The sequence below is a fragment of the Camarhynchus parvulus genome, chromosome 17 (assembly GCF_901933205.1).
Source record: "Camarhynchus parvulus chromosome 17, STF_HiC, whole genome shotgun sequence".
Classification (NCBI taxonomy): domain Eukaryota; kingdom Metazoa; phylum Chordata; class Aves; order Passeriformes; family Thraupidae; genus Camarhynchus; species Camarhynchus parvulus.
Genome location: NC_044587.1, coordinates 746,423 through 882,673, shown reverse-complemented (window position 1 = coordinate 882,673; position 136,251 = coordinate 746,423). Strand labels below are relative to the sequence as shown.

General features: G+C 50.4%; 10 protein-coding genes across 17 annotated transcripts in view; 5 read left to right on the top strand and 5 right to left on the bottom strand.

Moving 5' to 3' along the window:
• The first annotated feature begins 2,781 nt into the window (after positions 1-2,781).
• OLFML2A (olfactomedin like 2A) lies at positions 2,782-10,030 on the top strand. Its single transcript, XM_030961372.1, has 8 exons — positions 2,782-2,912; positions 6,525-6,788; positions 6,917-7,024; positions 7,137-7,322; positions 7,525-7,783; positions 7,891-8,115; positions 8,269-8,454; positions 8,686-10,030. Exons 1-8 carry the CDS (start codon positions 2,847-2,849, stop codon positions 9,285-9,287), a joined length of 1,896 nt encoding a protein of 631 aa, XP_030817232.1. The 5' UTR covers positions 2,782-2,846; the 3' UTR covers positions 9,288-10,030.
• Positions 10,031-16,289: 6,259 nt separating this feature from the next.
• Positions 16,290-18,211, bottom strand: RPL35 (ribosomal protein L35). The gene is made up of 4 exons (XM_030961270.1): positions 17,992-18,211; positions 17,544-17,680; positions 17,101-17,182; positions 16,290-16,495 (listed from the first exon to the last, which is right to left on the bottom strand). The coding sequence occupies exons 1-4, from the start codon at positions 17,992-17,994 to the stop codon at positions 16,346-16,348; spliced, it is 372 nt and encodes a 123-aa protein (XP_030817130.1). The 5' UTR covers positions 17,995-18,211; the 3' UTR covers positions 16,290-16,345.
• On the top strand, positions 17,993-51,334 carry SCAI (suppressor of cancer cell invasion). The gene is made up of 19 exons (XM_030961740.1): positions 17,993-18,121; positions 18,237-18,505; positions 18,567-18,761; positions 29,629-29,760; positions 35,668-35,763; positions 36,371-36,457; positions 36,973-37,071; positions 37,730-37,826; positions 38,587-38,685; positions 39,310-39,462; positions 40,292-40,393; positions 40,949-41,050; positions 41,680-41,758; positions 43,816-43,915; positions 44,376-44,457; positions 48,634-48,706; positions 49,247-49,420; positions 49,501-49,601; positions 50,663-51,334. Exons 1-19 carry the CDS (start codon positions 17,993-17,995, stop codon positions 50,810-50,812), a joined length of 2,319 nt encoding a protein of 772 aa, XP_030817600.1. The 3' UTR covers positions 50,813-51,334.
• A 5,259-nt stretch (positions 51,335-56,593) lies between these two features.
• Positions 56,594-72,723, top strand: GOLGA1 (golgin A1). 2 transcript variants are annotated; one of them, XM_030961783.1, is made up of 23 exons: positions 56,594-56,654; positions 57,014-57,327; positions 58,747-58,837; positions 59,650-59,724; positions 60,211-60,308; positions 60,819-60,851; positions 61,369-61,497; positions 61,767-61,936; positions 62,313-62,424; positions 62,548-62,643; positions 62,862-62,987; positions 63,813-63,908; positions 64,348-64,443; positions 64,702-64,854; positions 65,084-65,179; positions 65,898-65,987; positions 66,794-66,896; positions 67,166-67,323; positions 67,489-67,650; positions 68,139-68,198; positions 68,722-68,886; positions 69,070-69,156; positions 69,975-72,723. In XM_030961783.1, the coding sequence occupies exons 2-23, from the start codon at positions 57,193-57,195 to the stop codon at positions 70,053-70,055; spliced, it is 2,412 nt and encodes an 803-aa protein (XP_030817643.1). In that variant the 5' UTR covers positions 56,594-56,654; positions 57,014-57,192; the 3' UTR covers positions 70,056-72,723. The 2 variants fall into 2 exon arrangements, with proteins under 2 accessions (XP_030817643.1, XP_030817642.1); XM_030961782.1 differs by having other exon boundaries at positions 68,722-68,892.
• Positions 72,724-72,933: 210 nt separating this feature from the next.
• Positions 72,934-75,906, bottom strand: ARPC5L (actin related protein 2/3 complex subunit 5 like). The gene is made up of 4 exons (XM_030961788.1): positions 75,729-75,906; positions 75,527-75,599; positions 75,102-75,278; positions 72,934-73,488 (listed from the first exon to the last, which is right to left on the bottom strand). The coding sequence occupies exons 1-4, from the start codon at positions 75,866-75,868 to the stop codon at positions 73,426-73,428; spliced, it is 453 nt and encodes a 150-aa protein (XP_030817648.1). The 5' UTR covers positions 75,869-75,906; the 3' UTR covers positions 72,934-73,425.
• Positions 75,907-76,090: 184 nt separating this feature from the next.
• PPP6C (protein phosphatase 6 catalytic subunit) lies at positions 76,091-79,212 on the bottom strand. Its single transcript, XM_030961787.1, has 7 exons — positions 79,109-79,212; positions 78,882-78,977; positions 78,727-78,792; positions 78,228-78,369; positions 77,749-77,828; positions 77,443-77,652; positions 76,091-76,785 (listed from the first exon to the last, which is right to left on the bottom strand). Exons 1-7 carry the CDS (start codon positions 79,181-79,183, stop codon positions 76,537-76,539), a joined length of 918 nt encoding a protein of 305 aa, XP_030817647.1. The 5' UTR covers positions 79,184-79,212; the 3' UTR covers positions 76,091-76,536.
• An 83-nt stretch (positions 79,213-79,295) lies between these two features.
• RABEPK (Rab9 effector protein with kelch motifs) lies at positions 79,296-81,644 on the top strand. 2 transcript variants are annotated; one of them, XM_030961785.1, is made up of 7 exons: positions 79,296-79,374; positions 79,513-79,649; positions 79,731-79,883; positions 79,975-80,136; positions 80,388-80,537; positions 80,718-80,867; positions 81,040-81,644. In XM_030961785.1, exons 1-7 carry the CDS (start codon positions 79,316-79,318, stop codon positions 81,324-81,326), a joined length of 1,098 nt encoding a protein of 365 aa, XP_030817645.1. In that variant the 5' UTR covers positions 79,296-79,315; the 3' UTR covers positions 81,327-81,644. The 2 variants fall into 2 exon arrangements, with proteins under 2 accessions (XP_030817645.1, XP_030817646.1); XM_030961786.1 differs by lacking the exon at positions 79,975-80,136.
• A 404-nt stretch (positions 81,645-82,048) lies between these two features.
• HSPA5 (heat shock protein family A (Hsp70) member 5) lies at positions 82,049-85,961 on the bottom strand. The gene is made up of 9 exons (XM_030961784.1): positions 85,910-85,961; positions 85,571-85,709; positions 85,154-85,385; positions 84,788-84,925; positions 84,425-84,537; positions 83,956-84,346; positions 83,466-83,703; positions 83,108-83,275; positions 82,049-82,923 (listed from the first exon to the last, which is right to left on the bottom strand). Exons 2-9 carry the CDS (start codon positions 85,684-85,686, stop codon positions 82,364-82,366), a joined length of 1,956 nt encoding a protein of 651 aa, XP_030817644.1. The 5' UTR covers positions 85,687-85,709; positions 85,910-85,961; the 3' UTR covers positions 82,049-82,363.
• A 690-nt stretch (positions 85,962-86,651) lies between these two features.
• On the top strand, positions 86,652-114,311 carry GAPVD1 (GTPase activating protein and VPS9 domains 1). Its single transcript, XM_030961347.1, is given in 29 exon segments — positions 86,652-86,761; positions 86,880-86,928; positions 92,196-92,392; positions 92,722-93,565; positions 94,738-94,824; positions 95,941-96,075; positions 96,192-96,381; positions 97,281-97,361; positions 98,161-98,321; positions 99,115-99,244; positions 99,996-100,121; positions 100,947-101,120; positions 101,431-101,571; positions 102,175-102,309; positions 102,871-102,990; positions 103,439-103,516; positions 103,650-103,961; positions 103,964-104,022; positions 104,530-104,617; positions 104,994-105,074; positions 105,735-105,857; positions 106,335-106,464; positions 106,849-106,958; positions 107,570-107,729; positions 108,029-108,216; positions 108,892-109,105; positions 109,656-109,728; positions 110,118-110,315; positions 111,008-114,311. Coding segments are annotated over 27 exon segments (4,464 nt in total). The 5' UTR covers positions 86,652-86,761; positions 86,880-86,928; positions 92,196-92,207; the 3' UTR covers positions 111,149-114,311.
• Positions 114,312-125,852: 11,541 nt separating this feature from the next.
• The window catches only part of MAPKAP1 (MAPK associated protein 1), an 80,578-nt gene continuing 70,179 nt past the window's right edge, over positions 125,853-136,251 (bottom strand). For 5 of the 6 annotated variants that reach the window (XR_004061221.1, XR_004061222.1, XM_030961440.1 and 2 more), the window contains 2 exons: positions 129,111-129,208; positions 125,854-127,345 (listed from right to left, as the gene is read on the bottom strand). Coding sequence is in view for 4 of the 6 variants with exons in the window: in XM_030961440.1 (XP_030817300.1) it covers positions 127,220-127,345; positions 129,111-129,208 (224 nt within the window). In the remaining 2 variants the exon portion in view is untranslated. Of the gene's footprint in view, positions 127,346-129,110; positions 129,209-136,251 lie in introns of all 6 variants that reach the window. The other variant, XM_030961444.1, reaches the window with a different exon arrangement.

The following is a 136,251-nucleotide window of genomic DNA, read 5'->3' as shown; positions in this document are numbered from 1 at the left end:
ATGAAGTTTATCCAGATCAGTAATCTGCCCATCTGAAACTCCGATAGTTTTACGGGAACACAAAATTCAAGTTTTCTGTTTAGTTTCCTGATAAATCCGTCTTCCAAGACCACAGTACACAACAAAGTGTCCAAAGCTACCTTAATTCTAGCTAATCAGTTGTGCCTCTATTTTACTTAAGACATTAAATAATTAAAACTACGTAAAAGCCATCATGTCTCACTCACAGAGGAAAAAGATGCCAACTGAAGCTATAGCAAGACTGATCTTAAATGGGACCCTGTTGAGAAATAATTGCTACTACTGCAGGAAAAATGAATGCCTTAATGAAATTGCTTTAAAAAAAAACAGGGTTTTATGCGTTGCTATTGATTTGCTCAATGACAAAATACGTTTCTTACATGGAAGAGGAAGTACTCAAATTGGCAAGGGAAAACCATCATCTTATACTCTAAGAACGTCAAGTGTCCCCTCAAATAACGAGGCTGCAATTGCCTGTAACTGCTGAAATAAAACTACACCCTGCATTTCAAAGTTATCCTGAGGCTTCTCTCACTGAAGGCGCCAATAAACTTGCAGCAGTTTACTCTGGGTTAACACAGAAGCCACGTGCACAGCTTAAGTTCATTAATGATTTTAACATTAACATTTTAACACCAAGAATACGATCTGACTTTTATACCTCTGTCCTCCTACAATTTCCACTGGTTTTGTTAAGATGCTGTTCCTCAAGGTATCAAAAGTATTATGAATCTTATGAATCAAAAGTATTATGAATCTTTCTTAAGAAAACGAAATATTCAGAGTCTTCGTTTGCCATTATCATTTGCAGGTATTTTATAAAACCATGAATTAACAGCCCAATCTTTCCTGCTCCTCCCCCAGAGGCTTTAGAAAGACTGAAGGTCAAGCAGTGTCTCAACACCGCAGCAGTATTTCACATTTTTGAAGGCAAAGTAGTAAAAGGTTGTTACATCACCCATTCAAAAGAGTAACCACAGCCACAGGTACATCTGTCACAAGAAACAGCTACGCAAAAAACTCTTAAAGCTAATCTGATCAAAAGAGATTTCCCTCAAAATCCCACAGCTGTGGGAAAAATGGCAAATGCGGACAAAGCATTAATATTGTTGTGCTCTTAGGGACACTAAAGCAACAGACACTTCACAAATTAAATCAGAAAGTTCAAAAAGTATTAAGGCTATATTAAAGCATTAAGAGTGTTATTAGAGTCTTATTAAAGTATCTAAGAGTATTAAGTGTCTTTCATCCCATTGGACATCTAATTAAGTGAGGAGGAATAAAGCGCTTCCAGGGACAACTCGACGTTACACATCAGGGCGCTTACGGCAATGCCCATTCCTGCCGTTCCCACACTGCCTATCTTTTGGTACCGCCCGTATCTCGAAAACCGAGGATGCTGCCTGATAAAAAGCCTCTTTTGTCTGAGCAAACCCTTTGTAGAGAACCCGAGTACCTTAAGATGGTAAAATGCAATTGTAAACCATAAAAATTGGCAGGGACATTCAAGTGCAGATGCGGCATCTGCATACGGGAAGTGTAAAAGGGTCCCAAATGGTGCCCATAAACCCCGGGCAGGGAGCGGCTCCAGGGGCTGAGCCGAGACACCCGCGGGGCACCGGGAGCAGCCGCGGGGCACGGCCGGGACACGCCGCCGGTACCGGGACCGCGGGGCAGCCCCCGCGCGCCGGACCGAGCCGGCAGCGGCCCCGCGCCGCCGCACGCTCCCCGCGGGCCCTGGAGCACCGCGGCAAAGGCGATTCCTGCCGGGCGAGTGAGATCCGCCGGGCACGCCGCCCCGGCCCAGGGCACCGCTGCGGGCGGCGACCCCGCGTGCCCCCGAGCGGGTCCCGGCCCCGGCCCGGGGCAGCGGGGCAGGGCGGGCACGGCCCTTTGTTGTGCCCCGCGGCCACGGAAAGTTGCGGGCCCGCATCGGGCGGGCGGAGCCCCGGTACCGCCGGCCCCGCGCCCCCGGCCCGCCCGGACCCCTCGCTCTGCACTCACCGCTGCGGGGCGGCCCTTTGCTGGCGGCGCGGGGCTCCGGCAGCTCCGCGGGCGGCTCCAGCTCCATGGCGGCGCCGGGGCCGCGCCGGGCCGGGCCGGGGCTCGGCGGTCTCAGCGGCCCCGGCGGCCGCGCTGCCCCATGGCCGCTCGGGCGCTGCTGACAGCCAGGGCCGCGCCGCGCTCGGCCGGGCCGGCCGCGCCCCGCCCCCCGGGGCACCACGGGAGCCGTAGTCCGAGCGCCGCCCGCGGGGAGCCGGGCCCGGCCCCGACGGCCGCGCCCCCGGCCCGCCCCGAGCCCCCGCCCCGCCCCGCGGGCTGCCCCGGGCCGGTGCACCGGGAGCGGCGGGGCGCCAGGGGGCACCCGGCGGCCGAGCCCCGAGCGCCGCCCGCGGCACCGGGAGAGGGGAACCGGGCACCGGGCACGGGGCACCGCGAGAGGGGCGAAACCGGGCACGGGGCATAGCCCGGGGAAACCGCACAGCCCCGGCGAGGGTCCGGGTGGGCTGCCCGGGGACACCGCCTCCTCCTCCTCGGGGGGACCGGCCAGCCCGGGGAGGGACGGGCAGCCCGCACGGGGGCACCGGGCAGCCCCGGTGCGGCGGGAGCCCGGGGCGGGCACGGCCAGCTCCACCCGGGGAACGCGCCGCCCCCGCGCCGCGGCGCCGCTGCTGGGGCCGGTGCCGCCGCCGGGACGGGGCGGGGCGGGACGGGACGGACGGGCGGACGGGACGGGCGGCTCCTCCCCGCCGCCGGGACGGGACGGGCCGGGTCGGGCCGGGCGGAGCGGGCGCTCGGTGCGGGCGGTCACCGCCGCTCTCGCCATGCGGGCGCTGCTGCTCCCCGCGCTCCTGCTCCCGGCGCTGGCCGCGGTGCGCGGCGCCGCCACGGTAAGGACGGGCCGGACCGGCACCGGCACCGGCTGGGGTCGGGACCGGGATCGCGATCGCGGCCGGGAGCCATCACGGCGGTGGTCGGGAACGAACAGGGGCAGCCCCGTCGCTGCGGGACCGGGCCGGTGTCCCCGGCGGTCGCTGCTTGCTCTCTGTGCCCGGGCGGAGCGGCGGGGGCGCGGCCCGACACGGGCAGCGGGCGGGGGTCCCGGGAAGGGCCGGTTCGGGTGCCGCTGCTCCCAGCGGGCGGGGGCTCGGCGCAGGGAATGACCCGGGCTGCGGGCGCGTTCAGCGGTTGGAAGGTGCCCAAGCCCCGGCGCTGCGGTGATGGGCGCTGCAATGAGCGACTCCGTGCCAGAGAGAGCAGCCCAGACAAGCCTTCCCCGCGGGGATGAGGAGCGGGAGCGGGACCGGGAGCGGGGGGAGCTGGCCTCCCCCGTGCCTCAGGAGCCCTCGGTTCCAGCTGGAAGACGTCTCCCACGGGGTCAGTGGCCGTAGCGGGGCCGGAGCAGGGACACCGGGACCCAGCCCAGAGCAATGGTGGTGGGAGCAGCTACTGCTAGGATCACCAAATGTTCAAAAGACAGGATTTTCCAAGACATTTGGTGGGAAGCGACGCTAACGCAGCTGTTGTCGGGCAGCACTTAGCTTGGAACAGATATCCAAAGCCTGGAATGCCCTGTTGCTTGGGTTCCCGGCGGGGTGCCAGGGGTGATGCTGGCAGGACTCAGCGATCCACGCGGTGCCGTCTCCCTCCCCGCAGGTGCTGCCTGCTGTGCTCAGAGGTGTTTTCCCGATGAGATCCCATCGGTGGGCATGCGTGTGCCACAGAAACGCTTGGCACGGCTGTGTCCCCATGACTGACACGGGACGCCCAAGCAGCGCCAGCGCCCGGGGCCTGGCCCCCGTCAGCCACGGCCCAGCCCTGCCAGCACCGTTCTGCCTCAGCTGCAGGACGTGTTTGACACCTTGTGCCAAGCCTGGGAGGAGGAGGAAGAGGAGGGTGACATGGTTTCCCTCCCGTGACGGGGACATGCCTCCCGGCAGCTGTGCCAGAGGCGTGTGGAGCGGCAGCTTATCAACACAGCGTGTTTTCCTCTGAGACGAGTCCTATGGCAGCAGCCAAGGGACAGCTTAAAAGCTGGCCAAGGGTCATTGTCAAAGGTCCCGCTTTCTCCAAATAATGTCACAAACTCTGTGCTCACATGGATGCTCTTGCAAGAGGTCCCGGAAACCAGGAAAATTACCCAGCTCATAAAACTTGCAGTGAGGAAACCCTCAGCAAAGTGCAGGGACACGGTCCCACACCAGCCATGGGTGTGCAGCCCCAGGGAGCTGGGACCCGCTCGGGAGGAGAGGCAGCAGCCGCCTGCCAGCAGCCTGGGCTGGGGTCTGCAGCGAGCGGGGGATCCAGGGAAAGAATCAGCAGAGCCCCTGCAGGGCTGCATCAGCCCCCTTCGCGGGGAGCTCACAGATTCCCACCCGGAGAAAGCAGAGCAGCACGGGCTGCCTTCTGCACTCCCGTCCCCAGGCAGCTGTGCGCCGTCGGGGAGAGGGTCTGTGCGTGCCCTGGTGTGGGCTGTCCCTGCGGAGCCTGGCACAGCCGGGCAGGGGCTGGCAGAGGGCACCAGCCCAGGTACCGCGGACCCTCACAGAGTCTCCCTGCGTGGGAGCCTGGTTTTGAATATTTCCTTGCTTATGGGCTTTTCTGTATAAATAGAGCATGCAGTTCCTGTTTAGGGAAGCTGGCAGACGGCGCAGTGAGGTTTAGTGTTACGGCCCCACTGAAGGGGGGCGGCGGCCCGGGCTCGGTGCAGAGACACCCGCAGAGCGTTTGCCCCCGCGGGACGGACGCGGCCGGAGCCGGGCGGGTCTCTGGGGAGAAGCTGGCCCTTCGTGCCCTGGAGAGGTTCTGTGCGCCGGACACCTCCCCGCTGTGCCGTGTCACAGGGAGGGGATGCACAGCCAGGTCACCTGCTCCCTCAGAACGAGCTTCCTGCAGCCCTGCCCTGCGGAAGGCGCTGGGAGCCGGTGGGTCCCAGCTGTGCCGGGGTCGGGCTGGGCTGCAGCAGCGGCACCTTCACCAGCGGCTGCTGCGCTGGGCGCTGCCGGGAACGGGGCACCCCAGCTCGGAACTGAGGCGGGCCTGCAGTGGGGAGCATCTCTCAGGGATCCCGCAGGGGTGTGTGCTCACCGGGCGGCACAGGGATGGACACTGCCCCCCAGGACAGCCCAGCTCCGGGCGCTGCTGGGTGTGTGCCTGGGAACCGTCCTGCCTGTTTGCACAAGCGCCAGCGGCCATGGGGGAGGTCAGGGGCCCCGGGGACGTGCGAGCCTGGCGAGGTGGTGTTTGGGGAGGGGGTCACTGCCCCGCTCCCTGCTGAGAGCTTGATTAGATTCTGCTCAATTTACAGCCCTTGGGCGTCCTGGTGTTTCCCTTCAGCCAGCAGGACCTGGTTTCCCTTTGAACGAAGGAGGGATTTTCGAAATGCAAAATGTGTGCAGCCCTTCAGAAAGGGGAGGAAGCCCCTGGCCCGTGTGGGCTGTGGGGAGCCGGGGTCCGTGCCCAGCTCAGGGAGCCCCGGTGCCCCCAGCCCTGCGGTGCAGGAAGGAGGATCCATCCCTGTGCGGCCCTGGGTGCTGCCTTGGGGCAGGACATGGAGCCCGCGGGGCTCTGCCCTTTCCCACGCCGCTCTGTGCTCCGCTGCGGTCCGGGGAGGACCGGGAGCCAGAGCTCAGCTTGTTTCCCAGCTCTGCCACCGTTCTGTTTCCCAGGATGAGTCAGAGTCCCTGTGGGCAGAGCCCTCTCCCTGCGGGGTCACTGCACCGCCTCTCCCTGCTCTCCCACCCTCGGGGTGCTTGGAGCAGGCACATCCCCACCCATGGGACACCCAGAGCGGCCTGGCCATGCTCCTGCCCGCCCAGGGGTCCCCCGCAGGTGCACGGCCGGTGGCAGGGGATGTGAGGGACCCAGCTTCCCTTTTCCTGAGCATAGTGGGAGAAATGAGCTAAACCAGCCGAAAAGCACCCTGGGCTCTGCAGCGTGAATCAGGGCCATGTGTGGAAACAAGGGAGTCCTTGAGCCTGTGCCTCGGGCCATCGCAGCCGACTGAGGGGCCGAGCTCACCCCGAGGTGGCTGCATGTCACCACAAACAAGGGACCCTGTGTGGGCTTGGAGCTGCCGTGGGGACACAGAGACACTGCTGGGTGTTCGTGCCACCATCCCTGCTCACTGAGGCACTGCTGGGTGCTCTTGCCACCATCCCTGCTCACTGAGGCACTGCTGGGTGCTCTTGCCACCATCCCTGCTCACTCAGGTCCTGCTGGAGGCTGGGAAGCAGCCACGGAAATGAGACTGAAACACCTGGGCCACAAAACACCGCAGGGATGAGCAGGTCCCTGGGCTTTGTCACTGTCAGCCTGGCTGCAGAGTGGTGGGACGGGGTGCTCTGGACTAGGCAGTGCCTCTCTCCTTTGGCGCAGCCAGCAGCCCCAGGGGCACTGGCAGATCTCTGGGCAAGCACAGTGCGGGGTTGGCTGTGAGGGTCTGCTGGGCTTGGCTCTGCGGGACACCCGGGCGGGCACCGGGCTCATCGCGTGTCCCGCAGGCTCTGGGGGATGTGGACCAGGTCCGGATGACGTCCGAGGGCTCCGACTGCCGCTGCAAGTGCATCCTGCGGCCGCTGAGCAGGGACGCCTGCAGCCGCGTCAGGAGCGGCAGCGCGCGCGTGGAGGATTTCTACACCGTGGAGACGGTGAGCTCGGGGGCTGACTGCCGCTGCTCCTGCACCGCGCCCCCCTCCTCGCTCAACCCCTGCGAGAACGAGTGGAAGATGGAGAAGCTGAAGAAGCAGGCCCCTGAGCTCTTCAAGGTATCTGTGCTGTGGTGGGACTGGGGGCCAGGCCCCCTCCCCACGCTGTGCCACGGTTCCCCTGCCCTGTGCCCCTGCCCCGTGCCCCAGCCCTTACCCCAGGCCCCATCCCTGTGTCCCCCCTGCAGCTGCAGGCCATGGTGGACCTGCTGGAGGGAACGCTGTACAGCATGGACCTGATGAAGGTGCACTCCTACATCAGCAAGGTGGCGGCACAGATGAACACGCTGGAGGAGGTGAGCGAGCTCCAGCAGCCCCATCCCCGCAGTGCTCCCCCCTGCACAGCTCAGGACCCTCTGTGAGCCCCTGAGTGGGCTCCAGCCTCTCCTCTCCTCTCCTCTCCTGCAGACCATCAAGACCAACCTGAGCAGGGAGAATGACTTCATGAAGGAGAGTGTCCAGCACCTCACGGACCAGATGAAACGCTATGAGAACTACTCTGACATCATGATCAGCATCAAGAAGGAGATCTCCAACCTGGGCTACCAGCTGCTGCAGAAGGACGCAGCTGCCATCCCCGAGAGCAAGGCACAGGTACCCCAAGGCACAGGTACCCCCGGGCCCAGCCCCATGCAAGGCACAGCGGGTGCTGCCAGGCAGGGCCAGGCTCCCCCAGGCTTGGGGAGGATCCTTGGGGTAACCCTGGGCTGGTGCCTGTGCCCCCTGCCTGGCACGGCGGTGGCAGGGAAGAGGAGGGCATGGGAGGGCAGGGGTCTGACCGGGCTGTGCCCCCCAGGACACGACAGGCGGCCGGGAGAAGGAGGCGGGACGCTACCCCAGCCCCCGCAAGGCACTGGGGGACAGGGCAGCCCCCCGAGCGCCCAAGGAGAAGCCGCTGAAGCCCGAAAAGCCCAAAAAGGAGAACACCAAGGCCAAGGCGGGGTCACAGCCCACGGCAAAGCCCAAGCCCCTGGCACAGCAGCAGACTGTGGTCCGGGGCATCACCTACTACAAGGTCGGGCAGGGAGCGGCAGAGGGTCCGGCCGGGAGCCGCGGTGAGTCGGGAGCAGGGCAGGGATGGGGGCTGGGAGGGCACCCCTCACCGAGGGGGGCCAGGGCCTGCCCCTGCAAGCGCACTGAGCCCCTGCTCGTCCCCCCACAGAGGGCCCTGTGAGAGGGGCAGCCGTGTCAGAGCAGCAGGAGGACAGGGGCCCCCCGCCCCCCCCAGCCGAGGGCACCCCAGCCCAGGCTGTTGCACAGACGGAGAGCGCCATGCCCCCCAGCAGCACGGCCGTGCCCAGCACCGCCCCGGTGCCCCGCAGCACCGCCCGCAGCCCCCCCGGGCAGGGCACCGACAGCCCCGGGGACCCCGAGACACCGAACAGAGGTGGGTGAGCGGGGGCGGCTGGCCAGGAGCACCCAGCCCCGCGTTCCCGGTGCCCCTGCTAAGCTAAGCCAGCAAGAATCTGCCACGGGGAAGGAGCAGGGGTCAGCTGCCTGGGCAGGGATAAGCCTTCCTCTTCCTCCCCCTCGCACCCAGTGAAGGAGGCGGAGTGCGAAGGCACCATCGAGGCCGTGGAGCCCCCCAGGGAGCACCACAGCTACGGGCGCAACGAGGGGGCCTGGATGAAGGACCCGGCAGCCAAGGATGACCGCATCTACGTCACCAACTACTACTATGGCAACAGCCTGGTGGAGTTCAGGAGCCTCGACAGCTTCAAGCAGGGTGAGGGGCGAGCGGCCGAGTGGGCACAGGGGCCCTGGCTGCTCCTAGGCGGGTGCCCAGTGCTGTGTGACACCAGCTGTGCTGGGCCCTGGGGCGGTGGGCAGCTGAGGGGAGCAGCCAGAGGGCAGCAAGGGTGACACAAGGCCCCTGCTGCTGCCAGCATGCCCTGGCCATCGTGCATGGGACCCCTGTGCTGTGGAGGGTCCCAACACCTCTGCCACCCACCCACAGGCCGCTGGAGCAACCTCTACAAGCTGCCCTACAACTGGATTGGCACGGGGCACGTGGTGTACAGAGGGGCCTTCTACTACAACCGTGCCTTCACCAAGAACATCATCAAGTACGACCTGAAGGAGCGCTACGTGGCAGGCTGGGCGCAGCTCCACGACGTGGTGTACGAGGACACCACGCCCTGGAAGTGGAGGGGCCACTCGGACATCGACTTTGCCGTGGATGAGAGCGGGCTCTGGGTCATCTACCCCTCGGTGGACTATGACTACTCCCAGCAGGAGGTGATCGTCCTCAGCCGGCTGGACCCCGTGGACCTCTCGGTGCGCAAGGAAACCACCTGGAAGACGGGGCTGAAGCGCAACACCTACGGGAACTGCTTCATCATCTGTGGCATCCTCTATGCTGTGGACACCTACAGCCAGAAGGAAGGGCAGATCTCCTATGCCTTCGACACGCACACAGACACGGAGGCAGAGCTCCGGCTGCCCTTCCTCAACCACTACTCCTTCACCACGCAGGTCGACTACAACCCCAAGGAGAAGGTGCTCTATGCCTGGGACAACGGCCATCAGATGACCTACGGGCTCAGCTTCGTGGTCTGAGTGCCCGGGCGGGTCCCTCTGCACTCCTGCACCCACCCTGCCTGGGGCACCCTGACGCAGCCTGGCCCTGGCACCCCGACTCCAGCCAGGGCTGTGGCAAGAGCTCGGCTTCCACCCCAAAACCTTCCCCATCTGCTCTGGCCATCGCCTGCACCGCGCCCACCGTGCTGCAGGGCAGGGGGAGCCCGTCAGAGCAGCCCCCGGCAGACACCCACCCCTGTGACAACGTGGCCCCTGGGGCCGTGGCAGCTCGGCCAGCATCGCCTTCCCGGAGACACAGAGAGGAGCCCAGCCCCGCATCGCTCTGCTGCTGCTGGCACCGCCCGCCGGCCCTGCAGCAGCGCCCCGAGCGCCTCCTGCGCTGTCCCCAGCCCGGGCACCGCGTGTGCCATCCATCGCTGCCAGCCGTGCCAGAGCCGGGACAGCCCCGTGCCCCGCCCGCGCCCGGCCCCGCGGGCCGGGCGGGCCCCCTCACTGCCCGGCGCCGGGAACAGGTGCCAGTCTCTATTTTAGGAAGGGTGGTTAAGATGCCTTTGCTTTTGCTGATCATGAGTTTGTTATTTAAATGCATCCATTGGAGCCGTGCAAGTTCCCCCTTTGGCAGTAGGCGTGGAAGAGCCTGCCTGGGTGTCCTGCCCGCACAGCAACCTGCACACCTGCCCCCTCACCTGCTCTCACACCTGCCCTCACTGCTGCCCTCACCCCTGCTCTCACACCTGCCCTCACTGCTGCCCTCACCCCTGCTCTCCTCACCTGTTCTCACTGCTGCCCCTCACCCCTGCCCTCTCACCTGCTCCCTCACCTGCTCTCACACCTGCCCTCACTGCTGCCCTCACCCCTGCCCTCCTCACCTGCTCTCCTCACCTGCTCTCACACCTGCCCTCACTGCTGCCCTCACCCCTGCCCTCTCACCTGCTCTCCTCACCTGCTCTCACACCTGCCCTCACTGCTGCCCTCACCCCTGCCCTCTCACCTGCTCTTACACCTGCCCTCTCACCTGCCCGCCCCCAGCCCTGGACAGGGCAGCCCTCGGGCCTCTCACTCCGTGTGAGGCAGAGCGAGGGGCTGCGAGCGCTTGGCTTGGTTTTGGTCATTTTAGACATGAGCAGTACTAAAACATAACAGATGTGAGAGCGGGCTGCGTGTGTTGTCATTTGTCCTGGAGCTGGGCAGGGAGGAGTGGGCAGGGTGGGTGCTCACCGTCCCCATCCCTCACTGTCCCTGTCCCTCGCCATCCTTGTCCACTGACCCGACTTGCACGGCCCAGAGTGCCAGGGGTTGCTGTCCCAGCTGTTGCGCACCTTGCGGGCACATCTGCCCAGGGCGGGCACCCCACGCTCCCCCAGTAGCCCCGGCACGGTGCCACGGCAGCGCAGGGGCAGGAGGGTCCCGGGACAGACTCAGTACAGCAGCCGGGTCCTGGGGAAGCTTTGGCATTGCCCAGCCTGAGCTGCAGCCCGAGAGCCTTCGGGAGCGCGGAGCAGCTGAGCGTGGGCACGGCGAGCAGCTGCCCCGACGCTGCTCGGAGCTTGGCAAGCGCGGATGGCGCTGCCGGGGGGCCCTGGGTGAGAGCAGCCCCCGCTGCGCCGCCCTCCCGTTCCCGTCCGTGTGCGCGGGGCAGCGGCCCCTCGGCCCCTCGGCCCCGCCGGGCCCCGCACGCACCGGCCGCTGGCCACGGGCGCCTCGTGCTGGCACCGACCGCGTCCCTGGATGCGGAAATGTTTCCCACTGCGGGGTGGGCTGGCTGCCCCTCTGCTGGCCCCACGCTGCTCCCAGGTCCTCCTCTGGCTCACGGCACCCCCTGCCCCTCCATTTCTCCTGCCCCTGCCCTTTCTCCTGCCCCTGCCCCTGCCCCTGCCTTGCCCTGCCCTGCCCCGAGCCCCCGCACTGGCCATGCACTGCCCCCTCTCTTGGCCGCGGGTTCTCGCCACCAGAAAGGAGCCGGCCGACTTTTCCCCCCGACTGGTCCCTGCCAGGCTTTTATCTAGCGATCCCCAGCAAATCCCTGTACAAACAATACGGATTTCTGACATTTTTTTGTGGTAAAGTAAACTCCCAGCACATCTCTAATTCCAGGGCTTTGTTGTTCTTCCGCAGGGGCTGCCGTGGCTCCGCGCTGTGCTGGGCTGGGCTGCGGACACGCCTCCGCTCCCCTCGCTCAGAAAACACGGGGAGGGAGGAATGAAACCCACACGGTCAGAGCACTGCCTTGTGTTGGGTGCTTCGGGCTGTGGCCGGGAGTTTCAGTCCCAGCCCTTTGTGAGCTGATCCTTGTTCTGGCACGGGCCCCGATGGCTGGTCCTGGTCTCTGGTCCCGTGTTCTGCCCCTGGTCCCAGTTCAGTCGCAGGACAAGCCAGGCTGGGGAGGACAGGGGTCCCCAAGTGGGGACATGTGGGTGGGGGCAGGATGGGCTCTCGCTGCGACAGGAGCTGCTGATTTCCAGACATTCCTCCTGTGCGTGGCCGGCACCACCTCGGCTCATAACGTGATTAAAAGATTAAAATCTCTCAGTTCAGCAGCAAGCAGCAAATGAAGCTTGAGGCAGAGATGCTGGGGGGCTGTGGTGCTCGAAGCCCCCGTGACTGCGACGTGGCGCCTGGGGAAGGGCAGCTGAGGCCATCTGGGCAGGTGGCTCTGGTGCCCAAAATCTCCTCCTGGGCTCGGTGCAGCCGGGCAGTGAGCCCTGATCCCCCCGCCCCTTCTCAGTTACTGGCCGGGCTGGTTTGTTTGTGGTGGTTTTGCCTCCTTCCTGGCGTCCTGCTCTCCCCACGGTGCCAGCCCAGTGCTGAGCTGTCTCGGGGCTGAGCTGAGCTGGGGTGGCCAGTCTTTGGGTGGGCAGGATGTGCAGTGGGCAGGTGGCATCCTGGCCAGAGCCTGCCCATGGTTGCAGTCTGTTGGCACCCACTGAGGGGTTTGCACCAAAACTTCAGTCCTTGTTCCACCCCAGGAGCTGCCTCCGCCTGGATCCCCTGCAGCTCAGCTGTCTGGGCACTGCCAGGCTCCAGGACCAGGGGCTTGGCAGAGGGCTCTGCCTGGGAGATGGTGCCCAGCCATGGCAGTAGCCCCCAGGTCATCCCCGGGGAGCAGAAGGCTCAGTGCCCACGCCATAGCCCTCGTGCTGTGCCCCCACCCATTTGCCGCCCATGCTGGGACATGTTTGTTGGGAGAACGTTGGTGCCACCAGGGCCTCTGGTCAGTCTCCAGGAGCTGCAGGGAGGTGCAGGGACGTGGTGTGACATGGGGACACAGGTGCCAAGGCTGACGACCCCGAGCAGCTGTGGGAAGGGCTGGGCAGCGGGCGGTGGCCGGAGGGAAGGGAGGGGAGCCACGGGTCTTGGCGGTGCCGCCGCTGACTCACTCACCAGTGGAAACAGAAACCTTTCCCAGGCTTACAGCACCAGCTCCACAGCACCCAGCCTTGCCATGGCAGCCCCTGGGGCTGGCAGGGTGCACCTGCACACACCCCTTCCCTGGCACGGCATGGCTCAGCACGGCATGGCAGGGAGCAGGGGCTCTCATGGCCGGGCTCTGCTCAGCCTGATGCAGGGGCTGTCTCCATCTCCCTAGGGACGCTCAGCCAGGCTGGCTGGGAGCCAGGAGCCCCAGCAGGCAGCAGCCCCCAGCCCGGGGCGCCCCCAGGCCGGCGGGAGCTGTGTCTGTGTCCACACACTGCCCGTATTCATGGAGCAGCAGGACCAGGGCAGCGTGGGGCCAGTCCTCCCCCAGAGTGGCCAACAAAACGGGCATTCAGGGCCAGCGCGGGCGGCTGCCCCGGGCAGACCCAGGCCATCTGTGAGGCCAGTGGGATGAGGCATTTTCCTGCCAGGCCTCACAGCCCGGGGCTTGGGGTCCCAGCTGCCCCAGACACACTGCTCGCACGCAGCCACGCAGGGCCAGCTCTCCCAGCACTCTGTGCCTGGCATGGCACACCAAGGGCACTGGGGCGGGCACAGGTGGTCGCTCCCAAGCTCCCTGCCCACAAAGCGCTTGGCATGCCCCTCCATGTCCCTCCATGTCCCACTGTGTGCAGAAACCAGGGTCAGCCCTGTGGCAGGGCTCAGGGCAGCAGCCAAGGACTGTCCTGGAGGAGGAAGGTGACAGGAGCAGTGGCAGGAGCAATGCCAGGAGCGTTAGGAGACCTGGGGATTGTCCATTGCAGCAAACACCAGCCAAGGGAGGTGGGTCCTAATCTTTCCTCAGCAATATTTGGTTTACAGTTGGACTCAGTCTTGAGGGTGTTTTCCATCCTAAAGGACTCTGTGATTATACAGCTCACATCTGCCTCTGGCCCTGTGCAGCCCCTCCTCCCCAGCCCCCAGCCCCAGCCCCAGATGCACAATTGGGTCCAGAAGTGGGTGCTGCCAGCTCCCACTGACACCATCCGCTCCGGGCCGGTCCCGCTGGGCTGGGCAGAAACATCTGGTGCTGTTGGATGTGTGCCAGGGCACAGGGCCAGGGCTCCCTCTGCGGCAGCAGCAGCCCTGGGCCGTGCCCTGCAGCCAGCCAGCAGCTGCTCCTCCGTCCTCATCCCCACCCGGGAAATTATTTATTTGTTGAAGAACGTCTTTTCCCAGGAAACCTCTCCAGTGCTGAGGGACATCTTCAGTTACAAGGAGCAAATAAACAGTTTGAGTTTCCGAGGCTCTGCAAACCCCGGTGTTAGCCCAGGGCTGGCGTGGGCAGCTGCGGGGTCAGTGCTGCAGCACGGCGGGGTCCCACAGCGACCCCACAGCCTGCAGGGACACAGGGGACAGGGGCCACACAGCCTGCAGGGACACAGGGGACATGCTGAGGTCCCCACAGAGGCAGTGCACACTGGAGTGCTCTGGGGAGCCCTTTGCTGGGGGTGCCTGCCACTGGCCTCCCTCCTCTGGGGACCAGCAAGGCCAGAGTGTTCACTCAGCCCTGACAGCAGTGGCTTCTGCCAGGGAGCTGGGGCACCATGGGCACCCTCTGGGGCTGGCTGGCAAAGAGGGAACCAGCACAGACCACCGGAGACCCCAGCCAGGACAGGCTGTGCCTTGCTCTCACAGCAGGAACAAGAGTGTTCTCCACCTGTGCCATGAAGGAAGCTCATCACTTCACCTCTGTGTCCTCTCAATCAGTCTGTTGTTCGTGGTCACTTAAAGAACTGCTTGTCTGCAGGATGTCTCCTGTGACAGGACAGGGCAGCTCTGATGGAAGGGCCAGACTGGTTGGTTTTGTCACACAGATATGGGTGGATGGAGTAATTCAGCCCCAGGATTTAGTGCAGTGCCAGAAACATGTTCAACTCCTCAAATGGCTGCTGGGGGCTGTGCACAGACTCAAGCCTGAGCTGTTCTCCAGTACTGCCTCCCACTTCAGCATGGGGATGGCTCCTGGATGTTCAGTGCCTGCTCAGTTGGGGTTTTTTCCCATTTTTGTGTTCCCCACCCTCTTGATTGGCATGCCAGTGATCTGTACTGACTGGATCTTTGGGACAGCAGATCCTCTCTCGGCAGTGCAGCTGCTCCTGTGGCTGGGGTGGAAGGTGACACCTGGAGCACACCCTGACACTCACCAGTCTCTGCAGGCAGAGTTTGGGCCGTGCTTGCTTTGCTGTGCTGTCAGGAGCATTGGCAGAGCTGCCAGGCTCCCCTCAGCCGTGCTGCTGGAGCAGCCCAGCACACATAGAACTCCCAAGAGAAGCCCAAATGCAGCCAGGCACGATCTGGCAGCATCACCTGCCCCAGCCTGCCCCGCTCCCAGCACAGGGATCAGCCCCTCTCCTGTCTCCAGCATCAGACTCCTGGGATGGGAGTGTGCGGATCTGGGATCCTCACAGGGTGCTCCTGCTCCTGGGGGGACAAGCAGCTGATGCTCCCTTGGAGCAGCTCTGACGGCCCAGCAGGACACACGGACACACAGACACAGCCCCTGTGACCCTGCCTGCCTGCCTGGGAGCAGAGCCCAGCCAGGGAGCTGTTCCCACACGCAGCCTGCCCGGCCCAGCGCTGCGCCAGCCCCGCTCCTCTCCTGCCAGACACGTCCCACGCACCCCATCCAAACAGAGACAGAGACAAAGCCAGCACAGCCCAGGTGACATCACAGCACAGCCACCCTCGCAATGCCACCATGTAGGGAAAATTCCCTGCACCGCTCGTGATTAGGCCTCTCTGGATAAAACTAGCTTGAGGCTTAAAAATCCTTAATTGAGAGAGCAGAATTGAGACATTTTTCCTAAACAGAATCTGGATCCAATCTAGGAACTCCCTAATGGATAGGGAATTTTTTATGTTCGAATGCATTGGCTGCACTAATACAAACCATGAGTGCTGCAGCCCTCACGCTCCAGCAGCACTGTGGAACTCTTCCTCACAATCAGGACCAAAAAAGGCTTTTGGAATTGCAGCTCTATCTCTGAGCCCCAAAGAACTCCATGGGGGACAAAGACAAACCATTTAACTCCTGCTGTGCTTTGCAGGTATAAAGAAGTGTGGAATTGTGAGGCCATGGATGCCCCAGCAGTTCAGAGGTGCCACCTGTGGAGGTCAGTTCTTTTTCATACCCTGAGCTCACATGCCCTGAGCAGGACCCAGACCCACACAGAGAACACCTGGTCTGACACTATCCCTCCCCCAGGGGGTTCTCAGGAGCTACAAGCTACCCAGGGATCTGAACCAAGTGCTGACAAGTTTCTATGATGTCCCATAAAATCCCTTAGCTAATCACTTTTTTTCTATTAACTCTTCAACACTGGCACAAGATAAAATTTTAAACTGTGATAAATAGTGATAAATATCGACTGACTACCAACATTTGTGAAAAGCTTCCGTTCTAGATCAATCTCAGGTTAAATACTTCTTACATGTTTGGATGAACCAGCCTCACCAATCTGTACCCATTCACTGCCCGTTCCTCAGAGGAAAATAAACTGCCAGGTCTGTATTTCCATTAGCAGTTCCCACTTCCCTCCATTAAGCTGATGACTCCTTTATGGGCTCTTTACCCACCAGCCCCAAATAAACCACCAGTGACACTTCCAAAGCAAACTCCATTTAATGAGCCATCATGCCCCAGTACAGCTGGCCCGGGGCTATGCCTTGATGGCGAATTTCCGGGCTGGGTATAAACGTTCCTTCCTCTGCTGCTTCTTGGTCTTGAGGTTCTCCTCGTGCTTGTTGAGCCTGCGCCGCATGGCCCTCGTCTTCTTGGGCCGCAGATCCAGCGGCTTGTACTTCTTGCCCTGTTTGCAAAGACACACAGCAGCTGAGCTCAGACACTGCTCCGAGCTGAGCTCCTGCCCCAGCCTCTTCTCCTTGGGACTACCACTACAGCCTGGAGCTCAGCAGACTCCTCTCCACTGGGAACACGGGTGGATTGTGACCTTCGAAGCAGCTCTGACTCAGGTCTAATCTTAAAAGCCCCACTTATCCAGCACCTCTTGTAAAGATCTGTTTTCCCCACCCAATATCATCTAATTCAAACTCCAGGAAGTGATAGTCTAAAAATTACAGAATCAAATAGATTTAAATAATTTCTTGGTCACCTGCGAGATTATCAAACTGAAAATAAGAGTATCTGCATTTCTGCAAACTCCATCTCCCAGCAAGTCCACCCCACCCCACAGAAGGGATGCTGCCAGAGGACTCTCCTGCAAAAAGACACTCACACTAAGCTTGCAGAACTCTTGCACTAATATTTAAAATGCGACCGTGACCAGAGAACTTTATACTGAACATACAGTTTTTCATTGAGTTTAAAGCTTTTAAGCAGCAATCCTTCCCACAAACTTTGTACTTGTGAATGGCAAGAGTGTAACGGCCACTTAGGGAAAACGCCTGTCCTTACCTTGTAGAACTTCCTCAAGTTTTCCTTCTGGGTCTGGTTGATGACAGTCAACACTCGGGCGATGGATTTGCGCACCACACGGCTGCAGGTGGGAAAGAGAGGGATGTGAGCACACCGTGCAGGAGCAGCTCCACGGGCCGAACCCGGGGTACAGAACCCAGCAGCTCCACGGGCCGAACCCGGGGTACCGAACCCGCGTGTGCTCCGCAGCCCTTACACTGAGCCCCGCTACAGCCAACGCCGGCAGCGCCCGGCTCAGCTCCTCCGAGCACAGACACGCACCGGCGCTCAGGCCTACTGAGATGCGCTATTTTCCACGCGCGTTTTCAGGTTTTTCTGTTCCACAGCACGCAGCCACCACAGCCTGCGGGAGCGGCTCTCAGGCACGCTGCCCGGGGACTCGGCGGCCCTGCCCGGCTGCCCTCGCCCCCGGCCCCACTCACATCTTGGACAGCTTGGAGGCGGCCCCGCCGGTCACTTTGGCCACGCGCAGCTGCGACAGCTCCACCTTCAGATCCTCCAGCTGCTTCAGCAGCTCCTCCTTCTTCTTCCCGCGCAGGTCTCGGGCCTTGATCTTGGCCTGCGGGCGGCGGACAGGCCGTCAGTGCCCCCGCCCGACCCCCGGGCCCGCATCCCGCCCGCCCTCAGCCCCCGCGGCACGAATGTGCGGGCCCAGGGCCCGGTGGGATGGGGGCGCACTGCCGGGATGCCCGGGCCCAGTGGGACGGGGGGGATGCCCGAGTGGCGTTCCCGCGGGATGCCGGTGCATCCCGGTGCCGTTCCCGGGGATGCCGGTGCATCCCGGTGCCGTTCCCGCGGGATCCCGGTGCATCCCGGTGCCGTTCCCGCGGGATGCCGGTGGATTCCCGACGCGCGGCCCGGCTCTCTCACCATGGCGGGCGGCGCGGGGCGGAAAGGCGGAAGCGGCGCAGGGAGAGGGGCGGTGCCGCGGCCGGACCGTACCAACGCGCGCTGGGCGGGGGGAGGAGCCTGCGCGCCGCGCGCCCCCGCGGGAGGCACGGTGGTCCCGGGGGCGCTGACAGGCAGGGCTGGAGGCACGGCCGGCCCCGGGCTCTGGGGCTGCAGCCCCGCGGGAGCCGATCGGTGCTGCGGCTGCCGCCCCCGCTCTCTGTCAGCTGCCGGAGCCCGGTCAGACCGCAGCCGGTGTTCTCACGCCGGCCGAGGTGCGGCACTCTTACACCGGCAGTGATGGGGACGTGATGGCGGGCGGGGCGGGAGCGGCAGCCGCGGCACCGCGGAGCAGGGGCAGAGTCAGGGGCAGGGCCGTGCGCGCAGGCGGCCGCGCGGGACGGACAGACGGACAGACAGACGGGCCGGTCTCGCTCCCCGCGGCGGCGCCGCCGCCGTATCCAAGCAGCCGCCGCGCCTCACCGGCCGCGCGCGGGTGGGCGGAGCCTCTCGATTGACGGCCGGCACAGCCAGTCAGAACGCATTCTCGCCGTTAGCCTGGGCGCGCAGCCAATAGGAGCGCACGGGGGCGGGGCTGGCCGGCGCGGACCGGCGCGAGGCGGCAGCCGCGCTCCCCGAACCTCGGCGGCGCTGCGGCCGCGCCCGGACCGGGACCGTGGTCGGGACCGGCGGGTGCGGACGGTGAGCGGGACCGTCCGGCAGCGCCTGCCCCGCTCCGGCCCGGCCTCCAGGTGCGGGGGCGGAGCGGCGGCGCGGGCGGACGCGGGCGGGGCGGCGGCGGGGGGCGGGCGGGAGCGGCGGCGGCTGCGGGCGCCTCGGGGCAGGCCCGGCGGCGGCGCGCCCCTCACCGCGGTCTCGCCCCCGCGGGAGCTCCAGGCCCGGCGGAAGAGCCCCGCCGCGCGTGGGAGCCCAGGTAAGGCGGCAGGTGCGAGCGGGGGCCCCGCGGAGCATCCCCGGCGGCGCGGCGGGGCCGTGCCCGGTGCCGCGGTGAGGGGCGGCGGGGGCGGGAGCTGCCGAGGCCCGGCGGCGGCACGGGGCCGTGCTCGCCGCTGTCTTTGCTGCTAACGGAGAGGAGGAACGCGATGTGACACGTCTAACGCTTAGGCCTGGGCTGGCAGCGTAGCCGGGATAATCACCCTCACGACCCCCGTTATTAACTTGGCCGCTGGCCGCGCTCCCTTCCCGCCCGCCGCGGCGGGGCTGCCGGTGCGGAGCGGCCGCTGACAGGTAGCGGCGATCGGCATCGCCAGACGAGCCCGTTGGGATGGAGCGTTGCAGGATTTTACGGGAGCGGTCTGTGCGGTGCTGGGTGTCCAAGCTGCCGGTTTGCTGGAATCGTCGTGGGTTCGTTCTGATTTTAAACTTCCATCGCAGCCGTTCCCTTGTCACCAATTTTTATTTGTTTTTGTACAGAGAGGTGTCTTGGACACAATAGGTGACATGAGATGCCCTTGGGGACAGAAGCCGGATGGTTGTGTCATCCCCTCAAATTTCTTGCCTTATAAAAATGTGCATAACCTGTTAAAACATTCAAGATAAAGACTGCAGGTTTTCAGCTCTAGATCTAATCTCCCACCACAGACTAGGACCTGTTTTCATCAATGTCTGAGTTGCACGTCTCTCATTTAATAACCAGACTCCAAGCTTCTATGCTTTAGCTGCCTCTGGGCCAAGCATTTCTGGTCCTCCAACCTGCAAAATAGACCCCTTAATAAAAAAAAAAAAAATCTGGATTTTGCACAAGTAATCCAAATGCAACCTGTAATTCATGGCATCTTGTCCAGCTAATGCAAAGCAGCACTGTGGGACCATATGAAGACTAAAATGTGAGTCTCCCAGAATGTGTGTGCTTCCCTCTGCTCCTGCGGGCAGCGGGACTGCTGTGGTGGTAGCAGTCTTTGCAAATCGTAGAAATTCATGCTGGAGTGGATCTTGCTGTGGGATCTGCAGGTGCAGTTCCTGCCTGGGGTCTCCTCACCCCGCCTGACCCCGTGGTGTGGTGGTTGTGCTGTCCCTGGCATGGTGGAGGAAGCACTCTGGGAGCCTGGTGCCCTGCTGGGGAGCATGTGTGTAGAAAAGAGGCTTCATTTTCAAATCAGGTTAATACAGTCTCATTCAAGATGTTTGAATAAATTGGACCGTGATTTATGTTAAATGAAAGAGTGAGTCACTTCACCATGAGCAGAGAGCATTATTCTCCAGTCATCCTGGGCTGCCAGAGCAATTCAGACAGTCACGAATGTGATGGCCAGGTCCTTTACTGCAGGAAATAGAAAAACCATTCACAGAAACTATATGGAGAGAGGGAATATTTTGTTGTTCTACAGAGGAGAATGTGATCATTGTTCTGTCTTGAAATGTAGCTACAATACACTATCAAAATTCAGTTGGCAATCCATGTCCCTTACAAACAAGGGAATATTTTATCACAACGATGTCTAGTTGGGCTTTTCTCTATGTGTAAGAATGATACCGTGTTCTGTGCTCTTTCGAGAAAGTCGATCTACAAGTGATAAAGATGCCGAAAGTGCATTCCAGCGGGAGCAACATGAAGCTCATTGTTAATCATTTCTGTGTCCCTGTTTTATTTTGTGGAGGGAAGTAATAAAAATGGAGTGCAACGATTCAAAACGTCGAGAAGCTTCTGACCCGAGTCAGTTCTGCACTGGGATCAGATGGTGCTGTCCGTGGCTTGCGGGGAGGGCCCAGGTTTGGGAGGTGGGAGCCGGGGGCTGCAGCTCTCCCGCGGTGCTGCTCCTGTCACATGATGCTCTGCACAGTCCCCTGCTCGCACTGCAGCTGCCTCGCTGCCGTGTGCCACTCACATCTCCCCTCTTCTTGCATCACTTTTATTCTGGTTTGGCTCTGCTGGCGTTAAATGGAGCTGTTGATGATCTGCTGCGGCACAGATGGATAATGGGAATTCATTGGATTATCTGGACACGTTACTTTGTTGGCTTATCTTTTATTCTGCTTGGTGTGCTTTGGGTAAGGAGGGAAGATCTCTGGTGTGGATGTCTGTTCTGAGGTGGTGTTACTGCCTAAAGAGATGCAATGGAGCTGATATTAAACAAAAACCCCCAACAGCCCCACTGGTCCCCTAAAGCATAGTACAGCTATTGGATTCTGACCATTAAAACCTGGATATTGATGTCTTTTTACACAGAACTTCACACAGTTCTCATTTTTTCATAAAAATTATTGCTTCCATTGGAGCAATCTTGGGAGAAGGATGACCAAGACCTGTACATGCAGATTTTATAATAATTTTGTTTGGTGTTCTTGCATAAGAATGTTCTGCAGGTTTGGCTTTTATAGCTAAGGTGCACTGTTGAAGCACAAAAGCTCTGTTCAAGCTGTGTAATTTTGAAACAGGCTGGAAACAGAGGTATGGTATGGAGCATGTGTTGCAGCAAGAGCAGACAGTTCAAAGGAGTGGACCAAGTTGTGTGTGGGAGCTGCACTGAGGGTCAAATGGAGGTCTGGTTCTGTAAAGTATGTAAGGAAGTTGCCAACACAAATATTACCTTGCAGCTTCCATGAGCTGAGAGAACGCAGCACAGCCCTGCAGCAGGGATGGAGCAGAGTAACCATCAATCTGGCTCCCTGAGGATGTCAGTCAGGAAAGGAAGTGTGCACTGCCAGACAGCCTGGATGGAACTGCAGGTTTAGAGGACTTGTTGTTTGAAGTATTTTTAATTATTGCTATTAATATAATGGAACACAGACTAGAAGCTGAGTTTTTGAAATATAATTAAAGCAGGAGTCAGCAGAGGGATTTCTCTGCTGTGAGGCAGAGGCACGGCTCAGGAGCAGTACCTGCTCAGGAAGGTGAATTCCCAGAGTGGTGGTGCTCTCCATGCAATTCCCAAGCGTGCTGGCAGCTCCCACCAAACACTGGTTTGGCGGGGAGAACTGAACCGAAGGGATCAGAAAGCTTTCCCAAGCTTGTCCTGCATTCCCTTTTGTCAGAATACAGTTCCAGTTGGAAGGCAGCCACTGGCACCTTGGCTGAGGATGGGAACAGGCTGCAGAGTGTGACGATAGCTGCCCTCCAGATCGGGCGCTGGCCTCAGCTGCCATTTGGGCCAGCCAGTAAATCATTTGGCTGGCTGAAGGAAGCCTCTCCATCTCTCCATCCCACTGCTGTACAATGCAGCTCCGTGCTAGCTGTTTCATTTCAAATTAATGAGTGTACATAAAAGAGTTAAAACATCAGTTGTTGTCAGATGAAAGAAAGAAAAATCTTCCTTGTGACTGGGATGCTTTTCAGGAACTTGGCTGCTGGGAAGGCGAGAGGCATGTGCTTTTCCACCCTGCTTTAGGTGATGGCTTAGTTCAAGGGGGCCCAGATTTGGCTCAGTCAACAGTTGTGTTGGCGTCTTGCCATCAAATGTGCATAAAATGGAGCTGCCTGCAGTTCCCTCCTCACTCTAACATGGAGGGGCAGCGGAGGGACCCGAGGCTGCTGTGCCGTGCCGTAGGTTGGGTTGGCTTGGCTGTGAGGGTTCCCTGCCTGTGCAATCCCTGCAGCACAAGCTCTTGCATTGTGACTGGGTCGTTGCTTTCCTGTCCCTGGGTTGTATTTTGGTGGCTTGTCATAACTAATGCATTTCAGCCCTCGTTGTGCCTGTGCTCCCAAAATCTCTCTCCTCTCTCACAGTGGCTCATGTGCTTTTCCAGATGTAGGAGCTTCGTCTCTCATTTGCAGACTCTTGCTATGGTTCTGTGGCTTATGCGCATTGCCACAAAATCGAGATAAAACACAACTGGCATTTTAGCTGCTCCAAGAACATTGTGTGTAAATAAACCACTAAATAGTTCAGCCTGTGAAATGTAAATACACACAGCTCGCTGCCACAGCTGATGGTGTTTTTCTGTCTCTCTTCTACCCTCCCACCCCTGCCAAGAGTGGGCCAGCCTGATGGTTTTTTCCCTCTTACTCTTTCATATAAACCAAATGACTGCTAAGTACCATGTAGGTGGTATGCAGGCACCACCACAAATTCATGATTTGAATTTGGATGAAAAGAAAAGCTCATGTCTTCTTCCACATTGCTTCTGCACCATCTTCTGGAGATTCCTAGACTCTGATGACCCAGAAATTCTTCTTTGGTCTGACTTTGAGGTTGAGCCTGTTTTTAGTAGCAAACCAGTGAAGTCAGTAGAAGAGCAGAGGCCCAACTGTGATGACATTTTTAGCCTGTGCCCTTTGTTCATCCTATACACAAAAGGTCGTGAACTGCAGTGAAAGAGGGATCACAGAGGGCGCAGAACAGACAAAGCTGGAACAAATTGTCAGTGGCAGAAACATAAAGAAGAGAAGCGAAAGTTTTGTGTTCTGAAGGCGATTGAAGGCCACGTGCATCCCATGGTGAGATCATGTCTCCTGTGTTCAAAGTGATCCGCCCCGAGTGGATTCAGAGGAGGCTGCTGGTGAGGTGTGGCTCCCATGATCTCAGTGTAGGAGGCAGGAAGGGACTGCACGGTTTCCATGGCATGATGTTAATGAGCACCTCCGCATGTTTCTGAGGGGAAGGATGCCAAAACTGCAGTTCTGGATACAGACAGGTGTGCTTCTAAGCAATAAAAGGATTTTTAAATACGTCTGAAACATACGAAAAGCCTGAGTCTACAGACAAAGCACTTACTTGAAGTTAAAGTAATGGGATTGACAGTGCATGTTGTATTTTCCAACTCATTTGACTCAGAATGGAGTTGAATTTGTGGTGCTGCCTATTTTGCTACAGGAAGTCATGAGACTGTTCCTGACGAGATTTCGCAGGTAGTGCAGAGGTGGCAGCTCCCCTTAACTCTGAGCTCTTGTCTTCTCATCCTCTGATGTGCTGAGGAAGGAATGATGCATTCATGTGAGAGCATAAACTTTCAGTTTGCAGTAATAAAATTTGTGTAACTTGTATAACGGTTCTTGTGTAACTGAGTGCCTGCTCTCTGCCACTTCCACTGGCCACAGCAGTGCGCAGCTGGGGAATGTGCGTGCGTGGGTTTATCTTGTTTTCTTATTTATCCCCTGCCCGCTCCTTTCCCTTTTTTAGGAATGCAATTACACGATCAGGCTTCCTCTTTTTTCTTCTTCTCCAAGCAGCTTTTCAATCCCTTGTCTAATGTAACTGTTGTTGTTGTAGGGGGAAAGGTCCTGAAGATTATCTAGTGAGTAGTTTTCACAAAATTCAAAAGAAGTTGAAGTAAAGTGTTTAGTGCATCTGTTATAGGGAAGGACAGACAGAAGAAGGTTGTTGTGTTGTAGGAAGCATCTGGCCAGCCCCTCAGAACGTGTGGAGCCCCAGGGCAGTGGCAGCTTGCCCTGTGCTGGGGAGGGCTTCATTTATTGGGATGCAAAGGGAAGGATCAATCCAGGTCGATGTGGGACCAGGCTCCCTGTCCCTGTAGGAGCAGCTGCTGGCCCTGCGTGCTCATGCTCTGGGGTGTGGGTGTGTTCATACACAGGCTTACTGGGGTTTGTGTCTTTTTATTCTTTAAGTGACTTCCCTATTGCCTGATCTTTAGAGGTAGCAGTATTTTTGCAAGTTAGCTCAAAAAATGTGTACTTTAGTAGGAAAACCAGTTTCTTGGAGACTTCCCAATAGGAGGTAGTTGCTAGACATAGTTACATTTGCAGGTGATTTTGTCAGCCACGCTGTAATTTGTACATGAAGTCAGTAATTCATTTCCCCTTAGTGCCCTTTGAAGTAAACAAACATCCAGGCAGAGAGAACGTGATTTAACCAACATTATCAGTTAGATACAACAGCTGCTTGTTTCTGTTTCTTAAGTTAAAGTTGCTTATCACTGTGGCATTCAGAGAGAAGTGTCCCCAAAGCCCAGGCTGTGTGGTTTTCCTTGTGCATGACCACAGAGCACTGAGCAGAGCTGGGACACAATGCTGGGGCTGTTCTCTGAGCTGGCCCTGGGCATTGCTGTCCCCGGGACTGAGCCTTGCCAGGAGCTCAGGTGTGGGCTCAGCCTGCTCCCAGATGCCTCCTGCAGCATCCAACGAGCTGCTGGAATAGGAGCTGGATGTGTCTGGAAGAGCTGCAGCCACTGCAGTGCAGACGTGCCCTGAGGTGAACAGTGGTTGGGGTGAGGAATGTCTGTGATCGCTTCCAAATTTTACTAAAAACCTTGGAATAATAAAGAAATCTTTCCCCCCCTGCTTCCATTTTGTGAAGAAATGGTTTGATGTATAACTGCTCATTGCCATTCCCTCTGAATTCCTGACTCCAGCAGGCTGTGAGGTTTTCAGTGCCTGTCTGGGGGAATTGCTAATTATTTATTTCAGTGTTTTTTGGGCAGAACTGAGTAGTGTCTTGGGAACTTCAGGGCAGTGGCTCTTGATGGAGAGTTAGGTATTCTGGCAAGAGGAATGAATTTGGTTTCTAATGCATTTTGTGTTGTCTGAGGCTCTGTCAGGGCTAGCACTCTGAGCAGATCACATGGAAACACACAGATGGTTTTCCCAAAACGTGCAGTATAGCGTTGAAAGAAAACATGAGACACGAGTGTGCCAGTCTGCAGAAGAAAAGGACAGGCAAATAGGGAGCCAAGGTAGGCATCCTGCTTGGTGGAGGTAAGATTGGCTGGTTTTTGATAGACTTTTGGGACATGATGGTTGCAGGCTTTGTGTGTGGACGATCAGGAGGTTAATTTTATCTGTGCTGGTAATTTGCAGATAAGAAATAGATACCAGCTGGGCGCCTGGCTTTGTGTCACATCCCCTTTTGGCAGTGATGCTGTGGGAGATGTGTCAGGATGAAAAGTGGAAAGAGAGCTGGTCTCTGACTCAAGATTTGACAGCTTTAAAATCCTGATAGACTGGAATGTGTTTTGCACCATTGGCTTCTGTAGAGAGCAGCTCTAGGAACATCTTAGTTTGGGGAAAATCCTGTATCAACAAGATAGATGAACAAAGTGTGTTTGCTTTTGGTTTTTGGTTACTACTTGTGCCTCTAAGCAGGGAGTGGGAAACATTTGAAAACCAATCAAGGTTCCATAACTGAGAAGCGATAGCTTAAAAAAAGGCAGTTAAGTTGTACAAGTGCTCTCTCAGGAGGTCAAGGTGCCACATCCAGGAAACTGCTCCTGATTCTGCCTGTCCTCACTGATATATGAGCTGACAGACCCCTGACATCCTCCTGTGCCCTCAGGTTACACCATGGCTGCACCTTCAGTGTGTGAGGTTTCCTCTGCTGGTACATGTTGGGTGGGGAGTTGTGACCCTCCCCTTCCAGCAGGCAGTGAATGGCAGCTTACAGTGATGCTGGCTATGGAGCAAATCTGAGAGGATGTAATGCACTTATTGAACATATCCATGCTGGGCTTGCATTGTCAGCTGGATTTCCCTGACCCACAGCATTCCCTCATGGCTCACGAAGCCTGCCTTGCTTTGCAGGCCTGAATCCCAGGGCAGGGCCAGTGGGGAGTGCATACCATTAACTTCAGCACTCTTTTTCCCTTCCAGCTAAGCCTGGAAAACCTTAGCCAAAAGACAGCAAACCACAGGGAAGTGGAGACGTGTGTGATGTAAGTGACATCTGACTTTGGAAATACTGCCCAGCACCGTGAAACCTCTGTCCCTGTCCCAGTCCCTCCTCTGCTGCCCTTCAGCTCCAGCTGACATCCTCTGGGGTGTCTGTGAAGCTCTGCTACCCTGGGTGCTGCAGTGGGATGAATTTGTAAAATCCAGTAATGTATTGCATTAAGCAAACCTGGAATTGTGTGTTCTGAGAGCTTGTAGGGAAGAACCTGGCACACCAAGTGTGGGGCTTGGCGAGCGCGGCTTTTCTGCCTTGTATGGCCTGAGGAGTTGGCAAAATCTTTGAGAGAATAATATGTTCTGCTGGAAGCCACCATTTTCTGACTTATTTTAACAGTCTTTTAAACCAATGTTTCAATGTCTCCTTCTGCAGACTCTGGAGAGCATTATTTAATGTGTTACTTAAGAAAAAATTGTCATTCAAAACATCCCAACAGTTTCTTTTGCACGAAAGAAAGCAAAAAGCATCAAACAGAGAACAAGAAGTGAAGTAGGTGATACTCCTGGTGTTGTTGGGCTGTCAAAACTGGGAGAACTGTCTGTCTGCAGACGAGCAGGGATCCATATGATAACTTCTAGTATCAAAGGGAAGGAGAGGTCCCCGTTGTGGATGTGCTCCTGGTTGTTTTTTATTTACATTGTTCATTTGGAGCTGAGCAGTCCCTTAGGAAAGGGCCATGTCAGGAGCTGTATTCCTCCCTTTGCTGTGCCCACTTGCTGTTCTAATAATAATTCTCCCTCCTGTCTGTACTGCTGCTGCATTACAACACAGTCCTTAGTGCAGGAGCACCTCCTCCTCTCCCGAGCTGCTCCTGATAGTAGCTCTTCCTTTGTACAGCACCAAATACCACCCCCTCCAGGGCATGATAAACCAAAACCAGTGCGTGAAATAACTAATTTTATTTTCCTTCTCTGTCAGCTGGAAAAGCCAGCTTCACATATTTTTCCAGCCTTCCGATACCTTTTACATTGGCAGGCTATGGATTTTCTTGTGTATCTTTTATTGATTGCATAAATGGCCTCTTCACAGTGGGTCTGGTGAACTCCTTGTATGTGACAAGTACTTGGTTTTAAAAAACAACCCAGAGCTTAGCTGGTTTTATTTGCCTGTGCCAGGGCTGGCACAGGTTGTGTTGGCAGTGGTTGGGGTTGTTGGGTAGTATAACTTAAGGGTGATGTAACATAAAATTCGCTCTCATGAAATTAAAAGACTGATATCTAGATTGTCTGAAACATACTTTGCAACTTAAGCAAGCTCCTCAATTTTTGCAAAAGTGTCTGAAGCTGCTCTGGAGTGCCTGGACTGCCACGGTGGAGCGCAGAACCTACGGGCTCGCTGCAGGATTTAGGTCATCCTTGCTGTGGAGCACACAGGACCTGGGGTATTGTCCCTCTTCCTGAAATTCCTGAATCACCTCCTGGCTACTTCTGACATTTGTTTTTCAGGTCTCACTGTTCACTCCAATCTCATATGTTGGTGCTTTAAGTACTTGGTGTTGTTTGTTCTGTGCTGTGTAAATGTGAATGTTCGGAGGTTTCAGGCCCAGGCTGGTGCTCACAGTCTTCACGTCCTTCTTGCCAGGCTCATGCCAAAGCTTGTGACATCTGGGTGCTATGTTTTGGACTCTGGCACTCATATTGCAGTTACCTAACAATATAGAGACACTTATTACCTTTTCCTGGAGCTCTTCAGCAAGTGGTTTGTGCAATGCCCCCATGGCACTGGCGCTCTGGTGGGCTGTCACGTGGGTGTGTAAAAACAAGTCTGTGTGGGCTGCCTCTTGTCTAAACTGGGGAATCATGAGACTGCTTGGTTGGCAGGATGGCCCTCTAACTTACCCCAAAAGCTGGGTGGAAACTGCCAGTTTCTCCTGCATTTGTAAGGCATGAAGTGTTTGTTCAGGGAAGCATTTCTGAAGCCTCTTTAGTTATTGTGAAGGATTTTTTTGTGCCAGTTGCTGAAAGATGCTTCTGGGTGCTTCCTGATGGCTGGAAAGAGTGAGCTTTGCCATTTCCTGGCTTGGACTGGGACCTGTAGGTAACTATTTGTGCAAATAGCATCCAAACAGAGGTGCTGCACAAATGGAAACCTGTTGCTTACCAGAAACATACCAGAACTGGTAGAGAAGCTGCTGAAACTAAAAGCCCTGCATGTGCCCAGTTGGAGGTGTGTTTATCCTGCACAAAAATCCTGAGCAGGGCAGAGCTGAAGACCTAGCAGCCGTTTCCAGAGATATTTCGTTGTTGTTTCTGCTGCAAAATCTGTAGCTCATCTTTGTATGCTCAGAAGGATAATTTGATATCTGTGCATGTTTGGAGTAAGATTTTTAAAAGCCACTCTGCCTCTGTAAGCTTTCATATTCCCTTGCTTACTCAATGCTACAATTATCTACATTATATCTTAGTTTTTTGTTCAGGTGATTATTGTACAATATAACATTTTACTCATGAGAAGAATAAAAACAGATCTGCAGGTGTCTTTGTGGGCCATGCAGGCCATGGAACTAAACAGTCATGAGGATGCAGAGAGAAGGATGGTAGGGTGCTTTTTAGCATTCTGGCTAAATTTGTCTTTTTTTTGCAATAGGAGCCATTGAGCTACAGTTCTCAGCAGTAACAGAAGAAAGTGAAATGTAAAGAGAGCTGAGGCTAGTCTCTAAATACAGCTGCAGGATAAATACCTCTGCAGAAGGCAAATTTGGAGAGGATTTCTTTGTCCAAGTGTGAAACCCAAGTGCTGTTTGTGCTACAGTCCTTTCATTGTCAGTTTTGTGTTTGTGAAGACAGTCCTCAGAGTTATTTTATTTTGTGACTATTGTACCACTGTTACTTTTAATTTTGCTCTGTTAACTAGTGCATTGTTCAATAATTAGTCCCATGCCTTGATTCTCAGCTGTTTTTTTAATGAGTCTTGAGAAGAGTAACCTGTGGAGAACTGCATGCTCTGTGTTACATCCCCATGGAACTGAACACGCATCTCAGTCTGGATGAGTTCATAGCAGCCGTTGATTTTTGAGTAATTATGGCTGTTTTTATCTTCATAGGACTGAGCTTGCCCTAAAAGAAACCATGTCATCAGGGGGAGCTGAAGATGATATTCCTCAAGCAGAGAGAAAAACGGTGACAGACTTTTGCTACTTATTGGATAAATCTAAGCAGCTCTTCAATGGCTTAAGGTTGGTAGATTTTTGACAGTATTCCTTCAGAAAAGCCTCGGAACACTCACTGCAGTATGTGATGCTGGAGTCACTACAGTGAACATTTCAAACCCAAACCCAGTATGTTTGTTTGGGAGATAATAATGCACCCCTTTATGGGTACTTTTGGACCGTGTATGTAAGAATGTTTGTAGGAGCAGAGGTTCCATTTTATAGTAAACTAGAATTTGGAAATCCCATTAAATTGACGTGATTATTGCTGAAATGGTGTGTTTGAGGGCCACAATTAAGGATTAGATGTGACTGTGTGCAGTCCACAGCATGCAAATGCAAACCACTACTGTCTCTGTGGAAAAAGAAAGGAATGAGGAGGATTTTTCTGGATGGGAGGAAGAGAGGGAATATCTTTGGGAAAGAAATTTAGGAAGCGATAAACAGAAACATCAAAACCATAGCCTGTATGTGTCTGCTGAAACAAGTGCTTAATCTGTACTGTGGAGAAAGGTAAAATCTACATTTATCTATTAAGCAGCTGAAACAACAGCTGGAAAGTCCAACTGGTTTGTCTGCAGGGGAATACACGTTTGGACAGTAATATGGATATCCTGTTTATGTCAATATATGCTGAGTTAAACAGCATGTATCCAAAGCTGCTTTATTTCTAAGCTTTGCTGTAGAGTCCCTTAAGTAACAGGGGTTTGAGCTCATATCTGGTTGGCAGTTCAGCCTCTTACTGGTCTCTGAGTAATGCTGTATGTTTGGGCCCTTATAGCTTGCTGTTAGTCAAACACAGATGGTTAGCAAAGATGCTTTTAATTCCTCCACCCCCCGCTATTGATAATCCTTTCATGTGCTTTAGAAGTTGATTACCAAATCCAAAACAAACATTTTGTGCTCCAAAATCTGAATGGCAAATGGGCAATAGAGACAAGGAGTTCTTGGTGATTGTGTTTGACCCCTCATGAAAGACAGTCTGAAGCAAAAGGGCTGAGATCTTGAGACCAGGATTTCCAGCACTGTATAGGACATTACACTGGCTTTCTGATAGATTTTGCTTGAAATTTTGGCCTGAAATGAACGCAGTTCATGTGCGGCTGTGTGCTGCTCCAGTTCAGATCAGAGGGTGGCAGAGAACCTCCCCTCCTTTGCCATGGAGGGAGGTAGGGCTTGTGTCAGATTTCGAGATGAGAGATGGAGTTTCTCAGTGTATCCACGGTACTTTTCCAGAAAGAAACCTTGTCCAGCTGAATGAAAAGAAAATGGAGAATACCTCTGGATGAAGTATGGCAAATAAAAACAGAGATGGGATTAAGCAGCCAGTGCTGCTGTGCAAAAATAGGAATTTTGCAGAACAGGAATCTCTGCCCTTACTGTAACCTGGCACTGTTACTTCTTACACTTGACCACCATTTCACCTCTGAGGCTTGTGATTCCCGTGGGCATAATGACAGGATAAAGCAACATTATAATTCTCAGGTATCTGCTGTGTTAGTGCTTGTTCTCAGGGGAGTTCACCTGGAAATGTCTTGGCAAGCATCCCAGTTCTTAGTCCAGTTGCTTCATAATAAATGCATTTGATTCATGCCTGACACCTTCTGTTTTGAAGATGATGACAGCCTTTGCTGCTGTGTTTTTTGCTATTCTCTTGCCCCTACCATATTTGATAGAAAAGAAGAGATGGGGGAGGGAGGAGAGCAATGATTTCCTCCCCAAAACCTCCTCTGGGCACTTCAGCTACAGGGAGCTGAGCCTATAGCTGTGTTGGCAGCTGCTTAGCTGTTGCTGCTGCCAAAAATTGCAAGGGCTCAGCCTGCCACGTCTTTGTTTCAGTAGCATTTCCTTCCTCTCTTCCCAATACAGATGCCAAATACAGCATTTGAGGAAAACATATGATGCTCTGCCAAGGTGGCTGCTCGAAAGTGCTCCCAGTGATAGCATCTCCTGTGGCCATGCTGCTAGGGTGACCCTGGGGGACTGTCTTCCTCGTGTCTCTACCCTGGCCTATAAGTTAGAATCAACTGTTGATGAAGTGTGTTGCAATGGCTCTCTTCTCCCCTTTCCCCACTCCCACTTGCTTTTTTCTTGGAAAAGGCTGGGAAGAGGGAGGCTGTAAGGAAGCAGTTTGTCATGGTGTATTGTCACTGGTATTATTTTCTTTTAAATGTTAAAAAGTGCTTAAATGTGTTCAGTATCACAAAGAAGCCTGGAACTTAAAGGAATTAAAAGACTTTCAGCAGCTTTCCCTAAAATGATTGTCCCTTTGTACTGGGCACTGATGAGGCAACTTGTCCTGTTCTGGGCCCCTCATGGCAAGAGAGACACCGAGGGGCTGGAGCATGTCCAGGGATGGGAACAAAGCTGGGGAAAGGTCTGGAACACCAGGAGCAGCAGAGGGAGCTGGGGGGCTCAGCCTGGAGAAAAGGAGGCTCAGGAGGTACCTTCTGGCTCTGTGCCACAGCATTTTTATCCCACTGCTGCTCAGGTTCTGGGAACAGGAGCCTCTAACTACTACAAGCCCATGAACATAAAAGGAAATTGTCTCTTTTTATCCCCTGTCAAAACTGTGAATGTCTTTAAAGCTTTGAGTGTTAAACTTACACTTATTGTAGCCTTCCTCTTTGAAGCATGCTGATGAGTCTCTGGGACTTTCTCAGCATCTTTAATGTCCCTGTGTGACAACTTCCATGTGGTGCTGGCCAAGCACACCTCAGCACCTTTAATTGGGTTTCAGCCAGTATTATCTGGCAGCATGGCTGAAATGAACTCCTGACAGAGAATTAATTATGAGCACATAAGTAGTGCTGGCCTTTGTGGAGACAAAGAGTATAGCAAGAATTGGATAAAATTCTGGTGTGTCTGTGAAATTTGTCCACCAGCCACACTAGTACAGCGAGAGAACCAGTCTTGTGTGCCCAGTGTAAGAAACGCATCATTCTAGAACATCAGAGTTTGTGTCTTCATGTCCCATTTGGAATGTTCTAAAAGCCAAGGAATTGGAAATGGTTTCCACTTGTTGTTGCAGGCTATTGTAATGTCCTAAATCAAATCTCCAGTCCCTCCTCTGCATTTGGATTTGTTTGGTTGCCCCTTTATCCCTCCTGTAGTGGTGTTCAGCCAGAGCAGTGCTGAGCCAGCAGCCTGGGCTGGGCACACCCCACAGGAGAACCTGCTGCCTTTGTCTCTCCTCACTGCCCTGGTGTCCTCCTGTAGATCTGGAAGTAGCAATAAGTCTTGTTATAACATAGGTCTTGAGCTCTCACCTTGGGTATATAATTGCTCCTGGGTCATGTATTCCCTGTCCCCTTTGGTGGGAGGGGCTGTGCTAAAAGCCCACTCTGCAATCAGCCAAGGCTTTGGGATTCTTTTGGACTAATTCTCACCAAATAATGCACGTCCCCGTGTTCTGTTTCCTCTTTTGCTTATGCATCCGTCTTCTTATGGCAAAATTTCTTGGTACACGGGAGCAGCATGTGTGGTGTTCAGCACAGAGCAGTAGAGGGATGGCAGGAAGGGCAGCTCTTGTCTGCAAAAAGCAGTAGTGAAAGCACAGTAATGTATTGTCATAAATGAAGTTTTATTACAGCCATGTCAGAATACTATCAAAAGAACAAGTGCTACTGTCTGTTTCCATGGAGATCCTTCCCGTTCCCTGGGGAGCCGAGGAATCCATGGTGTTGTGCAGCTATGCCAGCTGCAATTAGGCAGGCAGGCTGCAGGAGGAATATCCGTGTGGACAGGCAGCAGTGGCTGCAGACAGCAGTGCCAGGCACACGGGCACTGCCCTGGCAGAGGCTTCTGCAAGCACCACTCACTGCCACACACTCACATCTAGTGCAGCACAGCGAGTCTGGGCTTTGTGATTAGGGTGTGTTAGAACGCTCAGGATGTGCAGAGGAAGGTGTGGAAGGGGGAGGTGAAGGTCAGTGTGTTAATTAGCTCACTGATGAGGGATAGATGTGTGAGCATCATCAGCCCATACCTGCACCATAACCCTACCTGCTTAATGCTTAGTTTGTGCAGGTACTGGTGTTTGAGAGAAGGGTGCTTTCTTGGGTTAGGGTTTTTCAAGTCAGCTTGTTAATTCAGGCATTCTATAGGTTAATGCCAGGGAACTTTGATTTGTATAGTTTTAAAAAAATTATCCATTTCAGTGTTGTTTTGTAATTATATATTTTTATATATACTTTAACGTTGAATCTTGTGGATGTGCTAATTAAATGAAATTAAATTAAAGCTACCTCTTGCTGTGGCAGAGTTTGTGCTGTATCTTGGGTGTGTGTTTGGACAGTGCCTTAGCTTCTTTTGTTTAGCTAAAATGTTTACATCTATTACAACAAGAGAAGGTGGTGAATTGTTCCTTGCAGAAAATGCTTTAAATTTGCATGTGTTTATATCAAGCTGTATTTGAATGAAGATGTTGGTACCCTGAAGCATATATTTATATTCCTGTTTACCCCTTGCTACACCAACATGCATTGCAAGATTTTGAGCAGCCCATTGCAAGTTTGAAGGGATTTTTTTGTTTTTTAATTTGGTAAAATCCTGCCTGGATTCCTTGGCATCTTCATGGAATATCAGCACCAAGTATTGGAATGCTTTTCCAGGCTGGTAAGAGCTGTAGCTGGTAAGGGATTCATTTTACTTGTAGTAGCTGAGCTAGGTCCCTTCAAGCTGTGTGGGAAGTACAGTTGGCTGACGAGCAGAAGAATATTAATTTCCTTTCCTACCTCGGGTGCTGTTAAAGCAATTACAGTGAACAGAAGCAGGCCAGAACGCTGCTCTGAAATGGTGTGTGCTGCTCTGCTTCTCTGGCTCCTTCAGAGGACATGGCAAGGTTTCCTAAAGGTGCTGCTTCACTTGGTCTCTGCCCTCCAGGCTTGAATGTGGCATGTGCTGCTTTTCTGTCTGCTGAAGGTGGTACATGAACCAGCACAGAGATTTGACAGAGCATTCCTTGTGGAAATCAATCTTGAATCAAATAAAAGAGGATCCTGTCTTGGAAAAGCTGTTCTACTTCCACTTGCAGAATTGTGCAGCTCCTTTGAATGAGCTTTGGTGTAGGTGTGTAGGGAATGTGTGCTCAGTGGGACTCAGGGGTTTGGTCCCCTCTGTTGCATTTATTTCAACATTCAGGTAATTCCTGGGAGATGGGAGGAGTGAGGGTTGAGAGCACGAACCTTTAAAGCCAAAATCGTTAGGAATACATCATAGTTGTGGGATGGAAATATAGCACAGCATGGAAATGGAGGGGGAGGTAGGAGAGCAGAGCTGAACTGGGTTGGCTGTCTCACCTTGTAGCACTGGAGACTGACAGGAAAAAACCAGAAGTTCTCAGGTTGTGTCGTGTCACTGGCTGTGAGTGAGAGGGTGACAAATGTGGTGATGGTGTAGCAGAACCCAGTGAGTGTTAATTGTGAGCATCCATATGCTGGCCTGACCTGGTGATAGTGGGGCACTGGTTTTGGTTGTGATGTCATAGGCTCTGTTTCTGAAACATGGCTGTATCTGTTTGAAGAAAATTTCTTCCTTCATCAGTAACAATAAATATTATCAGTCTATATTAACTAATTTCCATCTGCTTGTTCTTGGGTAGAGTTTTTCTGTATTATGATATTTTAAGAGTCCAATTTGTCTTTCTGTGCACATAGCCACATAATTACTTCTCTTTTAGCAAAATTGTAAGATATTTTCAAACACCTGTTGCATGTAGGAACATGATCATTTCCTATTTGGAGAGATCCAGTAACAACAGGTTTTGAGAAACTGTCAATCATGGTTCTTGTAGTTCTGGGTGCAGGCAGGATTCTAAAGTATGTCAATGAATCCTGAACTAAGCAGTTCTGACTTTGACTCAAACGTGCTCCTGTCATGTTGGGCTGACTGGATTCTGCTTCCTAATTCTGCTTTTGTCACTGTCTCTTGCAGGGATTTACCTCAGTATGGGCAGAAGCAGTGGCAATCCTATTTTGGGCGAACATTTGATGTTTACACCAAACTCTGGAAGTTCCAACAGCAGCACCGGTAAGGAAATGTTGTAGGCAGATGTGTTGTGTGGGTTTAAGTGCAGCTTTAATCTCTGGAATGCCCAGAGCCCCAGCTAAGATTGAGATTTCACTGTGTTGTTCAAGCATGAAGGGAGGGAACAGCAGCTTCCTGCAGTGTTCACAGTCTATCAAATTAAAATGTTGCAGAGTGTTCAGTGTGACTTTTTTAACAAACCCTTTTGCTCTACCTGAGTGTGTGGTGCTTTAATTTCTTACTGAGGAGGTGATGGATTCTGCAGAGCAGAATCTGGAATGGTGTGAAGTCTCTTGCTGCAGCGTGGGCTCTGATCCTTCACACCTTCCTCTGGCTGCATAGTCTGAATGTTCTCCTGGGAAGTGGTGACCTTTTGTTGTGTGTATTTTGTGCAACACACTTATGTCTGGTTCTGGCAAGTTTATGCAAGATAAACAGCCCTTCCTGTGGGGTGTGTGTGCTGCTGGCTCTGTGAGGGGCTGCTGCTGGCAATGCTGCACCAGTAGTGAAAGCTGAATTTGGCCCTGCAATGGCTCTTTGTCTTGTCTGGTGGGATGTTCTGGGATATTTGGGAATCCTTTTAATCTTTCTTTTCTCTCTTGCAACATAGACAAGTATTGGACAATCGGTATGGGTTGAAGAGGTGGCAAATTGGGGAAATTGCTTCCAAGATTGGGCAGCTCTATTACCATTATTAGTAAGTAAGCACAGAAGAGGATTCAGTGGGCAATGCAGGGTTAGTGGCAGCTGCATGCCAAATGTCTGGATGCTCAGTCAGGAGGAATCAGTGATTGGGCTGAGTCACAATGCCAGTTTGTGAATGAGGGCCCTGGGGACTGCATGGGGTGCTGCAGGGAAGGGCCCCTGTGAGCCTGGTGCCACTGGTACTGCCCAAGGACTTCTCTCCTGCCTCCAAAGTGTGCTGCATTGGAATGTTGTAGAAAAATGTGATTTACAAGTTTGGGAGCTTAATGTTCCTTTATGCTGTTGGTGACCCCATCTGTGCATGTGTTGCAAGATGGGCAGCTCTGATTGATATCTGAAATGGGATCCAAACTCTGACACATCCCAGAGTGAGCCTGGCTCTCCTGGGATGGCACTTGAGGAGGGAGCTCTGCAGGGAGGCACAGGCTGGCTGAGGGCCAGGAAGGGAGGTTTGCTGTGGCTTTCTTTCCCTGTGAGGCAGTGAGCTGATGGCCCTGTTCCCTGCAGCCTGCGCACCTCTGAAACCAGCTATCTCAACGAGGCTTTCTCCTTCTACTCAGCCATCAGGCAGAGGTCCTACTACTCCCAAGTCAACAAAGAAGACAGGTATGTCTGAATGGAGGCCCTTGTTTTTTCAAGACTAGAAAGGTGTGTGGAAGCAGCAAGGAGCTATAAACTGTAGGAGCATAACTAGGATAAAATCCATGTTGTTGAAGGAAGTTTCTTTTAATCCTTCTGCCACTATTGAAAAATTCAGGATAAATAAGAGCTTTGCTGTATGACTGTAAGAATATTCTTTTACCTGGTCCTGGATAGAAGGCTATTAGCACCAAAGTTTTGTCATTTTAAATCCTGAGTGGTATCAGTGCTGGGAGCTAGAATGCTGTGGGTGGAAGATGGGTCAGCTGGGCTGAAGCAGAGGAATCTCTGTGATTCTCATGAGGCCTTTCAGGGGAGCAGCAGCTCATACTGCAGTACAGCAAGGTTTGAACTGCCAGCTGTGATAGCTGACTCCCATGCCCCTGTCAAGTAAGGAGGCTGTTGCTTTCTTAAATTATTTTTTATGTCCCTGTACTCAATTTTAACTAAACCTCCAAGCAGCCCGGTGGCTATTCATCACCACATGAGTTCAATCAGAACTCTTAATCTGCAACTGTTCAGCCCTGCTGTGGTCTTAAACTCCTCCTCTCCCTTACCCCTGCTACCTGCCTCTGTTCTATTTTAATCTCAATTTTGACTTTTGTTTTTTTGTTGTTGTGTCTAGGCCCGAATTAGTGGTTAAGAAGCTGCGTTACTATGCAAGGTTCATAGTGGTTTGTCTCCTGCTCAACAAGATGGATGTTGTAAAGGACCTTGTAAAGGTATGCTGGAATCAGGACAAAGGTGCTGAGGGGTGGGAGGTTGCTGATCCTCGCTTTTCTAGTCTATCTGACATCCAGCATAAGGAATACCTTCTGTCATTCAGACATTTAATAGTGACACTTCAGGATCAAATGATTTGGTTGCATTGTTTGAATGAACAGCAAGTAAAAATGTTCCAGTAGCTGCAGCCCAGACAGGGAGGTGCCCTGGAAGTGCAGCAGAGGAACAGCAGGCTGCTCCCCACAGCATATGCTTCCCAGCCCTCTGACAACCTCGCTTCAAGCAGTTCCTGGGCCTGACAGCTTTGTGTAGGTTGCATTGCTGTGTGTGTCACAGCTCCCTTGAACTGCAGGCTTTGCTTAGCACAGCTAAACCAGCCGCACCATCCCCTTTCTCAAGGTATTTAAAGTTACTTGCAAGCTGAAATCTGAGTCCCTGGTATCCATAGCTTATGGTAATAACCGGTGACATAGCTGTGAGTGGGATAATTATACTTAACTCCAGATATTCTTTGCATTTGGACCTACGTAAAAGACAATTTGCATTGCCAGAACTCAGTGTAGCATTGGCATTCTGTCTGCTGAACGAGTGCGTTTTGGCTGGCATGTTAGTCAGGAGTGTGCTGCATATGTTCCCAAGGAATTTATTTATTTATTATTCTTAAAGGCCAGCACAGCTAACCAAATATAAGGTTACTGACTGCCTGTTAAAGTCTGGTTTTAGGAGTGACTGTGTCTATCTCTGAACTGGTTACATCAGGAGCTGTCAGATGAAATTGAAGACTACACGCATCGTTTCAATACTGAAGATCAGGTGGAGTGGAACCTGGTTCTTCAGGAAGTGGCAGCATTTATTGAGGTGAGAATAGGATCCCTTGTAGTTGTTTCAGAGTTTTCTGTCTTGTTGATGGAAGTGTTGTGTATCACCACATTTGTGAGGGAAGCAGGTGTGCCAGTGCAGGGACAGTATGCCTGTCCCATGAATCACTGACACGTGTTCATAGGAGTATTTAAATATTGCTAGAATGGGTGGCACCATTATCATTCACTCTCCTCCTTTCTATTCATTTCTACAAAGGGAAAGCAAACTAAAATGGGAAACCTAAAATTATTATGACTGTAGGAGTATTTAGTTTATCCTGCATGAATTTGTAAGGTTGTTGATGACAATTGACTCCTCAGGTGCAGTGAAGCTGAAGCAGAGTCCATGTCATTGGAGGCAGTATGCTTTTCTCACTGCTGTACCTTCATGTGCTTGTCCCATGTGTTTCTTGCAGTCCCTAAGAACTTTGCTTTTCCAGCTGGGAAGGCTTTACCCTCTAGCCTGCATACAAATATACAAATACATGTATGGCAAAGTAATTTAAAAATCTGCCTCATTTGTGAGATGTTTATTGTAAGTGCTGAGACCTGTGGACTTCTCTCTGACTGCAAATCTGTATGCTTTCCTGAATTCTTGATTTATTCTGGTTGCTTTTTTTAGGCAGACCCTGTCATGGTTTTAAATGATGACAACACCATTGTAATCACCTCTAACAGGCTTTCTGAGACGGGAGCTCCGTTGCTGGAGCAGGGGATGATAGTGGGACAGCTTGCTCTTGCAGATGCGCTCATTATTGGGAACTGCAACAACCAGGTAAAGGAAATTCTGGGCACCTGGGTTTGCATCTTTGGAGTCCCCCCCATGACATCCCTCCTGATCATACAACAGAGATTCCAACAGAGGAGAACGTTGAAATATTTTTATTGTGATGGTTGCAGTGGTAGCAAGAGGAAGAGGGTTCACAGAAATAAGACCTAAAAATGAAATGTTAGATACTAGATCTGTGGTACTGACCTCTTATTATTTATATTCCACATGTCAATGAAGTAGACACAATTGATTGTCATATACTGGATTATTTGTAACGACATTCGAGCACAGGAGACCTCTTAGATACATCCAGAAAAAGCTTGACTTGAGCTTTCATATGACTCACTCCAGCTTGTTGCGACTTCAGTGGCAACAGGAAGAGGTTTTCAAAAGACATTCTAGGTTCTGTTTTTAGATGATAATGATAGTGAAGTTGTACAAATTTCTTGGCTTCTCTCTGAGCTCTTTTCAGGTAAGCAAGGGAGTTATATTTAAACTACGCTTCATCTGTCTTTGTCAGATTTTGTCTGAATTCATAGTACATAGCCATTTCAGCACCTGATTAGTCCACATCCCAGAGAAGCCTGTAATTTGGAAGCAGGGGTCTGCAGTGCAGTGACTTATCCTGGTAGATCAGTAACGAATAGACTTTGTCTTCTGTGAGCTCTTGTAGAAGTCATTCACAGCTCTTCAGAGATTCAAAGATGACACTGACAGATCCCTGAGAGAGAATGGTCTCTCTGGTGTGCAGTGGAGTCTCTCAGCTGCATAATTCCAGAGCAATTCTGTTTAACGTGTATCTGGCAGAATAAACTGTGTGACTCTCCTGCAGGTCAAGTTCAGTGAACTGACAATCGACATGTTCCGAATGCTGCAGGCTCTGGAGAGGGAACCCATGAACTTGGCATCACAAATGAACAAACCTGGAATGCAGGTCAGTTCCACTTCAAACAAACCTGGCAGCACATCTTAACTGGGTTTTTTGTTGGTTGATTGCTTTTATGTAGTGTACTCCTTCAGTACTGTCACTGTGCAGAGCGGGTAGTAAAGGTGGTGTAACTTCCACTAGAAATTAGTGAAGAGTAGCTCAAACCCATGGATTCGTCAGATTACTGAGTCATCTGAAAGTTAATGTCCCCTTCAGAGAAAGTATCAAATCTTCTATCTGGGGCCAAAAGAAAATATGGAGATTTTTCATTTATTTAATTGAGATTAAGTGTGAATTTTGTCACTTATTTCTTGAGTGATACTTGAGACACTAAGAAAGACTTAGTTCACAAGTTTCAGTGAGGAATAATACAAAATTATGGATTGAATATTGTGCATCCTGCTTTACTATGTAGTAGGAAATGCAGAATGGGCAGACCATTTGTGTGGGTAGTGTGTTGGAACATTCTGATAAATAGAAATTTAGAGGGTTATGAGACTGCTTTGATAATATCTGGTTGTTGGGGTTTTTTGAGTAGTATTTTGTTTCTTCTTTTAACAGGAGTCAACAGAGAAACCAGCCAGGCGGGAAAACCCCCATAAATACCTACTTTATAAACCAACTTTTAGCCAGCTATATACATTTTTAGCAGCATCATTTAAGGTTTGTGAAATTGGTGAACTTATTTGTAATAAAAAATATCCAGGACTGTTTGTGAGACTGAATGAAATGTGTATCTCCACTGATCTGGAGAATAGAAAAATCTTAAGAGTATGCTTTCATTTCATATAATGCCAAGCACAAACCAAAATGAGGGAAATGCATCAGGAGATTGTTGCTCTCGAGCACTGTACAGCTACTGAATCTCCAGTCCTGTATCCCACTCAAACTCTAAACAAAGATTCCCTTGTGCATTGTTTGGGAGTTGGGCTCTGTGTGGATCTTGGCAGCTTTTGGGTTCCATGTCTTGGAGAGCCTCAGATCTGCATAGATAGTGAAAGAGTCTGTGTGGAGGCAGATGCTTTGGCAGTGCTGTTGGAGCTCTGATACCAGCCTCGAGGTTTGTGTGTGGAGACAAGTTCAGCCATTTCATCAGGGGACACTTGTGGTCTGTTGGAAGGGGTGTCTGTGCTGGGGCAGGGCCAGTCCGTGCACCAAGAGCAGAGTGGAGGGGAGCCAGAAGCAGGAGTAGCACAATTATAATGACAGTGTGTTTATGGAGGTGATGATTGAGTACTAAAATAAACTTGTACCTTTCTCCCCTTGGCCCTGGTCCCCTGTTTGCATTGCAGGAGCTGCCTGCCAACAGCGTGCTGCTGATTTACCTGTCTGCCACGGGCGTGTTCCCATCAGGTCGTTCGGATAGTGAAGGTACAATAAAGGAATGCTCCCTGTCATGAACAGGGCTTGAATTCTCCTTATGTTCCAGGACAAGTGACCAAGAAAGATGTCACAAAGCTCCTTTAAAAAGACAAGTCAATTCAATTCTCCTGTCTGCTTAGTAAGATAGCCTTTATTTTCCACAAACAATAATTAAATCTTTGTGTTTTAATTAGTGTGCATTAGCCTGAGAACTTTTCAAAGGACACATCCAGTTTTTGATGCATCTGAAGTATTAAAAGCCTCCCAATTTTGAAGACCATGTGGCTCAGTTGATGCATCAGCACGAAGTTCATAAAATGGCTCCATGGCACTCTGATCTTTCCAATGCCCAGCACCAGGAGAACGTGTGGCCAGGACATGGGTGGTGGGAGGGCTCAAGCAGCTGCAGGGACTGGTCTATTTGCACGCTCATTAACCTGACAATTCAAGCCCTTCTCATGATTTTTGACAATTCCCCTTACCTCACCCTCCTGTTCTTTTCAATCTAGCAGAATATTTGGATGCAGCTGCAATGTAAAAGCTGAAAACTGGTTGGCTGAAGTAAACACGGTCCAAAGATCTGTTTATATAATTCCAGGAAAAAAAATCAAAATAATTTTTTAACATCCTAAATATTGTAAAAAACCTCATCTGTTTGAGACTTGCATTCCTTTATAAGATGCATGCTTTGTCCACCCCCGTGCATGATTTATAGAGCTCTCAAAATGTTAAAAAAAAAAAATCCCTGTCAGCTTTGGACAGTGGCAGTGATTTTTTTAAAATGCTTTTAACATTTTACTTCTTGCTGCAGTTTGGTGATAGGTCCTAACTGCAGTGTGTCCTCTGAGGCCTGTGGTGTGTGCCCCTCTCTGCATGTGTTGTTTCAGCTTAAGAGCTTGTGGCAGAGGCATCCAGGCTCAGTCAGCTGAGGAGCTGCACACCAGCGTGCTGCTTTCACCACGGAACCCACCACAGCTGCATTCCTTTAATAAGGTGGTGTGGCCTGCACACAGTTCTGCCTTATTAAAGGGGAGAGCAGCTGCAAGTTGCACTGTGCATTGCCTGCAAGCCGTGTGTTTGGCAGACCATGTGAGGTGTTTGTAACAGTGCTCAATTAATGTTTGTCCTGTTCCTGATTTTATATCCCCAAAGCTTCCCTTAGATGGAAAGGCGCCTTGCATCCAAACCTGAAAAAATTGCATTTGGTGGCCAAATGTGGGTCAGCCAAGTCTGCAAATGTATGACAGAATGAGGAAACCCTAATACTTTATTTTACTAAAGTTAGTGACACTTCATACCCATACCAATGGCAGAAATATTTCTTGGTATCTTGTGGGATTTGATATTTTTTATAGCCATTGCTTTTATGTTTGCTCTCCATCAGACATTCAGGGGGTAGCTCAGTTTTGCAAATTTAGCAGAATATTCAGCTTACAGTGGGAACACATGTCCAGGGCGTATGCATGTGAAAATTGTGAATTCTGACTTTGAAATCTTGAAATACCTTTGATACCAGAAATCAGATTTGAAATCTGGTTAAAGCTGTTTGTCCCTTTGTCATTCTCTGAGTTCTCTCTTCTCCCCTTTGCAGTGTTAGAACTGCAAATGACAGTAGTATTTCTAGTCTTTTTTATTCATTTAGCCTTATTTTTTGATCAAATTGTGAATCTGGAATATGCAAACTCATACAGTAATTCTACAAAGGTATTGATCTTCCTGTATCAGACGTGTAATGGGTTTTAATCTTTTATCTCTGTGGTGTAACAAGAGCCAATATTGGGATAATTTGCATTAATTTATGGGCTAATAGTGAATAATTAAATTACAAGTCATGAAATTGCATTCCTTGCTTCTATTTGATAGATGCTGAAATTTCTAAAAAAGCATAAAAAGGAATATGCAGTTAGTGAAGTCTCCACATTCCTCTCTCCGCTCCTTGAACTGCAGCAGTTCAGATTCCCTTAGTTTTCTGGGACTTGTTGTTGCTTCCTCCCTGTCGTGTAGTCAGTAGATGTCCAGCAGGGGCGAGTTGCCCCTGCTGATTTGAGCCTCCTTTCCCCGTGAAGGTCCCTACGATTTCGGGGGAGTGCTGACCAACAGCAACCGCGACATCATCAACGGGGACGCCCTGCACAAGCGCAACCAGGCCTACAAGGAGATGCACTGGTGAGTGTGCTGCAGCCTGCAAATTCACAGCAGCTTGTCTGCAATAGAGAAAAATGCATCAACACCCCTGGAGTTCAGACTCCTCAGTGCAGGACATCGTAGTGGGGATTGGCTTGAACACTCAGAAATGAATGAGCAGCTTTAAATGATCATTTAAACACTTCAGCCTTACTTATGTAAGATAGTATAAGTTCTTAATTACTGACAAGCTTCAGATCAGTGGCAGATGACTTCTCAAGAAGTTAAACCTCTCTTGAACTAATGAGAAGTCCCACAGCCCATATTATAGACAAATACAGACAACAGTGCAGCTGCTCTCTGAGGATGAATCTGGGGACTGCAGCATGGAAAATCTGTCTGCTTTTTATCTGGCTGTGGGCAGCTCTGTGGCTGAGACACTTGTGCAGTGTCAGAGCTGTGCAGCAGTTGTGGTGCTCTGAGGGGTCCCTTTCCTTTGCAGCCTTCACCCTGGAGATCTCTACCCTTTCACCAGAAAGCCCCTGTTCATCATCGTGGATTCTTCCAACAGCGTCGCCTACAAGGTAAGGCCCTTGGAGGCAGTTCCTCCTGTGGTAGGATACAGTGCCAACCCCTAGTTAGCTTACACTTTTAACAGGCTATTTTTTTAAACAGTTTGTATTCAGTCTTTCTTTTCTTTTGAGGTTGTGCATGCTAGTCAGGATCTGACCCTATGAATAGGAACAAGAAGGAGAAGCACATGAACAGCCGCTCATTGGAAAGTAATAAATCCTCCTGGAGGGAAAAAAGGTTCAAGATTTCCAAGGTCTCTGGTGGGAGGTTTACTTTTGTTTTATACCAAAGACAAATCTCGGTGTGTGTGCTGGGGGAGGGAGATAACTAATGTGCTTTTCTTTTTTCCAGTCATCCAACATTCAGTTACTTTTAAGCAACAGAAAGGAGTCAAAGCATTGAGCCTGATCTTAAAAAACACGGGGTGTCTGTGTCTGAAAAGTGTCTGAACCAAGGAAGTAACAAGCCTCAAATTAGCATCCAGTGTTACTGTAGAGTGGTGTTTGCTTGGACACTGAGCCTCCTTCCTAGGGTGCTCTGGACTTACAGTAGAATTGCTCCATGCCAAATCACCTCTGGGAATCTGCAGTTCGGGTAATGCAGAAGCAGGCATTACACTCATGGTGGCCAGTTGAATCTGGAGAGCATTACACATGTATTTCATTCATGAATGGGGTAATAAGAATGTGCTATATCTGGGGAAAGTGCCACTTCTTCTGTGTTCCTTTTATAGCTCCATTATGTGCAGAGAGGGAGGGAACATCCACAGCTGCGTTTCAGAGGAGGAACAGGGACGTCTAGTGGCCAGAGGAGCTTGTGCCTTGCTTAGTGTCCACAGGCTGTGCTGTTTGTTTTGAAGGCATGTGCTGGCCAAGGAGAGATACTAAATCAGTGGTCGGTGTGAGTCAGGGTTAGGTCTGTACTGAGCCAGGGAACTCCTGCCTGACAGCCAGATAATGATCTGACCTCTCTGTTGGCTCTTCGGTTTGTCGTAGCATAATGTATCTCAGAGGGCTTTTTAAACACCACTTTATTTAAATTCACTGCACTGGTTTCAGAACAAATCTGCTTTTTTCTTGAATTCCCTTCCCCATTTAAATGGAGGGAAGCATGATTAGAGTGATTTACTTGTCTTTCTGAGAAAGTGAGCATTTGGAAGGGATTTATTTCCCTATGCTCTTTCCTGTCATTCATTCCAGTATAACATCAGGAGGATTGGTTTTCTTTCAGGGGAAAAAGGTATGGCTTGTGTTGGGTTTTTGGTTTGGTTTTGGTTTTTGTAGCACCTTCCTCTCTAATAGAATTGTTAGAAGATGCCAAATGGATCAGCTCTGTAAGAGAGCAAAGGATTCCAGCTCTGGACAGTTTGGGGTTCTGTGTAAAGCTGAGAGCAAAGAACCTGTTTGGTGCATGGATTTCGGATTTGTAGGTCTTGTGAGAATAATGCCAAATGTTTACAGTAGAATCTGCTTTTTGTATTGCATTTAAATTTGATAATTAAGTTTTCTTTGTTTTGTGGGCACACAGTAAGCAACTCTGTAACCTCCATCGAGTTTCTTTTCATTGTTCTGCAGTGAGCTGGCAGGGGTGTAAAACCCACCAGTCTGTTCATCACAGCTGATGGAGAGCATCCAGCTCTGTCTGTGTGGAAGAAGCACAGAAATGTGAGCTTGGGAAGTATTTCAGGACAAGATTATAGAAGTGGCTGCTAGGAGCACTGACCCAGATCAGAACAGTGTGGGCACAACTGCGAGGAACCTAGAAAGAAATGAGTTCCACATTTCAGAAGTGACATTCACCTTCCCCATCTCTTGCCACTGAACACAGGCAGGCGTGTCAGGGGACTGGTTTAGGTGTCTTGTGTTGTTTTCCAGTGAAGGTTCATGGCAGAGCTCTTGAGGTCAGTGTTCCAGCCCTTGTACACTCCTGCCTGTGGTTGTGCTGGGGTCCTTGTCCCCAGAGAGCCCTGACAGAGCTGTGACTGTCCCCCATGGGCTGGGAGGTGTCTGGGGGCTCGAGTGCTGGCAAGAACAAAGAGCAGCCATGTGAGGAATTGAAGTCAATACTGACTTTTTTCCCCGTGGCTGCTCTGATCCTCCCTGATAGGACAGGAGCTATCCTGACATTTAAATGTCACTGCCAGCAGTAGCAGCAGAACAGCAAATGCTCACACATCCTTTTCTGCAGCCCGTCCCTGCTCTCCTGCACGCATCCCCGTCCTCTCCCTCTCTCTGCAGGACTTAAATGGTGATGACTGAAAGTAAGTCCTGCCAGGAAGTGACTTGCCAGTTTGTCAAATCAGCAGCACTTGAACAGCTTCCTCCCCTGTATATTTAGCTGAAAGTGGAAGATAACTGCAAATCGAGCATATCTACTGAAAGCCATGAAATTTTTTTTTAACACTTCCATTTAAATATAGCTGTCTGTGTGTTCTTGAAGGTTACCACTGCATATGTGGATGAAATAATATTTTTAAATCAATATCTGCCTGTAGCTATGGTTGTCTAGGATCATGGTAAAATGCAAAGTCTTAAAACCAAACCAAACCAAAACCTCCAGCCAGTGGGGATGCAAGGCCTCTGTCAGTGATGTGGTATAAATACTCAGCTTAGCAAAGCTCAAATGTGAAGTGACTTCTTTTGGAAATGATGGGCAGTTCTTTCTTGGAAGGAGATGTACATGACATGCATTGTAAAAATCAGCAATACTTCTGTGGGAAACCTTGAACACTGAAGTAAAAAACCAGTCAAATTTGAAACAAAATGGAGTTTATCCTTTTTGGAGTTGTCCATGCACTGAAGGGTAGGGCATTCCATACCCAGACCTCCTTTCAATATCTGGATTGCAGAGCAGGTTCTCCTGGCTTAACTCTGCTGGGGCAGAGTCCAGAGTGCTCTCAGCCAGTGCCTGAGACCCAGAGGTGACCCAGGGCTGCTCTTGGCTGTGGGGCTGCAGGGCTGTTCTCACTGCTGGCCTGGCTGCTCTGGTCTGGAGCTGAGTGACACAAGGTGGAATTCATTAAACTGGTCAGCCTGCTCATGGTACTGAGAACATGAATTACTGGAGAAGGTAAAAGCTTGCCAGTGTGTGTACACTTCAAACCAGCAGTGTCTGGGGTGGCTCCTGGAGGTTGAAATGTTTCTTTCACCAGTTCCTGGGCTGACCTCTTGTTGCTGTCTGCAAGGGAGTTGTCTTTGTTTCTTCCTTAGACCCCAAACCTTAGTATCCAGCATTATCAGTCTTCCCTGGGCTCCTAATGAGCTAGAAGGGTTTCTGGCACTACTCAGCACTCTGTCAGAGATGGGAAATGTTTTATTTTGATTAGACTAGATTTCTGTTTCTAGTATTTCACAGATTTAGATCAAATTAATTCAATAAAACTAATATAACTGAAATATACTGCCTGAAAGGGAAAGTTCATTTGAATTATGCAGATGCCAAAAGGAATCCTCAAAAATAACTTTTTGAGGATTTTTCATAAGCAAATACTTGTGGTGTTGTATGTCTTACACTTATAAACTGCAGTTTTAAGAATCTGATCTGCAGATGTGTGTTGGACTCACATGCTCTGGAGGCAGGGTTTGAGTCTGTTCTCTGAAAGGGTGCAGGCACAATCACATTTTCTATAGCTTTGCAAGCCTTCAGTTTAAGAAAGCTCTTCTGGTGACAGCTAATGAGGTTGTGTGCATGATTTTTGGCTTTTTTTCCCAGGTTATGACACACTTACTTTAAAGGAAACTTACTTTAAAACTTTTCTCTGGGCCCTCCTGTTTCATCAGACATAGCTCCTCCTGCTAGAAGGAAAAGGGCAAAGAAATGGTTTTGACTGGGCAGTTCAGTTGGTGTTGAGGGAAGATGCTAAACCCAATTGCTTTCACTTTTACTGCAGAACATGATTTTTTATTTTCAAGTAATGTGTTACTACTGAAAGCCATATTTCCATGAAATTAGTGTCTGCCATCAGTAGCAATGAAATGAGAGAATTGTAATTAATTTAAAATGTAGTTGGTTATATTCCTTCTGTGCTGTGATCTCTGACTAAGTGAATCTGTCAGGCTCATTGCCAATGCTGAGCTGTGTGAGGGGCATTAGTGTCTTCTGTCATTAATGATTTGTACCCTTGACTTGCTGAATATTCAAGGCAAGCAAAGTGACCATCAATACTTCAAAATTCTTATTTGTTACAGAATTTCACAAACTTATTTGGACAGCCACTGGTGTGCTTGCTTTCTCCAACAGCATATCCAAAAGCATTACAAGGTATGTGCAGTACTGCATTTCCCAACAAGCTGCAGTTCCTCTGTCTGTCCCAAACAGAACGTGGATTCCTCAGGAAAAGGCGGCTTTCCACTACTGTGTAACCCCTGAATCAGGTTACCAGTCCCTGAAGCAGTATTATAAAGTTTAGCTAGTGTATGTGGTAAATAATTTGTTCCAATGCTGGTGACATTTCTGCAGATGGCTCCAACGAGGGCTGGAGCAAAGGCTGTCCTGCAGGGAGCCTGAGGCATGGCCAGCCCAGCGTGGGTGACGGTGCTTGTTACAGCTCTGGGCAGCATTACTGCTCCCAGAAAGGGAGCAGAGCCAGTTTAGGTGCCTGGGTGTTAATGCATGTCTCCAGCAAGCCTTTATGGCCAGTCAGGGATCAGGCTGCATGAGAGAAGGTGTAACTAACACCCAGGAGTAGCTCCTCTGTGACGGAATTTAGCGGGTGAGCGACTTCGTTGTGTGGCAGGGACAGCATTTCTGTTTCATGTGCCAAATGTATCCCTTTGTCTATTGATTTATTTTTCCTTTTAGATCAGTCTCAGCGGGGTAGCCTCTTCACACTCTTTCTGAACAATCCCTTAATGGCATTCCTGTTTGTCTCTGGATTATCAAGCATGCGCCGAGGATTGTGGGAGAAGTGTCAGGATTACCTCCGGAAAATCAACCGGGACATTGCCCAGCTGCTGACCCACTCCCGCTCCATAGGTACGGCCTGGCCAGGCCCAGCTCAGCCTCTCGGGGGCTCTGAGCCTTTCTAAACTCGGCTTTCTTTGCCTTTTCTACAGATCAGTCCTTCCTTCAGTTTTTTGGGGATGAATTCCTTCGCTTGCTTCTCACGAGATTTATCTTCTGTTCGGCTACGATGAGGATGCACAAAATCTTCCGGGTATGCAGGGAGGTCTGTGCCTTTGTGGGAGCTCCAGGCCTGCAGAGCTGCCCTGGTCAGGTGGGAGGGCCAGGGTGACCTCAGAAAGGGACTGATGCTCACATGCTGCTCCTGCAGCTTGCACTGAGGCTGTGCCTTTGTGTCTCTCCAAAGGCACGGAGCCGTTGGCTTGTAGGAGCCTCATCCTGCACGTAACACAGCAGCCACACTCCAGTTCAATTATGTCACTCTGGACAGCCTTGTCTACTAGAAAAATTCCTCTTTATAACTTCAGATTATTATTTCTATACAACCAAAAAGGTATAGAGCAAGAATACAAGGGGAAGCGGGGAGGAGTGGGTCATTATTTCTGGAATGTGTTCATGTGAATGGGTTTTGAAAGGTCTTTGAAGTGTAAATGAATACACTAAATAGGAAGATGGTATTTTTGCCTCCCTGTTGGTTAAAGCTGTGCCAGCAGAGAAGTCTGCTCTGATCTACACCATTTTGTGTGAGTGTTGGCATATAAACTGCCTGCTCCATTTTAAATACTGCAGGGAAAAATGGGACTGGAGCATTGAAAGGTGCAGTATTCAGTTGTGGAACTGAAGATGTCCAGCAGCTCTCCAGGCCTAAGTCAGCTACCTGGGCTGCTCTGATACCAGGGAAAGGTAGTAGGTCTGTGTCAGTGGAGAGAGATTTGCCCCCAGTGTCTTAGATATTTGTTTTAGGATGAGATGAATCTCCCACTGGAGATGCTTACATGTGTGTAATTTCAAGAAATGAACTCCAGCCTAGTAGGTAAGTACAGGTGAATATTTTTTGTCTCTTTTAGTGGTTTAATTTTTTTTTTCCTGCAAAGCCTCAGTGAACATAGCAATAACTATCTGAGATGAACAGGCATTTGTATTGCCACTGTGACCATCTCTGAATCAATGGAAAGAGAAAACTGAAAATTCTAGAATGTTTTCTGTCTCTGCCATACTGAGTAGATTTGGGTGAAATTGGCCTTTTGCAGTCTTCTTCCTAGAGGGTGTGAAAGAAATGAGTGTCTGATTCTCTTTGTTTTCACTGTCATCTAGCAGGAGACTCGAAATTATCCCGAATCTTACCCTCAGCTGCCAAGAGATGAAACGGTGGAGAACCCTCACCTCCAAAAGCACATTTTGGAGCTGGCTTCCATTCTGGATGTTAGGAATGTTTTCCTGGAAAACACACTCGATGACTATTAAAAGAAACTGTCTTACTGCAAAGGGGATTCCCTGGCCACAGATTTTGAATGGTGCAGTTTTATAATGTGAAAATCATAAAAGGAAGTACTTGATTTTATTTTTAAATTTAGGACCATTATTTTAAAAAGTAATAATAAACAGCTGTTAGTTGAGCTGTTCCATTCTGTATGGGGTCAATTTTATAAGCAGAAGTTTTCATGTCTTTTAAATGTTAAACTAAAGAATCACTAGAGGTTTATTTCTGGTCTTGTGGCTGTCAACCACATTTCCAACAGCTGATCCTAAGCATAGAAGTATTATTGGTTACCTTTAGCCCACATTTGTGGAAAGCCTTTATTTTTATACAATTTTAAGAAATTGGAAAGAAAAAAATCAACAGAAAAAACCAATATTTTATCCCCAAAGAGTTTGGATTTGAAATGGTAAAGATGGAACCACACAGTGCAAACCAACAATAGCAATAACACAGATTCCTTCATATCAAATATATTTTTTCAGTCTTAGGCAAGTGAGGAAACAAAACTGTGGGCAATTAAGTTACATTTGGAGCAATGTTTTGAAGTGAATTTGTAAAGATACTTAATGCTCCCTATAAGTTTGATGCAGCAGTTTTCTGTATGAACTGTACTGCTGGCCAAGGACCTGGTTGGGCAGGGGGTCAATAGTGAACAAACTGCAAACCCTGAAGGTCAGCCCCCACCCCTCACTGTCATGTGGGGTGTCCTGCCGCAGGAGGAGGGGGCATTCTTCAGTTTGAGGTACTTTTAGGAATTCCGGCATTTCCAGCAGGTGTGTGGATGGAATGTGTGGCTCCCACAGCATGAGCAGTCCCTGGCTGAGCTGAGAGGATGTCCTGCACAGTGCTGTACCTGTCCCTCGTGTGTCTGACCCTGCTGTGCACAGCCCCAGAGAGGTGCTGATGTTCCCCTTGCAGGTGAAGCCAAGTGGGAGCTGCCAGAGCCCCCTGGATGTTTTGCATGCCCCCCAGGCTCAGTCCTGCCCTCAGGAGCAGCCAGGGGCTGGAACTTGGCAGCACCATCACTCCCCAGCCCAAGAGCTCGGCTGGATGGGTGTCTGCAGGAGGACAGTGGCCTTTGGGAAGAGGATGGCTGGAGAAGGCTCTTGTGGCTGCTGGGAACAGGGCTGGCTGCCTCATTTGGGACTGCTCTGCCTGCCCTGCAGAGCTGGAGGAGCTCTGGCAGCTCCTGGCAGTGCAGGGGGAGCAAGGATGAGGGAATGGAGATACTTTAAACTATGAGATGGAAGAGCCAATTGTCACTGTTCCGTGGGCTGCTAGAAGTGAGAGGACAAGTCCAGTCAGTGCTTTTTGTTTAACCCCAGCCATGCCTCTGTGCTTAGGTGGAAACAGTGCAGAACTTGGTGACTGTTGCAGTGTCATGGCAGTCCTGGGTGCAGAGCATCACCCAGGGTGTGATGTGGTCTGCCAGAGCAGCCTGGTGGATCCATTCTTCTGAGGGAGCACAGTGTGGAACAGCAGGAACGCTGCAGTGTAGCTGGGGAGTTTGCATGAAGGTTCTTTGTAGCTGGGCTGAAGCTTGCACCATCCATTCTTTATTTCCCAAGTGTACAAAATCCTGTGAATGCTTTGTTTGTCCTAAGCAGTTGTGAAGCTGGTACATTGAGACCCCCCCCTTGGTGCTGCTCTTTGGACTCTGGCAGGCCTTCCTTTGCCAGGCTGTGGAGTCTGTTGTGACTAGTGTGTGTTGGTGTGTGCATGTGTGTGCTCGGCGTTTGTGTGTGTATGTACAGTACACATGCACCTACTGCCTGGTGTAAATTGTAAATATATATATATGTACAGGTACTTGTATATGTATTAAAAAGAATGAACCACTACGATGTCTATATACAAAATTTATATATACACACATACGCCATGTTGGGTGGATTCCACAAGGTGCTGCAGATCATTTGTGGTTGTACTAAAGGTTATGGCTCTCCTGCCACTGTAATTTGCTCTTTCCAGGGACTTACCCTTGGACCTTGAAGTAATTGATAACTGCTTCCAGGTACAGGAGCCCTTAGTTAGCCAGGGGAATGGTATCCCTGTATGTATTACAGTGATAAGATCCATGTATTACTGTGAAGCTGATCCTGGCCTTTCTGTCTGGTAGGAGGTCCCCAGTTGCTAAAACGTGGGATTGTGTGTGGAGGCTAAAGATGCAGGAAGCCTTTAATGCAGCAGCAAGTGAGAGGCAGGTTATCTGTTGCCCTGCGTGCTGTTCCTCTACCAGCAGCGTTCAGCTTGCATGGAAAAAGGGAATTGAGTTTTCCCCAGCTCACTGCCTTCCAACCAAATGCTTTTGCTTTGCTTTAGCTTTTGCTTTGATGAAGCTATTCCTTTTTTGGTTCCATCTCTGTGGAAAAGAAAAGAGTATGCTGTTTCCAAGCATAGGAGTGATGATGATGATGATGATGATTCCACTCATGTGGGCTGGTGAAGCTCTGGGACATTGCTTGTGAACTGATTGGGAAAGCCTTGGTGGTCCTCCCCTTTGTTCAGGCTGAAGGGGGGAGTCCTTGCTTGTGACCTGAGAGGCTTCTACCATTTGCAGCCCTTCGAGAAGTTCTGTTTGCTTTTTACCAAGGTAGATCTCATCAGAGAAGAATGCACTTTTTAAAAGAAGAAGCTGGAATGTAGGAGAATATAGGCCTTAAAAATTAGTTCAGAAGCTGAACTTAGCAGCAATGACTGTCCAAGAGAAAAATTAGTTTTTGAGGTTCCTAATTCTCCTCTTACCTGCTGATCTTTGTTAGAAGGTCCAGTGAAGGGACGTTCAAAGATAAAGATTTCACTCCTGTTGTGTTGGGAGGAGTATGGAATTGTACTGTGGAAGCAGAGGGCTCATACCCTCTGTCTGCTCTAGCTGTAGCTAGGACGAGTGTCTGCTCTTGGATTTTGAGCCAGCCCCTTCTTTCCCACCCAAAGAACTGCATTCAATATGAAAATGTTGATATTTTCCCCTCCAAGTAAAAGCTTGTCTTGTTTGAACTAAGTCATTCTGAACTTGTGCTACTGTGTGCTCTGTGCTATGGTCGTAGGTACCTCTCGGTGTATGCTTGTGTGTACTGAAGAAAATCTGGTTTTGTATCTCGCAGTCCTCAATGTGGAAGCCAAGCAAAGACTGAACCATTTTTAAGTGAGAAGAGAACAAATCCTTTTTCTTCTCAGGCCTGATGCCTTCCCTCTTGTCTCGCTCTCCCTTTCTCTATGTATCTTTATTGCTTATATTAGCGGAGAAGACTTGCCAGCACCAGGCAATGCCAAACTAAAGGGGTGAATTCTGCATGTAAAACATTGAGAGGACAAGGTGAACTGGACCAGCTGTGTCCTTACAGGACTGCTCCTGCCTGGCTCCCTACTCCCTGCATGTGGTGTGCTCAGATGAATCCTGCTCCCACAGTAGGTTTGTGCTCCTGCTCAAATTGGCTTTGGAACATCTTGCCAAAGTTACTGCTGTTGCCTTTTTTTCCCCTTTGACTTCTCAAAATAACAGTATCAGGGCAATGCAGGGTTATGAGTCTTTAACGCTCTGGTTTTTCATTCCTCTTGGGATGTGATGTGTCATCTTGCTTTGTGCACCAGCTAAATGGAGCACTAACTTCCATGAGCTGCGCAAACAGGACTTGCTCCCTGGAGTGCTTTCTTGAGAAGTTTCAGGACCTTTCTTTGAGTAGTTCATCAAAATAAATGTCTGTCAAGTCATGACTGACTAAACCCCTCAAGACTGTTCCCCAGGGAGATGTGCAGAGATGCCTTTAAAGGATCATAGGAAATAGATGGGGGCAACAGGAAATCTGGCTTCAATTAATCATCTTCAGAAGCTACAGTTTGAGTATCTCTGGTCAGGCTTCTCCCCTCAGGATGGGGTGGAAGTGCTGTTCCATAGCCCACCCCTGGCTTGAGTTAGGAAGTACCTCCCTTGCCTCACTGCCTCCCGTGTCCTGTAACCATGCTGTGCTGCAAGTCTGCTCTTCCCAAAGCTAAAAATCTTGGAATCTGTCTGAACAAGTGTTTTGTCTTGCGGTTTCTTTTGTAAAAGCTTTACCTGTGTTCGATTCCTCAGTAACTGTCAGGGATGCAGCTCAGTGGTGCAGCAGCGGCCGAGCCTCACTTAATCCTGGTGGTGCTGGGGGCTGCTCCTGGGGCTGAGGGAGCTCTGCAGGCAGGAACACTTAAATGAACAAGGGAAAAAAATTAATACAGAGAGCTGAAAACTGCTCTGTGCACCTCGTAATGTCAGACTGGACAGAGCAGCCAGGCAAAGCTCTCCAGAGCAGATGATACACTGCTGAAGGGGCTCTCCTGTATTTGTAACGTTGGACTTTAGAGCAATACTGTTCTGTGACCAAATGTATTCAGGTGCTTTGAAGATCAATAGGGATCTGCTCGCTAGAGCAGAGGATACACATAACTGCTTCAGATTTAGGAGTGCCAGCCACTTTTTGTTTCCTGTCTAAACCATTGCCAAGACTGAGGAGAGTTAGTTCAGGATTTCTGAATCTGACTTTTTTGGGGTTAAGGACTGTCTCTGAATTGTGCCCAGAGGCACGCACAGATGTTTTGTTCCTGGTTTGATCCCTGCTGGGAGCAGACCCCAGCACAGCTGGCTGGCCTGCAGGAGCCCCAGAGCAGAACAGATCTCACCAGCTCAGTCCCAGCAGCCGCTCCTTCCAGAACAAACCCTGCTGGGAGGATCTGCCCCTTGACTTCACAGATTGCTTTTGGCATGTGTTGGTGATGGTTCTGCCATTGAACTGGTTTGTTGGGAGCAGGATTCTGCCTCATGCAGGCTGAAAAGCACAAGTGGCTTCTGCCCTGGGCCAGGCCCAGCGAGAAGAGGAGGGGAGCGCAGGTGGGAGCGTTCTGGGAATGCAGAGGGACCGTGCCACGGGCAGCCCAGCTGCGGAGGCACACAGAGCGTTTTGCCTCTCTGAGAATCAAATTATTTATTACCAAAAGTAATTTTATAGTGAATTGGTTTAAAGTTATTTTACAGCTGTGTGCCTGTATATCGTATTTTGGTAAAAACGGATATTTTCCTTAAAATATATAGAGATATATAAATAAACTTTTTTTGGAGCAAATGGACTTTTTTGCAAGGGATCTGTAATCGCCAAAGCAGTGTGATGCCAGAAAGCGACTCTGCCGTTGTTCGGGGAGAGAAGGAGCGTGTTTGTGTTTCTGCTGGACACTGCGGGGAGAAGCGAACCGCGATGGACCCGGGCCCTGCCGCCTGTCCCGCTCCGGCCGGGCACCACCGACCAGCGCCAGCCCCGCGTCCCGCTCGTCGCCACCTTTCCAGCCTTTCCAGAGACTTTGGAGCAGATTTCCGTTCGCTTTTGTCCCCGCCGCGCCGGGGCCGCTCCCGCCCGGTGTTCGCGGTTGTGCCGTGTCCGAGCCGTTCTCTGTCCCTGTCCCGGCCGCCGCCCCGGCCCCGCCGGCGGACTGTGCTGTCAATAAACTGTGATAAACGCTCGTACCGAGGCGCCTGCTCCGCTCCGGGCGGGGACTGCGGGAGGGAGGAGCGGGGCTGAGGGACGAGCCGGGCAGGGAGAGGAGGGAGAGGAGCGGGGCTGAGGGACGAGCCGGGCAGGGAGAGGAGCGGGGGGAACGGGGGCGGAGCTCGGGCTGAGGGCGGAGCGGCGCTGAGGGAGGAGCTCGGTCGGAGGGCGGAGCGGGCCCGGGGGCGGAGCGGAGCGGGCCCGGGGGCGGAGCGGGGCCGGCGCCGCTTCCGCCCCGCGCGGCGCTTCCGGGTCGGCGGTGTCCGGGAAAGCGGCGGCGGCCGCGGGACCGGCGAGGCCCGGCCGGGCATGGGCGGTGAGGAGCGAGGGGATGGAGGACCGGGAGAGGAGGGGGCAGCCGGGCCGGGGCCGCGGGGGAGCGGCGGTGACAGGCCCTCGGTGCCTCGGAGCAGAGCAGCCTCCGCGGGCCGGGCCGGGCCGGGCCGGGCCGGGCCGGGCCGGGCCGGGCTGGGCTGGGCTGAGGGGACCCGCCCGGGCCCCGTCCCCGCCGCCGTTTGGGGCCGTTGGTTTGGGGCTTTAACGGATTCTGCTCCGGGAGATCCGATTTTTTAACGTGCTGTAACAGATGCGATGTGAAAAGGCTTTCTGTTACCTTTAAATGGTCCATGCTGGTGGGGTTTTTTAGTGTGGAACCCATTTCTGTTTGATTTGCAGGTACTGCCAGGCCTTGAGGGCTTCAGTGGCGCTGGAAATGCAGTAAACCAGTGCATGAGGCTCAGAATTCAGTCTCAGCGTTTGGAGGCTTTAGACAAGAGTATCAGCGTATTAAACGTTGGCGGTCTGAAGGTGGCTTTCTGAAGGACCTGGATATTTCAGGGCTGTAGAGCAGTAAAATGTTTGCCAAATTGAAGAAGAAGATCGCGGAGGAGGCAGCGGTGGCTCCCCGGCCCGGAGGAAATGCCCGCATGCCCAGGTCTGTCAGCAAGGAATCGATCACGTCTGTGGGAGCAGACTCCGGAGACGACTTTGTGAGTTACACCTTGCTTTGAAATCTCCGTTCTCTGACAGTATTTTTATTACGGTTTTGCAGACAACCATTTAAAGTCTGGTGTGTGATTTGAAAACGTGCTGTGGTGTCTTTGTAAGCGTATCTCCTAATGCATAAATGCATCATTAGCTTGAGTGAAATTAAATATTGAAGAGAAAACGTTTGTTAAGCATAGCAGTTGCCAGGAGGCTTCTATTCCCATGTAAACAGTTTTCATTTTACCTCTGGGCTTGCTAAGGTGCTCTTCCTACCTGAAACATTGTATATGTCTCTACTGAAAATGTGTGCAGTGTTGTTGCAAACCAAAGTCAAAACCATTGCAGTTCCTCTCTTTCACGATAAAACATTGTTTAAACAAGTGGTGAAGTTCCAGGAGCGCATGGGTTAAGTGAGACCCTGGAATGCTCTGGCACCTGTGCCCGGGGTGGCTGGCTGTCACATTTCTGAAAGCCTGGATTAAGGCAGTGTCACCCCACTGCTGGAGCCAGCAGGACCCACTGCACAGCCAGCAGCAAGTCTGTTTGGCGTCTGCAGAGTGAAGAACTTGTTTACACAGTTAGGCTTTAAATAATTTTTTTGAAGCTCAGCTGAAATTTCAGTTGTGTTAAGCAGGAGGTTGGAGCTCCTAATGTTTAAATACATGTTATAGTGGAAATATATTAGTCTTGTGTTTTTCTGAGTTTTTTTTCTTTAGCACTTAGGAAATTCTCATGTAGAAATTCTCTTTGCCATCTAGCAAGTTTGTGAAACAGAAAACAAATACTGGCAAACAAATAATGAATTGGCAAAACAAAACAATGAAATAATGAAACGGCAAAACAAGAAATGAATTTGAGTGGTTGTCAGAAAACCTCCAAGAGTTAGTTGTTTTATCAATATTCGTTTAACTGCTCTTGCTGTTGACTTTTATGGAGCAAAACCCACCAGAGGACTCATAAGTCAGTTATGCAGCAGATTTTGTGTGGACAAATTGCTGCATCAGGGCTTCAGTGAGTTTATCCCACGTGAAAAGCATTACTGCTTCTCTTCTAATTACTTTGATTTTCAGGACTCTCTCTTTGACCTTTCCTGGTGCCTGTGCTGTGGAGCCTGATTTCCTCCCCCTCAGTGATTCTACTGCCCCATCTCCTCAGTGACAGTTTGGACAAACAGGTCCCAGCCCCAGCTCCTTCCCAAGCCTCGTGCTCTGGGGAGCAGGCAGCCTGGCACTACTGAGCCTTGCTGGTTTTCTCCTTCAGCATTTCTAACACATTCTGCTGTGCTAGTACAATTTTCCCCTCTATGGGAAAAAACAAGTGCTGTTCCTAGGCAGGAGAGTGGTTATTATCCCAGACCTAATGTATGGCAGGATCACTCTTCCTGAATTTTGTAAGTTATAGAGTGTTGCTTTTCTCCCAAGGCTTCTGATGGAAGCAGCTCCAGAGAGGATCTTTCATCCCAGTTGTTAAGAAGAAATGAACAAATTAGAAAACTGGAGGTGAAGCTATCTGGTATGTGCCCTCATACATATAAAACTTGTTATCTTAGCAAATGTTTTCCTTTGAATTTACATGGTTTAATTTATTAAAAATACATGGGGTTAGGGTCTTTTGAAAATTGATTTGTAGCAGCCCTGTTGATTGACAAGAAGGGAGCATCCAGCATCATTAATTTTTTATGAAGGCCACTGGGTCTTTGCTGATTTCAACAATACATTTTTGTGATTGCTTGGAACAGCTGGGATGGCTTTCTGTCCCATGTTGCAAACAGCATCTGTCCCCACTTGTGTGTATGGTTTGTTTCTGATAGGATCTGAGCTTTCTGACAGTAACACAGTGCCATCCTTAAAGAAGTGGGCTTGGAAATGAAGGAGAAACAAAGAATTCAACATAAAACAGTCCTGGGTTTTTTCTTTCTAATTCCTTGTTAGAATTAGGGTTTTTTCTTTTGCCCTGCAGTGCCAGATACCTTTCCTGAGCAGAGTGAAATGTATCACTGTTCTGGGATGAAGTAAAAAGGGAGGGACAGTTGTTCATTCTCTGGTTCTGCTCTTGTCTGTGTGACTGACACCCTGGGACAGGCCCTTCTGTTTGTGCCAACCCTGTGGACAGTACAGAGCTATTTGCTTGTGTTCATTGTTGTGGTCACCCAAGTTTTCCTCAGCAGGAATGATTTTCTGATTGAGAAAATCATTGTCATTTGCCACTCATCCTCTTTTCTTTTTTTTTTCTTTCTTTTTTTTTTTTATTTTTGTGTTACCCTAAAAATGTCCTTCCCCAATGTCTGTCCATTCCTGGTCTGTTCTTCTCCCTCCTCACACAAGATTATGCTGATCAGATCCGAAATCTGCAGAAGATAAAAGAGAAGCTTGAAAATGCATTAGAAAAGCATCAGGATTGTACGTATTTTTCTTTTTTTCCTTTTTGTTCAGTTGAAAATTGCTGTGGTTGGAAGGAAAGAGGTTTGGCGTACAGGTGTGCTAATGATTTCCTTCCAAACTGTGCACCTCTGTAGTGTGAACAATTAGAGCACAAGTTTTTTAAAGTTATTTACAGCATAAAAAGCAGCAGCAGTGTGTTGAATGAAGTTGTTACTATGCTCCTTCTGCCAAATTTTGGGGCTCACATGCAGGAAAGACCTTTTGGAAACCTGCAGCTTTGTTCTAATCCAGCAAGGAGCAGTATCCCTGTCTGCTGTTAGCTTTGGCCCTTTGCCAGCCTGCAAGCAGTGTGAGGGAATGAGTAGCACAGTGCTAGTGGTACAGTCAAGATGGGGCTAATTACTTGCAGAAGAAGCTCTTTAAAGTTATAAATAACTTACAGGAAAGTGAGAAGTAATTTTAAAAGATGAGTTTTTAATATAGCTGGTGGTTCTCTGTTGATAGCCTCCATGAGGAAGTTTCAGGAGCAGAATGAAGCTCATCAGGCTAGTCGAGCCAAGATGGCTGAAGGAATGGCTTTGGCCTTGGAAAAAAAGGACAAGGTAAGAGAGCTTGAGCAGGACTTGAGACTCTCATGACCCTGATATTTTAAGTAGGTGTTACTATTAATTAAAATAATTGTTCAGCCCTGTGTGTGAGTGTGCCAGCACTGAGGGAAGGAGGGAGTGCTGAGCTCAGTGCCAGGAATGGTGCAGGACTTGTCACTGCTCAGACTGTTCCGACTGGTTTTAACAAGAGCCCACAGAAATTCCTAATGAAAGGTTAAGCTTGTGCTTGGATAAGATTCAATGGCAGTAGGCCTGTTGTCGCATTTATTTTACTTGCATAAAACTTATGTGTTCGGGTAGCATGAACGATTCCTCAGCCTTTATTCAAGCACTGGCTGTTACTGTACTGCTGCTGATTATTTTTTAATCATTACCAAAGCTTAGTATCTGCTAACAGTACAAATTCTTTTTATTTTTCTTTTTTTTTAACCATAATTGCTGTCCTTGAAAGTCTGCAAATAGATTTTGATATCTTTTTTTCTCCTTTCTTTCTTTCTTGTTCAGGAGTGGATGGAAAAACTCGCTCAAGTTGAAAAGGTAATTAACCTTGGATGTTTTTCTCAGGGGGTGTAGTGTACTCTGTGTGTATTTGCAAACACCATCCTGCACACTTCCAACTCTATCAGAGCTCAACTCGTTCAGCCCTTTTTTTATTTGGTCTTCGTTCAGTGGGAGAGGCCAATCATTTGCTTTTTGTTACCAGCCCAAATGCTTGGGGAGGTCTTGCTGGATTTATTTTTCAGCAGGAAAGTAAAGAATGATGGGTTGTGATGGGAAAGTTGTTCTTCTGTAAGGTGGAACATTGTCCATTTTTAAGACTTCAGCTTAGATAGTCATTGGTGGCATTGTAATGAATTCAGATTTCTTTTTTTTTTTTTTTGGAGTTTGGTAATTTTCACTATGACATGAATCTGAAAGGATTTCTAGTTCTGTATGGAGCACCATCAGGAGATGTATGGCTGCAAGACAAGATTTCTTTCTCAGAGAGTTTACCTGAACTCCCATTAACTTGACATGAGCATACAGATATCCTTTGGTTCTGTTCATTTATCAGGAAAAAAAAATGCTTCAAACACAGTTACAAGAAATGAGGGAGCAGAGTTTGAACCTTTTCCAAAAACGAGATGAAATCGATGAACTGGAGGGCTTTCAGCAGCAGGAAATTGCCAAAGTTAAACACATGGTAAGAATATTTTCAACTTTTTATTTCCTAAACTTTTTACTAGGATATTAAGTTAGTGGTAGCCCAGCATACATTTTTTCAGCCTTTGTGCTTGTACACAGATTTGGTTAGTGTCAAAATCCTAACAGTAGGTACTGAACACAGTATTACATAGTTTATTATCTCACTTAATTCAGCCCACAAATTAGTGAAACAGGCCGGTTTCAGTGAAAAGGTTTATCAGTGTTACTGGTCATCTGTAATGCCAAAGATAATCCTCTAATGTTCAGCTTTTGCAAAAGGAAGAGTGTCTGAGCAGAGCGGAGCAGGAGCTGGCGGCGCGAGCGCAGGAGCTGAGCCAGGCGGCAGCGGAGCTGCAGGAGGCCAGGGCCAAGGCCTCGGGGCTCAGCAGGGACCTCCAGGACTTGCAGCAGCAGCTCCTGCAGTTGCAGGCTCACAGGTATGGAGCTGAGCGTTTCACAGGAGCAGTGGATGTGTTTCCCCTCTATTTTTACTTCATGCTCACTTTGTCTCTTTGGAAGAGTCTATATATGTAGTGAGTTGACTGAATTTTTGCCTCTGCTATGGCCATGGGGATGTAAATGCCAAGCCAATGATAGTAATACCTTTTTTGTAAATTACTTTCTTTTTTCATAGTTTGAATGCTTAACTGTCACTTTTTTTAAAATGTATAATCAAGCAGTGATTGATGATGGTGGCTGGTTTTAGGACAAGAAAATTTTGTTGATGTCCATTTTCATAAGCAGCAGAATTATCTGCTAAAGATTATTTTTCTGGAATGGTATGTCACTTGTTTTTATTCTCTTTCTGTGAAGAGATGAACTAATGACAGCTGAGACAAATGCAGAAAATAAGATCACTGCTCTGGAGTTAAGAGAACAGGAGCTACAAACTGTCATTCAGCATCTTTCTGTAGACTTGCAAAATGTAAGTTTGAGCCAAGTGAGATTTGATTCAAAGAGCTCCATGTCTGCAGAAGTTAGATTAGATATCAGTTATGTGGTGTTGGAAATCTAAGTTTCAAAGTAAGTAATTTCTCAAAATGTTTAGGCTCGAGTGGCTGGTTCTGGTTGTGAGAAGAGACTGGAAATGTTACAAGTGGAGCATGAATCTCTGAAGGTGGAATATGAGCAGCAGAAGCAAAAGGTGAGGTGCTTTCAGATGCATGTGCTGCTCCTGGTGTGCACATTTGGGTAATGTACAACTTTGTGTAGTTGGAAGTTTGGTGTCCAGAGGTATTCCAGGATCAAATAGTCTTTTTAAATAGGACTTTCCTTGCTATTGGCATTTCCAAAAGTCAAACCACATCAAATCAGCTGAAAGCTTCATTACAAAAAAGATTCTGTGATTTCTCATTCTCACAGATGGCTTTTGAACTTGCTGAGAGAGACAGACTTACTGAACAGCTGCAGGAAAAGGTGTCTTCCCTGGAAAAAAAGCTAGAAAGAAATCTCTCAGGAGATGAACATGTGCAGGAGCTGCTCAAAGAGGTAATTAAACAGTTAAAGGCTGCTTAGAGGTACAGTATTAGTGAGTTGTTTGTTTTGGGTTTTTAGGTCTTACATTGCATCTCACCCATGCAAAGAAAGCTGCTGATGTCACACAGCCACGTTTGTCCTGCAGTGTGTTTTGGCACACTGTGCTGGGCAGAACATGTGGGTGGCTGCACTGAGCCTGTTTGTGTAGGTCCTGCACAGATGTCTGTGTTGGCCTCTCTGCATTGTCTGTTTGGGCACTGCATCTGACTGCTTAGAAGGAAGAGAGCAGCTTTCTGCCATCCCCTCAGGAGGTGGGACAATTTGGGAGTTTTTCTAATTAATCCTCACAAACACAGTGAATGCTTTTCCTTGTTCTTTGGCAAGGCATGGGGCAGGGAGGAGAACTGTTTGCACATAGGTGTGCAAACAGAATGTTGTATGCTGAAAGCCTCAGCCTCAGAAGTGCTGAACAACAGCTGGAAACAGAAACTTAGCTGTGGTTAATCCTTTTTTTCTCATTGCTTCTTGATCTCTTTCTCAAGCACGGATGCTCCTGCTCAGAGTCAGCCTGGAGCAATGTTTCCCCAGCTGGGTCTTGGGGATGTTTGCTTTTCCCTGGTCAGGGTGCCTACAGTCACATCATCCCTCTGTTGCTGTGACAAAAGAATTTGGCTCAGTAAACTCAAGGCAGTTTAAAGTTATCTAGACATGTTAAAACATTCTGTCCCATTTTAGTTTGACCTTATAAGTGAAATAAGAAGGAAAATTTTTATTACTCCCCCAACTTACGTCTTTGTCCATCCTTGCTCATGTTCTTCACCTCAATGTAACCTTCAGAAAGCTGTTCTTGAGCAGAGGCTGGAGGAGAGCAGGCAGCAGGTACTGACAGACAGGACACAGCACAGCCAGGCTCTGAACCAGCTGGAAACGCAGGTGAGCAGTTTCTAATTTCACCACAGATTCCCACTCTTTCCATCCTCTATGCCCTACTCCTCCTCCCCTCACTGCACTCCCTGCCAAAGGTGAGACTGCACATTTAATCACATTTAGTCTTGAAAGGAGAATAACTGATCAGTGTCTCTGGGCATCTCCCTACTTCATGGATGGAGGAGGGCCTAGAAGTGAAGACAGAGGTTTTGTGCAGATCCTCCCTGTAGTAAGAAACAAGTAACTCAGGTGCAAGCACTGCTGGGGCAGTGCTGTGGTGAAGAATTTCTAAAACCTGCATGTCTCAAATAGGCAGCCTCTCTATCTCTGTGGCTTCAGGGATTTAATATTTACCTTCCCCTCCTGGGCCACTCTGTACTATGCAAACTTTTTAAATAACATAGATGCCAATGGATAAGGAATTTAATTAATGGTGTAATTTTAGAATAAAGAACTGGAAGAGAAACTACGGATTGCAACAGAAACATTGAAAAAGAGCAAAGAAGCAGCTGCAGACCAGGATCTGAAGATCCAGAAGCTGGTGAGTCTCCTGCATGTTTCCCTGACCAGTAACAGATCAGTCTTCAACATCCCCAGAGACAATCACTTCTCTGTTTTGTTATTCAAGTGTTTGTTTTCTTGCTGTTTGTCTGCTGAGCTCCAGTCTGTGAGTACATGACGCTGCTGCCAAAGGAATAGTGTTCCTCAGTTTGAGAGTGTCTCATGGAATGGTGTCTGATCTTGTCAGAATGATGTCAAAATACCATTCTATTAATGTGGTCTTCTTTATTCTCTTAAGCAAACTGATCTAGAGGAGGAAAGAAAACACCTGCAGCAACAGATTTTAAGTGAAAAACATCAGTATGATGAGAAAGTTACTGGGCTGGAGTCTCAGATTGCTGCTCTTGAAAAAGCTTGGGAATTGGATAAAACAACAACTCAGCACAGGATTGTAAGTACAGAAACTGTCTGGTGGGTTGTGAGAGTCTTCACAACATGATTTTAACACAGCTTGTAGAGCTTGCTTGTTGTCTGAATGTTTTTATTCAGCACTCCTGGCATTATAATAGAAGATATCATACTTTGAGGCACTAAATATGAGCAAAACATTAGATGTGTTTAATTGTTTAAACAAAGCATTAGAATAATTGTACTGTGTATTTAAACACTTTATTTTACAGAGCCAATTGGAAAAGGAGAATGAAAACCTCAAGGGAAGCAAAGAAGGGTATGAGAGTTCATTAAAACAACAAGAGTCTGAACTGAATAGGCTAAAGGTAAGGGCTGGATGGGCACTGGCATTGTCTTGGGACAGAGCTCAGGCTGGGGAGCAGCAAACACCACTGAGGGTTACATTCAGTGCTTGGAGGCCTGTTCTGTTCAGGTTGCAGGTACTTGGGGCTGTAAATCATCTCTGGTACTCAGCAGAAATGTGTTTGAGAAGCATTACAAAGGACTGACCCTTTTTTGAACCAGAATGCTTGGGTCTGCCTAAATCAGGCAGAAATAATACATTCCCATATTGTCAGGGATGTGAAGAGCTTTGAAATCCTGTTAGCAGTAGTGAATACAGAATGGTTCAACATGAGATTCCACTCAAAGTGTTCAAACCAAAAGGTTAAAAACTTAAATTAGTTGGGTGTTTACAGTTTATCCAATTTTGACTGTGATTTGAGATGGTTGAAATTTTTTTCATAGCTAGTCCTGGATGCACAATTGGAATAAAGATCTGTTGTAGCAAGGAGCTACTTCTTTGTAATAGAGACTTCAAGCTGAAAGATCTTGTAAGCATTGGGTTTTTTGGGTTCTTACATCAGTTCTGTGTTGCTCTTGCATATGCAGAGAACAGCAGTCAGTAAAACAAACCTAACTCATTTGGAAATTGTAGTGTGTCAGAACACTTTAATTGTAGTCCTAGTAGATTTGGAGTTAAAGATGAGAGACTGACTTGATTTAATTGTCTCACATAACCTCTCAATTAATTCTGGTTTGCAGAATGAGATGAGCAGCAGAGAAACTGTCAGTGTGGAAATTGCCAAAGCATTGGAAGAAACAAGGAAACAGAGAGAGGAATTACAGCAGCAGGTTGGTTAATAATGACTATTTTAAAATGTATTTGAAATGTCCCAACCTTTCAAAGAGTGGACTAGGTTTGGATTTATTTATCCTAACATTCAAGACCCTTGGTCAGAATCATATCCACAGCATGTGAGACAGAAGTGGTTGCCTCAGTAAACCTGAGACTGTTTCAGAGCCCTGTCATCTGTGAGGTGTTACTGTCTCAGTGCACTGGCCATGGGGAGCCTCTGACATCTGGCAGCTTCTTTGAGAGAAACCTGTTTGTTCTGGTTAGTTCCTTTCAGTGCTGTGTCACATCTGGGTTCCTCCAGAGCAGGGCAGTGGTAAAACTGTACATTTCCTCACAGGGAGGAGCTTGTATCCAGTACCAAATGTCAGTTCTAGGTAGTCTCATTTTGCTCTTCCTGTTTAAAAAAATAGTGGATAATGTGAGCTTGTGTTTGCTTAAAGCAGGAACTGTCAACTGAGCCAGTTTGACTGGAGTTAGTCCCATCTTTTGGTTTCTTTATTCTTCTGGGACGGCTGGAGATCTGTGCTTGCTGGGCCAGATCTGTAGAAGTAGAAGGGGTGTAAGGCCATCTCCTGTTTTGCTCAGGGGCCTTGCAGCTGCCACAGGCTGGCTGTGACAATCTGATGGTGGCACAGAAACCAAGTGGGTTTAGCTCTTCCAGTAATAACTTCAGTGCTTGTTCCTGAGGGCAGCATTGTGGAGGTGATGCCTGCTGGGCCTCTGAAGGATGTTGGACCTTTCAACACCCCCTTCCTGTTTTATATCTTTCATGACTTCTGTTCATTGTTTTCCTGCTTTGAAGGTTTCACATCTGAATACCCTAATAAAGGAGAAAGACCAGCTGATTGATGAAAAATGTGATCTGCTGCTAAAACAGAAGGAAGAACTGAACCAACTCAGTCAAGGTTAGACCAAATGAGTCTACTGCTTCCCAGACAACTTAAATAGAGTCTCTAGTTCTGGTCTTACCTGGTAGATTGTAATTTTTCTAGTTTTCTCTTCCATATTTAATCTTTTAGCATTTTCAAAACAGTTTATTGTTCACTAACAATTGGACAGTCTCTCTTCTGTCTTTGTCTCTCCCCTGGCTTTCTGTCTTCATGACAGACCAAATGGATTAGAATCTCCCATCTGATGTGCAGCACTGATACTAAGCAGGTCTCTCCTTTCCCAGACCATGAAGCTGTCTTGCTGCAGGTGCACCAGTTACAGCTGGACATAGAAGCAAGGCAGAGCCAAGCAGTGGAGATAGAGGAAACAGCAAGAAAAGAAATTGATGAGCTGAAGCTGCAGGTACAGGAGTGCCTGTTGGCCAGAGAGCATGAGAAAAACGTGAGTTCAAATCCATTCTCTCAGGAAAAGAGGGAAAAGAGGGAGGTGGGCAGGAGCCCCCCAGTTCTGTCCTACCTGGACAACCAGAAAGAAGTCTGGGTTTCTCCCTGGGGAGTGTTCTTGGGCTACAAATGTCATGATATCTCTCCATGTTTATTTCTGTAGGTTTTAGAGCTGGAGGAATCAACGAGGGCCTTGAACAATGAGCATTTGCCTTCTCCAGAAAACTCTGTGGTGGAACAGAACGGACAGGTGGCAGCTGCAGATGTTGTTCAACTTCAGAAGGATAACAGAGAGCTGGAACAGCAAATTGCTGAGAAAAACAAGGTGAACAGAAACAACTGGTAGTCTTTCCCTTTTTAATTAGGAAGCCAAGTAGTTGGTGCTGCCCGTGCTGCAGCCTTAAAAGGACAGGCCTGTTCCATTTCAATCCAGTATGCTGTGAGTAAATGCTTTTCTCTGGATTGCACAAGTATCTCCCAACCATGAATAAAAACTGCAGCAAGAGCTGCATGAATCCTGATGTATTTTGGCAGAAAGATGCACCCAATGATGCTATTTACAGCTTTCCTGCGGAGCCCTTTGAGTGAATTGGGTTCAGTTGCACGGCGCTGTCACATGAAAGCCCAAGTGTCCTGTCACATGCCTGCTGCTGTGTGCAGCTGGCAAGGCAAGGCTCTCAGGTTGCTTCTTCACAGCTGTCAGAGTTGGTTAATTATCATTTCATTCAGTACTCGTTTGTCATGGGTTTTTCCAGATAGGTGGGGGTCCTGACAATGAGTACTGTGTTACACTCTCCTTTGCTGTGCTTACAGATGATAAAGCAGCTTCAGCAAAGAATGGCAGAACTGAAGAAAACTCTGCAGAAAGAGCTGGTAAGGGTTGTGTGTTTTCAGTCTCTTCGGATGGCACTTGCTGGCAGGTACTTGCACTGTTATTCCAAAAGCTTGACTGCTAACTCCCATTGCATCCCTCTGCAACGGTTTATCTCTCCAAGAAAAAAAAATCTATTTAAAAGAAAATGAACAGAGGTTTTAAAATTGTTGTTTTTGCTCTGATGTTGAAAATTATTCTGAAGAAAGCCCATGTTTGAAAGGTTCAGAGCAGGTTAGTGATAGGAGAAAATTACCAAGGGACAGTTTCCACCATGGAGCTGGTTTGGGTAACGTACACAGAACGCTGACATCAGCCAGCTCCTGTCCTGGAGTGTAGGGAGAGCTGGAGACACTTCTCTGCTGTGACCCCATGAAGGATGAGGAGCTGTTGATGCCCAGTTTGTACCCACCTGTGGGTACAACCCTCTTTAGATATCCTGAGCCCAGACCCCTCCCAGTGTCACGCTAACAGCATCTGCAATGTACTTCTCTTTTTCCTCTGTGGATTTTTATTTTTCTGTAGAAAATAAGGCCTGACAGTGAGGTACCTGAGCTACGTGCAAATTCTGAAGTGCCTAATGCTTCTGTGACTGTCACCAACAACTCTGACTTGAACGACTCCAGGGAGATAAACTTCGAGTACCTTAAACATGTTGTACTAAAGTTCATGTCCTGCAGGGAGTCTGAGGTAAAGGTGCCACTTACCTTCTCTTTCTACATCTGTCTTTCTCTAGAAATTGCCACCTGTCACGTCCTAAGGACACTTCGTACCAATTCCATAATTTTACAATTAAAAAGTGTACAGTGGGGGTGATGAAACAAAATAGCTGACAGCAACATGTTTGGAACAGAACTCTGTGGTTTCTTTCAGGCATTCCATCTCATTAAAGCTGTGTCTGTGTTACTGAATTTTTCACAAGAGGAAGAAAACATGCTCAAAGAAACTCTGGAGTACAAGGTAAGGTGCCATTAGGTGTCATATGTGGTCTCTAATGAGACAATTAAAATTCCTAGATGCTGGGAGATCAGGAAAAGTGTCTTTTTTCCAAATGTTAGGTAGAATAATAAATGTAATTTATTATTAAAAAGTTAGCTGACCGTATGCATGCCAGGAATTGTCCCTTTCAGTGAGGGACATAGCAGCTTTCTGGTGCTCAGAGGAGTTGGAGCACAGCTTTGCCCAATGGACTTGATCTGAGGGGACAAGCTGGGAGCTCCTTGCCCAGAGTCAGTGTTTAACAGCAGGAGCCTAATTCTGGGTTTGTCCTTTTGACACTGGGCTCGGACACCAAGATCTGTATCTCCTTTCCATGGGCTGAGACCTGCATGGCCCTGGCTGTGTGGTGGTTAGGGAATGTTCTGTGAGTGCTGCCTCAGCTCCAGGTCCTGCATCATCCCTGCCCACCCAGGGAGTTGGGATGTTCAGTCTGCAGATGAAGAGATTTCCTCACCATCTGGTTCAGGGAACACTAATGCTACATTGACTAAAGGCACCGTGTTTAAATGACTGTAGAGTTCTAATTTGAAATTATTTTAAAGGAATATATGTAAGTATAATCTTCAGTTATTTTCACCTGTGGGCAGTGGGTGCTGTTCCTTCCAGATCTGATTGTGCAAAGCTGCCTCCCCTCCTTCAGTCTGGAGTCTGGAGCATTCTGATTTATAAATAGGTCTTTCCATCAAATGATGAGAACATGGCCGTGTACCATGTTGTTTCTTTTTCACACCTTGGAGGTGTGACCCCTGTGTGATGTGTGCTGTGCTGTTGTGTCCTAGATGTCCTGGTTTGGGTCAAAGCCATCCCCCAAAGGCAGCATCCGCCCGTCTATCTCGAGCCCAAGGACTCTGTGGCCTTAAGGGAACCCGAAGGCGGCAGGCAGTATCCAGGCACTTCTTTCTGTGAAAAGAATGCTGAACACACTGCTCCAGGTGTGTCTTAATCACTGTCATTGCAGTATTTTGTACAAGAACTTCTGGCTCTGTTTACAAAACTAAAACTGTGCAAGGAGACGTTTTCACTACAGACTGGAACAGCTCTGGGCTGGAGCCGGGAGCACCTGGGTGTCTCTGCTGGGAGCAGCTCCTTGTGCTCAGCACTCCTGGGTCCCTGGCACCAGAGGGTTCTGAGCACCTCGCTGGCAGCAGGGCTTCCAGTTCAGTGTCTTGGGATGCTGATTCCAGCTGCTGTTCCAGGGTGCTGCAGTCCAGTGACTCTGGGCACAGAAAAGCTGCTTGTCTGGCTGTGGGAAGCCAGCAATGAAAAATACGTTGGCAGAACAGTGTTGAGAGTGGGATGGTTTGTAAAGCCTTTCACAGGACAGGAGCAGGAGCTTTAACCAAAAAAGAACTCTGCCTTGCCTTCTAATACTGACATTAACTAATGGTTGGCATTTTTTCATATCACTGTGTAATTTAAGGTGCATTTATCCTGGCCTGCAGCCCTCAAGGCTGCATGTTGATTATTTAATTTGAGAGCACAACTTTAGAGTTGTCTGATTTTACTTTTCTTAAAGAAAAATAATATTTAAAATGGTCTTAATTATAGTACCTAATCCTCAGTCGCCTTTAAAACTAATCCATTAGCCTGTTCCATGGGTTGTTAGCAGTGGGAAAAGGGGTAGGAAACCATTTAAAATTTTTTAAGCTGAGCTCCAGGTATTGTAAATCCACACTGAAAAATACCTTTTATTTAAAAAAAATAAAAATCTAGTTACAAAGGGTGAAGAATGCTGGTACTAAACATTTTGATTAATTTTTTTTCTTCCAAGTCTGCTAGCAACAAATCCTTATAACCAGGATCTGCCTCTTTGGTTGTGGTTTTCTGTACTTCAAATACTGATGCTTAAAAACTGTTATGAATATGTTAACTGTTAACTCCTGACTATTACAGTAAAAGAAATGCTGCTCATGAGGGGATTGAGGGCAAAATTCAACTCTTAGTGAACAAGTTGTGGTTCCAGCAGCTTGTTTTCCTAATAAAATAAGGACAGGGGACCAAAGTGGCACTTCCTCCCTGGAAGCAAAATTTGCCCAGTTATTAACACCACTGCAAAATCTGGATCCAAATGGGAAGCAGCACTAAGTCTGATTCCTGAAAACTGAGACCTGTTTCCAAAAATCTGTGCATGTATGGAGTTCAGTGAGCAGGCTGCAGTTCTGGGAATTCTCTTACAAGTTGATGCTTCTGTTAAATATATTCAGGGCAATTCAAGCTTTCTCCAGTGGAGCTCCAGCAGGAGGTGAATGTGCTGATCCAGAGGATCCAGAGCCTGCTGGTCTCCCAGACAGCCCCACCCCAGACACAGGTACTCCCAGGAGCTGTCACTGGGCACAGGTGCTGCTCCTCACTTAGAGCCAGGTTGGGTTTGTCTGAAGTTAAGAAAACCAACAGAATTTTTTTGGTACACTAAAGTTTGTCCTAACAGTCTTTAGTAATCAGATTCATGGCACTTCCAGACAGGACAGAGCATAGGAAGGTTCAGCCCTGCTCTGCTGTGAAAATAGACAATCAAAAAGTACATTTATTTCAATTGTTTCTCTACTGAGATACAGCGGGGTGGGATAACCCTGGGAAGATTTTATTCTCTGAGATCTTTTCCTTTCTAATGTCCCTTTGCCCTGCCCTGTTTCTGTGGGACCAGGGATCAGGACTCCCTTACACCCCCTGCTCCCTGCTGAATGACTGTTGGGTTTATGCTGATCCTGGCTTCAGAGGTTACTGCTGAACAGGAAAGCAGGACAGGCAGCCTGGAATGGAGTGACAGAGTAAAATCTTATGTTATATATTCACTAACAACTTCAGTTTCAGATCCCAAAGCTCATAAAGGATCAACTACCATAAACTAGTTCTTAAGTGTTGAATTTTCGTTAGGTATCAGAGCAAGACTGGTGTGTATACATGTATTAAAAAGCTAATGCACTTTCCCTTGTCTCAGAACAGTGGTTATACATAATCCTTTCTATCACCATTGGACTTCTTTCCTTCTATGCTGTAAATATGGATTGTATGATGAAACACTATGAAATTTGTGGTGCAATACATTTTGGATCAAACCCCTAATCTTGATTTCTTTCTTTTTATAGTTCTGGTTATCTCCCCTGGGATGTTATAGCTATTTAAAATTGACTTTTAAACCATGACCCAAACCCCACCTTTGCCCAGGGTGAGGATGGGTGTGCCAGCTGTGCTACCAAGGCCTCTCCCAGGGAGTTGTGTCACAATGAGTTGTGCCACTGCTGCTTCCAAAATCACCTCCCACCAGGACCAGCTGCTGCTGCACTCTGAGCAGCTGATGGAAGCGAGGACTGGGTGGAGCTGGGGCTCCCCAGGCAGCTGCTCCTGGGTGCCAAAGGGCAGGGAGCCCTGCCAGAGGGACCAGGGGACAGCCATGGATGCAGGAGTGTCTTCTGCCTGGGCAGAGGACACACTAATACTTAAATCACAAGTCCTGAAGTATCTGCTTGACTTTCTAGCGTGGACAAGAATATAAAAATCAAACTCAGGGTCCTTACTATGTGTTCTATTCACTGCGTCTTACAAGTCTTGATTGGGACAGCTGAGCTTGGTCTCATTCCCTACAGCCAAGACAGAGCTGGATTTGAGGACAAATTCTCTAAGTTGCTGGAGTTAGGAGCAATCCTAAAAGGTGGACACTGGGTTGGACTGGGTTATTGCAGGCCCGCTTTGGAATAAGTGTCAGACTTAGAATTTAGCTGAAAATAAATTTAACTCACGTGATCCAAGACCTTTATTGATGCAGCAGGCACTTCACTTTACATGACCCCAAGCCCAGAGTCCAAGAGTCCTTCACCCACACGTTCAGCCGCCATTCCCAGAGCCCTTCTCCCACCCTCAGCTGCAGGACCTCAGCCTGGACACAGCTACCTTGGGACTAAGCAGGACACACGGGAGCTTGTATCACCACACCTGGCTAAAGCAGCATCTGAAATACCTGTTCACTTACAGTGTAGGAGGCAGGAGTGTGCCTTCTCTCTGCCTGTTAAAGAAGGGAGCAGGAGAATGTCTTGGCTCCTATATGTGATAGTCGGAATATGCAGGAATACCTTTGCTCTTCCCCCACCTTTAAGGTTAAAAGCATTCCAAGAGGAGGTTACTGTAGGATTTCAGTAGATTGCAATCTCTAATAAAGATGGACCAGTGTAATTTCAGCTCATTCCTTCTTCTGAGTCCAAGCCTGACCGTCACCTCTGTCCAAGTTAACAGTCTTTACACAGTCTTTCTTGCTGTGAGAACTCTTATTATGGAGCCCAGGCCTCCTACTGCCAGTGCCTGTGGGAAAGGAGAGAGGATACAGAGTCACAGAACAAACACTGAAGAATTCAGCCACAGAAGGGACTATGGCTCTTCTCCAAAGCTAGAAACTGTCATTCTCCACAGTCTAACCAGCTTTTGGATCTCAAGGGCTCCAGTGTTGCAAGTCACTGACAGAGCAGAATTCCCACCTCCCTTATCCCTGAGGAAAGGAGGAGGAGGAAGGGCTCGCTTCAGTTTCATTTGTGTCCCTCAATGTGAACAGTGTTTCCTTCTGAAGTCTAGAAGATGGAGATGATTATGAAAAAAATAAATATTTAAGCAGACTGCTGGAAGTGGGGCATTTACCTTGCAGCCACAATCCAACAGAGCACAGGGTATGAGAGCAGAGTGAGACGTGGCGCTGGGTGACACGGCTGGACAAAGGCACAGCATGCACCTGGAGCAGGACTGGCAGGTAAATCTCCTGAGCTCCCAGACCTGCCACAGGCCTTTTCCAGAGGACAGACTGGTACTACCACTGAGCTGACTCTGCTCTGAGCAAGCCACACATCCTACCAGTACTGCCACAAAGCAGAACACCAGGCTTTAAACCCTGCCTACTCAGACCTGCCTTGTTCCTTTCACAACAGAGAGGACGAAATGCCTTTCATGTCCCTGCACGCTCTGAGTACCAGTCAGGGTGGTGGTGTGTCACCTCCCATGCTGGGAGCACCACCCACGCTCACCTGAAAGCACCTCAGTGGAAACAACAGGAAAAAAAGAAAAAAAAACCACGCAGAAACATGTTCTTTGCTGTCCCAAGAAACTCCCTCCTCCTTGTCAAGGCTTGGCAAAGCTGGTGACAGCAGCAATAGCTGGACTCGCACTACAGCAGCTTTACATACAGCAGGAAAAGCTCTGCACCTTGGGAAAAGGACACCAACATTCCCAGCAGCTGCCTGCACAGGGAGCTGCAGCGTTCCCAGGGATCAGTTTTCCTTGGAGCACTAACAGCCAGGGCTTCAGCTGAAACCGCTGCAGTGGGGGAAGATCTCACTTGGATTCCTGCCCGGGGGCAGGGGCACCCAGCAGCTGCTTCAGGGCTGTGCCTCAGCCCAGAATGTGCCTCCGCCACCACAGACAGGGAAGGAGGCTCCACAGGCAGCTGCTGAACACATCCCACACCCCCTGTTTCACAGCTGACATTCCACAGAAACAAGAGGCCCCTGCTGGTGCCCAATGGAATCTCTGGGGACCTCAAAATCTCTCCTGGGCAAACCAAACAGGTTTGCTAAAGCCTGTGACTCAGCTGATGCAAACTGCCAGCCTGAGCCCCCTGAGCCAGGCCCCAGAGGAGGCTGCAGCTGCCCCGACCCTCCCTGACATCTCCTCGCTGGGTGCCAAGGGCAGCTCAAGGCTTTCCCCTGCAGGGAGAACTCCCTGCTCTGTCCCCTCTCCTCATGGCACAGGGCAAGGTTTGAAATACAGGCAAAGGCTTTGTGAATGCAGGCTCAGAGAGACCAAAGATGAAAGGAAACACTGAGCTCTTCAGGGATGAGGCCCTGCCACCACCTGCTTCTCTTCTCTCCTGAAAGCACTGGCCAGGACCCTGCGAGCGTGGCTGAGCCAAGAGTGCCCCCAGCACGTACCTTTTCATGCCACTGAAGTAATATTGCACTGCTGTTTTCTGTTGGCTTTTCAAATCCTTTATAAATGTACTTCATTAACAAATCAACACCGTTTCTGTCTAAGGAATTCACCGCTTGTTCTATTTCACTGCTTTTAAAAGATGTGAGGACTTTAAGCATCGTTCCCTGGGCCTGCTCCTGGGAAGACAAGGCAAAGAGAGAAATGTGAGAACGAGAACAGCTGGGAACGATCCAAAACTCGTGTTTGGCAAGAGAGGGGCGCGCTCCAGGCTGGGTTATTTCTGTAAGCGAGGTGAGCAGAGCTGGGGTTAGAGGAGGAAGCGGCAGACGCAGGGGGATGCCCATGGCAGCACGGGCTCACGGAGCGCAGCGGCGCCGCTCTTGTGCCCGGGTGCCGCTGTGCCCGCAGCCCTGCCCGGCCCTACCTTCATCGCCTGGCTCCTGGTGTTGCCCGGGGAGCTGCGGATGGCCGTGTGGAAGGCCCGCAGCGCCTCGCCTGTGCGGCGGCGGTCAAGGACTCAAACCGGGACGTGCGGGACGCGCAGCGCGGCTCCCGGGCGGCCCCGGCCCGAGCGGCGATCGCGGCCGCTGCCCGGGACTCCCCGGCCCCCCCGGCCCAAAGGATATTGCCTGAGCAGCGCTTCCACCTCGGGGCTGGCATCGGGCTCGGCCGCCGCCGCCTCCTCGGGCTCCTCCACGAAGCGGTTCTCGTCGTACTGGTCGATGTCGAGGCGGCGGAAGCGGGACGAGAGCGTGCTCCGCGCCATCCCCGCCGCCCGGCCCGCGCCCGCCGGAAACGGCGCCGGCCCCGCCGGAAGCGGAACCCGCGCGGCCGCCGCGCCCCGCCCCGGCCCGCGCGCCCCGCCACCAAAAACACAACAGAGCCTGGGAAAAATCCGAACAATGACTTTAATGTACAAATCCCGTCGCTGCAGCAGGTTGGCGGGTTTAATCGGGATCCCGAGGCAAACGGAACAAACCGGGGATGGGGAACAGCCCTTGGACCGCTTCACTGGGATCCACCGAACACTCGGAAAAGGCTGGCTCGGGCAGCACGGGCAGCCCCGGCCCCGCCGCGCACCGGGCACTGACTTTGCTGCTGAAATTTCTTAAAACTTACCAAAAACAAAAAGCTGAACAAGAGAGCGGCCCGAGCGGCTCCCGGAGCGTGGTAGTTAAAGGAATTGGTTCATCTAACCCAGGACTAGGCGAGGACTACATGCAGTAGTACAAATCTCAAGGACATATTACAAATACTCTGAAATTAATCTATGGGCAGGGGAAAAAAACTTGCTACAGACACCATAATACACAATAAATTTAGATAATTTAAAAATAAAAAAGGCAAGAGGCAGCATTTCAGCAGCAAAGTGCTCAATAAAAAGTATATTGTAAAGGGGCAGGACAGGGAGAGGTGACAGCAGGCGGGCGGGGCTCAGAGGAAGTACGGCGTGGTTGTCCTGGGAGGAATGACACGCTCTGAGTCTGGAACTGCGCGGAATAGCTTTGGTTCTCTTGTATTTACATCTTTAAAGACCATGATGGACGCGATGTTCCCGCAGCGGTAGCAGTAGTTGGGAGCTGACCATACCGTTACCAACTTCTCATCAAACATGAATTTGTATCCTTCGTGGACGAGCTGGTGCGCTCTGCAGATCAGCTTCAGGTTGTTGATGTGAACAAACTGCAAGGGAAGAGGAAGGTCAGCTCAGCGTGGCCCGAGTGCCGCTGCCCACAGCACGTGCTGCTCCTGGGCCGGCCCCACAGCAGGACAGAGAACACAGCAGGGCTGGGGACCCAGCACTGAGACACCCTGTGACATACAGGTGCCAACACCCGAGCACTGGAACAGCTGACACCCAGGAAGCAGGGCTGTGCTGTCCCACACTCAACCCTTCCTGGATGTGCTGTGTCAGGGCCACACAACAACGCAGGCTGAGCCTGGCAAGGCCACTGGGGAGAGCCCTGAGGAGTCTGCTCAGTGCAGACACAACAAAATTAACTCAAGAATTGCTTAAAAAAGGGTATTTTTCTCCTAGATCCTTAGGAAACCATTCCACACAGAGCCCAGGGACACTAGTGAGTCCCACCACGTCACACTTTTCAAAAGCAAGATGGGTATTAGTACACCTGGCAGTTACATTGGTGCTTTTAGGTTCAAGTGGCTCATTTTTTCCAGCTGGCACAAGCCAAGCTTCCCCACCACCATAAGTTACTGGCAGAGGTGTGACAGGGCAGTTCAGTGTCCTGCAGTGCTCTCGCTCCACTCTAACCCCACAGTGAGCTGAGCCCCTCAGCTCCCAGCCCACACTGGGCTGTGTGGCCCTGAGCAGTGAGTTACCTCGTTGGTGACCTTGGCCCCGAAGAGCCAGCCCGCCCCACGGGGGCTGATGGCCCACGTGTCCACGTCCTCGGGGTCTGACCACACCAGGTCGCAGAAGGCGCCTTTGTGAGGGATCTCCTGGTTGCGCTCAATGGTCCGGATCTGGTCCAGGGTCTTGATGTCTGGGGAGAGGCCCCCGTGCACACACAGGATCTGCTCGTCTATTAACTGCAGGGGAATGACACGAGCACCTCAGCATGGCTGCCAGGGGAGCCCCAGCTCACAGCTCCCATCAGGATAATCTGTTAATGTGTTTGCACTTACAGCTGCTATTGTGAGCATGTCAAAGACTTTGGTGCAGTATCTCCAGGCGTTCGCGTTCCCGTATTTGGTTTGGCACTCGTCTGTTGGAGAGAACAGTTTTACTCCTCGTGGACCAGAGGAAACAGGCAGAGCAAACACTGACAGCAGAACCTGCACACCCAGGTGTGTCACACGAGCCCTGCCAGGAGCCCTGTGCTGGGTCCTGCTGCTGGCCAGGACCAGCAGCAGCAGCAGGAGGGACCGAGCACCTCCTGCTCTGCCTGTGCCTGAACTTGGCACCAGGACACAAGCAGAAACCTCACATGCCAGAAAAGAGCAGCAAGATCTGCCTTAAACACGTTCCATTTCAGAAACACAATGACCATGTTAGCAAAGGCAACCCTGGAGCCCATGTGGCCCCCAGCCCCGAGAGCCCCGGGCACCGTGGCCTTGCCAGGGTTTCCCGCGGCAGAGGAGCTGCAGGCACAGGCAGCACTCACCGTAGAACCCGTACACCTGGGTGATCTGCCTGCTCTCGTGGTTGCCTCGCAGCAGCGTGATACGGTCAGGCCACTTGGCTTTTAGTGCAAGGAGGTACGTGAACGTCTCGAGGCTGTAATACCCCCGGTCTACAAAGTCCCCCTGAAGGCAGAGACAGCCGCACATGGAGAAAGGGCACAGTGACACATCGGTCCTCAATCCTCACTGCCACAAAGGAACCCAGCGCTGGAGGGCACCGGGACCTGCTGGGAGCCGCGGCGGCTCCGGGCACTGCGAGTGTCAGGTGTGGGCTGGGCACTCGCCTCTCTGCTGTCCTGACGTGACCCCGGGACACCCGGGCAGGGCAGGACGCTCTGCCTCACCCCGCGGGGCTCCCGGCAGTACAACCGGCGGGCAGGAGCCAGCAGCGGCGCCGGGCGGGGCCCGGGACTCGGGAGCCCCTCGGGCTTTCAGCCCGGCCCCTGTCAAACCCAGCGGGGCCGCGCCCGGCGCACCTACCATGAAGATGTAGTTGGTGTCGGGGACCTGCCCGCCGGTCCGGAACAGCTCGCACAGGTCATAGAACTGCGGGGGGAGAGAGGCGTGAGGGGCACCGGGCATCGGCACCGACTCCGGCCCGGGGCTGCACCGGGAGCGGCCCGGCCCGGCCTTACCTGCCCGTGGATGTCCCCGCAGACGGTGACGGGCGTAGACACGGGCTGGACGTTGGACTCCTCCAGCAGCAGGTCACAGACATAGTCACAGAGGCGCTGCGGGACGGAGCGGGGCAGGGTCGAGGTCAGTGCCGGGACCACCGGCACCGCCCGCTCCGGCCCGCCCGGCAGCGCCCACCCCGGCCCGGCCCGCCCCGGCCGGTCCCGGCCCGCCGCCGCGGCCGCACCTTGAGGTCGTTCTCGGGCAGGTACTTGCAGAGCCGCGCGATCTCCACGTATTTGTCCAGGTCCAGCGGCGCCATCTTGGCACGGGTCGGACAGAAGCGGGCCCCCCGCCACTTCCGGGCGGCGGAGCGCGCCGCCGGCGCGGGCGGAAGCGCAGGGCACTTCCGGCGGCACTTCCGGCCGGCCGGCCCGGCAGCGGCCCCGCCGCCATGGCGCCGCGGGCGCTGCCGCTGCTGCAGCCGGGACGGCGGCCGCGCCCGGGACACTGGTGAGCGCGGCGGGGGCACCGGCGGGCACGGCGCTGGGCGGGCGGGGGTGATGGGGGGGATAGCAGTGAGCGGGGCGGCGGGACCGGCGGGAGCCCGGGCCAGCCCAGCCCGCGCTGAGCGCCGCCCTCGCCCCGCAGGTACCGGCTGAGCCCGCGCGGGGAGCGGCCCCGCGGCCGCGTGGGACTCGGCTGCCTCCTCCTGCCCGGCCGCGTCCTGCTGCTGGGCGGTGCCGACCCCGCCGGGGCCTTCGCGGACGCGCATTTCGTGGAGCTGGGTGAGGGCCGGGCCGGGCCGGGGCTGGGCTGGAACCGGGACCGGACCGGGACCGGGACCGATCGCCTGTCCCCGTCCACAGCCCTGCTGCGCTGGGTCCCCGCCGGCTGGCGCGGACTGAGGCCGCGCTACGAGCACGCCACGCTGCTGCCCGCCGTTGGCCCCCCGCGCCTCTGGGTGTTCGGCGGAGCGCACCCCGCCGGGAACCGCGGCTGCGTTCAGGTGCTGGACCCCGGTGAGTGCCCCAGGGCCACGGTTCGGGCTGCGGGACGGGCCCGGCCTCCGTCCCCGCGTTGGTTGTTCGGTTAATCAAATGTCTTAACTAGAAATAGGAACGTGGGAGAGCCCTGCGGTGAGGGGGGAGCAGCCGCAGCCTCGGACATTCCACACGTCCTCGGCGGGCATCGGGGCCCGGCTGTTCGTGTTCGGCGGTGGAGACAAGGGAGCGGAGCCGGTGAAAGACCAGCGACTGCACGTGTTCGACACGGGTACCTCCCTGCTGTGGGCCAGAGCGCTGCCCTCGGGGTGTAGCCAGAGGGCTGGAATTGCTGAGCTCTCTCTGGAGATGAGTCCCACGGGATGGGTGGCCGTCCCTCTCTTGACAGGACCTTGTGTTCCTGTGCTCACTGGGAATTCAGACCCCGTGGCTTGGGTGGGAAGCGTCGGCAGGGCTCTGGGGTTGCTGGTCTGTAGAATTTCCAGGGTTTTCTTCCTAATTCCCGTGTCCTCCCATTTTTAGCCGCCCTGGCCTGGTCCCAGCCAGAGACTCATGGTGATCCCCCTTCCCCTCGGCACGGACACGCCGTGGTTGCAGTTGGGACCAAACTCTTCATCCATGGAGGTTTAGCTGGAGATGTTTTTTACAATGACCTGTTCTGCATCGACACAAGTAAGTGTGGATGGAGGTACTGCAGGGCAGTACCTGTGAGCTGTGCTTTGATTTGGGGGGACATTTTTTTCTGAAATACTAGTTCTTAAGTGCTTAAAGTATTACCTTCTTTGTTTAAATCAACAAAACGCGTGGGGTTTGTGTAATGCATAACCCTGGAGGTGTTGTTTCCTGCACCAGATGACATGAGATGGGAGAAGATCCCAGCCACTGGAGATGTCCCTGGAGGAAGGGCATCCCACTCCTCGGCAGTGTTCCAGGACCACTTGTACATTTTTGGTGGAATAGGTCCAGATGGGACACTGAATACTACGTACAAGTATCACACAGGTAGGGAGGCTGCTCTCAGGGCTGCCAGGGAAGATGCCAGGCAGCTGGGGAAACACGTTACCTGCTCAAGCCCTGGGCTTCCCCCTGGAGTTACAGCACTGCAGGACTGAATTCATGGTGTCACTGCCGGGTGTGGGATGTTTAAAGCTGTGACTGTATCTTTGCACTGCAGGAAGGCAGCACTGGACGCTCCTGCAGTTTGAGTCTCCCCTGCCCAGCGGGAGGCTGGACCACGCCATGTGTGTCATTCCCTGGCAGGCTGGGGCACACGGGGACACAGGAGAGACCCCAGCTGGGACAGAGCCCCCTGTGTCAGCAGGTGACAGAGCTGAGCCCCTCCAGCAGGGCCTGGGAGAGGGCTGTGCTGAAGACACCTCTGTCCATCTGCTGTTCGTGTTTGGGGGCATGGACACCCAGGGGCACATACACAGGGACTGCCTGGTCACCCTCATTGAGTAGAGTCCCCACAGCACCAGCCTCAGCCCCTGGGGCTAATTGTGCCCCTTAAACGTGTCCTTACCCTGGGGCAGCTGGCACAGTGCTGGCACCCCTGAGGGACAGGGGCTCCGCCTGAACAGGGTCCTGCTGCAGCCCCAGCCCAGGGGACATGGCAGGAGCCAAGGTGTTTTGAGGTACTGCTGGAGCTGGCACCAGACAAGGTCATTCTGGTAAATAAAGAGACCAAATTTCAATTAGGCATCTTTTTGTCTAAGAACCTTTATTAGGTGTAAACTACTTTTCACTGATCAGAAAACTGGTCTGTTTCATATGACACTTTATTAAAAGCTCTGAAGTTTTAATACTGCAGGAAAACATAATTAAGCCAAGCTCCTTCCTCACTGCTGGGCACCGCCACTACAGCAGGCAATGGGTTCTGGTGGATAACGTCCCTCTCCCAGCACAATAAAAGCTGCCCCTTCAGCAGTTACTCGGGCTTGATCTCCCCTTCCTTATCAGGATCTGTTGTAAAACTGCAGCGAGGTCCAAGTCCACTCTCTCCCTTCAGAAACTGAACCCCAATTCACCCCAAGGGAACAGAGGCCTAGCTCCTGCTTTTAAACATCCCACTCTCCATGAGCCCATGAAAGGTGACCTTGAGGGGGTGACAGCACTCCATCCTTCAGGGTTAATCCAGATCCTGGCTGGAGCTAGGTAATGGAGATCACAGAACCAGAACAGAGTCCAGTGTAAATAACAAATTTATTGTGGTCACTCCAGGTAGAAAAGCTCTACACCAAGTTCACATGACCAAGTTGTTAAATAGAATGTTCCACTGCCAATACTTCTAAACCCACATTTACACTCCCACCCCGCTCCCCTCCCCAGACATCGAGCAACTGCTAACGAAAAGCAGGATACAGCCACGTCGGGCTAGCAGTTCCAGCTCCACTCACGAGTGAAGATTCAAAGTTACATTCCAAATTAAGAGTTCAATATTTTAAACAAGTGTTCCTGAGTCCAATATATACACACACCACATTCGGGGACACCGGTATCTACAACTCGTCCTTCTCTGCTGCCTCCTCCTCGCCGGGCGGGGGGCCGGCGCTGCCGTACAGCTTGCTCACGATGGGCTGAACCACCTCCTCCAGCTCCTTCTTCTGTGCTTTGAAATCTTCTATGTCCCCATCCTGATGGCTTTCCAGCCACTCGATCTTTTCCTCCACTGCTTTCTCTATTGTTTCCTTGTCCTCAGAGGACAGCTTCCCACCCAGCTTCTCCTTGTCCCCAATCTGATTCTTGAGGGAATAGGCGTAGCTTTCCAGCTCATTCCGAGCATCGATGCGTTCCTTCAGCTTCTTGTCTTCCTCAGCAAACTTCTCAGCATCGTTGACCATCCTCTCGATCTCCTCTGGCGTCAGCCTGTTCTGGTCGTTGGTGATGGTGATCTTGTTCTTGTTGCCGGTGCCCTTGTCCTCGGCCGTGACACGGAGGATCCCATTCACGTCTATTTCAAAGGTGACCTCGATCTGGGGCACACCCCGAGGGGCAGGAGGGATTCCGGTCAGATCAAAGGTGCCCAGGAGATGGTTGTCCTTGGTCAGGGGACGCTCACCTGCCAAAAACAATGACACAGGGTTACTTTCTTGCCCAGCTGTGGCCTGTACTTTATGAAACTGTGAGTGACACAGTTCCATGAACAAAGAACCTACAGCCTTTGTGACAATCAGGAACAAGAATGAAAACCCTACAGCAGATGGATTCCAGCTGTCACATGGGCCACCACAGCTGACACCCACCTTCATAGACCTTGATGGTCACAGTTGGCTGGTTGTCAGAAGCTGTGGAGAAGATCTGAGACTTCTTGGTGGGAACAACGGTGTTTCTTGGGATCAGCTTGGTCATGACACCTCCAACGGTCTCAATGCCAAGGGTCAGGGGACAGACGTCGAGCAAGACCAAGTCACCTGGAACAGATCAGAGGCAAGACTGTGACACAACTTCAGCACAAAAGACAACGCTGCAGACAGGATCCTGAGGCCTCAGGGGCACAGAACTCCAAGGACTGGAAAAGATCCAAGTTGGTCTGCATTTGCTTGTCAATGCCCAACATCCACTGTTGAGTCGACTCTTAGGTGGCAGTGAAGGTGCCATTACCTGTATCCTGGTCCCCAGAGAGCACCCCAGCCTGCACGGCCGCGCCGTAGGCCACAGCCTCATCTGGGTTAATGCCACGAGAAGGCTCCTTCCCATTGAAGAACTCTTTTACGAGCTGCTGGATCTTGGGGATGCGAGTTGATCCACCAACCAGGACAATCTCATCAATATCAGACTTCTTCAGGTCAGAATCTTCCAGGACTTTCTGAACAGGCTTCATAGTGGAACGGAACAGGTCCTGCAAAGACAAAACCCCAAGCATTGTGAGACCATATTCCCAGCACACCCTACTGTGCAGCCCAGGAGATACAAAGTACAACCACTACAGAGCAGAGATGCCAAACTGAGGCCCAGCTCCCTGGCAGGAACAGCTGCCTGCTTACACAGAGTTATTTATACCCTGAAGTGCAGTGTCACAGCATGAGATGCTGCACATTCCCCAGTCCCAATCCAGAGCTGAGGCTGTGTAACTTTACCTTTCTAAACTTACCATGTTCAGCTCCTCAAACTTGGCTCGAGTGAGTGTCTCCGAAAAATCTTCCCCTTCAAAGAAGGACTCTATTTCAATCCTGGCCTGGTGCTGAGATGACAAAGCTCTCTTGGCCTTCTCCACCTCCCGCCTCAGCTTCTGCACAGCTCTGTTATCCTTCCTAACATCTTTGCCAGTTTTCTTCTTGTAGAGCTTGATGAAGTGCTCCATAACACGCTGGTCAAAGTCTTCTCCACCCAGGTGAGTGTCTCCATTAGTAGCCACAACTTCAAAGACTCCGTTGTCAATTGTGAGGAGGGACACATCAAAAGTTCCACCGCCCAGGTCGAATACAAGGATGTTCTTCTCTCCCTCTCTCTTGTCCAGTCCATAAGCAATGGCAGCAGCTGTTCTGTAGAGGGAACAGGCTGTCAGGGCTGGGGGTGGCAACCCACAGCTCCCCTGGGGCAGGACAGGGTGGGCTACTCACGGCTCGTTGATGATGCGCATCACGTTGAGCCCCGCGATGGTGCCCGCGTCCTTGGTGGCCTGGCGCTGGGCATCGTTGAAGTAGGCTGGCACCGTGACAACAGCGTGGGTCACCTGAGCAGGGAGGGACAGCTTTGTTACAGTCTGTAAGCAGTACCAGCCACTCTGAGCCGTGCTGGAACAAGCAGCCCATCCTCAAGATGAAGAGCCAGCAGCAGCTGAGCCCATCCAACAGGGCTGCTGAAGAGGCCTGCAGCACTGACTGTGGTTTGGGATGGCAAGGTCAGTCCTGGCTCAGCCTACCCTTCTCCCATTTCCTAAAGCTGCTAATTCAAGTTGTTACCAGTGTTTCCTGTACACTTACTTTCTTCCCCAAGTAAGCCTCTGCTGTTTCCTTCATCTTCGTCAGGACCATTGCAGAAATTTCTTCAGGAGCAAATGTTTTTGTCTGTCCACCTCCAACATCAACCTGGATATGGGGCTTGGCTTTCTTCTCAACCACCTGAGGAGAACAAAGAATACTGTCCCATTCGACTATTCCAACTTGTTCACACAGTTCTTTCTAAACATCAAGCCGAACCTCTATGACAGGCGTAACCCGAGCGCAGTTAGCACCACGAACTGTTGTTTACACACCAATCCTCCCATGGGGCACTGTGAGCAGATGCCTCTTCTGACCAGAACTGCAGTCCTCCCCTCCAGCCCCCCCACCTCTGCACTCGGGGCCCACCTTGAAGGGCAGGTACTTGATGTCCTGCTGCACGGAGGGGTCGTTCCAGGTGCGGCCGATGAGCCGCTTGGCATCAAATACAGTGTTCTCTGGGTTGGACGTGAGCTGGTTCTTGGCAGCATCCCCGATCAGGCGCTCCCCCTCGGGGGTGAAGGCCACGTAGGACGGTGTGATGCGGTTCCCCTGGTCATTGGCGATGATTTCCACGCGCCCGTTCTTGAAGACGCCCACGCTGGGGTTGGGGGAGAGCGGAACGGTCAGGCGGGCCGCGGCCTGCACACATCCCTCCCCCCCCCCCCCCGCCTCCCCTTCTGCTCCTCCCCGCGCCCTCCCGGGCCCGCGGCGCTTCCCGCGGCTCCCGCAGGCCCTGCCCACCCAGAAGGGCCCGGCTGGCCCCCCGTGCCCGTCCCCACGCACCAGGAGTAGGTGGTGCCCAGGTCGATGCCCACCACCGTGCCCACGTCCTCCTTCTTCTCCTCGTCGTCCGCCCAGACGGCGCCCAGCGCCAGCAGCGTCAGCAGCAGAAGCCTCATCCCGACCGCTCACCTGTGCCCACCTACCGAGAGGTCGCCGGTTACACAACGGAGGCGCCACGTGCGTGGCCGCCCCCCTCACCCCTCCCCGCGCCGCAACCACCCAGCCCCCGCCGTGCAGAATCACCCCCGGTCCCCACCCGATCTTTCCGTGCCCTCAACCGCCATCCCCCCCCCAACACCGGCCCAGCCCCGTGCGGCCCTTACCGCGCCCGGCCCTCACCGTGCAGAAGCGCCTCGCCCCGATCTCCGCTGAGCCGCCAGGCCGCGCCGCCCGCCCTTTTATACCTTCCGTTACCCCTTCGTGGAGCCTCTCCATTGGCTGCCGCGCCCTCGCTGGAGCCTCTCCATTGGCCGGCTGCTACCAAGCTGGCCTCCCGCGATTGGCGAGCGCCGCGCGGCCGCTCCGCTGTGCCCGGCGCGCCCCCCTCGCGCCGCCCCATTGGTTCCACCCGCCGGCCGCGGCCACAGAGAAGCGTGAGCCAAGCGGAGCGTCCCCATTGGCTGGGCGGGACCACGGCCGCGGGGTGGGGGGGCACTTCTGGAAGTTTCCATGGTTACCGGCCGGGGGGGGGATAACCCGCCGGTGGTGGGGGGGCGCCGCCGCTCCCGGGGGCACCGGGGGTACGGGCGGTACCGGGGCACTGCCGGGAGGGAGGCGCGGGGAGGTTGGAGCCGGGCCGGCATCATGGCCGGGCCGTGCGGGGTCTCCGGGCAGAGCCCCCCCCACCGGGAATGAGGTGACACGCGTGTGCCCAGCGCCCCGAGGCGACACCGGGACCCGTCCCCGGGCGGCCGCTGCCCGCCCCGCCGCTGCCAGCACGTCGCGAGGCCCCGCCATGTCGCGACACCGAGCCCCGCACGCACAAGCCGGGGCCGGGCGGAGCCGGGGCTGACGGCGGAGCGAAGCTCCGGGAGCGGCCCCGGCTCCGCCCGGCCCTCGCCCCGCTCCGCCTCGCCCCCGGCCCCGCTGCCGGTGCCGGCCCCGGGACTACAAGTCCCAGGAGCGCCGTCGCCGCCTGCGCAGTGCCGCGCCCGCCCGGGCCGCAGCGGGAGCCGCCGGGGCGCTGGCCGGGTAGGGACACGCTCGAATCCCGCGACAGCGCTCGGCTTCCTCCCCGGGGAGGAGGAGGAGGGAGCGGTGGGAGGAGGAGGAAGGCCCGGGGCCTGACAAAACGCTTTGGTTTTTCCAGGGCAGCGAGAGGGAAGGCGGGCAGCCGAGGAGAGACGGAGCCGCGGAGGGTATGTCGGGTGGGTTTATCGCGATAGGGCGCCCGGGAGGCGGGGGAGCGGCGCGGGGCCGGCGGCAGAAGTTGTCGGTGCGGTTTGCCGGGGGTTCCTCCGTGCCCTTCTCGCCCGGGCCAGCCCTGCCCTGCCCGCCCGGCCGGTCCGGGCGCCGCGGTCCCGGTGCGGGGGCACTCGCAGAACCGGAGCCCTCGGAGCGGGGCCCTCGCGGCTCCGGGAGCCGCTCGCTGCCGCCGCTCCTTTTGGCTTTTGTGTCGGGCAGGTTTAAAACTTGAAACTTGACCAGTGCGGTGACTTCCCTTTTTGGTCCCTCACAGACCCCTGAGGCTGGAGAGCTCCATGCAGGCTGTATCAGGTTTTTTTCTTGCAAAGTCATGATACCGCGCTCCTGAGAGCTGTCGGGATGGAGCTCTCGGAGCGGGCATGTGACACTTCACTTACTGATAGGTAAAGTGCTGTTTTGGCGGACGACGCAGTTGACTCACGAGTAGAAGCTGCAATTTGAAGAGGATGGAGGAGAAATGGCACGGGCGGTACATGGAGTCTGAAATATTCTGTAAAAGCAGCAGGATGGTGGTTTTAGAAAACACTTTTCAACTGCTGCTGCTGAGGAGGGTTCCAAAATGTTTAAGATGCTCAACACACGGATTTTGATATGATATTTGTCAGATAATGGAGAATATTGCTCTCCTCAGTAGCAGCTGCCCTTCCTGGTGGATGTGAAGGGAGCTGCTCTCAGGAGGACAGGTTGGTTTTGTCAGTTTGAGCAGCTTCAAGTTCTGCATTTGTTCCGGCTGGAATTTTATTAGTGTGATACTCACCTAAAGGGAACTCCACTTTCTGGCATCACAAGCAACTGGAATAGATTTTAGCATGGTTATGTGCTTTTGCTGATTTTATGCAACATGGCAATGTCATTAGAGATGGCAATGCCATAATTTAGTAGCCAACTGATCCTGTCCTTTACTGATGAGTTCCGTTATGAGGTTCTCCTCACACGTGGATATGGACAGTATGTCCAGGGCTAGCTGAGAGCAACCTCTGGGCAGAAACAAACGTGAGGGATGAGTTTTTTATTAATGACAATTAGACAGTGAACCTGCATTTTGTGTGTCACACACGTTTGAGCTGGTGGGTGCTGTAATGTGAGGGTTCAGCAGGGAGCCCTGGGTCATGGTGAACCATCCTGCTGGAAAAGGGCTCTGCTAGCTCAGCTGGGGGAGATGGGCAGTTAGCTTGTGTTGAGAAATGAGGCTTGAGAGAAGCTACTATAAATACTAATGAGGGAAGAGGTACTTCATCAGGGCTGAATTAGCTTGGAAGCCATTCAGGCTTGCTTTGGAGTTATTTTTCAGCAGGATGGAGGGATTTTGCCTTGCCCTGCCCTGCCTACATTAGATGTGCCCAAACTTGCTCTGGAAGTTGAGTCTTGCATAGTGAGACTCAGGAGGAGCAAGTAACCCTGGGCAGGAAACACAGGAGGAGGAAGAAGGATCTGGTGTACCAGCAGAGTTCACCACTTTACCTAAACTCTTTTCTGTCACTGAATCACAGAAACATGCAAGAGAGATGTGGCTCATTCCTGTATGCCACAGGACAAGCCCCTGACATTGTGAGGTGGAGTTCAGCACCTGGAGATTCAGTGTTGTGTTCTCCAGGACTTTAAGAGTGGGAAGCAATCTGTGTCCTGTGTTCATCAAAGGACAGACTGCCTCAGGTTCTGAACAAATGTGTGCTGCCAGCAGGGCAAGGCATCTGGGATGCTGTCAGGTCATGCAGTCTTTGTTGTTGATATGTGGAGCATCATGAAGGGAAATTGTCTGAGTTGTTGTGCTAAGCTGCTCTTACTGTGTCACAGTTACTTGCAGGTTCCTGGGTAGTCTTGAAATAGCTGACAGAAAATGGAAATGTTTCCATATCAACATGAAATCCCAGGATTGGAAAGTAATCTGCACATAGCACAATTTTACATATCTGTTGTTCCTTCAGCCACAGCAGGCTGTTGGATATCTAAATATCCTAAAGTGACTCCTTTATATAGCTCTGTACAGGTATCTGCTATTCCAGGGGTTGTGCATGGTATCATAAACCAGATTGCTGGGTAATTACAGGCACCTTTTTATTTATGAGCAGCTGATAAGGTAATCTGGCAAATGAGGAATCAGCAGAGGCTCTGCTCTGGAGCTGTTCCATGGTGTGTCACTGAGTGTGGCTGTGGCCAAGTGCTCTGGAGTGCACCTTGTGGAGCCTGGTCAGAGGATGCAGCTGCTGTCTCTTTGTTGTGCTGTGAAGGGAAGAGGTTTTGGGGAGGAGCAGTGTGTGTCAGGTAGGTGTGTTAGTGCTACAATAGCTGTTCTTTCAGGACAAGCTTGTTGGTAATGCCAGTGTCTGAAGAGAGGAGTAGTGTGTGCATCTTGCCCAACTGGGTTTTTTGGGTGTTCTTCCCTGAGCCTTGCTGAAGTACATTGTGTGTTAAACTGCTGCTTTACATCCCTGCTGTTCCCAGGTGTCTGCCAGGGACCTCAGGTGGGGACAGAGTTGTTTGTGCTCTTGCTAGCTGTGCATGTGTGGCTTCAGAATAATTCATTTAAAAGCTGGTGGAAGGCAGTGATGAGATGTTCCTCTCCACAGAGCTGGATCTCAGCAACAATCCTTGCAGTCGAGCCACTTTGATTTTTATGGAGGTTACCAAGCCGGGGAAGCTGCTGAGCCCGTTTTCTTGTACATAGGGTGAAAGCTGCTGTCATGCAGCTGTCCTGTGGATTGACAGAAAATCCCGTGGATTTTCACAGCCACTGACAAAGCAGTGGCACACAGTAACCTGCTGTGGCTCTGTTCTGAATCAGTTCTGCTCTGGCTTTCGTTATTTCTGCTGTTCTGCAGCAGAGGCAGATAAGACACACACGTGGGCAGTGGCCAACTGATGGGGTGTTATCAGGTAGTCACAGGACCAGTATATTTAGCAGCACAGATGCAGCTAAGGGTGCTCTTTGGAGCCTTGTTTTGGGCCTGGAGTTCAGAGAGGCAATTAGTTTAAAAACAAAAATCAGAATGCATGGCAGTTGGCAACTTCCCACAGCCTCTCAGGGCCTCAGTATCTGCTCTTCATGAGAGGTGCCCGAATTGTTCCTCTGTTGGGTGCTCACCTCACCTTCCAAGCAGGGGTGAGGTTTGTGCTGTCAGTCTTTTTCAGGTGACATCCCAAACGGTACAGTGCAGGAGTCTGAGCTCTTTTTGCTGGGCAGGTGGATTGATGTGTAACAGGGCTCTGCACTGTGTGGGGCTGTGTGGACTTCTGCTGACAGGGCTTGTGGAGCTTGCTCTGACCCACGGGCAGAGGAGGAAGGAGCAGAGGATCTTCCTCAGAGGCTTCTTAGGGAGCTTTGCCCATTCCTGTGTTGGAAACATCTTCTCTAATAAACAAAACAGAAAAAGACCCTAAGTGAAATTGAGAGAAATTGCTTGTAAGTGTAGGAAACACCTCAGGAGTTCTTTAATCAGCTTGGCTGCTCTTAAGTGGGTTTGTAACCAGTGACACAAAAATAGAGACTTGTTTTGAAATTTAGCAAAACAAAGGACTGTAGGCAGGGGCTGCAGGCTGTTCCTAGGGGTACTCCATGTGGGTCTCCCCTTCCTTCCCAAACTTGCCTAGAAGCAGGAGATCCACTTGGACTGACTTTCTGTCCAGGAAAGTGGAGACTGTGGGTTGACACCTGAAAGTGGAAAATGCCAACTAAAACTGTTCAGTGTGATCAAATATGAGCAGCTCTTGAGCACAGCCCTACAGTGGGAAGCTCTGAAAAGACAGAAGGCAGCTCTGCAGGTCTTGTTTGTGTGTGCTTTTATGGCTTCAACTTCTTTTTCCAGGCGGATAGCACCACCTCACAGCCTAAAGACTGGTTACTACTGTGTTTGCGGGCAGTAGCAGGTTTACTGCTGGTTTGTTGGGTTTTTTTTGCAAGCTCTTAAATCCTGGGACTAAAAATAAATTTGTTGCAAGAAGTTATTATTTGTTTCACAAAGAACTTTGGCAGCAACAGCAATGTTTCTTCTTCTAATCATTTCTCTGAGACTGTCCCAGTTAAAAACATCTGAATTAGCACATCCTTCAAGTTCCTGTCGTAATCTCAGTTTTGGATGCATCAGCTGTAGCCTCTGGTTAGGGTTGCTGAATTTGGTTTGGGGTCTTTTTGAGTTTGGGTTTTTTTTTAAAGAGCTTTATACCCAGGTTTCTGTGTTTATTAGGAATGGCCTTCAAACCTTGGTGTGTAATAAAATTGCAATTTTTTAATGCATTGTGACAGCTTCTCTGTTCATGTCTGCCTGGCTTCTGGTTGTGAGGTTAAAACTATGGATGAAAGGACTTAATTACAGAAGGAGCAGTGATGGTTGTCAGTGCACCTGGTTGTCAGGCTGTAAAAACCCAACAAATGGGAAACCTGTGCCTAATGAGGGAGCTAATCTGTATTCTCAGTGACGATCACCTCCTGCTCTGCTGAGCAGTGAAACATAGATCTTTAAAACACTAGCAGGGGAGAGCACTGGGCCAGCACGTGGTATTCTAGCACATTATTTGTAGTTTCTCAAGCATGGTCTGAATGGGTTTGTGAAGCAAGGCTTGTCCAGAGTCACTGCAGGTTGTGGGAAGTAAGTTTTTGTTTTGGCTGTAGTATTGTTTTGAAGGGTTCCTCACTGGAGCCCTGTGACATCTCCATTACTGATATACATGACAGGTATACTGGGATCTGTTACAGGTGAATTCTGCCTCAATCCCCGTCCTTCCTAAATTAGCTGGTGTGGCTGTTAGTTCTGGTGGGGAAGACATGAAGCAGTTAACCATGAATTCCGAGATTCCAACACGCAGGTCCTTGGGTCGTGCTGGGTTGTGTGGATGGGCTTTAGGGTGAAGGAGTCTGTTCCCCAGACAGTGAGTGGGAATGGGGGCTGTTCTTCATCTCCCTGAACTTGTGTCATCTGAGCTGTGGCCAGGGCCACGTGTCCCCAGGTAAGGCCAGGTGCACCTGAGGTGTGGTCAGGGCTGTGGCAGGGCTGTGCTCCTGTTCCTGCTCACCAGGGCGAGCTGAAAATACCTTCAGCTTCTGTGCCAGTGTCCCTGCTGTGTGCCAGGCAATGGAGCTGGCGCTTGGGAACCTTCACTGCGAGCGTGCCTCAGCAGGGTGGGACTGAGGAGGGCACAGCAGCGTGCCCTGCGCGGGTGAGCCTGTGCCCACTGCAGGGCTGACCCACGCCGCTCTGTGTGCCAGGGCTGTGGCACCATGGTGAAGCTGGACATCCACACGCTGGCCCACCACCTGAAGCAGGAGCGGCTGTACGTGAGCTCGGAGAAGGCGCTGATCCAGCGCCTCAACGCCGACGTGCTGAAGACGGCAGAGCGGCTCTACCGCACGGCCTGGATCTCCAAACAGCAGCGCATCAACCTGGACAGGCTCATCATCACCAGGTACTGCACACCCTCTGCCAGCCTCACAGCCTGCAGCCCCTGCTGTGCTGGGCATAACACTGCGAGGCTGTAAACCAAACCTCAGCTGGTGAATCTTACACCAAAAGTTCCTTGTTGGCCATTGAAGTGAGTGTGTTTTTAATACCTGTGTTTGTTTCGCTTCCGTTCATGAGAGCAAGCTATCCAGAATTTGCAAACAATTTGTAGTAACCATCTGGAGAGACTTTTTCCTCTGTGGCAGCCTGGTTAATAGATAGATCATGTGGTGTCTCTTAGCAAGTTTGTTTACTTAAGAGTTACTTAAAGTGTTTCAATGTTTCTCTTTAAAGTGCTGAAGCTTCTCCTGCTGAATGTTGCCAGCACGCAAAAATCTTGGAGGACACGCAGTTTGTGGATGGGTACAAGCAGCTGGGATTCCAGGAGACTGCTTACGGAGAATTCCTGAACAGACTGAGAGAGAACCCCAGGCTGATTGCGTCCTGCCTGGTTGCTGGAGAGAAGCTCAACCAGGACAACACCCAGAGTGTCATTCACACAGTCTTCACCTCCATCTATGGCAACTGCATCATGCAGGAGGACGAGAGTTACCTGCTGCAGGTGCTCCGGTACCTGATCGAGTTTGAACTGAAGGAAAGCGACAACCCCAGGCGGCTGCTGAGGCGAGGCACCTGTGCCTTCAGCATCCTGTTCAAGCTCTTCTCTGAAGGACTCTTTTCTGCAAAACTTTTTCTTACTGCTACCTTACATGAGCCAATCATGCAGCTTCTGGTTGAGGATGAAGACCACCTGGAAACCGATGCAAACAAGTTAATTGAGAGATTCTCCCCAGTACAGCAAGAGAAGTTATTTGGAGAGAAAGGCACAGAAAAGTTCAAGCAGAGAGTCCAAGAGATGGTTGACTCCAATGAGGCCAAGCTGGTGACCCTGGTCAACAAATTCATCGGCTATCTCAAACAAAACACGTACTGTTTTCCCCACAGCTTGAGGTGGATTGTGTCGCAGATGTACAAAACCCTCTCGTGTGTGGACAGGCTGGAGGTTGGCGAGGTCAGAGCCATGTGCACAGATCTCCTTCTGGCCTGCTTCATCTGCCCTGCCATCGTCAACCCGGAGCAGTACGGCATCATTTCTGATGCTCCTATCAATGAGGTGGCAAGATTTAATCTGATGCAGGTATGATTCACAGCAAGGCAGTCTTAAAAATACATAAATGGCTTTTTTCTTCCCTCTAGAACTGATGCTACTGCAGTACGAGTGAAGGTACTGTCTCTCCTACTTATAAAATGAATGCTAACGAAGTATTTGTTGTTGATTGTTGCTGAAAAGTCAGGCTGCAAAGTTTATCTGTCAGCTTAAAATACTGACTTGAAAAAATTGACAGCATATATTCCTGTATCCCTTAGAAGAGTTGCAAATATCCTTTATAAAAGCTGTTTTAAGGGATGGAAGCTAAGGCATAAAAATGACTAGAAGATGAATTCTGGAATGTGTGAAAAACAATGTTATGCTGTTCTTGCAAATGTTAAATATTATACCAGGTATTGCAAAAAATAATGAAATACTTTGCTGAAAACCCCTTGTAATGTCCGGTGCTCTACTTGGAGCATTCCCCAGCCCTCATGACCAGCTTTTGTCATTATGCAAACACTTGGACAATTTAATGATGTTACATAGAGGAGTCATCTGAAGGTGTGGAGCAGCACTTGTCTGACTGAGGATGTTCCTCCACGTGAGGAACATAACCTGCTTCTTTTACTGCTGTCTATAAAGTGGGCAGGGAGTGATCCTTACCGTGCAGTATGCTGGTGAGTTTGCTCAGTGTCTCTAAAATCCAGCAGCAATCCTCTCCTGTGTCACTGCTCACGTGCTGCAGCAGAGCAGTTGGCGGCTCTTTAAATTGAGGGTTGCTTTGCAGTTGGAGATGAATAAGGGATATGTGCTCTGAAATAAGGGTTAGCCCTCCTGCTATTTCTCCTCAGTAAAATATATGCAGCCTTTGAAAATCTCTAGGTTTAGATGACCTAGATTCAACTCTCAATTCTGACGTGTTGCAAAAACAAAACATGCTTTGTTCCTGGGAGGGGGAAGTATGGATGGTCACAGCCTACTGTGTGTGCACATTTTCTTGTTAAAGGCAATGGCTGTTTTTTTTTTTTTTTCCTAAAGCTTCTTGCATTTTTTCTTCCCTGAAAGCAAGCACAAATCTCTGTCCACTCAATCAGAAATATTCCTTGGAGTATTAAATGAAAAAGGATTTAGAATGGAGGAGGTTTTTTGAATATTTTTTATAATCAGGTCCATCATGGTACGAAAGGCTTATTCTGTGTACTTCTTTTTGATTTCAGGTTGGAAGACTTCTGCAGCAGCTGGCAATGACAGGCTCTGAGGAGGGAGATCCACGTACCAAGAGCAACCTCGCTAAATTTGACAAAGTAAGAATCCAGGCTGAAAAAATGCAAGACTTAGTGAATACGTCATCATCCTTCTGCAGCCTCCTTTCTCAGACTTTGCAAAGGACTAACTAAGTATTAAATTTCCAATTTACATGTCATGAAAAGCAGATTAAATCCTGAATGAAGCTGGGAAAAAAAAATCTTGAATACTAGAATTAAGGGTTGGGAATTCTTGCTTCTACTCTGACCTGTTATTTCTTAAAAGAAAATATTTTAAAAAATTGAATAAAATGGTATTTTCAACTGAGCATGGTAAGTGTTCAAGGCCAGGTTGGACAGGGCTTGGAATAACCTGGTCTAGTGGAAAGTGTCCCTGCCCGTGATGGGGGTTGGCACTGGATGGTCTTTAAGGTTCTTCCACCCCAAACCTCTCTGTGATTCTGTGAAATACTGAATTCCTGTCTGTGGTTTTTCAACTGAACCTAACAAAGCACTTTGATCTGAAAACAGCCTCAGTATAACATCTGTCTTACACCAAGTAATTTCCTAGTGCAAGTAACTTCTCTTTCTTTTTTGCATAGTTTTGCTTTTTTTATTCAGCTTTTCCTGTTGGTATGAATCCATCCGTAGCCATAGAGCGGGTACCTTCATCAGAGCAACAGTGAAGCTGATAGATTGTCAAGTGTTTAAAAGTCTGTTGGCATCCTTGGTAACCTTGTATCTGTCCAGGTTTTGGTAATTCTAGTTGTTACACAGTCACCACACAAAGCTACACATTTATTGTACAAGTAACATTTTCACTCAGATTAGAAAGTGATGTCGTTGTTGCTTCTTTGTTTCATTTTCAGTCCGTGCTCAGCAGATCCTTCGGGAAGGGCCTGTTTATTGTCATTATTTTTTCTCCTTAAATTTTAAGAGGACACTTAAGTATGTAACGCTTTGGAATGCAGGAAAGGAATTAAGGAAACGTTAAAAGTAACTGCACACTTTCCTCGCTTGCTCTTCGGTGACCTTGAAATATCTGCCATTTTATCCCAAGATTTCGGAAGTAGGAAGCGAAACTTAAATTATTCTGTAGGCTACTTAACTCCTGTCATAAGTTTCGTTCCAAACTCTAGGGAGGGTGTCTCATTCCTGCTGTCTGCTGTCTCTCAGAGCTGTGTTGCTGCTTTCCTGGACGTGGTGATCGACGGGCGCGCGGTCGAGACTCCGCCGATGTCGGCCGTGAACCTGCTGGAGGGGCTGAGCCGCACCGTGGTGTACATGACCTACAGCCAGCTCACTGCCCTGGTAATGCCTCCTGCTCCTGGAAAGGGCCACTGCCAGCCTGCTCCCTCCTGTCCCACCTTGGCAAAAGCAGGCTGGTTTGCACTGCAGCTCTTACCGAAACCATTGTCTGTGTTTAGGTTGGCTTCATGCGGAATGTGATGTCAAGTGATCAGCTCAAGGAAGATCGGATGGCTTTGGAAAATTTGCTGGCAAATTTACCCCAGAACAAACCAGGGAAAAGCAGCAGCCTTGAAATGACTCCGTATAACACCCCCCAGCTTTCTCCTGCAACTACTCCAGCCAACAAAAAAAACCGACTGCCCATAGGTAAGGAGAGCAAGCGGAGCTCCCACCTGGTTTCTGACACCTCGGGCATTTCTGTGCCATTTTCTCAGTCATGTCTTGGGCTTACTTTTCACCTACACCTGCAGTTCCTACTTTTTCTATGTAGATGGTGAAGAATTTTTCTTAAACCCAGGTAACTTCCTTAGTGTCTAATGCAGGTGTGGTGAATGACCTTCATCACTCCAGCCTGAACTGGTGAAAATTTCTGGAGTGTTTGGGAGTCATAATGGTGGTGATTGGCAGTGACAATAAAGGGAAGGTTTGAAGGTGGGAAGCAGGTCTAGGGGGAAAATTGCTTAGGAAAGTAGTAAGATGGAAGCAGAGGCATTTAATTAGTGGGATAGACTAAGTTTAACACTTTTGTTAGAGAACAAATGGACAGGAGGGTGAACAAGCAGGAGCAAGGACTTTCAGAGTATGTACTGAGAAGAGAAGGTTTGTCCTTTCTCTTGCCTGCTCTAATTCCAACTGTCAGTATTCTGGAATGCAATTTTAGATTGGTTGGGTTTTGTTTTTTGAATAGGATTTCTGGGTCTAGATTTTTTCCATATTAATAGTACTTTCTTTTAAAATAGGAAATGTGGTACTCTTTTTCAGTGTATATTTATGTGAATATGACCATGTGGGATATTTTTGTTTGAGAGATTTGCTGTTGGTGTGTGAAAGGATGAAAATATACAGAGGCCAAGAAGTGTCAAAAAACCCTAGAAAACCACCCCCAAAACAAACCTGTCCCATGTTGGTTTAACTCTGCTCTTGCATGGTTCTGGGCTTACACCTCTAAAGTAGTGGCACTTTACAGCATTTATTTTATGGTACAAAATAGCTTTTGCTCAAAGTTTTTGTTTCTTTTGTTTCATTTTAATGCTTTCGAACTCCAGGACAGCAGTTGGCAGCGATTACTGCCTGGGATACCTCTGCTACCAATCTGTCAGCTCACATAACTCTAGTAACCCCTTTTGGTGGGTAATGCCCTCTTTCCATTCTTCTGTGCAACTCTGACTCATGTCACATCGCTCAGCATGCCTTTGGGCCACCCTGGCAGATTTTTGCAGTATATGAACTCATTTTGTGTACATGTGGGTTTTAAAAACCCCTCGGTCAGATAATCAGAATTTGGCTGCCACTTCTGCACACTTGCCTTGTTTTCCTTGGGTCAAATAAAGTAGCAATTGGTGTCATGCTGCCATTCTTAGAAACCTTAATTTCATGTGGGTGTTTTTACTTCTGTGGAGCCAAATGTGGGAATGTGAGGCCAGTTGAAAAGGGGACATAAGAGTGGAAAAATAATCAGAGCAAACCACCTGATGTTGTATTGTGTGTCTGGGTTTGAGACACCTGTTAAAATAAGATTTCCTACTTCTTAGGAGAAGAAGCCTTTAAAATAAATTAATTAGAGTTTTAAACCACAGAAACCTAGACCTTTTTTAGTAACAAACCTAACTTTCTCATATAATGTATAAAAGGTCTTTCTATGGTTGGAATAGGCTGAATTGCTGTTGGCAAACAGGTCACAGTGTACCTTGTTTTTCTGCTTCTCAACTTTTATGTTGAAAATTTCCTTTTCCACAGGGCAGTACTCAAGTTTAAACATCAATTCCATCTCTCAAAAGTTTAATAACATTTTGATTTTGAAAATTTACTTAGCGTGTATTGCTAATTAAAACACTGCAGTTCTGTATTTCCATTGTATTGTCTTTTTTTCCTCCTTAAACAAAAGAAAAAGCTTTCTAATGTGGATATTTTGAAATATTTTCTTAGCCACTCGAAGCAGAAGTAGATCAAACATGCTAATGGACCAGCATGGAGATCATGAAGGATCGTCCCAGGAGACAATTCCAGAAGTGCAGCCAGAAGAAGTGCTGGTGATTTCTTTGGGGACAGGTCCACAGATTACTCCGGGAATGATGTCAGAAAATGAGGTATCCAGAAATGATGCCATCTCAGATGTTTTGAGCCATGCAGCCTCTGTCTGCTCTAATGGCACAGCAGGGAGGGTGCAAAGCTAAGTTTGGTAATAAAGCTGGAATGGGAGTTTAAATCCTTACTCTGTATTACTGAGCTTGGGGCTTGTAGCTTTCAAACTGGCCTTTGGTCGGTGGGTTTGTTCCCTCACTTAAGAAGCTTAAGAGCAACCTGGGCTCTTGTTTCTGAGCATTCTAAAAGTGCTGTGTCTCTGCATGCCCTGTCCTTTGGGTCCAGGGACGCAGTGAATGGCAGAACTGGAGCACTGATCCTGATGCTTTTGGCAGCTCATGAAAGGCACAGGCCCAGGTTCTCGTGAGGGCAGAGCTGAGCTCACAGTGCCATCAGTGCCTGCAGACTGTTCCTGGGGCAGGGCTGGTGTTCAGCCTTTTCCTTCTCCAGCTGTAGCACAGCTGTTGCTTCCAGCTTTGCTCCCTGTCTGGTGGTTGGGATTATCTCCTCTGGCAGCCTGGTGCAGATCCTTTCCACACTGCTCTGCTCTGCTCTGGGGTTGATGAGGGAGCTGTGGCTCCCTTGTTATCAGGACATTCCTAATGTCCATGGGGCGGTTCCTTGCTTTCTCCCCAGGCTCTGACTTGGGAGGTTGCTGTCTTTTTTCTAACAGAATGTTAGAAATTTGATTGTTCCATTAACAGTACAAAAACATGTCTTCAATGTTTTATTTGCTATTTAATTATCTAAAAAATAGATGATTTTAATGAAGTGCTGTTTCTCTCTGCCACCCTGCAGGTGTTAAACATGCAGCTTGCAGATGGCGGGCAGGGAGATGTCCCCATCGACGAGAACAAGCTCCACGGCAAACCTGACAAAACCTTGCGCTTCTCCCTCTGCAGTGACAATCTGGAAGGAATATCTGAAGGTGAAGGGCTGCTTAAGTCTTGAAGAAGTTTTGTTGCTCTGTTGTTGTTTTTTTTTCCCTTAACTGTAAAAGGAAGGAGTGTTAAATACAGCATCTTGGCTTTGCTGTTTTGAAAACTGTGCTATTTCACTCTGAGAGCCTGTCTTCTTTCTTAGTTGTTCAGAGAATAAAGCCTGGAGCTAAATTTTGACCTACAAAGGCATAACTGAATCTGAGAGCTGGGAAGAAAAAGACTAAGTGTGTTTAAAAAGAGAAAATAGAGGGGGTTTTGGGTTTTTTTGTTTTAAACTTATGTGCAGTACTAGTTATTAAGATAATCTAACTTAGCTCTGAACTTGAACGTCTCAAACTTTTTTTTCATCGCATTCTAATTAGCTGTTACATATCTCAGAATAGCTTCTGCACAACTCCTTTATATGAACCTCAGACATAACAAAACACAGATGTCTGTGGGATGGAAGAGGTTTGGACACATCACTTTTGCATTATTTTGTATAACTTCCATAACTTCATTTTTGCTCTGTCTCCTCAAAATAAGAAAACAAATTCATGAACAAGCAAATAAGTTAAAGACAAAGACTTTATTGGCTTTTGAGTTCCAGCTAGGTACAGTAGTGGTGAGATTCAGTATTTTGAGTTGGAACTGCTACTTCATTTCATTTTTCTGGTGAGTTTTGTGTCCTCAGTTGTTAATGCTGTATATTTAGGGGCTGTTATTCAAATGAGTTCTAAAGTAAATCTGTGTTCCCAGGCCCTTCCAATCGCTCCAACTCGGTGTCCTCCCTGGACCTGGAGGGGGAGTCGGTGTCGGAGCTGGGCGCGGGCCCCTCGGGCAGCAACGGCGTGGAGGCTCTGCAGCTGCTGGAGCACGAGCAAGGCAGGTGCCCCTCTCCTCCCAGGGCCTCGGCTGCTGGACACGCTAAAGCCAAAGCCTTTGTGGAGAGAGGCTGCAAAACTGACGAATTCAAGGAAGAAAAGAGTAGACATTTTCCTTGTGCAATCGCTCTTGTATTTATTTGTGGTTTTGGTTTGGTTTGGTGTTTTATTTATCCCCAAAAAAATATTCTTTGTAGTCTGTTGTTAGGAAAAGAAAGTTGCCTGAAATTTTGAAACTTAAGTCCTTTATAGGAAACTGTAAAGTTTTGCTTGATATCAAGCTCTTCCCTTCAGGAATAGGGTGATCTGGATTGGAGTAGTCTGGAAGTATCTGGACAATTTTCTCTTTAATGTCCGTTTGTCAAACACAGAACAGGTTGCCTGGAGGTTGTGGTGTCTGTAGCCTAGAGATGCCCAAAGTACAACTGGACATGATCATGAGCAACCTGGTGTCCTTGACCAGGGCAGGGAGTTTGGGCTGGAATGATCCCTGGAGCCCTCAGCTTTTCTGTGATCCTGTTCCTCTACAGGAATTGTGTCAGTGTCTTTGTAACACTACATTTCATTTATTTTTTCTGTCAATTTAGTTGATAGATTACCATGTGTACTTCAGATTTTTCTTTTTATGTCTCAATTTTTTTTTCAGGCAGCATTTCCTGAGTAGTGTAATAGTGCTTTACAGGCCTTCCTTTACCCACTGCCTTACCTGACAGAATCAGGGGGCTGTTTGTTTGGGATTTTTTTCCTAATGTACTCTTACAGGCTTTCAATCTGAAATAATTGGAGAAGCCTTTCAGAAAATCAAGAACCGTTTCTTTTTCCACAGCCACAACTCAGGATAACCTGGATGACAAGCTCCGTAAGTTTGAAATCCGTGACATGATGGGTTTGACTGATGACAGAGACATTTCAGAAACTGTGAGTGAAACCTGGAGCACAGATGTCTTGGGAAGTGACTTCGACCCCAACATCGACGAGGACCGGCTGCAGGAGATCGCAGGTAACGGGTGTGCTCTGGGTAGGTCCTGTGCTGCTCTGGAGCCCAAGGCTGCAGAGCCCTCCTCCTCATCCTCCTCCTCCTCATCCTCCTCCCTTCCTCAACAGGGGCATTTCCACAGATTCAACTGGAGATTTGCTCTAGGAGGATTTTTGTGTGCATGACCTGGACTGTGCTTAGTTACTGGTTTCTTTTCAACGCTGTGTTTCCTGATTGCTTTACCAAGGACACTTAAGAGGTGTTCTTCCTTTTCTCTCTAGAGCTGACTGCCCCAGCCCAGCTCTAGCCATACGCTCCGGCTTTACTTTTGCAGGTGCAGCTGCAGAGAACATGCTAGGCAGCTTGCTGTGTTTGCCAGGTTCAGGATCCGTGTTGCTTGATCCCTGCACAGGTTCAACCATATCAGAAACCACAAGTGAGGCGTGGAGTGTGGAAGTATTACCAAGTGATTCAGGTCAGAATCGGGCAGTTTTTGCGTATTTCTTTAGCATGATTCTAAGACTCTTCCAGAGGCATAGAATGCAAAACAGCAGCCTCTTCCTCTTCCTCTTTCTTCAAGAAATTACTGTCCTAGGCTTAAGTTAGTTTTTGCAAATACTTCCATGATTAAAAAGACAAAATGCTCCTAGGCAGAACGAAGATGGAAAGCATTGGGAGAGACTTCTATTACCCAAGAAATTCTTAAGGTCTGAAGGGGAAGAGAAGGGTTTTCAGAGCAAACTTCTGCTTGCTTTCCTTCCCTGTGGTAGGAGCTATCCAGGACCACGGTTTACTTTGGTTAGTGAAGATGTGACTCTGTCCTGTTGTCTAAGACATACAACAATTAAAACAGACACTCCTTGGCATGCCTGTGCAGACAGAGCATTGCTGTCTGTGCAGAGTCCTGCCTTCTGTATCAAAGGATATAAGAAAGCACTTGCTGAAATGGTTGAGTTCCCTAAAAACTTGATACGCTAAGTCACCCCCCACCCCTTCCTTCTGCTTGTGAATGTTTAGGGAGCATGGCATTGGGTAATGATACTTTCTCTCTCTGCTGTCCTTTGTCTCCCTTTTGTAGAGGCTCCAGATTTAAAACAGGAGGAGAGGCTCCAGGAGCTGGAGAGCTGCTCTGGGCTGGGTAGCACGTCTGATGACACAGATGTGAGGGAGGTCAGCTCTCGGCCCAGCACCCCCGGCCTGAGCGTTGTGTCAGGTGTGTGAACTGTCTGACAGTGCTGCTCCATCACAGCGTGGGCAGCACTCGCTTTGCTGCTCGGGCTTTATTTAAACATCACTTCACTCATAAAACAATTTCCTGCGCTTGTTCTGGAATTTTCAAAGCTGTGATTCTTTGTTCACCTCACAGAAGAAATAAAAAAGGCAGCAGAGAGGTGGATGCCCTGTGCTGCAATAGCAGTGGTTAGCAGAGGAGTGTTGCTTTGGAAGAAACTCCAAACTTTCTCGTGTTTAAAACAACTTTTTTTATTTAAATAAATCATAGCTCTGGATCTCCATTTTCTTCAAAGTATATAAGAGTGGAGTGTCTTTCTAATGCCTCTTGTCTGAGTCTATTCATGGCTATGGTAACACTTTTGAAGATGTAGAGCAAAAACAAACTGTTGTTTTATGAGTATAGAAATTTGTAATGTCTGTAGGTGCTACTGTGAGTTGGAACTTGATTACTCACCGTCCACCAAACATTTTAACAGTGTCAGAATTTGCTTCCTTGCTCTTTGAAAGACTATTACAGATGCTTCTTTTGTTTATGTGTAAGGTATTAGTGCAACATCTGAAGATATTCCTAACAAGATTGAGGATCTCAGGTCTGAATGTAGCTCTGACTTTGGGGGCAAAGATTCTGTAACAAGTCCTGACATGGATGAAACAGCCCATGGTAAGTTACTTATCTGGAATCTCTGATAAAAACAAGTGACATTTATGGAATCCTTGAATTTTACAATTTCTTCCCAATTTCAAAGTGCTAGTGACTAAGCTTAATATTTTCCTTATTTGCCAATGCTGTATTTGTTTGACAAAGAGGCTCCAGTGCTTTGCTGTACTAGAGCTTGAGTACTAGATCTAAGATCCCTAATTCAGTTTGATTACATTGACTGTCCTCTGGCATTTTGGACTGGGCTGCTCCTCAAGAATTCCCCATTTTCTGTGATGTAACTCTCTGATCATTTCAAGGTACTACAGAGATCTTTCCATACAGAATATCTTTACAAATACTTTGCAGTATAAATTTTGTAAACTTTTATTGCAGAAGTCTGTTTTTGCAGTGTCTGTCGTGTCGGAGGCAGTTTTGGCATGACACTACCTTTGTTCTCTCTGTATTTCAGGAGCCAGTCAGTTGACATCTCCTCCTTCTCAGACAGATTCTTTGCTTGCATTGTTTGACCCTCTGTCCTCAAATGAGGGTGAGTTATAAAGATGAAGCTTTGTTTTAAAAACAGGCATTTTCAGTGCTTCTATGTTAGTCACAGGTAATCAGGTAATTTGGAATAATATTGAAAGAAATATGTGTGGCTTGTTTTCTGCTTGTGACCACAGGTGTGTCAGCTGTAGTAAGGCCTAAAGTGCACTATGCAAGACCCTCTCACCCACCTCCAGACCCCCCCATCCTGGAGGGAGCTGTGGGAGGCAACGAGGCCCGGCTGCCCAACTTTGGCTGCCACGCTCTGGTGCCGGCGGAGCTGGAGGCCTTCAAGCAGAGACACTCGTACCCCGAGAGGCTGGTGCGCAGCAGGAGCTCCGACATCGTGTCCTCGGGCAGGAGGCCCATGAGTGATCCTGGCTGGAACAGACGGGCTGGCAACGAGGACAGGGAGCTGCCCATGGCCTCCAGCAGCGCCGGGGCAGCGGCGCGGCGGCCGCCTCTCAGTCCTCATCTTCATCTCCCAGCAAGGACTCCTCCAGGGGAGAGGTGAGGCTTCCATTTACCATTTTATTTTTGTCTCTCATGCCCACTTTAACTACACATCTAATGCCAGAAAGTTGGAATTAAATGTCTTTAGCTAAGGAATTACAACACACTTTTGTTATCCTTTAAATGTTGGCCAGTAATGTTTTAAAAGATAAAGCTGAAGATGTTCAGAGTGGCTTAAATGGATCTGGTTTTTCTTAAATTTACTGGATGAGGTTTACTGGTGGTACTTCAGAAACAGATTCATTGTAGTGTTAAACTGCTACAGCAGCCTGAAAATTAATTTTCTTTAAAAAAGAAATAAGTGAAACTAAGGTTCTTTGTGGCTATGGGTTTGCATTTTCGGGATGTCTTCTTTAGGAGAGATATTTCTGACTTAATCTGCTCTTTGTGCTCTGCTGTAGTTCTGTTTTTACAGTCAGTGTAGCAAAAGCTGATGTGAAGGAGAAATTTTCTCTTTACACTTGATTTGGTAAATGCTCAAATGTAGACTCTGCCCTTCTGCAGATTGAGGAACGGAAAGACAGTGATGATGAGAAGTCTGACAGGAACAAGCCCTGGTGGAGGAAACGTTTTGTGTCTGCCATGCCCAAAGGTAGGATCATGTCTGTCTGGGTTTGGTCCTTCAGTCAGAGTTCACACTGCCTTTATTATCTCTTTAGTCACCTTTAAGATTAAAGTATAAATAAATATGTAAACAAAAATGGGAAGCTACCTGACTCCCTTGGCTAGTAACTCCCTAGAGTGTGCTGTACCTGGAAGGCAAAACTGTTCTGCCTGACCTCATGTGTGTTAAAGGTGGAGCTGGCTGTAGGTGATGACAGCACAGTTCTGCTCTACCCCATGGATAAGCTTATGCTTTTATGGAAGTTGATTTAATGAACATTTTCTGCATTAGCCCCTTCCTTGAAGTTTCTGCTATTTGGCCATTATCTCAGAGTAGTCTTTGATGAGGTACCTTGCATTTTCAGCCCCTATTCCATTTAGGAAGAAAGAAAAACAAGAAAAAGACAAAGATGACATGGTGCCTGACAGATATGCAACGCTTCAAGGTATGTGAATAACATCATCATAGTAATTTTCTCTCAGAGTGTGCCTCCTGGAGCTCCAGAGTGCCCACCAGGTAGCTATTGACAGACAGGTACATGCTGTTGTAGTTCATGTTCAGAGCTGACATTTTGAATAAGAAAATGGATAAAGATTTCCTGCCTTGAAGGCTGTTTTTAAGTTGTCACATGTCTGTCTGGGCATGTAGTGGATTCTCAACTCAAGTCCTCACTTTTCCCCCACCCTCATTATAGAGCTCCTGTCCTTGTCACAGCTGAGCTGTGAGGATAGCTGTACACACAGTCCTGTAATAGTTACTTAAGTGTTAAATTAAACATGGTTTGAACCTGGATGTTTCGTTTTCTGTTTGCCTGATCCTTTCTAGAAGTCTTCAAATACCCAAGAACCATTTGTGGACGCAGTATAAATGTTCTGAGGATCTGCTCAGGATCTGACTTCATTTGTTCACTTTGATTGTACTGTTTGTTTTCTGATTTGCTTCAGACTTTATTAATACATTTGAATTTGGTCTGCATGAGACACAAGCACCTCTTTGTTTGATCTGGCTAAAAACAGAGTCCAAATGTGTAGGCTTAAGTTTTTGTATTTGCTTTCAGCTGGCCCAACACCAGGGTGACTCCTGTTGTTTTTTATGGTCCTTTCAGATGATCCCAGCCCAAGGCTCAGTGCACAGGCACAAGCTGCTGAGGACATTCTGGACAAATACAGGAATGCAATCAAGAGAACCAGTCCCAGTGAAGGAGCCATCGTGAACTACGACAGTGCAGGTGAGAACCTGACTTTTGTAATCACCACCAACATAGCTTCTGCTCCTTAAAGATAAAAACACTTCAGTATTCTAGACAATGTTAGCATTAGCAGCTGAACAATGTGAGCTCTGAACAAGGAATGTTTTGTCAAATAAGCTGTGGGACAGTCCCTCAGATGCTGGGAATTAAATCAGTATTCCCAAGGACAGCTCTTTTGTATTGCCATTGAGGGAGCTGGGTGTTGATAGCACATCTCCTACCAGTTTTTTGTTTTGTTTTAAATGGCACTGAAGAAGTGCCTTCCAAAACTTTTGCAGTTTCTTCTTAGGAGCTTCTAGGTTGTATGTTTTAATGTGCATTTTTTCATATATCCAGAGCAAGCTGATTTGTTTGCCATCCCCATTCTCTCCCTGACCTTAGAATAATGAGCAGAAAATTAGTCTGGTTTCTTCTTGACTCCTCTGTTGAGGTGCAGTGTGTTTTTGGTTTCCACAGAGGCGATTGGGGATGGTGAGAGCATGCACGACTCCCCACGGGATGAGGCTTTGCAGAACATGTCTGCAGACGACCTCCCAGACTCTGCGAGCCAAGTAGCACAGCCACAAGGTTCTGCTTTCTCCTATAGGTAAAGACATTTCTAGGTCTCATCTTAACCACAAAGTAGAATTAAAAGCTGAAGCTGTGTGACAGGTTCCTGCAAGAATCTTAATACAGATTCATGGTAAACTTTGAAGTGCTTTTAGTTTTAAGTATCTGAGACTGTCGTATTTCCACTGGTGGAGGGATGTTTGTAACCAGAGAGGACAGAGCAATTCAGTGTTTAAGAAAATCCCTTTGAAAATTGTGCTGTATCAAAAGAACTGATATTCTAAAGTCTTGACAATGCTGTATATTAAAATTATGTTAAATAACTTCTAGGCAGTATTAAATAAAAAAGAAAGTAAAGATTTCTTATTGAAGAAGCAGACCTCTCATCAACTGTGTTAAGAAAATATTTTTCCTCTTTAAGGGATGCAAAGAAGAAATTGAGATTGGCTCTTTGTTCAGCAGATTCTGTTGCCCTCCCGATGCTGACACATTCAACAAGGAATGGTCTCCCAGACCACACAGACCCTGAAGGTACAGGCTCTTTGCACTGTGTGTGTCTCTCCTTGTCCCTGTGTAATAGCGCTTGTACTGCACCATTTATGGTCCCTTCTCTTTGCCATAAATATTGAGGGCACAGGCTGCCTTTTGCCCCCAGAATGTTTTCATTCTTACTCCACAGGCAAACTGCCATCTCAGCCTGCTCTAAGATTTTTTTGTAATGAAGTATCACAGATACAGTGCAGGTTAGAGCCTGAAGCTATAGAATAGACTCTGAAAATACATGTGCTGTTGGGAGTTGTACCACTTGAATGATTTATGTTGACTTAGTATAAATGTGTTGTGTTGTATCCTTTCATTCACTCTGGGTTTATTTGCAGACAGGTGAATATGTCACCTTATGGGGGTCCTCTTCACATTTCAGAATGGTTCTAAAAGCTAGATAAGATAGTGATATGGAGGCTTCTCCTCTGGCAGCTGGAAAATTCAAAAAGGCTTCTTAAATTGTTCTAAAATAACATTTATTCCCTAATGTACAGAAGTTTTGTTTTAAACCATTAATGTGTTTCCCCTATTCAAAGATAATTTATTTTCATCGTGCCTATGTTTCTTTTCCTTAATGTTTTTCCTTTGTTCTTTATTAGATAATGAAATTGTGTGCTTCTTGAAAGTTCAGCTGGCTGAAGCCATCAACCTGCAGGACAAGAACCTGATGGCGCAGCTGCAGGAGACGATGCGCTGCGTGAGCCGCTTCGACAACCGCACCTGCCGCAAGCTGCTGGCCTCCATCGCCGAGGACTACAGGTACCTGTGCAGGGGCTGCTCAGCAGGGGCTCCCACTCCGTGTCTTTATTCACCAGCAGGCTGGGAAGATCCCTTTTGGTTTAAGTTGTACTTTACCAAACCAGGTTGTTGCATCTCTGCTTCCCCACAAAAGGATGCAGTTGTCTCACCCATGTGAGGCAAACTTCCAAATTCAGGCATTGTTTTGTTTTAAGAGGAACAAGTGGAAGAACCCTTTGCAGTCTGACTCAGCAGTTTAGTTTATAAAGCTGTTAGCCTCTGTGTTTGTTGTGAATCTGACACAGAGCTCTGTGCTTTAGGAAAAGAGCTCCATATATCGCTTATTTAACGCGCTGCCGCCAAGGCCTGCAGACCACACAGGCACACCTGGAGAGGCTCCTGCAGCGAGTCCTCAGAGATAAAGAGGTGGCCAACAGATACTTCACTACAGTCTGTGTGAGGCTACTGCTGGAGAGCAAGGAAAAGAAAATAAAGGAGTTCATTCAAGGTAAGATTAATGCAGACAAAGTTTTTATATTCCTTTACTCTGTATTTAGATGCTGACTTGGGTTAATGTTTTAAAATGTCTTTTGATCTGAGGAGTAGATTCCTAAAATGATTTTAATTTCAGATGGTGAATTAATGGCTAAACAGACAGATTACTGTGAATTTACACTATGTTGTGGTAGCTAAGCTATGGTAATTGTCTGCATTTTTCATGGGCTGAGAGAATGAAGGTAATTTGACTTACTTGGTCAAAAAAGTTGTGCTAAATCACATTATCTGCCCCATGGCAGAAGCATGAATACTGTGAATTATTTTATATCTACTGATACATGATGTTATAAGATAAATTGCAGCGTTCAGTTCTTAGTCCAGAACCTATGGCTGCACCTTAGAAGATATGGGGGATAGTAACAGTGTGAAGCAAGTGAATCAAAGATTCAAAAATATCACAGCATAAGAGACAGTGGCACCAGGAAACTCAAAACAGCCACTTAGACCAAACTGGTTCTATGTTCTCTGTACACATATCTGACTAAATGAAGCACATAACGAATTTGGAGTCAGTTCTTGCTCCTGGAGAATGTAGTGCTGCACATTAAGTGTGCCTGAAGAACGTATCAGAAATAATATTTTTTTACTTAAGCAAATGTTCTTTCTCTTCCTCCCTTTTTATCAGATTTCCAGAAGCTCACAGCAGCAGATGATAAAACAGCCCAAGTAGAGGATTTTCTGCAGTTCCTGTACGGGGCTATGGCTCAGGATGCCATCTGGCAGAATGCCAGTGAGGAGCAGCTCCAGGATGCACAATTAGCCATCGAGCGCAGTGTGATGAATCGCATTTTCAAACTCGCCTTCTACCCTAATCAGGATGGAGATATTTTGCGTGACCAGTAAGTTAATGGAATCCAAAGGACTTGTTTTCTCTTTTGCACTTGGTGCAGTGGAAGCTGTACAGCCCTCCTGCCACAGACTTGTCTGAGTCAGCCACACAAATTCATGTTTTCCTTCAGAACATTTTGTAAAAGAACGAGGAAGTGCTTTAGCATCATCTGCAAATGTGTTTGCAACAAACTGCTAGAACAGAAAAAAAAGAGTTGTAAGTGTGATGATTTGGGGTACAGACTGTCAGGTCTGCAAGTGTGTGTGCTGAGAGAATGATCAAAACCTGGTTCAGGACTGGACCTGGTCCATTTTCTGGTTTCACTCAGTATTTTCCATGCATTTGGGGTTCCTGTGGTTTAGAACATATGCTGTTGGGATGCTCTAGAGGACGTGTGGTTGTTCTTGGCTGTACAGAACAATTCTCTGCATCTTCGCTGACCTGGTGTCCACGATCTGTAGGGCCACATTCCTGAAGATCTTTCTTGTCCTATCAAACATGAAGATTCCTCAGCTAGCTGGCTGCTGCTTACTTTTCACTCTTGTGTTTTTGTGTTTCAGGGTCCTTCATGAGCACATACAGAGGTTATCCAAAGTAGTGACTGCAAACCACAAGGCACTTCAGATACCTGAGGTAACAACTCTTTTCCCTTTTCCTTTGCTTCTGTAATATGTGTGTTGGGGTTTGGGCTGGGTTTAGGATGAGGAGAGGATTGTTCTGTTTTACACTTAGAAGGGTTGCTTTGCTGCCTGTGACAGCTGAATAATCCTTCAGGAAATGACACTGTATCCATGCTGTGACTGTACCCAACTGCAGCTTCTCTGGGCAACCTGTACCAGGGCCTCACCATCCTCACAGGGAAGAATTTCTTCCATATCTGTAACTTGAATCTCCCCTCTTTCAGTTTGAATTCACCTTGCATTAAATCTACCCATTTCTCCAACACCTGTGAGCCTGTGGTGGCTGAGCTGCTCTGCCCAGCAGAGCTTGCCCAAGGAGGGCTGGTTTGGTTGGTTCCCCAGGTGTACCTGCGCGAGGCGCCGTGGCCGTCGGCGCAGTCCGAGATCCGCACCATCAGCGCCTACAAAACGCCCCGGGACAAGGTGCAGTGTATCCTGAGGATGTGCTCCACCATCATGAACCTGCTCAGCCTGGCCAACGAGGACTCCGTGCCTGGGGCTGATGATTTTGTTCCTGTTCTCGTCTTTGTTCTCATAAAGGTGAGTTCTTTTGCAGAGATCACAAACCCCAGTTAATCCCTGTACTAAACAAGCAAATTTAGGAGAGATAATGCCTGTGGGTCATGGGGAGCTGGCCAGGCTCAAACCCAGATCTGATTCGGCAGGGTTTGAATAGGAATGTCAGAAATGTGGTCAGAGTTATGGTTTTTGAATCCAAGCAGGCTTTGCATTTGGAACCAAGAAAATTGGCGTGCAGATGCTGTGTGGGGAGTAGAGTTTGTTTGAGGTATTTCCACAGCATCTGTCATCTGTGCCTGCTTCATGCTGTCCTCAGGACCAAGATGCAGACCAGGACTGACTTGGGTTGTGTTGCTGGTCTTCTTTGACATGAGTGGAGAATGGTCTGACGTGTAAGATGCTGAAACAACAGGCTTTACATGTGTGAGGTCCTGATGACCTTCACAGATTGTGGCAGCGTTCCCCCTCTTTCTCTTGGCCTGCTAGTCATTTTTCCTTGTTGGAAAAATGTTCCTTTGATCAAACCTGATGCATTCTGAGCATGTGAAGTGGTGCTGGTGAGGATAAACAGTCCCTACCCTGCAGGCAGGTTACACACTCTGTAGGATGAGGATCACTGCACAAAGGGAATCGTGCTTCTGTTCTATATCTGGCAGTGTTTGTTGATGCTGGGTTTTGCAAACAAGCTGTATCTCTGTCTTCTCCCACCCCAGGCAAACCCCCCTTGCCTGCTGTCCACTGTGCAGTACATCAGCAGTTTCTATGCCAACTGTCTGTCTGGGGAGGAGTCCTACTGGTGGATGCAGTTCACGGCAGCCGTGGAGTTCATCAAAACTATCGATGACCGCAAGTAGCTCGCACAGCACAGGCAGACTGAGCAGGAGAGGAGTTTCTAAGAATGTACAACAGCTGCAAAAGCTGAAGAAAAGACTTTCCCTGTAAAATACTGTACAGAATTGAGGCATTTTAAAACACACCTTTACTAATCTAATTAATTTAACAGATTTTCCTCTTCTCTTTGGGTTGCGTTTTCCTCCCCTCTAGATACTGGCACTGCAAAAGGGACCACAGTTTTCAGGTATTTTGGAATCTCAAAACATTCAGAAAATTCTTCATGCTTTCTCCACCACCCTTCTTCCTGAATTCTTATTCACATGAATAATTCACTTCATTTAATTTCTAATGAAAAACTGAAACAAGAGGAAACAGGGCAGCCACGTAGTAAACTTTCTAGTTGAATACACCTTTTATTAAGAAAACACCAGCCACACTGAACGTTTGTAGTAGCTGACATCAGTTATTGGTTATATTTCACCTAAATTTAAAATCTGAGAGGACAGTGTAAATATTATATAACTATATTTAATGCATTGCAAGTATCTTTGGACTTACTATCCTTTGAATAAACAAGCAGAAGCCTCTCTGACCTCTAACAGGTTGTGATCTACGATGTTTGGTGACAAAAGGACTTCCTCAAAAGGCTAAGATTTAAAAAGGGCAAACTGAACTATTTATTAAGATGTAATTACTGAAATTTCTAAAACTGGAATTTATAATAGGGCTTATTAGCTAGCTGAACACTTCTTGGCTAGGGCATTAGGGTGTTACAGAGGTTTGGATATATAGAGGAGAGGGACTGTAAGTTACAATAGAAAAGTCTAATATAAAATGGAGAAATAAAATACCTTACTGTAATATTTTTTCTGAGCTATTGTGTATACTGTACAAACCCCAAACAGAGATCCTTAACAGAACCTTGGGCTGTAATATATATTTTGATTAGTGACATTAAATACATATGCCAGGGGGTTCAGTGAATGTTTTTACTAAATGTTCTTCGTGTTGTCTGCTATGCAGCAGTGCAAGTTTTACTGTTCATAAAAAATATTTTAAAATAATATAACACTGTTCTTTATGAAACATATCATGACATCAGTTCAGGGTGTTTTATAGATTTCTCACCCCGCCTTCCCCTTAAACTTACAGTTATCAATTTAAGGAGGTTTTTATGCACAACACCACATGGGTTTTTCATGAGTGAAGTGGTCTGGGGCATGTTGGCTGTATATAAGCACTCGCTGCTCTTTTTCAGCTTCAATGCACTGAAAAAGAACAGTGAGCACTGAACTTTTTCATGTCAGTATTATTTCTTGCTCTTTCCAGAGTGTTCATTGCACTTCTGACAGAGGGATGTGGTAAGACTTGGTGTCTGTGATTGGTAAAGAAAACAAAATCTTTCTCACATTCTTTTCAAAACACGATTGGTTCATTTTTGTGTGTGTGTGCATTTTGATGATTAAAACCTGTAAGCAACTAGTACTTGGGAAAATCATGTGGTCAATTGGAATTAGAGCAATTTATGTAAAGAATTGAGTGCTTGATTTGGCTGTGCTACTTGTCAAGGCATAATCAGGAAACTCACTTTTTAGGGCTCTCAGATATAGCTCAATCGAGCAGTTTTGCCAAACTGATCCCAGGTGAGAAGGTAGGATAGTAACCTTTTCCTTTTCTCTATAGTCTTTCTCCTCTATTAGAGACGCAGTTGTGTGGAGGAGCAATACTCAGTCAAAACAGAATTCTTCTGATCTGCCTTACTCGGTGTCTCAGTCTGTGTAGCATTGCAATATTCTGGTTATTTAGCCTTGATGGGTTTTTGGTGCTGAACATGTAATTCAATATTGCAAGCACAGCCCTGCAGCAAAGCACAAACATGCCCTTGAAGATATGGCCAGATCATATCAAAAAGCAATATAAATCCATTTCTATTGAAGTGTCCTGTAATATGTAATTATTACTTGAATATCCGAGATGTTAAGACTGATGTGTGAAAGTTCTGCAGTTTGGGTGTTGGTTGAGGAGAGTATTTGTGGGATCCCTGAGGAAGGCACAAGGACACCGGGAGTGGGGATCACCCCTGTGCTGCCCCTCTGTGCTGGCCTGGCTCACCTGGTCAGCACCATCAGGGCTTTCACTCTCCTTTATGGAAGGGGCAAGAACCATTTCCTTCACAGCTTTTATCACTTGGTTTCTCTGCATAGAAAAATACTTAAAAGAACTGGAGTCTTTTTTTAAAATGTTACTTAGTTATTTTAAAACCAGTAGGTGTTTCAGTGAGCCCCAGGTGAGCTGAGAGTTTTTGTAGCAAGATGGTCCTTTGCTTCTTTTTTCCAGCCTACTCTGAAGGTCCTTTATTAGTCTTGATAGGTGTAGTTAGAGAATTAGGCTTTCCAAAGAATTAAAAACCTGCCTGTAATGTCCTTTTACTGTTTTCCCTTGCGTCCCATAATGTTTTGTTTTAAAATGCTAAATTCCGTGTCTAGGAAGTGATGTTGTTAGGTTTGATGTGCAATAGCCAAGGTGGAAAGACACTGCATAAAGGACCAAAAGTAGCAGAACTGCTGCCAAAAGGTGCCAGCCACGGGCCTGTTGCTGTAATCTCGGTGCTTTCTGTGAATTTAATTACTTGAGCCACTGGAGGAGGAATGGAGCATTTTGGGCAAAGTGGAGCAGGGCAGGGTCCTTGGTACCAGGTCACAGAGTGGACTTCAGGCTTGGTCATTGTCTCAGGACTGATCTTGGCACGTTCTGAGGAGCTGCCACGTTAGACAATGGCATGTCTGTGCCTGGGAATGCAGCAGAGGTGCTGGTTTCCTTTTTGGGCAGAGGAGGGAAAGGAAAGCGCTGGGAAAGGAATCTCTAGGAGATTCCTTTGTGCTCCTAAGTGAGATTTCTCTTTAAATCTTTTTAAAATCCTCTTTAAGGAGAATCAGAATGTGTCTGGCCTATCAAGGATTTGAGTTTAAAAGTTTTTGTTTTGAAGACCTTTTACTACCAAATGCTGAATGTAACTGCCATAAACTTCAGGAAAAAAAGCCACGAACATGATGCTGTTTCCTGTGGGTGAGTCTGGTGAGCACAGAGTTGGTTTGTATTGCTTGGAAATGTTCTTGTTCTGTTGAGCCAAATTCTCACAGAATTGGAGAACTCACTGCCGTGGGAATGGGGTGGGGGAAGGGGGTAGGAGAGGGGCAGAGCTGCTGGCAGCAGAGCTGTGTGTTGGCATGGGTGAGGCAGTGTGCCTGCAGAGCTGGAGCAGCGCAGGCAGTGGGACAGGGGGAAGGATGCTCGTGTCTGGGTACAGCTGGGGACGTGGTTGAGCCTGTACTACTTGAGAATTAACCTCTGCTCAGTTAGTAGTGTGTGTTCTGTACCTTTTGATTGTGCTTTACCTCTATTGAAAAGCTTTGTACTGCCTCTCCTCTTTGGTAAAGCCTTTATAAATCTAAATTAACGAGCTTGCACAATCTTGTATACAGGAACCCCATCTTGTCTCTTAACGTGATTATTAATGTATTATTCTGTAAAAACTGATTAAAAGGAGAGCAGTTTAACCGCCTGGCTTTGATGTTTCTGCCTTGTTCCAGTGCCATCAGCAGTTGTGCTGGGATGGCCGTGCAGGTGTGAGCACTTCCCACTAACTCTGTGTGGTTTGCTCTGGGCATTGCTGCTCTGCTCCGTCCTCACACACACAGGGAGGGGACACTGGCAAAAAAGAACCAAAATCCAGTAAAGGGGAGAGGAAGTTCTGCTGCACTGATTGCTTAACGCAGAGCTCTTCAGTTATTCTTTTGAATCTGCAGCTTGGCTGTTCTGGCTTGGGAGGAGAGAAATAGCTCTGCCTGCAGCAGGACTGTGCCTGTCCCTCTGCTGGCTGCTGCTTGATGCCTTGCTGAGAGTGGTCAAGTCCAAAAGTCTTATGGTTGGCGTCTTTCTTCTTAGGAAGTGCTGATTTCTCCTGGCGAGACAGGAGGGTTTCTTCGGCTGCCTTGCGCCCGGTGCCAGGCGGGGCCGGCGCTGCCTGAGCTCGGTCCCCGCAGCGTTATTGACCTTGATTCTCTCTCATCTGCATCCAGCATTTTTCATCCTCTGGAATATGGTGTTTGGGGACCTTTCCATCATTAAGTGGATTTACAGCAATTTCCTTATGTGTTTTCTCCAAGGGATTCTGTTATGAGAGGCACATTAAATCTCCATTAATACCTCATTATCCGACTGATAAGATTACCATGATAATGAGGCAGAAATTCTAATTGTTTCACTTCTTATTGTGCCTTTCATTAAATCATATACCTGGAAGTTGCTGTCAGAGTGGGGATCTGCAGCCTGCAGAGCCTGGGAGGTGACCTGGTCCTGTGCATCCTGGTTCTGTCCCGTGGCACTCGAGGGATCCTGGGGTGTGCTGGCCTTTTCTCCTGGGCTCCTGGGCCTCCTGCCACGGCCTCTCCTCCATGGCCATGCTACCAGGAGGGCTTCCAGTGGCCCCAGAGCCCTTGGCAGCCTGCACTGGGGGCGTGGGTTTGGAGAGGCTGCTCCACGTGGCCCCGTGAGCTGCCTGCTCCTGAGGGTGGTTAAGCACAGGGGTGTGCAGCCTCTGTCGGAGCTGTTACAGCCCATCAGGTCAATGATCCATGAACTAAAAAGTCTCTAAGAAAGAGCAATTATTGTCTATCATGTGTCAAAGGCGCCCGTATTGACCCCGAGATGGAGCCATTATGGCCTGTTGAGGCAGCGATCCATGAACGGTCCGTGGAGCCGAGGTCTGGCCACAGCGAGGTGAGGGGGCTGGGGGGGCAGCCCTGGGACGCTGCCGTGGGCAGCCCGGAGCCGGGCTGAGGCGGGGAATGGCTCTGCTGGGCTCCCCGGGGATGTGCCCAGCTCCTGCTGCCGCGGTGCCTGCACAGGGATTCCCTGTGACCCGCGGCACAGCCACATCCTCACCAGGAAACACCGCAGAGCCCCGCTTGGCGCTGGCTGCAGCCTGGACCCAGAGGCACCCCTGGCCCCGGCCTGGTGCCCGGTTCCGGCCCATGGGGCACAGGAGCCCGCTCTGGGTGGCTCCCCGGTCCCTGCCGGGGCTCCCGGCCGGCGCTGCCCGGTCCCGCGGTGAGCCCGGGGCTGGCCCTGCAGCGGGGCAGGACCGAGCTGCCCCGGCCCCGGCCCCAGCCCGGCCCCGGCTCCCTCCCTGCCGGAGAGCAGAGCAGAGCGTTTCCCTGCTCGGGGGGCTCGGGCTCCTCCCCCCCCGCAGAGCAGGCGGTGTCTCCATAGAAACTGGCACGTTTGGAGGGCAGCGGGAGCGGGGACCGAGACAAAGCCTGAGCGGGAGCGGCCCCGGCACGGGGACCCTCGAGGCTCGGGCGATGCCAGCTCGGGCCCCGCTGTCCCCGCTGCCCCGTGAGGACACAGCGGGGGCACTGCCATGGCAGCGTCCCCTGCCCGTGTGGCGGTGTCACCCGTGTGCCAGGGCGGCTTTTGGCAGCAGCCTGCAGAGCCGGAGCCGGGCAGCGCTGCTGCACCTGGGCCGGGCAGGCGCGGGAGGGCGGCGGGGCCGTGCGGGAGCGGGCGCTGCCCACCCTGCCCAGCACTGCCCACCCTGCCCAGCACTGCCCGACCCTGCCCGGCACTGCCCAGCACTGCCCACCCTGCCCAGCACTGCCCGGCACTGCCCGGCACTGCCCGACACTGCCCACCCTGCCCAGCACTGCCCACCCTGCCCAGCACTGCCCGGCACTGCCCGGCACTGCCCAGCACTGCCCACCCTGCCCGGCACTGCCCGACACTGCCCACCCTGCCCGGCACTGCCCACCTGCCCGGCACTGCCCACCCTGCCCAGCACTGCCCGGTACTGCCCACCCTGCCCAGCACTGCCCAGCACTGCCCACCCTGCCCAGCACTGCCCGGCACTGCCCAGCACTGCCCGACACTGCCCACCCTGCCCGCCACTGCCCACCCTGCCCGACACTGCCCAGCACTGCCCACCCTGCCCGGTACTGCCCACCCTACCTAGCACTGCCCACCCTGCCCGGCACTGCCCAGCACTGCCCACCCTGCCCGGCTCACCCTGCCCGGCGCTGCCAGCCCTGGGCTCAGCCACCTCGCCAGCAGAGTCGTTGGGCTGGGGTTAATCAACATTCATTCATGTTTCCAAGTGTAAATTGAGCATTTGTTTAATTATGTGTAAGCAGCAATACATTCTGGCCATTATCTAAATCACTATTTTATTTCCTGGATGTGGTTTCATAATGCTGGGTTTGTGCTCCAGCCTCTGCATCATTAACAGAGAAGAGTTAATGAATATAAAAGCGTAAAGGCTAATTACACTTTAATTTACAATCATGGTCTCATTTTGGGACCACATGAAATCTGTTTTGAAAACAATTAAAACAAAAAAAAAGCCCAGGGAAGGTCTGGAGAGCGGAAGGGTTTTGGCACAGAGCGGCGCCGGTGGCCACCGGGCCGGGGGCTGCGGGGCTGGCGGGGCCGGGGCTGCCCAGGCGGGTCCCTCGCTGTCCCCTCGGCCCCGCGGGGTGACGGCCCGGGCTGGCAGCGGGACCGCCGGGGCTGCCGTGGGGACCGTGCTGGGAGATGTAAATTGGAGCCCGAGAAGAGCACAGTTCACTGGAAGGAGACAAAGATTTATTGGGCTGCAGATGTTGAAAGCAAAATTCAGGGATAGTGCTGACTCCAGCACTTTGCAGCATTTACCATTCCTGGGGATCCTGTTCTGTGCCTCCCGCAGGTGCCTGGTCCTTGGAGGGACGGCGGCTGCAGATGAGGTGGCGGCAGGAGCAGGGCCAGGTTCTGTCTCTGGGCAGCAAATTTTGTCACCTCAGGTGCTGGGTGTCAGGGCAGCTCCTGCAGGAGCCCCTGGCTCTGCTGCCATCATCCCTGGCAGAGACCACGGATGTCCCTTCATCACCTCCTTCATCACCTCCCGAGAAATGCGATACCCAGCCTACGGCTGAGGGGATGTCAGGGCTGCTGAGGGCTCCAGGTACCTGGGGGTGTTGGCTCCAATGTGTTGTGTCTCAGGAGGGCTCAGGGCTCACTCAGGGCCCTTTGCAGTGGCGCTGGTGGTGGCAGGGCCCAGCTCCCCTTGGCAGCAGCGTGGGGATGCTGCTTGTGCAGGGCATCATCAGCTCCCCCTTGTCAGCGTTCCCACCTTCCCACTAATCCTTGTCATCCCAAATCCTATCAGCACTGATTTGATATTTACCTCCAAATCGTGGATGAACATGTTGAACATCATCATCCGATGATGATTCCCCATTGACAACTGCTTTTTGAGGCCTGTCAGTCAGCCAATTCTTAATCCTTCTAATGTGAGCTCTATTGATATTATATACAGCTAATTTTTTAATCAAAACGTCATGTGCTATTAAATCAAATGCCGAACAGAAGCCAAAGCACACTACTGCTCCTCAGTTACTTTTATTAGGTAAACTTTTAAATTCAAGGAATGGAACCAAATTTTTTTACAAGCCCAGCTTCCCATCCAGCCACGCTCCCGGCTCTGGTTAGCCCCCGTTGCTGCCACCCGCAGCCGTTCCAGCTCCTCAGCCTTTCCCGGGATGGACGCGACCGGAGGGTGAGTGCGGGGCACGGGGCTGGACGCGCCAGGGGAGGGCCGGGTGCTGGGTAACTTCACAGTTAAAGTCTTGGTGGGGAAATGGGAATTTCCCTCCTGCTCTGGATCAGCCCCTGACCTGAAAACGCCGGCCCAGCCTCCCCGGCTGCGGCGGGGGCAGGCGAGCAAATGCGAGATGACAGCGCAAGGCGCACCAATCTGGTCACCAGCTGTCCGGCCGGCGCCGGGCTGGGCCGGGCACGGGGGCGGTCCGGGGCAGGAGGAGGGCAGGGCCGGGCCGGGCTGGCCAGGTACGGGCGGGCGGGCACACGCTGCCCGTGCCAGGCCCGTGCTGGGGTGGCACCGGCACCCTCAGCCCGGGAGCGGCCCGCGGGTCCTGCTGCGGTGGCGCTGGGTGGTCCCAGGTGCAGTTTGGGTGCCTGTGCCACCGAGGTGAGCTCTGGGGACCCTGCCCAGAGCCAGGTGAGCCAGGCTGCTGGCAAGCCCCCTGCCTGGAGAACCACAGCTCCTGCCCTGCTCCATCCAGCACAGGGATGCCCAGCTCTGTCCCCTCCAGCTCAACCAACCCTTTGTAAATCTAAATTAATAAGGTTGAACAGCTACAGACACAGGAACATGGGCTGTGTCTTGTCTTTGTCGATCAATGCTTTCTATCATCCCATAAAGCTGATTAAAAAGCAGAGCAGTTAATCTCACCAGGTTCTGCATCCCAACATTATAAATTTTATATTCCAGTTAATGATTGTCAGCGCTGGCGGAGGACACGTAAGCTGGTCAGTATTTGTAGTTTGTAATTAATATTGGAGCACTGGGTTTATCTGTAATATTGGAGCATTGCTGCAGAGGGCACCCAGGAGGAATTTGGGGTGGTTAGGAATTTATTATCCCTAAAATGTCAAAGAGCAAGAGCAAGGCAGTTTGTGTGCCCAGCACTGCCCGTGGCAGAGGGACAGGGAGTGACCAGTGTGCCCTGTCAGGGTCACCAGCTCCGCACCTGTGTCCCCAGTGCTGCTGGCAGGGCCAGCCCAGGGGTCAGCTCCATCCAGCCCTGGCCTGTGTCCGTAGGGAAGCTGCTCTGAGCAGATGTCTGTGCCCAGCTCGGGGCAGGGGATGTTGGTCCCTCAGGCTAGGCGGTGACCTGGTTGTGCTGCCAGCTGCTCGGGGAGCTGAGGATGGTGCTGCTCCTGTCTGGAGCCCTGCCTGGGCCCCAGCCCTCTGTGTGCGGGGCTGGTCCTGGCCAGCCCTGGAGCACGAGGCAGAAAATGCCACCAGAGCACCCCCCAGACACTGCTGGGCCAGCACAGGGAATTTCGGGGCTTGCTCCAGGAATAAGAGACTTGATCCCAAAGGAATGTCCTGAGCTGTTTCTGTGGGACAAAGCCCCACAGCCTGACACCAGCGTCAGACAGCCTCACGGCCTGGAGCGGCGAAGTGCAAGGGAGGGCTGAGGGGGGCACTGGCCCTCAGACGGGAGCAGGGACAGGGACGGGAGCAGGGACAGGGACAGGGACAGGGACAGGCCGGGGCAGCGGTCGCGCAGCCTGAGCCGCGCCGGAGGCTGCGATCGGCGGCCTCAAGGTGGCACCGTAAGAGTGGGAACAGCGCGGCAGAACAAAGGCGCAGCGCAGGGACCCAGAACAGAGCATCCAGCACTGAGCCCCCAGCCCAGCACAGAGCCCCAGCACGGAGCCCCCAGCACAGAGCCCCCAGCCCAGCACAGAGCCCCCAGCCCCTGGACAGGACAGGAGGGTCCCGATGCCCCCGGCAGGAATGGCAGCACTGGTGAGGAAGATGGGGTCACGGCAGGGGCAGGATCCGGGGCCTCGGGGCACCCACAGCCCCCGGCCAGCACGGGCAGGACCCCCAGGACCCCCAGGACCCTCAGGAACCCCAGCGTGGGGCTCCGCATGTCCCGGGGCTGTGCCAGTCACAGCTCACAGGGCACCGGGCTGAGGGTATGGGTCAACCCCCCCGAGTCTCCAGGGATTTTGGGGGCTATTATCACGTTTCTGTGTTTCTCCAGGCACAGGTGGGCGGATGCTGTGTGTGGTGTGGGGCTGGTGCCCACTGCAGACGATGGCATGGACCCACCCGGGCCTTTGGTGCCAGGTATGATGCTGGCATTCCCAGCTCGCTCTCCCCTGTGCAGGGACAGGGATGCTGGTCCTGGAACGCTGCCCAAACCCCCTGGTGTGTGTGTGGGGTCCTCCTGCCCGGCTCCCCTGCGGGAGGGACCCTCCTGCTAATTGGAGTGTGCTGAGGAGGAGCTGCTCAGCTCTGCCTGCCTCGACACTGGGACCTAAACTTGCTGTAAAACCAAATGGATACACACACCCACATCCACCAGGCTTTTAGTTCAGCAACAAGTGAATCCATCAAAGCCCAGCACCTAATTTAATAGCAATAATGAAAGGTGTGCGTCACTATTAATTTAAGCACTCCAACATTAGCCTTGCACTTAGAAACCAGCAAGGCAAAGCTATTTACAAATGAATGTACCAGGGCAATAAATTGAAAGGACTGGTCTGACCTGCGGTGGCGGCTTTCTTCATTTATACATAGATATATTTCTATAGATGCATTTATTCCCATCTCTTTAGCGAACTCTCCCTAATTAAGTTGAAGTGGCAGTGGAAGTGTGGCAGTAAGTGTGGAAAGAAGCTGCTGAAAACGTATTTAATTCATTATAGATAATCTTTGATACCGTGAGGTTGCATAAAGGTTTCGGTATCAGAGCAGGACACCAAGGAAGGCCAAGGAGATCATGGGCACGCAGGGGGAGCGCCTGCATCCCGCGGGGTAGGGCCCGCGGGCCGTGCGGCCCCGGAGGGCAGTGCCCGCGGGCAGGAAGGTGTGTGTCACCCGCGTTAGAGGAGCTTAATGTGCTCGGAGTCACATTGCTGTACCCTCGCAGAATACATTATCTGCACGCTGCCTTCACAGGCTGTCACCTCGCAGGGAGGCTGCAGAGTTCCTGGAAACCATTATCAGCCTCTAATGATATTATCACAATTGGAGCACTCGTGGCATGGTGGGGGCCGGGGGTTCATCCCTGCGCTGCGAGGGCCCACGGGAGCAGCAGGACAGGACTGTGGCTCCCTGGATCCTCCTCTGGGGTCCCGTGGGTGATGTGCCCAGGGGGGCAGAGGCCGTGGGGACCCTGTGAGGGCTGGGGTTGGCACCTGGGCGGGGGCACCTGCCCGTGCCCCGTAAGCTCTGTGCAGGAGCCCATCCCGTGGGCACAGTGCCCACCACACCCCGCTGCAGGGATCCCCTCCCATGGCACCGCTGACCCCGAGCGCTGCTCTGCCCTCCCTGGCTGCTGGCACCACAGAAAAACAGAGTCGTCTTTTTTGGAGTGTAATCTCCTGCCTGCGACAAGGAGCCCCGCAAACTGATAAATTGCAGATTAAACGAGTGCCACACTCCACTCCAGCCCTGGCTGTTAATTCCCCTGTTGTGCAATTCCCGGCTCTCAGGGCCTGTCAATTCCAGCTAATCGCAGGAGGCACTAAAACACTCTGCCCTGACAGCCCCGGATCGAGGCACCCCTGACTCCCGGCTCAGGTGGATTGCACGCATCACTTATGCACAAATCAGCAATATGCCAGCAGGGAGGAATTATGTCCGATGACAGCCCAGACATGAGGTACATATTGCAGAGCCGGCGAGCCCCAGCCGCCGTGACAGATTGCGGCGCGGGGCTGCGCTGGTGCGGGAGCGGCTCCCGCCTGCGCCGGCCCCGAGCGCACCCGGAGCCACCGGCCCCGCGCCCGGGCTGCCGCAGGACGGGGCGGCCCCGCAGCCTCTGCCCCTCCCTGCCCCGTGCCCCTCCCTGCCCTGTGCCCGTCCCTGTCTCTGTCCCCATCCCTGTCCCCATCCCCGTCCCCATCCCTGTCCCCGTTCTAGTCCCCATCCCTGTGGGTGCCACGGCCCAGGGTGCCCAAAGGGGCAAAGGGAAAGGAGGAGCGAACGGGGCAGGAATTGGCACCGTGGGCACAGAGAGGGTCCCACCCGGACTGAGGGGTGCCAAAACACCCTGCTGTGCCCAGCTGGGGTGGGGACCAGCCCCCTCAGCCCAGCCCGGCTCTGCTGTAACATTTAACTTGTCGTAGTCTGTGATCCTGAAAAGCTGAAATTAATGACAGCCTTGCAGTTGCTCATTAATAATTGCTTCATTACTGTACGCAGTTGCAGCCTCCTGACAATAATGGGGTTTGCTGGTGTATTTCTAATTATCTGGCATTTCAGCTCCCTAATAGAGTCCCGGTGCTCCCTGACGAGACCTCTCTCTCCAGCAGGAGCTCAGCCCAGCCCGCTCAGCCCGCGGCAGCCCGCCTGCTCCTCCATCTGCAGCTCCTGGGAACGGCTGAGCCGCCCTGGTGGGGCCCACGCAGGACCCGGGGGCACCGAGACCCTCCAGGCCTGGGCGGAACTCTCCCCATCCCCGTGGCACACCTGGGGCTCTGCTGGGGTCGGACTGGGAGCAGCGACATCGTGAGAGGAGCTGGGACCTCCAGTGCACTAAGCAGGTACGTGCCCGTGCCTGGCGGTGCTCAGCGTGCCCACACCATGGCTGTCCCTATGGCCACACCATGGCCCTGTGCCCACACCACAGCCATCCCCATGGCCACACCATGCGTCCCATCCCTGTGCCCCACACCACAGCCGCCCCAGGCCACACCATGGTGTCCCCTGCCACACATGGCACCACACCACGGCCATCCCCATGGCACACACCATGGCCATTCCTTGCTACTGGCCATCCCCACACCACGGCCATCCCTATGGCCACACCATGGCCATTCCTGTGCCCACACCACGGCTGTCCCTATGGCCACACCATGGCCATCCCCAGGCCACCCGCTCCCAGCCATTCCTGTGCCCACACCATGGCCATCCCCATGGCCACACCACGGCCCGTGGCCCTGGCAGCCCCAGCAGCCCTATCCCTGTCCCTGGGCTGTGTTCCAGCCTGGGTGAGCAGAGCAGGAGGAGGTGCCAGGGCTCGGTGGGTGCTGGGGCTGGGCCAGGCTGCGGGTGGTGGCTGTGGAGTGGAATTCCAGCTCCTGGCAGCAATCTGCCCCGCAGTGGCGGCAGTGGCAGTGGCAGGGGAATCGTGGCCGTGTCCCCACGCTCCCAGCCTGGAAATGACCACTTGTGCCCCATTCCAGGCCTGCCACCAGCTCCCAGCCCATTACGGCACACGCAGGCCCCGCACTCCCACCTGGGGAGGGGGCTCATTTGTAGTTAAAAATCTATTGTGACTTGTCAGAAAAATGAATAAATGAGCACATTATTTTTTCATTTTGGAGCTCAGCATCTGTTTGTCTAATCAAGAAAGAGAACTGGGAAAGTCAACCAGGGCTGACGCACACATTTTATTTAACTTTTCCTCTGTCAAAGGAGTTTAAATGTGTAATGAACAGGCCATGGTGATTTGAAATATAATCCCATTACTCTGATGAGATTACCCAGGCTGTGAGAGTTCACAAATCATGCTTAGGGTTTTTAGAGTGAACAACACCCTGTTGAGATTTTTTTTCTCTTTTTGCATTTAAGCAGAGGTGTGTGGGGTGAATAAAACATGACAGTGCTTAACCCTTCACGCAGTGGAGCAGCAGCATGGGGCTGTGCCCAGCCCTCCTTGTGCCCAGCCCTCCTTGTGCCCAGTCCTTGGTGACCCTGAGCTCTCCACGGTCACAGCAGCGATGGCAGGGAGCACACCTGGCCAGGGCACGCCCTGCTGGCCCAGCTGGCCGTGTGCCCCCGTGCCACACGTCCCTGTCCTCGTGGCTGTCCTTGTCCCAGTGTGCACGGGGTGGCTGTGCTGGGTGTGATTTAAGGGGCATTCATTTCAGCTGCAGCAGCTTTCAGCCCCACCCGCCACCACAGCAGCGCATTTCCATGGATTCATGGGCCCATTACAAACATGTCTCCATAAATAACTCCCCCCATTAATCTCAGGGCTGCACCCACGGCAGTGCCACGGGTTTTGCTTGCTTGTCCTGGTGCCAGGTCTCAGCCCCCCCTGAGGGGCAACTGCAAAACCCAGGGATGCACCAGACTCCTGCCAACCCAAAACCAAAGGTAATTCTGGTTGGAATTAGTGCTTTGGGAGCTCATGGCAAACTCCTGCATAGCCCAGGGAGAGCACCCAGTGCTCTGCCCTTGGGTGCCAGCCTGTGCCAGGGTGCCCTGGGTGTCCCCTGCTCAAAGGTCTCTCTCTGGTGTTCTCCTGGGCTCTGACAAAGCCAAGGAGGTGGAGGGGAATTGTCCCTGTGGACAGGAGTCCTCTGACAGCAGGAGTCAGAGGGAATTGAGGGAATCTCTGCTGCCTCCAGCAGCTGCCTGCGTGCGGCAGGGGAGCCGCGCTCTGCTCTGCCCGGTAGCAGGATGGGGAACAGCTTGCCTTGCTGACCCAGTTGAATGCCCATCTGACTCAATTACATCTACAGCTACCGGGGAAAGACCAGCCCGCGATGGCTCCGTGCTCAGCTGTGCGCACTCTGCAGCCACGAGCGCTGATTTAACTCCTTCAGGGGCGCTGGGCAGCAGAAATGCCTGCTCTGGGGAGGGATGCTCAGCTCCTGGAATGCTGGACCTTTCCAGGGTTTAAGGAAGGTTTCCTGCGGGTCATATATCAAACTGAATCTGATCTTTGGAGGCAAATCTGCTTTTTAACTGTCAGTGGCTCTTTTGGAGCAAATAAACTCACTTTGGCTTCCAAAGCTCCCCGCTCCTCGCCCAGCCTTGGAGCAGCCTCTGTGTGTCCATCTCTGCCTGGGTCCCAGGACACCCACACCAGGAGCAGGAAGGTGACTGACAGGAGGGTGTGAACACAGCTGGTCTGGGCAAGGGACTCTGCCACAAATGTCACAGACAGCAGAGATGTTATTGGGTGAGTTTTTTAGGCTCTCCTGAGAGCAAACTTGCACATGCTGAATCCCTGATGATAATAAATACACGTGAGGGGGTGGCAACAGCACTATGGCCATGGAAACAGGAGATTGATGCAGATTATGGTACCAAATAGGCAATTTTTCAGTTCAGTTAAAAAGAATTGAAACTGGGTGGCCAAAGAACATTCACAGAGCAACTTTAATGTTAAATATTTCACAGAGTCGGTTAAAAGAGTAATTTACATCGAAGGGGCTTTTCCCATTGTATCTGTGCTGCATTTGCACATAGAAAATATTAAAAAAATTAATAGAATACTATAAAATAGTGTTTCTCTTGTTTTGCAGATATCATGGAAGACTGTACAGGGAGGCCTGGCCTCGGTGGAGCAGGGCCAAGCTTCTGAAACCCAGAACATAAACACAACAGGTGAGACCCAGGCCCTCCCTCTGCCCGGGGCTGCCCCGCACGCTGTGTTAAGGCTCAGGAAGTTTTCTCTGTACAAAAGCAAGGTGGGAGGCTGGCAGAGGGTGGGCAGTGCCCCAGGGAGCTGCCCCCAGCCCCGTGGGGAACCAGGGCAGTTCTATGATAGTGTGTGCAGAGCTCCAGTGACCTGGAGAGATGCAAAAGACACCTCTGGTGAATTCAACCAACAGTGTGGCTCTGGGTGCCAGCATCCATTCCTGTGGTCCCTGATGTGTTAAGGATGAACAAGGCCAAAATAGTTGCAAATCCCAGCACAAAGTACGTCTTAATTTTTATTGTTAAAGAATAATATTGAGAGAAGGTGAAGGCATTTCTGAGTCCCCAGGGACAAGGTGCCCCAGTGGATGTGCCAGCCCCAGCTGAGGGTCCCGGGCAGGAGGATTCTCCTCTCCACCTCCAAGATGCGGATCTCCAACCACCGTGCTGCCTTCAGCAAGGAACTTCCAATAAAGCATTTGCAAAGCTGAAAAGCACAGTTAAATAAAATATTTTTGAACAAAACAAACACAACAGACTGGACTGTCTCAGGGCTCCCTCGCTAAGCACTCCCCTGCCACGGCTGCTGTTCTGGCTCACGGATGCCTCCTGCACTTCAGCAACAGAAGTGAAACCATCTGGGACTGCAGCCTCCCCCCAAAAGAACTGTGCATCATATGGACCTTGAAAAAGATTACATCTGTTTATTAATAGTAAAAATGGATACATTTGTCCTACATTTTGTTTTTAGAAATTTGATCATGTCACAAGCAATACCTGCGTGTACGTGGGTGGATTACAGATGTATATAATTTATTTTAACCAGGCTGTGAAATAATATGTAATCACATCTCTTCTTGTGATTGTACATAATACAGTAATTAAATGATGCCAGTCTACGTCATTCTCTTATTTCTAATCAAAGGAACCTGAAGCGTAACAGTCTTCTTTCCGGCTGATATGGCTCTTTATTTCTGTCACAGGGGAGACTTCCCACCGCCGAGGAGGGAGAATCTTCCAGCCGTGAGAGACGGGATGGTTCAGATTCCCGGCCGGCCGCCAGCCCCGGGCAGGAGCCGCGCCCGCGCCGCCGCCGGGCGGAGCGGCTCCAGCGCCGCACGCAGGCTCTGCTCCACGCTCACTGCTGCCCCGACTTCTTCTCCTTCTGGAAGCTAAAGCTTGTTCTCCTGCTCAGTTTTCTTTGTTTCTGAGCAAAATAATCTGCTCTGGCTGTGCTTGCTCGCGACTCTAGAATATAGTTAACCTGCAAGATACGAGGTGCCGTTAATGTCGCCCGCGGCTGGGGACAGCTGAGGGGACCCCCAGCCCACCCCTGAGCAGGGCTCTGGTCCGACTGGTCCCAGCAGCCACCGGCAGGATGATGGCAGAGAGAGCCCAGAGTGCCAGGAGAGCCCTGGGCTGTCCTCCTGTGCCCCTGGTCCCATCCTGGCTCACCCAAACCTCCGGGGAAGGCAGGGAGCTGTGCAGACCCCCCAGCGCTGGGACAATCAGTAATAAGCATCAATAAAGGACCTCATCAGCCTCAGTAAAAAGAATTCTTCCATTATGATGTTTGCATACTCAGCTAATCTCAGAGTTTCCCTGTGTTTTGGCACATTTTACTTGATGAAAGCATTTTAAAATTATATTTAACAAGCCTGCTACTCCCTAAATTTATTATCTCCAATGCTTTGTGATAATCTCAGAGATAATTTTAATGGAAGGTTAATGCAAGAATCAAAAAGATAAAAATGCCCTTTGGTCTGTCATTAGCTGGTTAATATGCTGTGGCTTAAAACTTGCACAATTTTATGCACTGTAGAGTGTTTCACTTTCATTGCATATTACAGCTTAAGGCATAAAAATATAGGGAATTTTCATGGTCAATAAAGTCTCAGTCCTTCTCACTTGATCATCTAAAAAGCCTAATTTGAAAAGTCTGATTTTTCTGCGCTCCCTAATGCTGATGGAATTGAAAACAAACCAGTGACTTGTGCATGAAACCAGAGAATGTTCTATATAAACAAACTGCAACTTGGGGGAAAAGTACTGCTCAATATTATTTCTCTCTTGAATATTCATGTTATTGACAGTAAACCAATTTTTTAGCCTTTGTTTATGACCAGACTTGGATGGGTGGAAGTGTTCAAAACCCAAGGGGATGTGGCATGGGAATACTTGGGCAAAGGTTGGACTTGATGACCTTGGAGGCCTTTTCCAGCCTTAATGATTCTGTGATTCCATGATTCTAAGTGTTTGGGATTGCAATAGCTGATCTAAGATAAAGTGGGACCAGAAGAATTGGCCTAACAGCTCACAGAGCAGAAACCCCTCAAGCACACTGACCTCCTGTGTAATGAATAAAAGTTCTTTTACCGCACGTCAGTTGTTTAACAATCCTCTAAACTCCACACAGCCAATAAAAGCAAACATAACAGATGGTTTGCCAAAATTACTGCTTTTGAATTTTGACTTGCTACAAAAGATGAACTTGTGGAAAATTCCATTTAATTTTTCAAGAGTGCAATAAAAATTTGTTTCCCAAAGCAAGGGAGTTTGTGTCTGTACAGGGCCCCAAGGAAAGCAAACAGCCCTGGGAGAGGATCAGGGCAGAGAAGCCCCTGTGTGCTGTGTGGGGACTCCTGAGTGTGGGGCAGAGCTGTGAGGGGCAGGAGCACCCAACCCCTGCATAGCACAGGGCTGCTGACCACGTGTCCAGAGGTGGAAACCACCTGGACACAATAAAATTTGGTAGTTTCCTATAAAGTTCCACAGAAAATGGTGTCTCTATTAGCTAAAAAAAAAAAAGCACAAAAGGAAATGCTACACACAGGCAGGCAGTGGCTGTGTGGCTGTTGGAAGGATGAATAAAACAACAGGCATGGAGCAGCCATCCTGACAGGTTAAACACACCCCAGTGGTCCTCAGGCACTGCACCCTCATGTGTTTCCAGAGCCTCCTGAACACTCACATGTCTAACAAGTGGTAAAACACCAGGATTTTGGGTCACGTTAAAATTTAATACTCACCTTCAGTACAATTTCATTGACAGTAGCAGCATCTGATTCAAAGTAAAGGTGTTTGTAGTCATGATTGCTTAGATATGTAAGTTTAAATATTGCATGACCTGCAAAGATAAGAAAAAAACTGCTTAGAATATTCCTGTAAAGTTTGAGCAGAGCTCGTTGCCTGACAGAAGAAAACCACAGATGGTGATCTCAGCGTACCATCAGCACGACAGAAGGAAGCAATGAAATGCTGACAGGCTTCTCATGTCATTTCAATTTAAGGCAAGTGGTGGCTTACAGGAGCAGCTGAACTCCAGTCAATAAAGTTCCTTTTCCCATCACATCCCCGCTGCAGGAAATGCAAAAATCCATCAAATGGCTGGTTAGCTCTGCTCGGCCGCCACGGCGCTGCAGCCCCGGCACCGCGTCGGGGCTGCTCACGGGAGGAGGGTCGTACTGAACAGAAAATGGCAATTAATCCCAGAGCCACCACTCCAAACCCTCCTCCCAAAACACCCAAAACACCATGTGAGCCCAGCCAGCTGCTGGGGGCCACAGGAGCGGCACCAAGCGCAGGGCACCGAGGGACGCGGCTGCGCCGCCACCAAACCCGCTCAGGGCTGGCATGGCCCTTTCCACACCAAGGAAAATCAAATTAAACTCTAACCGTGACCTGCTGGCACCTTCCTGGCACTTGGGCCTCTATTCCAAACGGAGGTTCCGCGTGCTGGCCCTGTGGCTGCCCTGGGACAGCAGCCCCGGACTCCGACATGTGGTGCCAGCAGGAACAACTTAGACACAAAGGTCCAAGGTGGAACACAAAGGAAGGCAAAATATCCTTCATTTGTATGGATGCTGATGGCTTCAAAATTAAAATTAAATGTATTCTATACATGATACTTTTCCAACGGTTTTCTAATTTATTCTGTTCAACAGTCAAAGTTAGTAATCCATAAAGTAACAGCCACATTACTGTAAATCCAGGTCTTTCCTGCAGGAAAGCTAATTGGAAATCTTATTTACATTATCTAATTCTCCAGATTTCCAAAAAGTGACTGATATATGCTCAGATTGGTGGCCAGGAAATCTGAGATGCAAGTATTTTATTGTGGCATGTTAATTAAACACCATTATGATGCACTAATCTGGAATATAAATTCTGCATTGAAAAATTGGCTAATAATAATAATAAAAACCCAACCCTTTAAATCATTTGACAAATGATGCCTCAGTGGTACTAAAAATGCGGAATTCCAAGCTGGGAGCTCATCAGCATGTTAATGCATGCAGCTTTGCCTGGAACACAGCATCTTAATGATTCCAAAAGTGCCAGTGCACCACTCTGGGGATGGGACACAGCACTGTGCTCCACCAGCTCCCGCCATTCTCCTTGGCCATTGAACATCCCACACTGGTTATCAGAAATGAAACTGGCACAAAACAGGGTCAGAGGACCCCAACAAGCTGCTGCATTTTGGGTTTTGGAAGTTCTGGGTAATTCTTGCTGTGGATCAAGACAAAGCCTCTCCAGGGGTTCCCTGCTCCCCAGGAGCCCAGCCTGGCCTCGTGCCGCGGTGCCACCACGTGTCCCTGGGGCACTGCCCTGCCCAGGGCAGCCCTGCCAAGGGCAGAGCTCCTGCTCCCACGGGCACAGAGGCTGCTCTGGGCCTGCCCAGCAGGGCCCTGGCCAAGGGAGGCTCTGCAGGGGCTCTGGGGAGCCACCGGGGATGCAGCACCGATGCCAAACCCGCGGCCCTGCAGAGCTCACAGCCCCTCCTGCTGGGACGGGGGACTCGGTGGAAAGAAGCCAAGAAGACTTTTCCTTAGAAAGCCCCATTACAGCATCATGTTTATGGGCTCCAAGTCCACAACACACTACTTACAGCATGAAATATGAGTGCACTGAAATCCTAACTGGCACTTTGCTCTGCTACTCTTCTAGCCAGATGGAATTTATGAATTGTGAGATTGATTTCCATTTCCAAGAGTGCTTAAATATGTGATGTACCTCTTTCCAATAGAGCACCACCCCTGACAATTCTGAGATCAATAGGAGCTTCCACGGTTTGATGTTTCCGTGTGAGAGGATCTGGTAACAAACAGCAGCAGCTCGAGTGGCTCCTGCTGCACGTGATAGGGGATTTAAAGCAAATGCAGATGCTGCACAAGCAGCTGCCAGCATCACTCCACAGCACCAGTGGCTGGGTGTTTGCAGGGAACCTCAGTGCCCCGCAACCAGGATCAATCAGCTGCACAACAACAGAAAATCCACCTTATTCCCAACTACATTTTTCTGTTAAAACAGTTATGGAAAGCAAAAGGAATGACAGAAACTCAGCTGCTACCAGCAGCTTTTGTCGCGGGGTAGGCACAGCCCACGGTGAGCTCAGCACAGCAGAGGGGTCCTGTGCCAATGTCCCTGGTGCCCCCTGAGCCCCAGCCATGCCACGGCCCCACAGCAGAGCAGCCTCTCCCCCCTGCTGCCCCTTGGCCCCGGCTCTGAGCGCTGATAAATCTTCCCCAGCCCAACACTAATGGGTTCCTGTGTGGTTACTCCTGGAGAGGAGCCTACAGACGGAAGGGCAGGATGCTAATTCACTGGGAATCCACCAAGGAGAGCTCATTTACTCCTCCAGCACCACGTCTCACGTTCAGCTGCTCACCCCATCTCCTGATTTTTAGCACCACTGCACTGCCAACGAGGCGAGGGAAGAGGCCCTGCAGCGCTGCAGCTCCCGGCTCTCCTCGCCCTTCCCAGGGCTCTGCAGCTCCTCTTGCAGCCTCCACCCTGCACACCAGCCCCAGCTCCTCCACGGCCCCACATCTACACACAGCCCTGAGAAACCCTGTGGAATTACAGCTCCACAACTACCGACCATAATGTGCTTCTACAGGCAACAGTAAATCTTGTGCTAATTCCTGCAATCTTGGGAAAACATCCAAACCCTTGGTGGGCCTCACGCTGCACCTGACACAGGTAGAAAAATAATCACTCTAATCTAAGTAATAAACTCTTTTTATCAAAGTCCAAAAGATAGATTTTTTGCTTGGAAAACAAGGATATGAATTGGCAGAAAAAAAGATATTTTTTTTACTCAATCTGCCAAGACTAGAAAGTTTTTCTTCTTTCCCTCCCACCCCACAATTCAGCCCTTACCCAAATCCTCTCTTTGCCAACTCTTTAAACAGAACAGAATTAAATCAATAATTAGATGGAGGATGAAAAGAATATTCATGAATTGGACAAAGCAGAAAACAAACAAACACTAGAAATGCAAATTTATGTTAATTTTTCAATATACCTTGATGATTGCTTTGTCATTACAGGGCCATAAGGCAGAAGTCAACAATTAAGAGTTATTAGTGGAATAAATAGCTGGAGAAGGACTCTCTGAAGAACAAAGCACTTACAGACGTCGTTTGACATCACTGATTCTCACTGCTTCAGAAACTGTGACCTCAACAGGCTCAGACCCTGAAATCTCTTCTCGTGGGCCCAGGAAGGATGCAGAAGGATTAGAAACACACCAGTAAAAGGCAAGGAATGAGGACAGTAAAATACACATCGGCAATACTTCTGTACAAAGACACATTTCCTCCAACCCTGCACGAGCTGGGGAAGGCTCTGCTCTGCAGCCACTGCTGCATTTCACCCAAAGCACTGGGGAGGGGCTCAGCTGCCTGAAATCCTCGTGTGATACCCCAGGAATGATGCTGTGACCTGGAGGAAGGCCTGAAGGGTCTAAAAAGCAGCAAGAGTTGTGCTAGTGTTAAAAAACATCCAATACCCTTCCTGACACCCTCTGGTAACAAGAAAAAACTCCACAGGGGAGGTCACAAGTTGCAGCCACAGTTGGATTATCCAGATGTGGCACTGAGCTCGGCTAGGGAGGGACAGAACAGGGATGTGGACCTGGGTGTACAGGTGGGGTGAATCCCATTTCATGCAAGGGATATTTATCCCAGAGGTACGTGAGTTAGAGGCAGTGAGGGCAGTCAGTTCTGGGTGAAATCCTCACCCCACTGATGCCAGTGGAGTCACTGATGGTTCAGGCTGCCCACCATGAACCTGGGGTGGATCTCCTCAAACCAGGGCAGCACTTAAGTGGGAACAAATGATAAGACTGTTAAGGGAAAAAACAGCAGCTGTGGTCCAGCTGGCTTGCCCCATTCTCCCAGGCAGCAGCATATTCCATGATCTCTTTTCCTCCAACCCTTTATGTTCCACTGTAGGCTTGCTACTCAGCATTGCTATTAGAGGGTGATGTGGGTCCAGATGTCTTGAAAACAGAGCTGCAATTAAAGTGCAGCACACACCCACTTTTGTGTCAAACTGTGGTAACTATTCACACATCTGGATTATTTTCCCTCAAAGCCTTCTGTTTCTTTAAATTATTATCAGAGGCAGAATACTAATAAAGATTTTTGCAAAAATGCTGAAAATTGAGGTGCAACTCGGGGTTGCCCAAAACCTCTTTACCAGCAACCTTGTTTGGGGAAAAAAGATAAATAAATCAAAATGCAGTGTTTCCACATGGCAATGGGCTCCTCCACTGCGTCTGCACCTCATCAATCACGCATTGTCTGCCGGAGAGGCGAGCCTTGTAAATGTCACATCCACTCAGGCCCGAGGAGAGGCGAATCAAAATGCAGCGAGGAGTTTTAATTGGATAGTGTAATTAAACTAAAAAACCCCAGCAGAATAGCTTTGACAGGATAGATGAAGACCCCTTTTAATAGGGCTACAAAACAGATTTGTTAAAAGGATGAGGCAATGCGCGCTCCTGATTGCGCTCAGGAGAACTTTTATGAGCGGCTGTTGGAGGGGCTGCAGTTAATCAGCACTGCAGTGCCCGGCTGCTCCTGCCCCTGCCAGGCCTGGGGACCCTCGCTGGCAGCCCTTCTCTGCAGGGACAGGTCCTGCTCAGTGCTGCCCTGGCACAGCCCGAGCCCACCGGGCACACGGAGCCATCTGTGCCCGCTGCCACCCTGCCCGCACAGCGTGCCCACGGCTGGGCTCTGCCCTTCTGTTCCACACTTGCGTGCTCCTTTCACTCCTAGCCTGAAGTTTGGGAACATTTTCTCTGCTGAACCTGTTTTTACCTTCTGGTCAGAACCTGTGACTAGTCTCCTGTTGAGCAGGAATTTTACTGTGTTATTTCTTGCTCCGCTGCAGGAGCAGGGATATCAGCAACCATGATATTGTGATATTTTGTGCACCAACTGCAGGGCACACAATCCCTCTGCTCTGGCCCCACTGCAGGCTCTGAGCAAACCTGCAACAGCTCTGTTTGAGCCCCAGAGAAGCAGGAATCCAATGCCCTCCCAACACATCCTGGGTATTTTCAGCCCTTCCACAACCCAACAACAAACTCATTAAATTAGTACTACCCAATGTGCATAATCAGGAGAAACTGGACACTGAATTAAAACATCAAACACCTTTAGCTTTAAATGAAAACTACATAAAGGAGGTTCAGGCATGGCTCTGGCTATCACTTGCAGCCAGGGTGAATACTGCTGGAAAAGCTATTTTCGTGCAGATGTGGAATTCAATGGGAAAGACTGACTCGTGTAGCAACATCAATCAAAACGTCGGCTCGGCTGGCAGCTCTCGACAGTAAGGCAGGTTCAGAGGTCACGGGATAAAGAAAAAGCCAAGCTCTGGTTCAGCTCTAATATCTCCTCGCTGGAAGTCTCACCGAGGTACCTGCCCCCCTTCTGGACTCGCAGCTTTCATTAATCTTCTTGCCATCTTTTTTAACTAGTCATGCAGAACCGCTCGATAGCGAGACATATAATGGGGAGGCCCTGTGCCTATTACCAGGTTAACACTCTGTTAAGCCCCAGTGCAACAATGGAATCAGAATTTAAAGGAAATCTTCAGCTGCAGGGTGCAAAGCGGGCAATTAAATTACAAACTGAAGTTACCCATGTACTCTGTGACCTATGGGACACCTTTGTTTACACTTACCTTCATACCCAGGGTATTTTGACAAAGCAACTGAGATGTCTCTGCTTCATGAAAACAAAAAAAAAAGGCAGATAAAGGATCACAGAGAATGTTGCTTCAGTGTTTCAAGTAAATTATCAAATAAATCCAATTTCTGCAGCTCCTGTGAAGCACAGCTGCCTGGGAGAGCCCTGGGCAGGCTCTGATCAGGTGTGGTGGCGCAGGGGGCTGCCCTGGGCTCTGCACTCCCTGCCCAGCTCAGCTGTGCCCAGCAGCCCTGGGCATCCATCAGGGCCACTTGGGCCACAGAGCACTGCACACGGCACCGGGCAGTGACACTGAAGTTTCTCCCCTGTCCAAGTAATGTAAGAGACATTACCAGAATCAGATTTCCTTTAAATTACACTATTGCAAAGGGATATAATTGTATTAAACGTATTATGTTGCTTCCTTAAGACTTTATATTATGTACCCTTAATTGAGATACAAAGCTCTTTTCAGCTATAAAAATGACAACTACTTTATTAAGGCTTAAATCTTATTTCTCCATGATAGGATGCTTCCTTTCAAGACTCAAAACATTCAGAATCTCTCATGATAATCAGGCTGAACCTGATTTAAAGAAGATGTTCGTGCCCAGTGTTGTCAGGTTCTAATGGCATCGAAGCAAGCCAGCAGGGCCATTAACTCTCCCCTCAGTCTAAATCCAGGGAGTCTGATTTAATTTACAAATAAAACCTCAAATTCCGACCCAGGGCTACTACAAGGGCAAACAAAAATCATCAGCCATCCCTGCCTACAATCCCCCCACTAATGGCAAATGAGATGCCAGAGCTTTCTGTTCTCATTTTCTGCCCTCACTGAAGGCAGCTCTGAGTTCTGTGAACTCTCAGCACAGGAAAACTCAGCCTGTCCAAAGGAAAACCAAGCTGTCCATCAATATCCCCACCACGTCAGCTCTGAAGCTGCTGAGCCCTTTCACACACACACACAGGTGCCACCAAAGCTCCTCTGCAGGAGCCAGTGCAGGGGGAAGCAAAGGACACGAGCACGAGACTCCCACTGCACCCTCACACAGAGCCCAGCCCAGCAGAGCCCAGCCCAGCTGGTTCTCACCCCACTGAGGTGCCCGGGGAGGGAAGGCAGCCCCAAACCCCGAGCCCAACACAACGGGACAAGCACGAGCACTTCTGAAAGAGGAGATGGAGC

Coding starts and splice junctions, on each gene's coding strand:
- RPL35 (XM_030961270.1), bottom strand. Junction 17,183..17,543: donor GCCTCCAAGCTGTCCAAGAT/GTGAGTGGGGCC, acceptor TCCCACCTGCAG/CCGTGTGGTGCGCAAATCCA. Junction 16,496..17,100: donor ACTTGAGGAAGTTCTACAAG/GTAAGGACAGGC, acceptor CTTTGCAAACAG/GGCAAGAAGTACAAGCCGCT.
- OLFML2A (XM_030961372.1), top strand. CDS start 2,847: ATGCGGGCGCTGCTGCTCCCCGCGCTCCTGCTCCCGGCGCTGGCCGCG. Junction 6,789..6,916: donor AGGCCCCTGAGCTCTTCAAG/GTATCTGTGCTG, acceptor TCCCCCCTGCAG/CTGCAGGCCATGGTGGACCT. Junction 7,784..7,890: donor GGGTCCGGCCGGGAGCCGCG/GTGAGTCGGGAG, acceptor GTCCCCCCACAG/AGGGCCCTGTGAGAGGGGCA.
- ARPC5L (XM_030961788.1), bottom strand. CDS start 75,868: ATGGCGCGGAGCACGCTCTCGTCCCGCTTCCGCCGCCTCGACATCGAC. Junction 75,600..75,728: donor GTGGAAGCGCTGCTCAGGCA/ATATCCTTTGGG, acceptor CCGCCGCCGCAC/AGGCGAGGCGCTGCGGGCCT. Junction 73,489..75,101: donor TACTTCAGTGGCATGAAAAG/GTACGTGCTGGG, acceptor CCTTTCCCACAG/GCACTGGCAGTAGGAGGCCT.
- GOLGA1 (XM_030961782.1), top strand. CDS start 57,193: ATGTTTGCCAAATTGAAGAAGAAGATCGCGGAGGAGGCAGCGGTGGCT. Junction 65,180..65,897: donor CTGAACTGAATAGGCTAAAG/GTAAGGGCTGGA, acceptor TCTGGTTTGCAG/AATGAGATGAGCAGCAGAGA. Junction 69,157..69,974: donor AAGAAACTCTGGAGTACAAG/GTAAGGTGCCAT, acceptor GTTGTGTCCTAG/ATGTCCTGGTTTGGGTCAAA.
- PPP6C (XM_030961787.1), bottom strand. CDS start 79,183: ATGGCGCCGCTGGACCTGGACAAATACGTGGAGATCGCGCGGCTCTGC. Junction 78,370..78,726: donor ACACCAACTACATCTTCATG/GTAGGTGCGCCG, acceptor CTCTGCCTTCAG/GGGGACTTTGTAGACCGGGG. Junction 76,786..77,442: donor GGGCCAAGGTCACCAACGAG/GTAACTCACTGC, acceptor CTTCCCTTGCAG/TTTGTTCACATCAACAACCT.
- RABEPK (XM_030961785.1), top strand. CDS start 79,316: ATGGCGCCGCGGGCGCTGCCGCTGCTGCAGCCGGGACGGCGGCCGCGC. Junction 79,375..79,512: donor CGGCCGCGCCCGGGACACTG/GTGAGCGCGGCG, acceptor CTCGCCCCGCAG/GTACCGGCTGAGCCCGCGCG. Junction 80,538..80,717: donor CCTGTTCTGCATCGACACAA/GTAAGTGTGGAT, acceptor TTCCTGCACCAG/ATGACATGAGATGGGAGAAG.
- SCAI (XM_030961740.1), top strand. CDS start 17,993: ATGGCGGGCGGCGCGGGGCGGAAAGGCGGAAGCGGCGCAGGGAGAGGG. Junction 18,122..18,236: donor GCGCCCCCGCGGGAGGCACG/GTGGTCCCGGGG, acceptor GCTCTCTGTCAG/CTGCCGGAGCCCGGTCAGAC. Junction 37,072..37,729: donor CAAGTCAACAAAGAAGACAG/GTATGTCTGAAT, acceptor TGTTGTGTCTAG/GCCCGAATTAGTGGTTAAGA.
- HSPA5 (XM_030961784.1), bottom strand. CDS start 85,686: ATGAGGCTTCTGCTGCTGACGCTGCTGGCGCTGGGCGCCGTCTGGGCG. Junction 84,926..85,153: donor TCAAGTACCTGCCCTTCAAG/GTGGGCCCCGAG, acceptor TGTTCTCCTCAG/GTGGTTGAGAAGAAAGCCAA. Junction 84,347..84,424: donor ATGCGCATCATCAACGAGCC/GTGAGTAGCCCA, acceptor TTCCCTCTACAG/AACAGCTGCTGCCATTGCTT.